General features: G+C 49.6%; 1 protein-coding gene and 1 long non-coding RNA gene across 7 annotated transcripts; both read right to left on the minus strand.

The window, feature by feature from the left end:
* Nucleotides 1–5812: 5812 nt before the first annotated feature.
* Nucleotides 5813–74690, minus strand: MVB12B (multivesicular body subunit 12B). 6 transcript variants are annotated; one of them, XM_056351156.1, is made up of 11 exons: nucleotides 74378–74689; nucleotides 68696–68781; nucleotides 67506–67628; nucleotides 61448–61555; nucleotides 57278–57374; nucleotides 54116–54245; nucleotides 53679–53801; nucleotides 39227–39324; nucleotides 16635–16690; nucleotides 14748–14807; nucleotides 12369–13157 (listed from the first exon to the last, which is right to left on the minus strand). In XM_056351156.1, the coding sequence occupies exons 3-11, from the start codon at nucleotides 67614–67616 to the stop codon at nucleotides 12774–12776; spliced, it is 1167 nt and encodes a 388-aa protein (XP_056207131.1). In that variant the 5' UTR covers nucleotides 67617–67628; nucleotides 68696–68781; nucleotides 74378–74689; the 3' UTR covers nucleotides 12369–12773. The 6 variants fall into 6 exon arrangements, with proteins under 6 accessions (XP_056207134.1, XP_056207131.1, XP_056207132.1 ...); XM_056351157.1 differs by having other exon boundaries at nucleotides 68696–68813; nucleotides 74567–74662; XM_056351159.1 differs by lacking the exons at nucleotides 12369–13157; nucleotides 68696–68781 and adding an exon at nucleotides 5813–10677 and having other exon boundaries at nucleotides 74378–74685.
* A 48920-nt stretch (nucleotides 74691–123610) lies between these two features.
* Nucleotides 123611–133409, minus strand: LOC130154720 (uncharacterized). The gene is made up of 3 exons (XR_008823839.1): nucleotides 133237–133409; nucleotides 128033–128169; nucleotides 123611–123846 (listed from the first exon to the last, which is right to left on the minus strand). It is a non-coding gene; the product is annotated as an uncharacterized LOC130154720 (long non-coding RNA).
* Between the last annotated feature and the right edge of the window lie 10442 nt (nucleotides 133410–143851).

The raw sequence follows: 143851 nt of genomic DNA on the forward strand, positions 1-143851 counted from the left end.
AATTCTAGAGGTCAAATTTCATCCTCGGTAGAAGTATGTTCAAGAGACTTCCAGCATTACTGGTGGAAAAAAACCAGCCTAGAACCCGTCTCCTCCGGAGAATTGCACTATGGTTTGCTCAGGCTTTTTCTCCTTGACACGTCACCCATTTTATTAACTTTTGCTTTGCTTTAAAAAGAGGTATCTACCGTTTTGCTTCCCTGAAGAAGCTCATAATGTTATAATTCAAGTGTCAGGACAGATTAGGTTAAATGTACTGTGTGATTCCCAAAGGAAAACAAACTTCCAAACATACTCTATTTGCCTTGTTACATGTCATGGATTGCATTAGAGCTGAACATGTAATTCTGTCGCCTAATGTGTTAAAGTTGGCATGAATTTTATTCTCTGTGCAAGGTGAGAAATTACTTAGCTAACAAAACATTTCGTTTCCCCCTCTTTGCGTTCCTTCTTTATGAGATTCTGAATGTGACATTTTCACAAAAAAAACCCTGCACTTATTTGTGAAAAATGTATATTAAAACCAAAACACATCAAATGGAAAGAAATCACAGATGGTTTTATTCACAAGCAGTAGAATTAATGGCCTTCCCTACTCTTTATAAATATTGGAAGCAGATGAGTTCATTACTATTTCACTCTAATAAAGAAAACCTGCTTTATTTTGACAAGACATCTACTTATCTAGTGTTTCTACTGAATAATAAATCTATTTTCTTTGAAAAATAGAAGAAAGTTTATCAATAAACAAAAACCTGCCTGGAAAATTTGTCAATCAAAAAACCCCCAAACATCTTCATTTCTGATAGTGCAGAAATGGAATTCAAGGGATTTTGAAAATGTCACTAATTTTCAGAATAGAAAGTTTTGAAATGTTTACTTTGTGGTTGTCTTAAATTTTTACATCTTTCAACAAAGCAAGCAGAAAAGTGAAAACATCTGAAAAGGCTTTTGAAAAGAAAAGCGTCAGCACAAGCTGGATAAAGCTGTGGGCTCCTTTATCTTCGAGAAATCTGCACACATGGAGCTGAGTTTAGGACTTTTTTTTTTTTAACTATGCATTCAAACACTTCCCACTTCACAATCCAGGCTACACTGAGTTTGCCAGACCTTCAAAGTACTGTTGGCAGCCTTTCCTGCGCTGGGATAAAACATCTTACCCTAGGGAAGCAAAAGCTGAGTCATTTTTAACCCCAAATAACATTCACTGATGTGGTCATCTTGTTAGTCATGGAAATCCTGTGTAATTTCTATTTATGCTTCTTTCAACACTTATTAACCAAGAAGTGAGGTTTTATTTTAAACTGCAGAAGATGTTTATCCTCTCTAGGGCCATGACAATCAGTTACATGGCTTATCCATCATTTCAGAGAAAGGAAAAGATTTTGCGAAACTCCCCAGGCAAGTTAATTTTTAAAGCTGTAGGAGGGAGAGGAGAAAAGAAAACAAACACCACCACCAAAGCCACAGGCACACAAAGCCTAACACAACCGTCCAACGCCGCAGGGACCGCGGCTGGCTCCTTCCAGCCCTTGTGCCTGCTGCTTCCCTCTGACAAAAGGAGATCTCCTTGGGGCTGGGGCAGCCAGGAAACACCTCGCTGGAGACAAATGGCAGCTCCCGGTGCCAGGAGCACTATGCAGAGCAGAAGAAATTAGAAATTTTCCTTAGAAAACAAATTCTGTGAATGATGGACAACAGAAACCAGCTCTGGTGTCACCCTGCCTGCGCATCCACCCAGGGATGCTCCTGGGCAGGTGGGTCCCTCATCGCAGCCCTGCAGATACCTGGGACCTGGGGTGCAATGCCGAGGGGCTGCACTGCGTGAATGCCAATGCCTGGACAAGCCAGTGGCCTGGCAGGTCGGTGCTGTCAACAGCCCAGGCCTCTGCACCGCGGCATGTGCCCTGGCTGAAACCCAGCACAGGGCTCGTGGCGATGGCCCCTCTGCACGAGCTGAGCTCTCTGCTTGGCACCAAAAAACCCTTTGCAGAAAAATTTAAATTTAGTTTGTCCAACAAGAGGCAAGAGCAGAAAGAACTGAAATATCAGAGAATATTGTTCTAGTTGAGGGGGAAAAGATGGTTCAATGTATGGGGATTTATGTTTTCGGAACAAAAGAAAATGAAAATATTGTTCAGGCACTGCCTTGGTCTCTGATGGCACCAAGGGATGCAGCAGGTGAGGCCCCGGGTTTTTACTCCGTCTGTTTTTATCATCTTGGCTAATTTGTGCTTTTGAAAACCATGTCCATGCTCTAGCTTTGGCCTGTGAGCAAAACACCGCCAGCTAAAGCGTCACATCATGTCTAGAGGCACAGAAAGGGATGCCTCCCTGAGGCAGGCAGGGAAGGAGAAGGATGCCTGCGCTTCTGCAGGCTCTGAGCACCGCTGTGGCTCCTAACAAAGGAGACCCCCCTCCAGCTCATCACCACTAGTAACAGCAACTCTTTAGGTTACAGCTGTTTCAGAAGAAACACTGCAGACAGAACTGGTGAAGAAGGTTGTGATGTTTGGGGTTTTTTTAAACATTCAGTAATTACCCCAAAATTCTGAGCAGCTGAATTAGGAAGTGCAAAGATCAGAGGCTGAGTAAAAAATACTGGGATTTCAGTAAAGTCTGGAGTATTTCAACAGCAGAGCAATTCCAGAGGCCTCATGGGGAGGGGAGTGCCATTCACCAGCAGCAGGAGGAAAGGCAGCTTGTGCTGTATGAGAGTGGTCCTGGGCCCAACCACGAATAAAAGCAAGGGTTGGGGGATGAGTGTCCTCCCCGGCAGACATGCCTGCCTGGAAGCCCAGCTGTATTTCCAGGCAGGGATGTGCAGCCCCAGCCGGCTTCCTGTGCCACAGAACAGAGCCCACGTCCCGTGGCTAATTAGGCAGAAGGAGCTTTGCTGTTTGCAGGCATCACCTGCTCAGCGGTGGCTCCAAGGCAGCTTATGTGCCTGCCCACCGCACGCCCGTGCGAGGAGACACGAGCTGGTGTGCAGGACGAGCTCACTCTGGTTTACGTCCCCCCTGCGCCGCCTCCTCCCCAGTCGGGATATTCAATCAGGTGCTGGTGATGGCTCTCACAGCAGCTCCAAGACGCAGTTTCTTAGTGTTTGGTGGAACAAGTGGTACTTGCTTTCAAAGGAAGGTTATAAAAACATGTGCCTGAAGAGAATGTCGGGAACTTGGGTATTAATCTTTAAGTCAAAGACCACTCAAAATAAGCGAGACAGAAATATTGGCTGGGGTGAGAGAAGATGCCAGAGGTTGCATTGCGCACCACCAGCTTGGTCAAGTTCAGAAGAATAACTTAGCATAAACAATAACAATTTTCGGTTCTAGTGATGTAGTATTAGCCTCTCCCTAGTCGAGAAGTCTGTTTTCCCCACAGGGGCTTGCTGCTGCTGGCCATGCAGGTACCTGCCTGTTCGCAGCGCCGCTGGCCTGGCAGCCACTGCAGCTGGGACCCCTGCGGCCGCCTGCCCAAGCCCAACGGGAAGGGCTCTGCCCCAAGCCGAGTGCTGCCCTCACTGCCACCGGCACAGTCCCTGCACCAGGTATTTGTTTTGCCAGGTTTCATCCTGTCCTGCCCAGTAACGAGATTCTCCCTGCTGCTTGGAGATGGCCAAAGGGACTTCATCTTCCACCACTGCACAGGCACCAGGCACCGTCTCCCACCACTCAACCTAAGATCCATCCTGGCAGCATCCCTGCGGTGCCCTTAGAGTGCTCAGTGCTCGGCTGGGCACAAGCAAAGCATGGCCACGCAGGGCAGGCTCAGTCATAAAAGCACCGCACATCCCCGGCAACTCGCACTTCCATCCTTAACTGCCTCTCTTAAAACACAGCTGCATTTCAGAGTTGATTATAGAACTGTTTATTTCTGCAGAATCCCAGTTTATAATATTTGTAAAATAGTGTGTGCGCACACATGCGCATGGGGGTGTGTGTGTACACCGCCCCCACCCCCCCCCCACCCCCCCCCCGGGGTTCCCTGAGCTGGGCCAGGCCACTCTCACCTTGCAGAAACACTCCCACCTGGCTCACGTCCAGCCTCCATCCCTGATGCATCAGCTCCGAGTCAAAACGCTGCACCAGAGGGTGGCTGCTGGGGCGGCCTCTGGGCAATAAAGCCCTGCCCGCAAGCCCTGCCTGCTGCGGGTCCTTGTGCAGTGTAGCAGGCAGCAGCCAGGGCCCTGGGGGCCAGGGGGAAGCAGTGAGGTATGCAGCCCCATGCAAGCTGCATGCTGCTGTCACACTGCACACTGCTGTCACTCGCTGCATGCTGCACTCACACTGCATGCTGCCACAGTCTGCTGCTGCTCCGGCTGCAGTGCCACGAGCTCCAGGCAAGTGCCATCCATCACTGCCCCGAGCTGTGGCGGCACCCGCATCCCTGGCATGGGGAGGCAGGTCTGTACAGAAGGGCCAGGCGAAGGACCGGCCGCGGACATGTGTGCGTGTTAACAAACAACAAATTCAACGAAAGCCTGTGCTGACAAGTCAAGCCTGCAGTGGTGTTTCCAGGCTTTGAGGCTGACTCCATGACTTTGACTTGACCTCCTCCTAATTACACACAACGCAAAATTTGCAGCTGATAATTATGAATGACTAAAGTTGTTAATCCTTATAGAGGATAAACAAGGTGTTTCACTGATGTTGCTGTCATTTACTGTAGTGACACACTTATTGCCACATATACCTGGGACACAGGCTGTGTGGCAGTGTAGATGTCACGTGTGGTCCCATATGCTCCAGAAAACACGCTGAGCTATTTTGATTTCTGTTTTGACTTTGCAGCATACCTCTTGAGAGAGACACTTTGGACAGATTTTCTAAGTCCTTTTATATGTAATTTCCAAGGACAAAACCCCAAAACCGAAAGTAAATGACAGGGGGATCATGCTGTCACCTCTGAAGCTGACCTTTCAGATCCATGAACAGACTGTAGCTGCTTCAGTCCGCCGAGACCAGCCAGCACTGCAGGCAGTCGCTGCCGTCAGCCAGCTCCTCCTCAGAGTTTGTGCAGCCCCTGGTCCAGCTCCAGTAATGCCTCTGCTCCCATTTCTTTACTACTCCTGTGCCTGAAACCAGCTCCCATCTTTTGTGGTGTCCTTCACCATCCTGGGCAGCTTGAGAACAGAGAAAAAGCCATCTCTGGTCTTGGCCCTCACATCCCAGCAAAACTGCTCAAAAAGTCCCCATCAGCCCCAAGCAGAAGCAAAAGGCAATCTGCCCCACTGCCGCAGAGGAGAAAACATCTCGTTAATCTTTCACATTTAAGCATGCAATCCCTGTTCTTTACTGAGACTCTCCAGTCCAAGGGCTGACATGCATGATGATTTGGTATTTTCTTCCAGAAGTGGACAGGAGGTGGGAAGGGAGGCACGCTCATCTCTGCAGGACACCGCTGGAAACATCCACTGGGTGACAAACCCGTCCCCTCACAGTGTGCAAGGCTGACCCTGCACCGTTCTCATTCCTCAACGAATGTCCGTCAGGGTACAAAGCCCAATGCCTGCCAAAGTCCAGCCCTGCTGTAAGAGGCATTACCTGTACCAAGCAAACCTGTAATCACATAAAGAAACAGAAGTGGTTCCAGGTGCCACAGCTACAACCTCTATGTTGGGGCTCTGTTCAGAATAAACACTGACTCACGCTTCGCTCCTCCTGATGTTTTTAACTACTTCCAAAATATCCAGGTTTGGGATCTGAAGAAGTCAATGCAATGACTTGCAAGTCCAAGGGACTCCCACAAGTCAGAGCTGTGGCGTTTTAAGCTTCTTAAACTCCAAATTTAAAACACAAAGCACAGAGAATAAACTGATTAAAACAAGTTTTATTTAACAAATTATATTAAGAATACAGACTAAGTTATCACACAACGAAACTTCCCTTTGTAAAATACAGGAGGGTCATCTAAAATAAATATAAAATGTAGTAACATTCGTAAGATTAATGCACAGTAAATTCACTTTCAATAACCCAACAAAATGCATTGCATCTTAGAAAAACACTTTGCAACTGTGTAAAAGGTTTCTCTCTTCTATTTGCAGGATGACATTTAAAACTGTTGCTGTTAGGAAACAAGTGCACAATAAACAACCAAAATATCCAAACTGTTTGGTTTCCCTGTATTGAATGAATTGAGCAGCACCTTACTGAGCTTTTTCATGAGTAGAGGAGCACCCCCCCTACTGCAATGCTGTCAGAATTTTATGTCTCAGGATAACTAATCTCAGCTGCCCTGCTGCCGAAATTCCCGTTCTGTTTGTCAAGGCTCAAAGGCTGAGGTAATTATTGGAACACAGCGAGACGCGCATGCCCTGCAGCAGGAGCAGGAATGGCTCTCCAGTGAGCTGCTCTGCTGGCACCTGCGTGATGTGCCTGCTGCCACCCCGGCCAGGCTGCTGGGGCTGCTTTGGGACAGCGGCCGGGTGGGCACATCTGGGAGGACAGACCCCGTGTTGCCTGAGGGCAGCAGGGAGGTGAAGGCCAACGTGCGACCAGCCAGCTCCAAAGGCACCGCATCCCAATTTCCCTCCCAGAAGCAGATTTTTAGGGCCCCACTGAAGAAGCGCCCAGACCTGTGGACGCACACCCTTGCCACTGGCATCCACCCGGCACATGCCAAGCCCGTGCCGGGACCTTCTCCAGGCTCTGCGGGTTCAGTCTGAAGAGCTCAGGAAACCGGGGAGCAGGGGACAGGTATGGGTGTAAAACAAAACAAGCCCAAAGGTACAGACTACCAACAACCTCGCACTATACAGGAGGCTCACGGGGGATCCTCTCCTACAAACACCACGGGCAAACTCAGTGACAGTCAAAGGAAAAAAGTTTGACGAAGTTTATTCCTATGCAACTACACCTACGAGATGCTCCCACAGGGAAGACACCTGCTACAACTGTCCACACTTGAATTTTAGCACAAAGTTCACACTCTACGGTACTTTCTGGACTAATTTCTTGCCTTTCCATTGTTAACACATTAGACAGCACAGCCTGGCCTGGATGGCCCACGAGTCATCTCGGCACACGACCTGCTCTTTGCCGTGAGAAATCCAGGAGGCAGCGTGTCACTACTAATTCACATCAGAAGGTGTATTTTACAGCAAGCAAACCCCTCACTGCTGCTTTTCTGTCTCTGTTGCAGACATAGGATAATTTGGCAAACTGATTTCTCCATCAGCCACAAGATTAAGCTACCTAGAGACTAGTTTTGTTCTAGGAATAGAGGCAAGGTAGCCAAGCACATCTGGGAAAGCTCTGCAAATCCACTTTTGTTGCTTTCCATTGACTCATCCCCTCCCCTTATGCTCCAGAAAGCTCCTCCACAGCCAGACACCGTCAGCATCAACATCTCCCTGAATATTTCACCTGGGCCAATGCTACCACAGTTGCCTTTCAGACAGGGAGGGAGTAAGATGTAGAGATGCTGGTACTGGCTACGGCACACACCAACAGGGGACTTGCTGCAAGGAGGATGCAAGGACCAGCCTTGCAATGAGCTGCTGCGAGTACAAAAGTTATGGAACAGCAAATAAAATCTGCCCGTGGAAATGCTGACCTGATGCCCAAGGTATTGGGAATTCAGAGGTGCAATATAAAAGCTTCCTATCATTGGCGGACTGAGAAGATGACACATATAGTCAACCAACCTGCACCGTGTGTCTCACTGTGCTTCCAAGCACTGGCTCTGAGCCTTTGGAAATGCTGTTTTCCAGCTGTCGCTTAGCAGGTCTCAAGAGCTCAGCTGCCTCTCAGCAGCTGTAGCTCTTTGCTCAAGACAGTTCTGTTGCATTTGTACCACAAGAACTGCATTTGTACTATTCATGCTTTCAGTACAGGCTATCCTTGCAGTGCCACAGCACAGAAACACACAGTGAAGATCAAGCTAATCTCTCAAGTTTTTTTGCAGATGCACCCTGAAGCAGCTTTGCTAGCCCAGCGTAAGAGGGAAGAGTGAGAACCAACTATACAAATACATCTTTGAAGATTTCTTAGATGCTTGTCCCAGCTGCACATCCCATCAGCATTTTGAGCTATCCAGTGTTTCTTGTAGGTCACTGAAGAGAAAGCTGAGCTCACCATCTCTAAGACGACTGACCAAATGTTAACTGTTGCTGTAAGTATTAAAGCACTAACTTTATCTACTGATTTTCTTGAAGCTAAATCTCACAGGAAGGGACCCAAAGCTACATGCCCATTTTTCTGAGGCATATGCAGGGAGTACCCCACTGAACACAGGGCTCAGCAGCTATCTGAACTCGCTCCTCACTGAGCCCTCCAGCTGCTGCACAGTCAGCCCTGCCCTCAGCATGGGATGATGTGGCTTGAGGAGGGGCTCCTGGCAGCCACCCCACCCCCCATCTCCCTGTGGCAGGAACTGCCCTGGAGCTCTGCAGACTCTGCACCGACCGCCCTGCACCAGCCTGCAGCCCTCACTCCTCCACCACCAATCAGTAACAAGGAAGGTCAGTTCCCTGCAGCTCCTTCATCCCAAAAATATGAGGAATGCACTGCTGCAGATGGCTTCTACCTACCTGCAGCGTCCACTAAGCCACAGAAGCAATGAATGGATGCCACAGAAAACTACAGAAAAAAATACAAGCAGAAAAATAGAAAGACAAAAGATGGATGAGATGGGCATAGTACTACAGCATGGAGTGGATTTGAACTTCAAGTGAACCTGAGCCGAATGACCAGGCTGCCATGGTATGTTCATTTGTCGATGTCGGCATCATCAATCTAGCCTTTGTGAAGCTTGGCAGTGAGGTCTGGCTTTTCTTTCCTGCAGGATAAATAAGAACTAAAAATGGTGCTGCAACCTCCAAGTAAACGAGCATTTCCATGGGGCCACCCAAACCTCCAGAGCTGGTGCAAATGGCATAGCTTTAATTCTTTTGCCCAAATACGACACACCTGCAACCAAATTGGCCTCTGCTCTCCAATTGCACGGCCTTGCTTTACAGAGGCAGTTTCAGAAAATTATTTACCTGATTGGAAGAAGTTGAAGCGAAGACTTAGACTCAGTCTGTCCTGAATGTTATAGTATTTTGTGCTCATTATCCCAGCAATACGGTATGGTGCCTTAAAACCAGAAATGACTCTTTGGACAAGAAATATTTTACATATATACAAATAAAAAATACAAGCTGACAGTACAAAACCTACTGTTAGTCACTATTCTGTCCAACTAGAAAACACAAGATCAATCAAAAGCAGTGCAAAGCAGGTCAGGGCATACATACGACCCAGACTGAGAGCGACAATACTATTATTTGTTACTATGGCAATTGCATTTCAATAGGGTTAGGTAATCAGTATTTTACAATATAAAAATTTGTATGTTTTAACACTTACTTAAAAATTGCCATTTTGCTGCCATGATGTAGCTTTGTTCTACAGCAGAGACTTGAAAAAGCAGCATGGAGTCAGATGGGCACTTCTAAATAACTTATTACAGCAACAGACTTCTCCAAGACATGCATTTGACTCGGGAGCGAGCTAAGGTCAGCGATCACAAGGAGGCTGAGGTCAGGGTTTAATGCATCCCACTCTCATCCTGCACTACGTCAGAGTTCAGTGCTTCCCCATGAGTGCACAAAGGAACAGGCACATCTCTTTTTTTTTTTAGCAGCTAGTGGGGCAAATATTAGAAAACTGTCCAAAGTTACCAGCAAGTGACAGCATCCAAGTTGTCAGCAGGGCGCCAGCTCCGCAGGCAGCTTGGCCAGGGGTCAGCGGGGCACTGCCGCGGTCTGCCTGGGCCGCTGCCAGCATCCAGCCCAGAAAGAAATACAAGACGTTTGTCGCTCTAGTTCCTGATGGACAAATGGACACCCTGTGCAAAGCAGAGGTGCTTCACCTCAGGAACTGCAGTGCAGCCTGTGCTCTCTACACCCCTCCACCTTGCTGGTCTCTGGAAAGAGAGCCCAAGGCAGGTCTGAGCAAGTGTCCCCAGCTCCACCAGCCTACAGCAAAAACAAGTGATCACAGTCTCGGGTTGATTCCGGCTGCGGCGGAGCTGCTGTGTGCCCGGACCTCGGCAGAGGCAGACAGGGCATCCGCCATGGCTCGGTGCTGCCCGCTGGACAGAGCGCTGCAGGGGGCCTCCAGTCGGGCGGTGTCGAGAGCCCATCAGCTCCATGTCAGTTCAGGTGTGATGCCTGGAGGCTTGCAGATTAACCAGCCATATTTTTTACTCTTCCTTACTTTTAGGGCTCACTGCTGAGCATTTCTTCATGATCCATGAGCTCATGGCTTGCTGTTCACAGCAGTTTGTAACAGCTCTGGGTTTTGTGACTGTCCTGCGGCAGGGGTTATAAAGTGAGGACAAGTGAGGAGCTGCTGTCAGGCTCCCAGTCATGTACTCACGTGGAGAGGTATCTGCAGCAGCGAGAGAGGGTGGTGGCAGCTGCTGAAGGGTTGCGCAGTCCCAATGCGTGGAGTGGCATGTGCAGGAGGAGGTGGTGCAGCACAGGGTGGGCGGTGATGGCCGGACGAGAGAGGTCTGCTAGGATGGCCCCAGCACTGCGTCCCGTGTCCCGCTCAGTAGTATGCATGCACACGCCTGCTCCAGCGCCGGCGGCCCCTCTCAGGACTGCGGGACTGGTGGGCATCTGGTGGGGCTGGGCGGCAGGCGGGCCGCCGCGCTCTGCTCTGTCCGGAAGCTGTAGTCGTACTGTGGGACAAAGCAAGACAGAGGGAACCGTGGGGCACTGCCCGATGGCAGCCTGGGCCAGGGTGTGCAGCCACACAGCCATGCTCCCCGGCCTGTGCCGGGACGATACACAAGCAGAAGAATGACATAAGTAATGTGCCTGGCAGCTCCCTGAGCTGTGACCTTGTCCCTCTGCCCTGGGCATGGCCACACCGCGTGAGCCTGCTGGAACTACCACATCTAACTGTCCTGGCTAGGATTCACTCCGCTCTTCTAAAGCCCAGCGTTAACACAAACACAGCCACAGTCATCCTGCACGTAAAGCAGCTAGTCAGAAAGATTCCCCTTTGCAGGCCTCATTTACACAAGCATACTACCATAATTACACTACCATCATTACACTACCATCATTACACTACCATCATTACACTACCATCATTAACATTTTTAGTTTGGCAAGGTGGCCGACAACACCTATACTCGTGTCTCTGCAGCCCACAGATGTCACTGCAGCTGGCTGGACACTGCTACAGCCCAAGGGACATCCCTGCTGCTGAGGGACAACCCTGCTGCCGGCAGGATGGGGCGGTGCAGGCCTGGGCGCCACAGCGCACACGAGTGCACCGTAGCAGTGCCATCTCGTGGCACGCCACAGGCCGCATCCTGACAGCCCCAGGCCACCCTGGGTGCCACTGTGGCCCCTTGCCATGCCATGGCACCCGTTGGAGAGGCCAGGGCGGCGGCGGCTCTCCCATCGCTGGTGCTGCGGCTGAAGCAGGAGCAGCACACGGCGCCGGCTCACCCACCGTAACAGCCCTGGATATGAACCGTCCTTCATGTTCCCCATTGTCCTCTTTATGGCTCCTGGGATGTCACCAAGATGTCCCCCTGTTCCCCTGGGCCAGACTCATTTGTCACCACTCCTCAGCAGCCAGCCTGGGGTTCGGCACACGCAGCCAGCACGGCGGCCTCGGGAACTCAGTGACTTTGCTGGTGCCTGACCCCGGCCACGTGTGCGGGGCTAGGGCCACGGTGCTGGCCGGGCTGGCTATGCCAGGGCTGCTGCGGGCCTGTGCGTGGTGCCAGGCACCCTCGGAGCTGTGTGCGGGCTGCGTGCCCCTGCTGGAAAGGCAAGCTGGGCCTGCTCCCGCAGCCGGCTCTCCCAGCAGATGTGGCTCGGCCTTCCCTGCTCCAGCGCCAAAACCTTCTTACCGCCCCGCTTCGGCTCGCCAGCAGCCCTCAGCGCCCAGCTGCGGCAGGGCCTGCTCCTCCCGCGGGCATCAGCCGGGCCCTGCAGCGCAGGTCACCGCGGGCCCTGCAGCGGGGCCCTCCCCGGGCCGGCAGAGGGCGCGCGGGCTCCGCGGCGGCCCCGCTCCCCGGCCGGTGCGCGGCTGGGCGGCGGCGGGAACGGCCCCGGCCCCGGGGAAGGCGCCCGCCCGGCTGGGCCGCGCCGCGCCGCGCCGAGCCGAGCCGAACCGAGCCGAGCCGCACCGCGCCGCGCCGGGCCGGGCCGCACAGAGCCGAGCATTAGCGGCCGCTTGCACGGCGCAAGGGGACGCGCCACGGAGCCGTCCTTCTGCAGGCTGCGTTTTAATTGGCAAACGCGTCTTCATTAATTTCACCTCAATGTCATGATGTCACAGCTAGCAGTACCAGCCCCAAGCTAAATAAGCAATAAGCCTCATTTTTCAACACACAAACACATAAAGATGTCAGCTCAAACTGTTTACTAATTAACACTTAAAAAGACACAAATTAGATATGCGTGGCTAAGAGCAATTATAATCAAGACGAATTTCTCTAGTCATTTGGGAACTGAAAAAAATGCCTAATTGCTGGAACCAATGTTTTAAAAACTGAAATCATGCCAGTTAGCAAATATGTTCATTTAAAGAACATTTCATGTGACTGCACTCCGGAGAATTGACTACAAACACGAGAACAAGGAAAAATATTTCTGTATAAAATTAAAATTTTAAGCCCTTTTAGATGTACAACTTCTTCATCAAAACATATTCGCGAAGAGCAGCCCACGAAAACTCGTAGCAATGAGGTGGTTAAACGCACCGCCTTCCCTGTCAGTTTAGGAGGAATGATTAATCGGAGATGCTGCTTTACTAATTAGCCTCTCCCCAGACTTTCCGCCCAACCCGGCTGCAGCGGGGGGGGGCGGGGGGAGGGCTCCGCCAGGCCCAGGGCACCCGCCGGCCGCGCACGCCGCTGCCCGCCCGGTCGCGGTGCCGCCCCGCCGCCCGCTCGGTGCTTGTCCCGCTACCGGGACGGGCAGGCGCCGTGAGGCCACACCCGCGCGGCCCCGCTCCTCGGGGCCCGGCATCCACCAGAGCAGCGGCGGCCGCACGGCACCCTCGCCTCCAGCCCGCCGGCCCTCCGCTCCGCACCACTCCGCACCGCAGGGCTCCAGGTGCAGCCTGAGCACCCATTTTCAACAGCGTTCCCGAAAGGGCAGAGTCCATGCAGCTCACCTCGCAGGGTGCACACATCTGCAAATGCACGACAGAGAACAGTAACTCTTGGAATTCTTTGGGAATATTTTTTGCAAGGCATCTAGCTCCAGGGAAAATGTTCTTGCTGCTTTGGAAATCCAGAAGATTTGCTGTAATGGTGCTATTGCTTGCAAGGGAAATAAAGCCATGCAGAAATTCACAATATTTATATGCACAGCTATCTATGTACAGACAAGATGCTTCATCAAGGAATATGGGCTGCATAATTATACTTTTCATTACTCTGAAATGCACACAGCCTGTAACAGAACGGGAGGGTGTGGGGAGAGCTGGCAGGTATCAACCTCTCCTCCCAAGGCCACAAATGACGCCGGTGCCAGTGTCGCTGCACGCCACTGGCCTGCAAGGGGCATGGGGCAGGGCTGCACAGCCCCCCCCCCAGTGGTGCCCAGACCTCTCCTGCACCAGGCAACACGCAGAGGACAACAGAAGCAAATCCAACACCACTTTGCCCTCCCCCCAGCAAAAGGGACCTGCTGCCCCATGGCCAGCTCCTGGCGTGAGTGGGGGGAAGGAGGCAGGCATGCAGAGGGGCTTGCAGCCCTGAGCACCCCTGGCTCACAGTGCGTGGGGCCCTCGTGACGGGCGCAGGCAGCCCCAAACAGAAGCAGGGCACACATGCCACACGGCAGGCCCACAGCGCCCAAGGCGGCAGGTGCTTCTGCCAGTGATTGCCCCCGTCGGGCAGCACTGAGCCACCGTCGGTGCTCCCCTGGCCCACTGGGTGCCTGGAAAGCCCTGGCAACCGACCACCTTCTTTTTGTACTCAGAAAAAACTTGCATCGGGAGAAGAGGATGGATTCAGGAAACTGGACTCACAACTGGAATCAGAAAGCGGAGAAGTCATGATGAGTCTGGAGGTTTTGCAACACCATCTTCTTTCTCTCTGCCTTCAACCCAGCTGGTTGGCACAAGATATGTTTGTGACTGGTGGTACCCGAAGAAGCATGTGCTGCTGAAACAATTTTCCTCCTGGTCTGAGACTTCAGCCGAGAGGCAGCCCTTGCAGAGCAGGTGGCTCCTTGGCACCATGCAGCCCAAGTCACGCATATACCAAAACGCTCCCTCAAGAATGTGAGACCACCCTCAGATTGATACATGTCTCTCCCCCAAGCTCCTAGAAGACTCACACTCACTGGCAGTGCAGCCCCATTTTCCTGGTAACGTTACCAGCACTATCAAACTGAAAAACGATGAAGGAGTTCACCTGACATTGCTTAGACAAGTTCATTTGCTTCCCTGAGACGCAAGAGGCAACCTAATACAGTGTCCCGTTTGTAACGTGTTTTGTTAATAAATGAGAAAGGTTAAATAGAAAGACATCTGGAATTAAACGGAGGGCAGCAGACTCTGCCATTAGATTCAGCATCTAAAGTACCTTCACCTGGCACAGATCACAGAGGACATCCCCAATTCTGAGCTTACTGTTTGAATCATGTTGACTTTTATCCACCAACAGTGACTTGGGGAAGTCAAGGGAGGCCTTTTCCATAAGGGAAAGGATCTCACAACAAAGTGAACACAGCTCTCACGACACTTTTGCTTAGTGCCTGGCTGGCTACCTACCTCCTTTTCTATTTCTGCAAGAGTTTTGATTGTGATGCCCAAGAGATCAACTGGCTGCATCTGGCAAGAAAAAAAAAAAGAAACAGAAATGTCAAATTCAGGGGGTTTTTTTGTTTTGTTTTGTTTTTGTTTAAAGTCAGCAAATACCCTTATCACCAGAGATTTAGAGGCACCATCTGTAAACACGTGCATAAGCCTTTTTCTCAGTCCACCACGAGAGTGAAGAAGCAGAAGGCGGGTTAGGAATAACAGCTCTAACGCCTTTCTCCCTAAGCGGGGACAGCTGACACTCATCTCGGTGTCACTTCACACAGGTAGTTCCTCAGCCATCTCCCTGCTGCAGCATGGCTGTTACTGCAACGCACTCTGTAACACCCTATGGATTTCATATGGCCACAGCACATAGGTGTGAGCAGCACCGGCTGTGAGAAGCCCTGACCAAACTGACCATATGGTGGCAATGGTGTCTAAAGGATCCGAGGGGAGGATTAGCACGACCTAATCTCTCTGCATTTGTCCTCGCAGCAGGGACTCCAGCTTTCTGGGAATAACGGCCCATAAACAACCCTTTCAGAAAGCAATGGTTGTGAAAAACTGCATCCGGCTGCACACGCAGGTTGTGTCAGCAGGAAGAAGAAAGCACAAAGTGGGAGCACAACATGAAAAATCAGATACAGCTGAGGCTTGGTGTTTGCCTTAACAGCTTCTTGTAAATTGATTTTTAAAGAGCTATTGTTTTAGGATCAAATGGATTGGGGAACTGGTAACGGGAGGTGGAGCCTCTGAGCTCTGGATCACCAACTTAAACTAGGACTGGCCCAGTGACACTCAAAAGTAATTCTGAAGCGGTATGGGGGTTTCTGTTTCAGCTGAGCAAACCTGTCCTGCCCAGGCCATTGTCGGCACCAAGCAGGCAGGACGCAGGACGCGGTGCCCTCCCGAGCTCCCCGCTGCCAGGCAGGAGCCCTGCCGCCAGCAGCACAGGCATGCCGAGCAGGACTCCACTCCAGGAGTGAACTCACTTAGAAACACGCCACATGAAAATAACCCAGCCTGTTTTGTTGCTGCACTTGAGACACTTTGGCTTGTATAATCTCCCATGGCAGAGGGCAATGGGAATCCTAAAATCGTTCTTCCATCCCTGCTCCTGCTCCCTGGAACGCAGCCGAGGTCCAGCTGTGGTGTCATTAGGACATATCCACCTCCGCAAACCTTACAGGCTGGAACTCGCAAACATGAGGGTGCAGCCTTCCCACCAAACTGGATTTTGGCCAGCGCAGCTGTGGCAACCCTGCTATCCCGGGCCAGCTACAGCTGCTTGCGCTCCACCTGCAAAACCACCAGCGCCCACCAAGAGTGAGTAACTCTGGAAGATCCTTGCCCACGTGTGGCCACCCAGCTCTGCCCATGCAGGGTGCGGAGCCGCAGGAGCCACATGGCAGCTGCCATCACTAAGGTGCACCATGCCATTACCATTGCATTGAACTTCTGGGGCACAAAAGGGAAGCTGTAAAGCTGACTGCACTATGCCATCTCCACAGCAGGTTAAATCTAGGAGAGCTGTTCATTTGCAGCTTTCTTTACAATCTAAGCTAAGAAATTAGGTATGTTTCCAGCGCCAGAGTCCCATTGACATTCCTGTTTCTGGTGGTGATAAATCTTCAAGTCCTGGGACAATTCAGTTTTAGAAGTAATCTGGCAAAAGCCATTCCCACACTATGGGAAAGTATTGTGAAACACAACCTTGGGTCATCTCAAGCACTAGGTACGTATTAGGCCCCACAAAAGAAAAGCTCCCAGAAATGGGTAGTTTGTGTTGATGCTTTGTGATCGTTCCTCATGCAAAGATGAATTTTAGACACTGGGAGAACAAAGAAGGCAACTCACCCCTTCAGGAGCACAGGCAAACTTCTCTGAAATCATAAAAGGCACTCCATCCATTGCTGAAAGGGACAAAACGAGTAGACATGTCACATTTCCAGCTGACTTTGACATGCAACTTCACACATTCCCAGTGACAGATCAGGTATTCATGGCATTGACACATGATTGATACCTCATAGAAGTTATTGCCAGGCTTTTCCTCCCTCTAACCTGTCAGTGGTTTCTCTCTGTTCGAGTCACAGCTGGGTTAGTCCCTACCAAATCAGGAATTCAATAAACCCTCCCTGCTCTATCCATATACAATCTCATACACTCAACACTGAGTCTTCCGATTTGGTTCAGCTGCTCAAACAGGGCAGTATTTGAAACTGAAACTAAATACACACAGTTTAAGAGGACAGACATCTGTTTACCAGTACCACACAGAACCATTTGAGCAAAGCCAGTGGTGTCTGAGCAAGAGGCTAAGGACCATACCTCGTTCAGGTGACACACACCTCCCCACGGCAGTCAGTACTACTGCCTGGGCAGGATGAAATAAAAAATCCAGGGCCAAGCACCTTCCCCGGCCTGGCTCCTGCCAGGGCAAACCCAACAGCGAGCAATGGATCTCAGACACTTGCAAACCACATCTGGAAGATGTAAACCAGTGGAATATGAAGACAGACACAAGGACATCACAACACACAGAACAGCCTTGTATCACTGGGCCAACTCTGTAGCACAACCTCACTGACACCAAGAGGCTGGTTTGCCTTTATATTGTCTGGTGTATTCTTCTTAGTGCAATGATGTTCAGTGTTTCTGTCTTGCTATCACCACCTCAGAAACGTCACAGAATGCCTCCCACAAGACGTGTCAGTACAAGGGAGACACTTATTTTTAAAACATGTAACTCAGCAATTTCCACACAAGACTGAAAAGGGCACATTTCTAAGGCAGAGTGCAGCCCCAAACACACCCCCTTTATTTCTGTTACGTCTTTAACGTTCTAAGTCTTTAAATTTCAGCTCTGAAAGAAATGAAAACTTCAAACTAGAGCAAATTTAAGCCCTGAAATGCCCTCAAGTAATCCTCAAATAGGGTTTTCTTTCACAAAGCATCTGCACCCAGGAACCCAGTGTTTCTCCACTTGCTGTTTGTGACTTCCATCAGCACCAATGAGTTACCACATTAGTGATTTAACAAGGGTTACTAAGCATACTTAGCATTTTACATTTACTTTGTATATTTTCGACTTAAAAACCCCCTCCACTGGAGTTATTTGTGGCAGCCACAGTGCTATGCGAAACAAAAGGAAGCAGATAAAAAGCAGCATCACCAAATCCAGGAAGTTTTGAACCTGAAAGACCATCTGCATTTGTTATCCCGACAGAAACCTGCTTTGATCAGTCACACGCCGGCTTTTGTAAAGTAATTTAAAGAATAAGCTGCAATGAGCGTGCGTGCTCTCGCGGCAGCCCCCGCTGGACTGCCTCCATCCGTCCTTCGGTCCTTGAGCACTCCAGTCCTCTCAGAGCTCAAAACTGCAGAGCAAAGCAGCAGATGAAAGCAGGGTGTGCCAAAGGCTCAGCAGCGCAATTAGCACTCTCCTAAACAAACGAGCTTCAACAGAGCTGTAATTAAGCAGGCCTGTAATTAAGTATATGCCCTTTATCATAACGATCATGCTTAAAAATGGCATGATGCATGGAAGTGTGTTATTAATGCTGCACTCCCAAAGCGCAGGAGCGTGCACAGGAGCCAGCGTGTCAGGCCCGTCACCAGGCTGCTGGTAAAATACATTAAAGGGAGAAATCGGAAAATAACACACTCATTCAACAGCTCTGTTCACAGCCAGGCACTAGGAGTCACAAGGATTTAAATACCCACCAATTCAGGAAACTTTATGGGACTCAAGCACCAGGCTGCCACAGCCGGCTGCCTCCCCAGTGCCGGGAGGGTGGCAACCTTTGCCCCACGGCTTGGCCGAGCTCCAGGAGCCCCCAGTGCTGGCCAGTGGGGAACCCTCCCCCCCCCCGACACGTGGGGACCGGCTGCTCATCCCTTGCCTCTGCTTCCAGGCTGGACAATGGCCCTGGACAAAGGAACCGCTTTGGAGGAAGGACACCCTTGTGTCCCCCACCTCGCCCTGGGAGGTGCTGCCTGCCCTCCAGCAGCACTGGCCACAGGAAGGGAGAGATTCAAAGCTGCTGCCTCATTTTTTTCACGTTCACAAGGACTTCAGGAATGAGGCACCCAGCTTCCTTTTAAGAGTGTATATACAAATCCAAGAAGATTAACAATTGCAGCGACAACTTGTTCCAGCACAACACTGAACCGTCTCACATTAACATTAGCTTTTACATCATGTCAACAAGACTGCATCATGTTTGAACAAAACCATGCTGCTTCCAACAAAACTCCAGCTGCAGCAATGCCTTTTTGCAGTGATTTTACAGGGGAGGCTCAGTGCTGCGTACCCCTGCCCGCTGCACAGCCCCTCGCCGCAGCAGGGCCAGGCTGTCCCGAGGCCAGGCTGCAGCACCGGTCCCTCCCTGCACTCTGCAGTGCGTACCTCCCGGGCAGCGCCAGCTGCTGCACCACCAGCTCAGCAGCACGTGCCCAGCCCTGGCAGACACCTCTCCCCACACAGGACCCATCTCTCCATGTTTCCCATGTGCAGCATGGCTGTGCAGCACCAGCAGCAGTGCTGCCGTGATGGGGCTGCACATGAGCAAGCTTGCATTCAAAGCGTATGGCTTGACCCCTTCAAAGCACTCCCCCTGCCCCCAGCTCACCAAGACTTGCAGAAGGTAACTGCAGGAAGCGATCGCCAGGGCCCGGCATCTCCAGCAACAGGCAGGGCAGAGCTCCCGTCGCTGCACTGTGGTCTGCCGGGGTGTCTGGCACCTGGGTCTGGGCACGGGTGCCATCGCTCCCGCTGTGCACCACCAGACAGTATGCTACTACCATTTACAGCAGCCAGTTACTTTCATAAGAAAATTAAATGAAACCAGAAATGTAGGAGGCTTTTAATTCCATGTCCCTTGTTCTGATGTACTGTAAATAAACATCATCAGCAGCCTCTGATTCCTCCCTTTTTCCTTTCCCACCTCCTCTCCGTTGCTTTTGAGGCATTCCTGGCAGTCTTTGATGAGCAGAGCGCTGTGCTGCGATTCTGCCCAGTGTTACCATTGCCAGGGCCAGCGTCAAGACTTACCAGCCAGGCTCTGGCCTGGAGCTGCAGTTCTTGTTTTAGTCTGGCCAAGAGCTATTCAGCACTTCTCAATGTCAATTTGTGCCACGTTCAAGACCAGCAGACAGTAACACAAAGGGATAAAAAGAAATTGGTGCCGGCGAATGATAAAGTACAGCTCTCTTTCCAAAGGCAACCTGCACTGATTCAGAACAGAAAAGGTGGGCAAGATCACATTTTTACAGCATTACCATCAGTAGTGTTACTCATACCACTACACGAGTAAGCTCATGCACTGATCCACATAGGTTTTAACATTTTAAAAGACTGTGACTTTAAAATATTTTTAATACCTATAGGACATTTGTACCTTGCACGTTTCATTTAAAGCCTGCTTGCACAGGTAGACAAAGCTGCTCCAAGCCAGGCCAGCAGCAGGGCCAGCGGGAACACCACCTCCGCCAGTGTGTTCCAAGGCAGCCACAGCCCTTGAGTGGTTGCAGCTCCTGACCCTGCACATGGAATTGCTGCTCGGCTGCAGAGCCTCACCTGCCAGGAGGATGCCGGGGGCCCAGCATGGAGGGGCTGGATCCAGGAGGCAGCAGGTTCTCCCCGTGCAACTATGAGCACAGCATCTGCAACACATTAGGGAGGTGCCTGCACTCTTCTCCCTCTGAACAGAACAAACTAAAAAGGGATTTCAGAAAGGTGGCTTCTGTCTGCCAGGAGCAGCTCCTCCCTGAGGGTCACATCCAATTAGCCTACTGCAATTAGATAAAAGAGTTGAAAGGAGCCAGGGGCAGCAGGGAGGAGGCCAGAGCCCTCAGGTGAGAGGCAGGGGAGCATGCCACCCTCTTCATCGGGGCAGGACCACTGAAAAGCACAACCAACTTTCAACCAGTGGCTGCTTCTTCATTACCATTCACTAAGACTTACTCTCAGCCCTTAAAGGGCAGGCCACAAAACTGTGCTCTATAAATACAACTTGTTAGCTTGCTTAGAAATTCTCTCTTTAATCTGAAAAAGTACTGTCACCTTCCCCTAAGCACACGATAGATGCTGACTTCTGTGCTGTAGACTCCAAGTAAATCTCAGTTGTCAAATTAGTAATTCATCTTTCTTGAATAACTATATTTTTAGCAAAGCTACCAGATTTAAATAATCAGACCTGCCAATGCTACCCTAATTTAAACATGCTGACGAACTTTCACAGGCAGCATCAGCTAACATAATGAGTTTCTGGATGACAAAGAACTTCAGACCATAGTTCTCTACACTACCCAGCGTAATAAGCACTTGTTCTTTTCTACTATGCGCACATAAAAGAGGAATCTAAATAATAATTGCTGTAATTATCTTGAAAAATATGTGGTGATTAATGGTGATTATGAAAATCTGTATAATTGTTCATTGAAATCTTCAATGATCAGATGCTTTCTTGAAACAACCATTAATGAAGAACTTCGGAACACAAAAAGCATCAAAACCCAAGCCAAGCTCCTGACCATTTGAAGCGAGTGAGGATGCGATTGCAGAACATGCCTGGCTCAGCTTCACCCCTCCCATGAACTCTATGCAAGAGGTTCTGCGATGTCCGTGATGTGACGCATATGTCATTGCGGTTCAAAGCACGAAGTTCAACCTGTTATTTATGCAAATAATTAATTACTCTTGTATCCAACTAGCAGTTTGTCATGACACATTAATGACTTGATAGACTTCTATGAACTAGTGAACACAGGACAGCAGAGCGCTTTTATCGTCATTTAATTTAAAAACGATCCTGTGTGAAATTATCTAGTCGTGAGTGATGGAAGCATAAAGAACAGACTCAGCAAAGCTTCTTTTGGATCATTGCTTTATTAATGGTAACGTCAGGGAAATGAAAAATGCTAACATTGTCATATTTAGCTCCTGGGTATAGATGAATAGCTGCCTCAGTGCTTGGCGGGTTCAGTTTGCACACTGCACTGAGCGCTAATTCTTCACACCACTATTGTGGGGATACACAGCCATGGAAGAGTTTATATACCTCAACTCCCAAGGAAATAACAGCTGTTTCTGCATTTAAATTCTCACCATAAGGTTTTATAGCTTTGGATTTCTTTACTGCTATTTTTGTATGGCCTTTTACACTTGAATTTTCAACTGCTGATATTAAAAATATTTAAATCAATCAATCCCTTGCAAAACATTTTCCCACATGACTCTGAAAACTAAGCATTGCTAATCCAAACCAACAAAAAAACCCCAAAGCTGAATGTACTATTGCCACCTTTAAAATTCAAATGATCTTAGATTTTAGAAAGAGCTTTCTGTAATACTGCAAAAGTCTTCAGATTTTCCCCAGACCTGAAATGCTAGCAGAGTGTTTATGTTTTACCAAGATGAGTATCTCATAAACCAGCCTACAGCAATACCATAAACCCAGCAAAGCTCACCTGTTTAGAGAAAACTTAATTTTCAGCTCCATGACACCAGAGGAACTTGGTAGCGGGTAAAAGCCAGGGGGCCGGCAGAGAGTGCAGGCACGGCAGCGATCGGGCTGGGCGGCTGCTCGCACCTGCCCAGGGCAGCCACGGTTAGACCGGAGGGACATGCGAGCCCCTGCCCTGCGCGGACACCAAGGGCACCCACCAGAAGAGCTTGATGCTGCCCCAGCACGCCGCCCAGCCTCGCGTGGGTGGGAGGGCACCCCAGCAGGGAGGACCCCTCCGAACGCGGTTTCCACATAAGTGAGAAAGTGCAGCCCACGTGCAAGCCTTGTCCCCCAGGCCGAGGAGGGCAAGAGATGGCTCTCACCATCAGAAGCGGTGCCCTGCACGGGGTGAGGCTGCGACTCGGCTACGGAATCACCCCACAGCACATGGAGACAGTTCTTGTCCAGGGAATGGCCACTCTCTGCAATCGTGACTGTGAACTCAGGGTGACAGCGCTAGGCTGATGGCTTTTCAAGGAACAGGACAGGGATCTCCCAAGCCCTTGCAGGACACACAGGCCGCCGGCTCCAGCACCTGCCCATCCATCCAGCACACCAGGACTCACGCTGCTACCTGGGTTGGCTGACCAGCCACGGCGGGTCAGGGCAGGCTGGGCAGGGAGGGACCAGGACATCACCCCCTTCACACTGCCTCCCAGCTTTGGCTCCTATTTGCGCCTCTCTGCTTCCCACCGAGCGCCCTGGCACAAGCTCTGCACACCTGAGCCTTTACACCCGCACGTGGAGTGTACAGCACACGACACCTGCATGAACCCAGGCACGTTCTGTGATCTCAGTACAGGGGGAAGTCATTCAGAAATATGGAAAAAAAGTTTTACAACAGTCTGCAACGCATCAAGAGAAGGATGCAAGCTTTTCAAAATAAACCACACTCTCTATAATGTACAGCTAAGCCTCCTACTTCTGTATTTCTGTACACAGTAATTTAAATAGCAGTCTGAATAGTAAACATGTGTGTGTGCTCTCTGCGCTACCGGGCACCGAGTCCCAGATGGAACACCACCACTCTGCATTTCCAAATCACTAATGATAACAAAACCTCAGGGGAAAAACAAAAGCAAACTCTCCCGTGAGCTCCTGCCAAGCCGGCTGCTATCGGGAATGCTGCAACTGCCCCAGGCTGCGCTTCCCAGCTGCAGACACCCACCCCCTCCAAAACACACACGCTTCTTTATTTAATAAAGGACCCAAATATTAAGACATTAACCCTGTTTCTTCTGGCTGCTCTCCAGCCCCTTTCCAGCCTATCCAGAGCAGCCCCACAGTAAGAGACCGCTTGAATGAGGGGCAGGGGATCGCTGAGCCACCCCCAGCCCAGCAGATCACCACGACGCAACAAACCAGCTGCAGCCCCACTGCACCTCCAAGACATATTGCAGTTTACGTTGTTGCTTGGGCTTGCCATCTGTGCTGCTCCCGCAGAGGCCATCACTGATGGCTGCCCAGGGGATCAGCAGGTCGCCAGCCCTGTGCGGCCCCTCGTTAGTCGAGCGCACTGAGAGGAGACCAGAGTAGTCAGGATGGTCCTGTGCTCCGTGCAAGCAACTGGCACCACGGGCTCGGCTGGCAGCGCCGTGTGGGCTCTGCCCACACCCCCAGCCCTGGAGGTGCCTCCAGCCGCCCCTGGCTGGACCGTGAGCAGGGGTGCAGGGCTCAGCCTCCCGCCTCTCTCCTTGTTCAGTTCCACTGGACCAAGGCACAAGCCCAAGTGCATGAGATGGCCCTGAAGCATCGCACCCAGCTCTGGGGGTGGCTGCGCTGTTGGTCCTGCAGCTCCCAAGGGAGCAGGAGCTCGCACCAGGGAGCTGCCGCAGGGCAGCAGCGCTGGGAACGCCCCAGCCCCGTGCCCTGTGCCCAGGCCGGGGCAGTGGGATGGCGGCAGCACTGAACCACATGGTGCTCAGTGAGGGGAGCGGGAGAGCAGGGGCCTCCCGGGCTGTGGAAGGAAACCTCCATGATGGGAAAGGTTTACAGCTTTCCTGTTCGTCTTGAAAAGACTTTGATTAAAAAAACAGACCTGGACTAAATTTTCATTTTTGCTAATTTGATTGTCAGCCTTGATTTTCTCTGTTTCCTGCATAGCTCACGACATGGCACAATTAGTTCTTTACTGCTAGATCAAGCCACGAAAACACTTGAGAAAATACTCCTGGTTTTGATTATTTTCTTTTTTAAATAAAGCGAAGGTTAAGTACTGCATGGTGATGGCTAAGTAGTACCTCAGCGCTGTGCCTGTATCAGCACCAGAGAACATGGAGAGACTTCAAACAAGCTCTTCAAATTGCAAGTGTTTAGGAGCTCTTGATTTTATTATTTTTTAATAAAATGTCCCCTTTGAAGTCTCCGCACCACACTAAACTTCAAAGATCACACCTAAGCATGTGCTACTTCCAAGCAACAACCCTTAATTAATTAGACCAGAGCAGATACAAAACAGGGCACTGGTGCGGGGCTGCAGCAGAGCTGGGGCAGGTCCCGCTCGAGGACAGGAGGCAAAGTGGAGGCACTGCTCCAGCCTCTGCGCAACGCTGTCGCGCTGAAGAGAAACACAGACGCTTTTCAATTACTTTCAGCTCTAGCTGTAATGATAGACAGACTCCTTGGAAGTCATTAAACATGTAATGTCTGTCTGCCGCAGAGAGGCATGGAGGTGCAGGCAGGCAGGACTTGGGCTGGAGCAGGCAGTTGCAAAAAGCATCTCAGGAAGCACCCACAATAGCTGCAGTGTTCCCCGGCCGGTGGCTGTAAATTTCTCCCTCTTGATGAGAGAAACATCCTGTTGGGTAACGGCTGCTTCCTCCCAGCTATAGTATTTTTTGCACTTCAGTCATTTCAGTACTGCAGGTTAGGAGCAGGGTATATTAAAGAAACACACACTGCATTTTGTTACAATATCTGGCCCTGGTAACTTTGATTTTCCTTTGCTGAGACACCTACAGAGGTGTGATTTTATACAACAGCAGCAGGAAGGTTGTCACTGCGAGGGTACTGGGCTCTCCAACTTGAAAACCTCTGGATGGGGGCCAGGTCACCAAGCAGTGGCAGACGCTCACTCTTGCAACAGCTGCCAACCTGGCTGTGTGAATTCCAGCTGTGTGCTCAGCGACCAACATCTGTCCCACAAGGCTCCGTGGGGAGATAAGGGTGCACAGCACTCTCTCTTAACATGGTTTTGTCTTAAGGGACTTAAGCTTTTTTAAACACACAGGCAAATTTTTGCTTCCAATAAAAGCAGAGAAAGGAAGACTGATCAGCTGTCCTGAAAGCACCACGCTCTCCATATCATGGGCACCCCTAAACATGAGTGGAAAGCAGAAACTCACTAACTAGCACAGCTACAAAGGACCTGGGACTCCCATCTCCTGCCCTGGAACTCACTGATGCACAGAAACTGATCCCACCATCCAATGATGTAACGCTTATCTAGCCAGAAGAGCCTTGACAAGGACCCAAAGCTGAGGTCTTCAGTGCAGGAGAGGATGGCAGTACAGCAGGGGCGATGGCCATGCTGCACAGATACCACCCAGCTGCGGGAGGCTGTACCTAACACTGAGGTTTGGGGAGCCGAAAAGATGGGGGGGGCATTTCCTCGTTCTCCCAACGCGGGGGACACATTTCCTCGTCCTCCCAACGTGGCAGACACATTTCCTCGTCCTCCCAACCGCCAGAACACGGAGCCATGGCCCCACAGAGCCAACAGCCCTTCTGCGGGAGGAAATCCACCATGCCACTGCACGGCAACTCAGGATCCCGATCTCCTAATGTAATTTAATTTTTAAGTGCTCAGAGTCATTAGTGGAGCCACATATTTCTATCAGGTAAATTTCATTTGCATATGCAAATTATATCTAAATACACTGCACCATTAATATGATCACTAATTACATAATAATAGTCACCAATCTCCACACAGATCAAACTTACAGTTTTGTAGCTATTAAGGAAATTGTGCTTTGTAATTAAGATAATCTTCATTTCCAGATGCTAATTAACTATATAATAATTAGCTTCTTTTGCTAATGCAAATTAAGTATTTTCATCCTTATTGGTAAAAGAGTTGCTTATCACTTAAAAAAGAGACAACCTAGAAATAATTCCTCCTCCCCCTTAAAGGTGAAAAGGTAACTCCATTTTTATCAGTCTCATTTGCGAATGCAAATTAGCCCTGATTAATCAAGTCACAGATAAATGCACCCGTCTCGTAGCATGGCCGGCTGCCTGGAGCTTCTTTCCTGCCCTGGGAGGACAGGGCCCGTTGGCAGCCCACAGGAACACCCGGCTGGCCGCAGCTCCTCTCCTGTGGGTGCCGGGCCAGTCCTGTGGCGTGAGGCCGAAGGCCCCAGCCCTGGGAGTGGCGTGCCGCCTGGCCAGGCGGAGGACAGCTGTGACGGCGTGTGGCTCGTCCCACGGAGCCACTGAGTTGCTGAGGAGCGGCAGCGGGCACGAGGGGCAGGCGGTGGCGACTAACGACCTACCTGCTGAGGAGCAACCGCTGCCAGCCAGCCAGGCCGCCTTGGCAGGACTCAGCCTCGGCTGCAGAGCATTCATCATCTGCTAAACCAATCCACCCGTTCCGCACCACCATTTGTCATTAATTATGCTAATCAGCAAACCATTACTCTCTGATGACACCACAGCACTTATTAGCTAGTTATGGCTTTTCAAAAGCACAGCTTATTGTGTATGTAAGTGCTGCGCATACATTAGCCTACAGGGAAGAAATGTCCAATTATGAAAAGAAGAAATTTGCTATTATCTCCCTCTAACAAACCAATTTAGTAATTATAAAAGTCTCTGAACTCAGAAGGATTTTTTAAGAAGAGCTAAGTGATGAAACCGGAAAATTTTGTTTGCAATAACTTTCTGAGTTGGAACTAAAGCGACAATAGGGGAATGAACATTTTTATTATCGCAATTACAATTCTTGCATCTTAACTTTAGATGATCAAAAAAGCAGAATTTATCTGAGAGCACGATTGTATTTGGCTCTTTCCTTAAAGTGCTTGATTCGTTTATTTTAGTGGATACACAACCAGATTTGCGTAACACGCTACCAATATTTACGCAGGTTTAGCCTGTTCTCAACCTACACTTCACTGAATCGTTTAGGTTGGAAATGACCTTTAAGATCATCAAGTCCAGCCGTTAACCCAGGAACTGCCAAGTCCACCACTAAACCTACACGTGGATACACAAGCCAAACCACCCCTACTAAGCCCTTGCACGCCCAGGACACAAGGTATGAGCCGGTCCAAACAACAGTGCCAGGGCGCAGGGACGGCATGTGCCAGGAGCGCGCAGCAGAAGAGCGGGGACGCAGCCCGATGCTTACAGAGCTAAATGGATTGGAGGGGGTGTGCGAAGACTCAATTGAAAAACGGCCTTGTTGGAACATCCAATTCATTTACAATTCCTAAGTTGTTTTGCTCACTGCAAGAGGAATACCACTAGTTTTAGAAGCTTAATATGTGTTAAGAGCTCATTAATATCATCACAGTAAATGGGCCTATTAAAACATCTTTAAGCAATATCTGAACATAAATCTCCCTAAACTATATTTAATGACTGTACTTAAGATACATTATATGCAAGTCTTAATGAGACATTAGATAGCATTTTGAAGATTAAAATTAGAGAATCCATATAAAGTCTGTCCACTTAATGTAGCCTTAAGCTACACTGATGAAAAGCATTACTACCAAATTATTACTTCATTAGAACAAATATTTTCTGATCATTTCTGATTTATGCCATCGGTTGTCTCCATATATATTTTTTGTATATATACAAAAGTATTCACAAAACAATTTTCTAGTTCCACAGGAGATGTGAGAAATTTTGAGCTTTCTAATGGTTGAGTTAATTACTTGTCTTTTTTTCTACTGAGTTAAAAATAAGCACTCCTTATAAAAGTCCATTTACTGTATCCCCACTTTTCTAATTTAATTGGAGACTTTAATTCCATTAACCACAAGGTCATTTTTTAAACATTTGCTTTTTTGCTTTCCAAAGATTAGTAAGATGCCTTGTGCTTGGCCCCGACTCTCCCTTCAGCCCCTCAGCAGAGCTCTAAGAGTGGCGGCAGCAGAGACCCCCAGACAAAGCCCGGCCAAAGGGACAAGCAGGACCCTTGCACCACCAGGGCACCCGCTGCCTGTGGGCAAAGGTGTCACAACCCTGGGTCTGGCCAGAGGGAGGAAAACGGAGCAAACTCACACAAGCCTCCGTTGGCAGGACACAGCACAGCATGGGACAGGACACGATGCCAGAATTAACCAGGGCCCCACATTACTCTTGGACAAACCCGCAGCAACGTGTGAATGCCCGTCACAGCATCTTGCCTGCTCCGGCAGGACCGAGAGCAGCTGTGGGACCACCCTGCCCACAGCACGCCTGTGGATGGCACCCGCTGCCGGGACCCGGTGGCCGGCTGGGACAGCGAGGCAGCGGCACACCTCCTCCCAGTGAATCGCCACCAAAACGAATTACAATAAACTTATTAGGAAGAGGGCTTTATGTGTGGTTTATTTTGTATAAACAGCTCTTCATTAGATAAATGAAGCCCAACAACCTTTATAAATGTTTTCAATTATGAAATTATGCCATTGAGATATCTGGATGACGATAACCAGGGAAAACACCAGTGACACCTCTTGATAGGAGTCAGAGTGTGCTGCCCGCGTGACTGCTCCTCCCAATAAAATACAGCCTCACCGCACCAGTGATTTACAAAAATCCTTTTTTATTAGATGAAATCTGTAGCAACAAGACTATTTTCATTTGTTCTGCCCAAGTCTTCTATCCAAAAGAGAGAACATCTCATTGTAACAATTTTGCATTTTTAACTGTGCAAATTAAGCATTCTTCATAAATAACAGCCTGGTTTTCTACACTAGAACTCCTTTTTATTAGCAGCACAGTAACGAACAATGAGCAATGTGTTCTATTATTCTTTGTCAAATCACAGAATGCTACATTAGAGTAACTCTGCTGGTCAATGTAATATAGTAGATTAAATTCAACTTCTGTGCAAAAACCACTGTAAAACAGCATGATAAGAAGGCTATAAAAAATTTAATTTTACTCCAAACTCCATCAGAAAAAAAAAATGGTGTGAAAAGTAATTTTGCATAATCAGTACACGCCATCTGGAACAATTAACCGATTTCTATAGAACTATGAGGATCAGTCATATCTGCTTATTAAAGATCAGAAATTATACAAGTAATAAATCCTTGAAAAAACTAAGCGTACTCCCGCCTGTCAACGCTATTTTAACTTCAAATACTGAAGAACGCCTGATAAGGCTGAAAAGAAGAGATTAATATATGCAAATTACATCCAGCATTTAAAATCCCCAACAACTGTCTCCGGTTTTCTGTCCCTTATTGCTGCCTTTATGTTTTATTCATACACCAACTCACCTGTCACTTCAGAAGCTATAATATTATGGGGGTATTATTAAACAGCATAAAGCCGTGCTTTAATTGGAAAGCTTCATTGCATTTTCCAATTATTTGGAGTAAATTAAAAGCAGATGCACATAGTTTAATAAGGAGTCTAATATCAGTTCCGGGAAATCAAAATTCATTGTCATTACTATGCCGTGATAGTTTTGCAAACTGTACTCAATTTCAGAGGTTTTGAAAAGAAAATCTGTCTATGCAATCTGTTAATTGTCATTCGGTTAATAACTGTTTAAATATCCAAACCACAGAGCGGCTTCCTATTTAAAAAAAAAATAATAAAATTAAACCATGGCACTCAGAAAAGCAAAACAAATACAGCGCAGCCCGCCTCAAAGGTTGTGCTCCACAAGCAACCTGTGCAAGTCCCGCCAGCTCATCCTCCTCCAGCAGCCACATTCCTGCGATGACTGCTGCTGGGCGTGCGGAGCGAGGGCAGAGCAGGACCCCTGCCCTGGCAGGGCTCCGCATCATCAGTGGGGTCCCCTCCGGCATCACCGTCCCTCTCGACACAGCCCTGCTCCAGCCATTGCTTGCTTTTGGATGCGCCCTGTGGGCTCGGAGTCATTGGCGTCAGCGCCAGCGGCTCTGCCACCACCCACGCCACTGGGATGGGGAACGTCCCTGCTGGTACACCTGCTCATACATAATTCAAGGCTTCAGGGGTAGCAGCAGCCAGATAATCCTCTCCGCAGAGATCAACAAGCAGCTTCCTTGGAAGGTGATGTGTGATCTGCAAAAAATGGGTGCAGTCTGTACGTCTGGTACGTTATAGCAGAAGAAGGCGAGATTGCCATGCCAGCCTGCAGCTTCATGGGACAGCCGAGACTAAGGCAAGAGAAAGAGCAGCACCGCAGCCAGAGCTGTCACGCTCTTGTAGAAGTATGCAAAAGTGAGATGATGAAGATAAAGAATGCCACTTTGGACGACAGCAGGTTAATCAGAAAATCACATGTCTGAAAAATTACACAGGCGGGAGAACTCATGGCTTCATCTTTCACCATTTGGGCCATGCCTGCCTGAGTGCAACACTGATAACGCAGGGCGGTACGCTGGAGCAACAAGCACGCAAAGATTCTGTATATCATGGATGAGCTAATTTAATAAGAAATATAATTTTCTGAATCTCATTAAATGCAGTATTAAGTAACATGTACATTTCCCTTCCTGAAATACGCAGCTGCAGCATTTTACGTGAGACTTCAGTCTCCCTGAACTGCTGGATATTAATAGAGCCTTTTATATTTTGAAGATTATCCAGGTCTCTTAGTCCAAAGACTGGAAATTGCAATAGGGTAAAGAACTGGCTGACTTTAATCTCAGCCTCAGTAAAGAGGTTTCAATGCAGAATAAAGCTTGTGTCACAACTTGTCTGCTTTTTGGACCATCCTGATTAAAATTCAGTGTCACAAAAAATAAATTTAGTTCTGCTTCTACTCTTAAGAAGTGCAAAGAACGTACACGCAGGAATCAGGATCGACAGTAAAATGTAGCACAGGGCCTCCCCCTTTAGAGAGCAGGGTGTACTAAAATGCTTGAACATAGGAGAGTATCGCAAAACCACCAGAAACTATGCTGGAAGATGAAGATAAAAGCAATTCTTGTGCAGTGATCCAAAAAATAGCATCTTCCTTTTTTTCAAAATTACCTGTTTTAATAAAGCAGACACACTGTGCCAAGCGAACCATTTAATTACCTGCAAAAATGATGAAGCAAAACAATAGTTTGCAAAAATAAATGACTAACCTCTGATTAAAACGTCTGTCCTCATTACATACAGATAAAAGATACAGTATATTTTAAAAGAAAATGTACATTGAAGAGAAGTAAGTGGCATAGATAACCTGACATTTTGCAACAAGAAAGAAGTTGACGTATGGGCACTGAAATGTAACGAAATCTTTAATTTTTCTTCCATTTCTTAATCTACAAAGACCTCAAAGAGACTTTTGTCATTTTGGGGGGGAAAAAAAAGGAAAAAGAAAAAATAGGGGGAGGTACGTGTAACAATGCATTCCTGAGTCAATCACTGAGCAGTGGAAAAACAAAGCTGCCAGCACCCAGGCAGCCAAGCTGGGCTCCGACCAGGCTCCACAGCCATGTGTTGGTGTTTCGGAGCAGAACTCACAGCCACACTGAATAAACCAATGGAGCTCCTGAAAAGGAGGAGGGATATGGAAGCAAACTGCTGCAATAAGAGCAGTGTGTGAAATAAATGCTTCCAACAAAGCTGCCCAGACAAATTACAACTCCCCCCTGCCAAGATCTGCATTATCCAATACGGAACAGCAACTTGGTTTCCTTTTCAGGAATCCACTGGCTTTGATGTTTTTCCAGATCATTAACATCAGTTTCCACTCTCTCTGCTTCCTCCAGGGATCTGGATGATAAACTAGTGTGGAATGAACACCAAATCTCACTGTATTCCCAAGGAGCACCCGCTCCTCCCACAGCCATGCTCCCAGACCTGGCTCCCCATGCTGCCCCAGCCAGGCTCCACGGGACGGAGCCCCTCCACCCCCTCCCCAGCAGGGACCCGTCCCTGGGGGACTGGGGCCACTTCCAACTGAACTCGTGCTGGGACAGCTTGCTGGGGTGACCTAGCAGATTGAACTCTGACTGGAATCTACGCGCTTGCAAATGTTTCCCTCTACACCTGCAGCCCAACCGTCCCATGTCGCAAAGGCAACTACTCCGACCCCTCACCTGCCCCAAGTTACCACCTAAGGCCCACCAGATACCACAACAAAACATCCTGCTACCCCAAAGCACTAAGTTTGTACTGACCTTTCTACAAAGTGTCTGAAAGAGGTGAATAAACATTTAAATATCATAAAGAAATATTTCTCTATAAAATATAATAATAAACAACCATTTAAGTAAATATTTACCTCTAAGGTAAATATTAAGGTAATAAATATTGCTGCATGACTCCAAAATAAACAAATTAGAGATGTGGGGAAAATGCCACCTGTTAGAGCTGCCCACAAAAACATCCTTTGTAGCGAGCTTGGCAAACAGGCACAGCCAACACTAAGCTGGCAACTGGCCGTGTTTCCCTTCATTGGTGCTCAGTCCAGTTTCTCTGGGAAAAATACTGCACACGAGTAACTGTGATGATAACATGGTTAAAGACAATCACAAGACAGTGCTTTTAAGACAAGAAATATACGCAAAGGCATTGCTGCATCAAATAACTGCTTTCAAAACCCACTGCTCCTAAGCAAATGAATGGGAAACATTGCAGCCTTGTTCAGAATCGCTAATGTTGCTTTATCAGTAGATAAAGCGTGTGACATGTTTTTGGGTGTGACATATAAGCTCCAACCCAGAGGATATGGCATTTTGCCTTTGAAAGAGAATGATAACCTTCACCTTCAGTTCAGTATCAGCAAAACTGAAGAACGCTGGCATTCTCAGAGAACAGCCATGATCATGGACAGCCTGAATGTAAAGAAAGGATTTAAGAAAAGTGAGCAGCAGCATTTGAATGGCATCAGCTCCACTCAGGAGCAGCCAGCAATGCTGCAGGCACACAGCACAAACACTGTGGGCACAGGCTCTGGCAAGAGGCACGGGGTGACGAGCTCTGCTGTCCCTGCTCAGGGCCAAGGGCTCTGGCAGGTGCAGCTCTAAGGCAGGCTCTGCACAGAGCCCTGACTGCAGCTCCACAAGCACCTTCTGCAGCATCTGCAACTGAACTGAAAACCCCTCAAACGGTACGAGAGTCTTAAGCATATTGTAAAAGACAACTGAGTTAACATTTATACAGCACAAATAATACGTGCTTCTGGATCCTGTTTTATTTCTATAGATCAACACAATTTAACGGTACTATGAGATACTGAACTTATGGATGACAGAATGGTATGTCAGGCTAACATCAACTATTTCTTTAAGTACTCACACAAATGTTTTAATTGTTTTTGGGCTGACAGCTGGCAAGTATTATTTGAAAATACTATCAATAAACAATTTAACGTATGTTCTGCTTTTGCTCTGTTGCTTTTCCAGCACAGCTTCCATATTTAAGCATCAAAAAAATGAAGCTCAGTCCTATCCAAGGGTAACTGATCATTTTGTTTATCTCCAGGTTTCTGCTAGAACAAAAATCCTTGGAGATAGGTTTATATAACTGAAGTTAGCTTTCTATGACTGAAGTTAAGTTTCTGGCTACGTGATGACAGCTGTAGCAGTACCTGGAAGTCCATACCCTTGTTTCACACATAAAATTGATACAAAGATGCTTTAGCTACTTTGTGCACACATTCTGACAGGGCTGAGAACAGGTCATGAGGAGGTATGACTATTGACTCCTATATTCAAATTACATAAATTTGTGTGCTACAACCAACAAACATGTCTATCTACAACGTGATGCCAAAGATGGCTACAGTAAAATTTTGGGGCAAAAAAAAAAAGACAACCCTGCTTAGCAGTGTGCAGGGTCACACACCAAAGCCAGCAGTGACTTTGACCATGTCACTTTAGCCAAGAAAACTCGCACTATGGGGAAGTACACAGCTTGGACCAGCTCATGAGTTCCCAGAAACCACAGCTGAGGCTGTAAGAATCTCATTTGGCAAACTCGGTTATCAGTTTCCAACGCAACATGTTCTCAGACTGTCAAGATGGAAATCACATTGCACAGAGTCTATCAGATACTTCTGCACAGCCCCATCAGAATGTGCTCTGCAAGGTGTGTTAAGCCTTTTTTCCATCCCTAATCCTTTTCCTGAGACTAGTCGGTTGAGTACGTCTCAAACTGGCAGGTTGAAGTGATTCTGAAAGTGAAATCAAAGGTTAGAGCCGGTGTGGGGAGGCTCTGCCAGCTTCCACAGCAGAGCAGGGTCCCCCCCGCAGTGGAGGTCGTGCATGGCTGGCTGTGCAACCTCTCCCTGCCGGCCTCGTCCCCAGGCAGGAGACAGCTTTCGCCTGTAATCAGAATTTGAAGGGGGCTTTCAATGGAAGATTTTGTAATTCGAAAGGTTTACGTTTCAGTGGCACTTACACAGCAGAAAACTTATGGGAGACAATATCCCCAAGAGGCATCGGCATACTGGTCTGAAACACACTGTTTATTAACTTCAGAGAGCTACAGTGGTATCAGAACCCATCCAATTAGCGAGGCCTGCAGGAATATTTGCACTCCTAAATCTCTTGGTTTCTGAAAGGGTTAAAACTTATTATTAGCATATAATTTACAGGTCCTTTCTCCCAGGAAAGAAATAATGTACAGTAAATGCCACATTCATTTTAATAATACATGTTACAGTCTGTGCCCAACATCTGCACAAAGGTAAAGCAGACAGATTTTTTTGACATGTCCCACTCTGCCATCCAAACACAGGCTTTTTGTTTCTTAAGTGACGGAAGGTTTAATCAAGAAAGCAGGCAATTCATCAATCGAAACAAGGCTGCTCACATCGCCCTGACAGCACACACATGGTTTTATACAGAAGAAACCTGGCCACCTGTCAGCAGCACCTTTTACATCAGGATATACAAATACACCGAGTGATCAATCCTCCAGCTCTTCCCATTCATTTCTTCGTTTTCTTATTATATTTTTCTTTATGCTAGATGTTGCCCTCATTCTCTGCAGGGATAGATGGGAGACAAGGCAAGCTATGGCTGTTTATACACTATCGTAAAAATTTATATACCCTTAGAGTGACTTATTTCCCTTCTATTTGAGTACCATTATTATAAATAATTTTTCACTTCATTCAGGAATTTCCCCTGTACATTATTATCTGTGGCTGCCTGAGAGAGCTCCCTCTCTCCCTCACTGTCCTTGTAGCTCTGATAAGCCAAAGCAATATGCAGCCAGAAGATGCTGAAGTCTGAAATGAAGGCAGTATGTAGTCACAACAACATCTTAATTAAGCTGAAGGCCATGAAGAAAGACTACGCTGTGAAATACTGAGCAGTGTCTGTCGACAGGTCTGTCTGGAGCAAGGCATTCTTCTTCCAGCAGCTGCCCGTTCGAACATGCATATTAAACCTGTCAGCTCCTCAGCACCACACTCCCAGCAGTGCCCAGAGACCTTTTGCAGATCAACTTAGAAGTAATTCTGCCCGCTGGTCTCAGGCACAAGCCATGGGATGGGAGCAGGGAGTCTGCCCAGCATGGAGGACAATGCCCGCAGCCAGCCGCCCTGTGACACATGGCATGCTGCCGCTGCGAGGTCTGGGCCATAGTCTCCTATACGCACCCTGTCAAAGACTGATTCATTAGTTTACTGTGCAGAGAGCAGTCTCCCTAACTTTCTGGTCACCCGATGCCTCATTGCGAAGACTGAAAGTGACAAAAGCTTGGTTTTAAAACTGTAATTACTACTTTCAAGATAATTTTTCCCTTGACTCCAGCTTTGTGATGATAACTGCACTGCACACCCCAAGGAGCAACAGGACAGTTCCAGGCGGGATATGGCAATTTCTGCCAAAATGTATTTTGAGATACAGAGTAAGCTTGACAGCCAAAATTCATTTCACCTTCCATAAATAGGCTGAACCCCAGTTGGAAGTGTTGTTTTCACCGACTGCTGAGAAAATCGTGGGTGTCTACAGAGAACCAAGACCATGCTGCAGCTCTTTATTTCACCCTCCTTTACAGCCCCCTCCCTCCCTAAATAGCTCATCCTGTCCCCACCACAAGAACTCAGACCGAGGCGATACCAAAATTGGAAAGTAAGAGACCATACGTTAATGGCTTTTGTTTCCCTGTGCCAGCACCGGGGATCCTTCCATTTTGCTGAGAGCCAAGAGAGGGAGCCCGCAGGCTTGGCCACGCGCGGCCGGCTGGCAGCACCACAGAGCAGTCCTGCAGCCCCCAGGGCACCTGCCAGGGCACCAGGTCACCTCGCCTGCCACTCGCCACCACGGTCTGCACATCTTCCCCATGCCCACACCTCCCCTGGCGCCACGGGCCCCACAGCACACCGCAGCCGGGACCCCACAACATCCCAGCAGAGCAATTAGGGACGACAGTGGAAGTGCGTTAATAAATTTCCCGTTGCCATGGCACTGCAGCAAGGCACTTGCATTGCAGTGCAGATAAAACGGACTGGCTGCAAACTACACCAGCGTAACAGGAAACTTCGCAATGGTTTCCACAGTGTGTCTGGGGGCTAATCTACCTCGGCAATGACGAAGGGAACTGTCACAGCACCTCATCACAGCTGCTGAAAAGGCAGCCCTGGTCGGGAGTTACGCATGAAGATCCCTGCCAATGCACAGGATGTTTCCTATGACAAGACCCTTTCTTCAGAAATGATTCACAGCTGCAATAGCCATTACCGCACACGTATGCACAACTTGTATAACAACGTGTCTGGAAGAGAATGTGAAGTTGCGGGGGGAGAAGTTACATACTTCGACTGAAACGTGCTCACACAAACACGGAGGACTAATGCCATGCCCAGTTTTGCAGGCCTATTTTGTGCTTTGCTTATAACTATCTGGTTAAGTATTTGGGTTCTTTGCAAAACAGGTCACCTTCCCAGGCTGCACTGCAAGCAGAGGCAGTCCATGGGAAGTCCTAGAGCCGGGCTGTTCTCAGTAACATTCATGCAGAGTTGCTGCCTTGCTGTTTGTGCATTCGATGCTTCCTCAGGAGAGAAAGCACAGCCTTCTGTCGTCCATGCAGGACTATCTCTCATGTGGCCACAAGAACACGCCTTCCCTTACATTTCTAAATCTATTAGGGCAGGAGAGTAACAAGAAAAACGAGTACTGACAAGAATTATGCAATTGTTATATTCCATCTATTTAGGAACCCGAAGCTGCAGTTTCAGTCAGAGATTACCTTTTAAATAACCCTTTGATTATGGTACATGAATTAATGCCATGTTCCCATGTTAGAAGTGTCACTCATTATTAACAGCAAGAACCTGTGAATGGCACATTTTTGCCATCTTCTCTTCCCTGATTATGCACAAGCAGTACATATTGTACAGCCCACCGAATCCACTGCTGCTTTTTCTGTGTTTCCAAGCTGTCCTGAAAAATCTCCTTCAGCCAGATGAAGGGACTGTACTTCCATTAGGTTTTGACAGAATCAGGTTTAAAGGCAATATTTTTCTCCCCTTGCAAAATGACATAACAAAAAGAAAACTGTGGCTAAGTGTGACTCTACTGTGCCTATCACAATATTTGTTCAGCTGTAATATTACTCCAAAAAAAATAATCCTAAGGAAAACTCTCTTCCACCCCAGCACTACTCAGCTGAAGCACAGAATATGAGCTAGCCCCCTAACAGGAGAAGCAGGTGAAACACACTGTTGTGCCACAGCTGTGCCTAACATTTTTCTTTAGTTTGCAGAACCAGAAGTCCTTTTGCTGGTGTTCACAAATAGCTTCCAGACCACTCAGCTCTTGGCACATCCAGGAATGACAGACTCCATGAGATACAACTCTAAGGCATCCCTGCCTCTCACTCCGAGAGGCATTTCTTCCTGGGCCCTGAGAACGAGGCTACGTTCCTTTTTAGTTCACCACTCCTCCAAGAAAACAAATACTTAAAGGCACTCCAGAAGAGCAGAGCTGTTGGGGACAGCTCACAGGAACCCCAGTTCCAAACCAAACCCACTGCATGGTCCTGAAGCACAGTAGCAAGTTCCCTCACCCATGTAGGTACAGGTATGGACTTGACCCTCCAACACTTTTTAAATACACATTTTCCCTGCATACCAGTACTAGTTAAAAATAAAAACCAGCTAAAATATTCATTGGTGGGTTCTTTCCACATTGACATCTGGAAACTATCACTAGCTCCAGCACTTGTATACCAGCCTGGAATGGTGAACAGAGAGAAAGCTGCAGTGAGAGTCACCAAGCCTGTGTGTGCAAGCACACACTTCTTACAAATAACACAGACACCCCCCCTCCATATCCTAACATCTAATTTCAAATTTGCCTTAATACTCAGTAAAGAAATCTATGCAGTGCCAGTATTCACGAAATACAAATGGGAAAGAGTAAAGATCTCATCTGTTTTTAATGTGTATGTTGAATGTAGCAAAGATTAGTGCATATGAAACTCATCCTTGCCAGGCAAGACAAAGCTTCCTGTGAAACGGGCAGAGATGTCATCTCTTATGACTCACCTGTGAAGATCATGAAAAAGATGAGGAGCAATGTTTGTGTCAGTGTTGCTTTCCATCAGAGCTCTCATCTAGCACCTCCACGGGCAGCATCATCCCTCCCCAAGGGCTGTGATCTCCCCAGAGATCAATAACGTTTGCTTCCAGTAACACATGTGCCTGGGCATTTTCTGGGGTCTCTCTGCACCCCTTCTGCTCTTGACACTTAAATAGCACTAACGAAAAGCTGGATGTACATTTCATGGGTACTGCACACCTGGCTGTCTGCAGAAGCAGGGTTGCTTTACTTGGTTACACTTCTGATTACACAGAAGAGCAGAAAACCATTGCGTGCGCCAGCTTACCTGATATGGCATACAAATTTGAGTGCTGGTGCTCCAAGTCCAGGCGAGTGCTGTGACTCTTCCCACGAAAGCTAGCAGGGAGTGTCAGCGAGATATGCCTAAGGAAGAGAGATGGGAAATGGAGAGGATGTTACTACAGAGCACAAGATGCTGCTGCTGCCGTCAGCTTGCTCTTGGCTGATGACTCCAGTCAGGTTAAGCTGCAAACAGAAATTTTAACATTGCTTACAAAAGCTGGAGCAGGCCCCAAACACCAGGGGGAGGCTGAGGTGGCGATTCAGCCATTACAACCAAGGGTGGTTCAGCTGCTTTACCTACTCCTTAGTCCAGCTGCGAGCAAAGACTCTACACCCTGGTGCAAGCCCCCTCCACCCTGCTGAAACGCAGACCCAACCAACAGCCAAAGCACTACAGAGGCAGCCAGCCACCCTCTAGCAGCTCCTTGCGAGCCAGCACCCGGGGACAGCTTGCGCGGTGGCTGGCAAGCGCAGTCCCCCCCTTTGCAAACACAAGCGTCAACATAAGGCATGGACAGCATGCCTGCACACCCTGCGGGACTCAACTGCACTTCCTTCAAGGCAGAAAGCGCTAACAGCAAGTACTTTGGATTAATCCATGCCAAAACTTCTGAGTACATTCATAAATAAGATCTTTGAAACTCTCTTGATGACTAAGGCCTGCTCCAAACCTACCCAGAGCCTGCTGCGCACTCCCATGGTCCCTGAGGCAGGGGGTGACACACATGCTGAGCTTCCTGCACCAGCCCCGGAGAAAAGGGAAGCCAAACTTCACTCGTCACCTCTCTAGCTGCAGCAGTGCGCGACACCCTCCCTCCCAACCATGCTCTGCCCAGCATTCCTGCAGCACAGAGATATTTTTACATCTTCCCTTAAACTTTCCTATAAATAGGAAAAAACAGAGATCATGGAAGCAAAGTTGAAACTACTTTCAGTCACTCAGAGCTTATTAAAAGGAAAACCCAGAACATGGCAAGCCTGGACACAGGCTAGAAGATGAGGTAGGCGACCTTCCTGGGAATACACGGTGTGGGAGGGCAGGATGCGACACCCAGCAAGCCCTACCCTCATCAGGCCCTAGGACTGGAGAGGGGCTGCACATGAAGCGCCTGGAGCTGCTCTGGACCAGCCCACGGCACTGAGGATGGACCCAACAGCCCTTCGGGCAGGGTACACACAGCCAATGCCCGCTCCCCCGTCCAAGCAGGACACAGCCCCAGAACACTGCTGGGCACCGGAGTGCTGGGGCTTGGGAGAGCACAGGCAAGGCTGCTCTGCCTCTGCCGCCACGCTGCCCACCCGATATGGCCAGTGTGGCCACCAGGAGCTCCACCAAGAAGTCTGCCATGAGAAAAGACCTTTTGCTGGTAATTGTTATCGATAGCTCACAGATTTTTATGCTTTGATGAGAGATTCGGGCTTTTCCCTTTTAATTCAAATCTGTATTTTTCTAATGCTGATCCCAGATCTGTGACAATTTTTATAAAATGTTACTATTAATCTTCTGGACTGCATTGCCATGTGTAATGAAGATGCTCCCTCTTCATGGAGAGGCTTAGCACAGCATGAGGTAGAGGCAGCAGCTACCATTTCACACGAGCAAGAGCTACTAGACATGGCAAGACCCTTGACATTGCCCTCCTGCCAGAAAAACAAGGTGGCCTTTGCCTCCTCTCACAAACGGCATACCTGTGAGAAAGGGCCCTGCGTATCCTCCAGCAAAGCAACAAATCCATGTTCTTAGCTAGCAGGTTTTATCTATTGGACAAATCATCTGGAAATTATCTGCCTTTAAGAACAGGGCACATTTTGTGAAGAACTACGTATTTTTAGCCCTTGATGCAGCTGATGGTGAACAGCACGGATAAAATAAGAAAAGGCAAACATCAAATTGAGTTTGCTTGTGCTTCCCAAAGATATTTCTAACCAAAAAAAGATGGTGTGAAAATATTTTCGAATTTGGCTAGCAGTTTGCTGTTTAAAACACAATCCATATGAGACTCTTTGCGAGCAGAGGCAGGTTTGTCATGAACACACTTTAAAACAGAAGACCACTGCCTGTAGGCATTACACGCTTTTCATTTGTTTTTTAATAGTAGTATCCAAAAATACTTTCCAAGGCACCAAAACAGCTAACAAAGACTTTGAATTTCTCTTGCTTGTACAGGGAACCACTTTCTTCATCCCAAACAGAACAGCAGGAATTGTTTTGGAAGTAAACAAAGCAGATCTCCTTGAAAGGCCCATTTTTAAAGTTTTTTTTTTAAAAGTATTTTAAAGTTTTTTCTTTTAAAGTATTTTAAAGTATTTTTAAAGTTTCTACCAGCTTCTGCCGCAAGAGAGGCTGACCCTCCTACCTCCGGCCAGCCCTTTTCCACAGCTCTCCACACCAAGCCGGCCGGACCGCCACAGTCTGCAAGGGAGGTGATGAGCCAGAGGACTGCACAGACAGTCCCACAGCTGGCTCTTGGTGGGCACTGCCTAAGCACCACAAAGGAGCCACCAGCGCCACAAATGCACACAACAGCTTTCCAGTAAAGCTCCGAATTCTCAGTATGCAAAAGATTTTCTGAACCAAGTCCCCAGTCGCTACCAGCATGCCTGGCAGCTCATGCCAGCATATGGTGCTCATGAAACCTGGTGCTAAAGCGGCATGCATGCTCCACGCGTGTAATTAAAATGAATCGCTCTGAGTCAGAGGGACTCTGACCACATACGCGTGAGTATGGCGGCAGAAAGTGATGTATCCAGGTCTCGCTGCCTAACTCCACAGGGTATCCCATTTGCTTCTCCACTTCAGGTCTATCAACATTAAAAGACACACGGAGGAATTCCCTTGTGGCGGTAGGCATTATGAAGGCTAGGCATCAGGGTGCATGCCCTCGCCTTCAGACCTGCTCTCAGCAGCTGGCACTGCTGCAGCCACTCGTGGGGCTTGTGAGTGAAAGGGCCAGTTCCAGCCGCTGCTGACCCTGGCCTGCCAATACTGGGGAGCCTGGATGCAGGCTGTTAGAAGGGTGTTTGGAAACAACGGCCCGTGCCCTACCCTCCGTGGCCACTTTCCATCTTTGAGATAGGATGAATGGGCATTTCATCACTCCCACCGAGCTGCGTTGAGGAGAGCCAGGGCTCTCCAAGGAGAACATTTATCTGCAAGACCACAAGACGGAGGGCAGTAACTGCTAGAAGGAGATCAGCTCTCACCTTCCCCCTTCCCTTTTCTAAAAGCATGACACTGTATGGGAAAACGGGAAACAAGATCTAATTTATTTTAAATTAATGCAAACTTTGGCCAGGATCAATATAACTTATACCTACTAAGTTGATTGCATAATGTATTTTCCTTATGTGTTGTGAAAGCCAAATCATTTTGCATTGTAGAAGACAAAAAAAGAGGCTGCCATTGAAAAGCAAGAAAATCCCAATTACAAAGTCCCCAAGTTCCTAAACACATATCGTGAAAGTATGTGCAGCTCTGCAGCATATGGCAAATCAATTACTAGTTTAAATTTTAAAACAAAAACATGGTAAATGTGTTGCACAAATAATCAAGAACAACGGTTTCGTTTAGATTACAGCGGCCACTAGAGTTTTGAATACAATTAATCATCATTCCAGGCAATGGGAAGCCATATTGACACTTATTCCTAATTTGAATATTTAATTAGGGTGAAGTTCTTCATCAAATTATCACAGAACTGGGAGGAAAGCCTAAAAGATTTAAACAATTACTACTTTAACCCTTCACCAACTGCTCACCTGTGAGCACAAGAATCTCTTCCCCATTCTACAAAGCAAGAACATGCCCAGGCAATACAAAAACGCAGTATTTAAAAGTCACTACAAATACCCTGGGAAAGGTACATGGACATTTAGCATCCTGGAAGGATGCTTTGAAGATGCCAGACTGTCACAGGCTTCTGACCTGCCTACGCTCCTCGACCTTTATCAGAGCAAAGCTTTCAGTCCAGATCTCTATTTTAGCATCACATGTAGTTCCTACTAGGGGTTTTGTGGTTTTGTTGTTGTTGTTGGTTTGGGGTTTTTTTGTTTGTTTTGTTTTTTTCAACTGAAGATCCTGTCCAGGATCATCCACCAGGTTCACGTGCCAAGGGATACCAAAGCTGCTGCCCAAAGGCTGACCTGATGCAGCTGCCCAGTCCTGGACACCCTGTGTGCAGCAGGTTTCCCAGCCCCTGCCCTGCACCAGGAGCTCACATGATGCGGCTGGACCCCAGCAGTGCTCCCGACCCACTGCACCTCCCTCCACAATGTGGGTATCTCCTCCCTCCACACCACTATGCCTCAGATTGCTCAAAAATCCCTTTATGTGCTGTATTAATCCATATAAGAAAATCTCTTTTAATGAGGAGTGATATAGTTATGAACTCTCTAGAGCCATAATTAGAGCAAACTAATTGAAGTTGTGTTTTGACACACTTTCCAAATTCACGGGTACTGCATGACATATTCACAACACTACTGCTGCACAGCCATGGTGACAGCAAAATCATTAGGCTAATAACGCTTATTTGCATTCTTATCATGCCAGCAGCATGCCGTTAAATACTGCTTCAACCAGTGCTCGTTTACTCTGAAAGTTTCCACTGAAACATATTAACAGTAATTATTAGTACTTTAGTGGAATATCTAATGTTAAGGAATGGCAACTTGCATTAACTATCCCCATGCCAATTATTTTCTTTTTGAACTGTCACAAAAAGTAGCTTTCTTCCTCCCCGCTGAATGAAAGCCACAAAGTGGATTTGGTGCTGCTAGGAAGGAGGGAAGGATGGAGAGATGCCTGCCCCAGTGAGGCCAGCTGTCAGGGCTCCAGCCCGCTCTCTCCACTCTCTCCAACATCAAAGTCAAAACCATGCTGCTCCAGCATGGGTTAAATACAAAAAATATCTTTCCCCAGCATACAATAATTTCCAGGCAATTTAGAATGAAACAACTGCAACAGCACAGTTCAGAACAGGGTAGATTTAATTACTCTCTTCAGTTTTTCTTTTAGTCATTAAATCTATGGAACAAGCCTACATACGACAGCAAAAGCAGCAGCACGTGATGAGAGAGATCCTTCACATGCTAACAAAGGCAGTTTGAGGTCTGCGTGCATTATGGCCACTTTTTGAACATTTTTGGAGAGAAACTCGCATAAAACAGGCCCAGGAATGCCCGACAGTTCCAAAGCAGTTATTAATAACTGTCTGCAGGAAGGTGATGAACTGCTTTTGAAGTTAGGGGGCAAGTACTCATAAAAAGTAACAGGGTATCATAAGGGGAAATGCCAGATATCAAAGGATGCTTCATAATTCATATAAAAATATCAACAAGGCACAGCAGAAGAACAACACTAAGTTTTTGCTTTCCAACTGGACTGGATGTGCATGGTAGAGAAATCAGGCAAAACTTTCAAGAACCGCCCCACATTATCAAATATATTAGAAACCATACTGCATGCTGCAAGCTGGAATTGTCCTGTCCTTTGATGTACTACTGTCATGACTGCAATTTATCTTAAATAAACTTAACGGTGCCGCAAAAACTGCGGTCTCGTAGGAATACCTTCAAATAACAAGAATCATATCTTCCATTATCAATGGATTACGCAAAGATCATGTCTCATGAAAAACTGAGGACAGAACAATTAAATTCCAAGCTGTAAAAGCTGAAGACACACCTAGAAGAACTTAGTATCAGGCTGTAGCTCCCAAGAAATGTAATCCAACTTGAAAGCTTTGCCCGTGGAGGGAAGAAATGGGCTGCTGGCATCTCACTGACAGATGTCAGAGGACCTCTCAGCAAGTGCTCACTCTACCAGAATGCATCTTCCAAACTGCAGCTTACAGACAATGCCATAGCTATGTTACCTCCGGTTGCAGCAGTGTCCAGAATCCCATCTACAGTATTTATTCACTGTCCTTAACTTTTACTGTGCTCAGGCATTGCGATGCCAGAACACCTACCTCATACTCCAAAGAACTGCAATGAAAAACAAAACTGAGGCAAGAATCACCTCGGGTAATGGACTTCATTCCAGACAATCTATTCCAATCGTGTAAACCAAATATTTAAATACTTTCTAAAACCTTCCTGACCCTTTCCCTAAAACAAGCAACATATGGGCTTTGCAAGCATTTCATCTCATTCCAAGCTACTAAAATATCCTGTTTCCCAAAAATCAATGAGAGCTGGTGGTGCCAGATTCAGATTTTATAAAAGCCCAAATGCAAGAGAGAATGAAAAAGGGAGTGAGTGATTCTTTCCACTTTTAGATTTACCCGTTTAATTTTCCCAGCTGCAGAAATGGAAAAAGGCCTGTCTGCAGCATGCATACTCAATGCACTACATACAGCATGCCTCCACACATCCCCCTCCCAAAATGACCACGCCTTGAAGGCAGGGGAAAATGATATTGCGCCGTTCTGTCAAAACTAAAGCAATCACCAGCTGAACAGAACAAACCCTGATGATGCTAACAAGGGAGCATGATATACTGCAGACCAGCAACCCAAAATGTAAAGCTTAATGCAGAATGAAGCTCTTGCAACTTCCTCTATACAGGGATTAATTTAGAACAGAGGACTTAAGTAACCAGGGTAGAACAGCTGCCAAACAATAGAAAAAACCCAACAAGTTTAATTTACACTGCTTGAAAGTCTGAGCTGTAGCCCATTAAATTGTTATAGGCAGAGGACTGCATCAAAGAACTAAGACCTCATACTGTAAGCATGAAGTGCTTATGAAGTGGTTGTCTTAGATGAGCAGCACGGTGTCTCTGGAGGCTGCAGCGGGAAGAGCACAGCCTTCCACATCCTTCACTAGCTGCTCTCCAGAGTCAGGAGTTTTCAGATAATGAAGCAGTAGGGGAAAATTGCCAAACAGCAGAAATACTCCAAAAAGATAAATTACACACGGTGTAAGCCTCCTCAGTTAGGATTTTAAATTCTGTGAAATTAATCAGCACAACAAAGCCCAGGCTCACACGTCAGTCCGATGAGAAGCATCTCTCCGGGGCGATCCCCTTGCCAGGGGTGGAGGGGGGCTCTCGCCCAGGGAGACCCCGCAGCACCCGGGTGCTGCAGGCACAGCCCAGCCCGTAGGGAGCAGCAACGCCTCCCCTGCAAAACCTGTTAAACAAATATTCCACATAAAGACTCATTTGGGAAGAGCACGTTGTCAGCACTTTGCCAGTAATAAATAATGACAGTCCATACACTTTACTAACAGCAATAAACCTCAAGAAGCGTTTTGGAAAATGGTGAAAAGTGATTGATTTAAAGAAGGAAATATCTGAACACAACCACATGCACTTCAGGGTGAAAGCACAGATTACAAATCAACAGTGGCAGAGATCATATTAAATAGCAGACAACACAGAAGTTTTAAGGAAAAAAAGCTTAATTCCTCTGCAGGGCTTATTTAACAACTGAGTCAATAGCTTCTTTGAATTAATACCTTCAGTTTGTACTTAATGACTCTACCCTACACCCTAAAGAAAACATGCCCGCAGGAATATTATTGTACCAGGAACAGGGCTCTATAAAGAAAAATGACTCTAAGGAGATCGAAGCCTCTTCACTCACAGCACACCCCAAATTTTTCAATGCGCCCTCAAAATCAGCTAAATCAATCAGACTTTAACTACAGTTACTGTCTCTCGGCTGCTGCAAGGGATTCTTGTGCCTGGAAGCCACTCATATTGTTTAAACATTTTTTCCTAATCATCATTTTCTACCACTAAAACATACTGGACCGTGACCAATTTTTGCACGTCTTCATCCAGCTGAGTTGGATGCAAGCCATACGGTCAATGCAGTTTCATAGCAAATTCCTTATGGGAAACAGACTCTGGCTAAATGTATGCCAGCACCCCTTACCCACTCAAACAAACCATCATGTTCCTATTTGCACAGCGTACACGCATCACAGACATTTCATCCTTAAATTTTGCTTCTTACGATACCCACTAGAAAGGATCTATGGAAACACTTCCTCCAGGCTTCAACTTAAGTGTTTCAATCTCTTTGGGTTTTTTTTATCCACAGCTACTGTGATGTGAACCGAGCCCTTGAACCATCCTTGCCCTCTTGTAGGGTACATAATTTAAAAACTAGGAATATTTTACTGTATTTCAAAATACAAGCTATTTGAGCATTCAAGCCAAACAATATGTTTTATTAGTTGTAAATCAGAAGGTAGTTTTACTTAGAGCAGTTTTGATGAAACAGATTAGAAAACACAACTCCATCAAGAAGGAAGCATTTTGTAGAAAGGATCAGACCATCAGAGATCCCACTGGCAATACCTCTCAGAGCAGTTTTCAGTCAAACTAGAAACGCCCATCCCAAAGTACTCCTCATTTGGTAGCATTTGGTTCAGATGAGGGACTTTAAGGTAGACTGCTACCCCTCTGTGAAAGCACGGTGGCCAACAGGCTACCAGCAGCATCTGCCTCTGGTCCACTGCAGATTTTGGAAGTCTTTGCTTTGTTCTGCACCAGAGGAGAACAACACTGAAACCCTGGAACTTTCTCTTGTACAGACTGTCCATAAAAATCTATTTTAAATGTCTTAAAAAACTAAGATAGTTGTTTCTAAATAATATTGTTGCTATTTCAAAAATATGGAAGGTAAAAGGCTTCCCACTTCCCTTCAATTAACCCACTGCACAGAGTAAGACCGGCTCATCACCAGAGTGAGTTTAGGTCTCTATCACACAGGCTTGCTGGTGCTTTATTAACTACCACCTATTGCACATCATCAGCTTCTAGCAGAAAGCCATACACTGATCACTTTCCAAGCTTACACGACAAAGTTCAAACACCATTAATAAATCAATTTGAAAAATCAGACTTCTCTGCCTAGAAAGGAAATTCTTACATTCCTTAACATTAAGCTCCACTGGGAGCAGAGAAACAGGAACAAATAATTTCCCTTTCCTAAGGAGGGATAGCTTAACTATTTAAAAGGTAATTGGGAGCACAGGAGGAAAATTTACACATCCTGCTCTTATTTCAGGGGTTTAAGTAGGACAATTGTTATCTGCTTATCAAAACTAGAGCAGCATGTCCCTGATGCAATACTCCTGCTAGATCAGTATTTCAAGACCTGGGCACTTGGTGGCACAGACCGACTTGTGCTCAGAGCACAGAGAGGGTGTGCAGGGAGGGATGGCTGCCAACCACACTGCAGACCCACAGCTGTGAGGGGTGTGAGCTGCAGCACAAATGAGCTGTTTCTGTGGCTTATTAGCCATGCGGATCAGGCAGGAGTTCCAAGTACAGCAGACTTTTGCTGGGGCCCCAGGGTCTTGCATGGTGTGCAGCCCCTCTCTCCAAAGCCCAGACCCCCGGGGAGGAAGCAGGCAGCAGGGAGAGGCCCACATACTGCTCCACCCCCAGGCATCACTCCTGGGCTGGGGCAGAGCCCCTGCAGGCAAAATCCAGAGGGACACTGCCTCTAGACCAGCACCAGGCCCTGTGGCCATGCTAGAGGCTGCTGCAGGGACCAGCACTCCACCTGCGGCCCCCACCAGCTGGGCATGTACGAGCACTCACTGCCCTTTCCAGCTGGGCCCCACCTCCAGCACCAGCAGCCTGGTCCCTTGCTTGCCCACGGTGGGCATTTCAGACTCCTTGGCTGGACACAGACCACCTGCACCCAGGGAGCCTTTTGCCTGGCACCCCCCGGCCATGGCAGGCTGCTGCGCTCCAGCTCACCCACGCTCGCTGCCCAAGGCCAGCCTGGCCACTTCGCCTTGCTAACAGGAGAAAACTGTCCTTTCCATCCAGCCAGTCTGTGCCAGCTTTGGCTCTCCCTGCTGCTGTACACACAGGAGCGGGCAGCTGCCCCGCACCAGCAGCATGCTGCCGTTGGGGAAGTGGCCACCCCTCTCCCAATCCTCCCCCCACCTGGCTCTGCAAACTGGTGCCTCCTCCTGCCGGTGCCCATGATGGCTCAGGCCTGACTGCACCAGGAGTCCCATGCAGTAGGAGCCCGCTCAGTACTCCCAACTGCCATCCCATCGGGACGGCAACTCTCTCCTGAGCCACCGTGCTCCCATGCCGCTGGCCTCTCCTGGCCAGGCCAGGCAACCCAACAACTCTGTCACCTCCAGACATGCTCTCAGAGCTGCAGCACTCAGGGCCAACACTGTTTTGCTCACTCACATGCCTTTCTGGTCAATCCAAAGCACGACTGACTGACTCATGGCTCTGTCTCCTGGATGGCAGTGGGCACTGTGAGCCCCACCGAGACTTGCAGCTTGGGCTTACCCCCTGCCCCAGGACTGGCTTGCCCTCTCCCCTGCCCTACTTCTGTGGTTCTCAATTAGAACAGCTATGAAGACATGCCACAGGCATCCCACGAAAGCAAGCGGAGGAGTTCTGCCCTTCTGAACCTGAACACTGAGCACCCAGGCACACTAATGCATGATACGAATACAAGTGGATTGCTGCAAGATCTTCTTTCTCCCTGGTAAACGATTAACCTTTCAGATGACAGCCTTGCAAACTAAATGACTGAACGATTCCCAGGGTCAGCACAAATCTACATTTTCAAAACCTGACATCAACAAGTAAAAGTTGTGACTGAATCCCAGTCTCTCCGAAAGGAAGATTAAACGCCTGTGACACATCATGTGCAATCAGAGTGCTCCATTTCCCAAAGTATCCATCACAGATTGATAACATCCACGCAAAAAGTTAAGTGCAATTATGTCTGTCACTGTAAAACACACTTCAGCAGCACTGACTGACATCTTGCTTGCAGCTGACAAATTGTGAAAGGCCTGTTTGAATGATGGTGGCAGAGACTTCAGCAGCACCTTGGGAAGGGATGCAAAACGCACTCCCAAGCCACAGAAGCCACAAAGGCTCACAAAGCACCATGGATGTAATGGGAGCTGCCGTGTAGGCAGTTACAAGGCAAAATGGTTGGAGGTTGGCACAGAAGTCAGGGACTTGCTCCCCAAAAGCTGGAACTGGACTCGCAAAGAGAAGAACATTACACACAAGTCCTACTCCAGCCTACTCCAACAGAGCTTGCAGTATGGAGGGGCTGAGCCCCAAGACACTGCTCAAATGCTCATGACGTGTACCTTTCTTGAAGTCTCCAGCCCATGCACTGGCAATCACCAATCTGCCGGCTGGGTGAAGCAAGAGTGTGCAAAGGGCCAGGTGAGTTACCGGTTACCAGCACTTCTTCGGGGGGAGGATTACCTTCTTGTTCCCTGAAGCAATGTCACAGCACCAGGGAGTGCAAGCCTTCAACACAAAGTAGATGTACTGAGGAAAGTTACGTTAAACTCCCACTGGTGACTCAAGTCAACAAAAGCAGTTCTTTAGTAGCAGCCTTCTAGGATGGGAAACTGCAAGTGCATTTCTCCAGGCTGCCATTAGTGCCAAGAAGCTGTCGCAGAATTTGGAGAGAAAAGACAGTAAAGCAGCTTGATGCCTTGCACAATGGCATGATTGTGCTCCACAGCACAGCATGCCATCCTCACTGGGATGCGCGAGGGCTGCCGTTAAGAGACCATTAAGCCAGATGCCTGTAGTAGGAAACACCAAGGAGAAGAAATGGCTGAAAAATAACATATGCAGTCCAGCACAAATATCAAACAAAGCCTCCCCTTGTGCAGTTCTGACTGCGAGCCGTAACCCCGTGACACAAGCAGCGGAAGCAGCATTGCTGACGAGCAGCAAGCTGTGGAGGTCAAACCTCTGACACATGACAACACTCTGATGTGCCGCCATCCACTGCCATCAGTAACTTATATCATGGATCAGAGGAGGAAACATGGCTGGCACAGAAACAAACATCTCCCACAGCAAAAAGTCCTTCCATTTAGGAAGGTTTTGTGGTGCAGCAGCTCATTGGTGTCTCTTACTAGTTTAGTTTATATCTAGCATTGGCAATACTTTTGAGGCACCCAAGCACACCCCCTTGATTAAAAATTATTTTATAATGCTAGACAGCAACTAAAGAGAATGGCTTAAATATCTGACCAGCCTAACAGCAGAACCTCCGTAGTGCTCTCTATTCAGCACTGCTTGCTGATTTTCTCCTAGCACTCATGGCAGGATAACTCACTGCTGTTCCCGTCAGGATATATCCACATGGAACAGAACAGCAAACTGGCTACCAGTGTAATCTCATCTCTCTGTGGTGACGTAAAAATAAGAGGTTACTTGTGACTATGATCTTTCACAAACATTAAGTGTTGAGTAACTTAGCACATTGCTGATAAAGTATTAGAAAAGGCTTCCAAGTAGTACGTGTTCCCCGTAATAATGAAATATTTGCAGGATGCACTTTTATATACATTTCTATTTCTTAAAAAATATATTGGATAATAAATAAACAGAGTAAAAAAACAGACATGAAAGATGCTTTGAATGATCAGGCTGTTGGTGTAAAAGTTACCTGTAAATCATGCACAGGGCATGAGAGCAGAGCTGGCTACAGACAGGTGGTTTTTACTAGGAGGCATTAATGTAACATTCAATTATTCCACTGCATACTGGCTGTTTTAACTCAGCCAAATTAGAATACATTTTATATTGACTATTTTGACATTTGCTTTATTTGGCAAGTAAAACAAAACTGATCCAATTTCCTTGCAGCCATTGTAAACCATAAACTGTACAACAAGAGGTTATAAAATATATAAGCCTTGTAAACACTTCTTTTCAGACTGTCGCTGATGCTCTGAGCTCTAATTTTGGCCCTGTTCCCAATAGCTGACACTGTTCTGCAGCCTTCCCTGCTCGGCCATAAAGTGACCCTTCCACACTTAGTGATTAAGGGCTGCCATTGACATTCTCTTGCTATGGTAATTTTTTCTCTTTATTGTGGAAATCTGCCCAGGCAGGAATTTCTTGCAGAGAGAAAATGAAGATCTGTACTCTAAAATCAAGACATCTTTTTGTTTGATCTCTCATAGCCTGTGCTAGCATGTAGCTTATGTCCAGTGGAGCTTCAAAACAACGTATCAGCTCCCGGTGGGACAGGTAAATCTCCAGAAGACTGTTGGCTTTTCATCTCTTTTGCCTCCATCTCTGTTTGAGAGGCAAGACAGCATCTCTGCCTGCAGCACATCTGACAGTACAGGACAGCAAGCAGTGTGCCACAGCACGGCAGGCAACTAAGCAAAACTCTCAGTGAAAGAAACACCCAAACGCTTTGGAGAGCTCAAAGAGCTGCTGCAAGACAGTAGATTTAAGTCTGGGTCATGGGTGAAGGCTCAAGTGTACACACCTGCCTTAAAAATATATCAGATAGCTTTTTTGGGAACAGTTTACAGCAGTTCAAAAGCATCACTCTCTGAAATGACCTGTAAATCAAGATTCTGAAAGACATGAGCATTTTCCACCCTTATGACACAGTGACCTTTGTATACAAAGCGATCCCTCTGGAATTCCCCTCCACTATCTGCTTCAAAATACTAGCTCTCAACAGTTATTGTAATACTGTAAATGTATCTGCAGTACACCAAACGGCTAGTCCAAAAATACATGTTCACATAATTAAGCAAAAGCCCAAAGGAGCCAGCAGAGAACATGCTGTCCCCTGGCAATAGCCCAGCCCAGAGTTCAGTCGATGAGCCTCATCAGTAGAAGCCCATCTCACCTGGATGCTGTGCTTTCATAGCAAATGCCAAGAGTATAAAGAGCTCAGTTTAACCTCTGTCTGGGTTGGTTTGTTGCTTAACACCACTCTGTTTTGTCCAGAGAAATCCAGCAAGTAGGCTGTCAATACTGTTAGATGCAAGTATATACACAAGTGTATACATTTATACACACGCAAATATTGCCTGTAACACAGGGAAAACAACCTGGATGGACGCCATGCCAGCACCTGCCCAGAAGTGCTGCTCCTGTCAGTCACTGCAGGATGAGCAGTCTACCCTGCATGTTCAACGTCATCTGCTAGACTGGAGCACAGGATGTGGGTCCAAGAAAAGAAAAAACAGGGCCAGTACTTCAAACCATGAGTGGACTGATTCTAGATAATGAGCAAAATTTGTCTCCCTATGCATTAAAATCTGTATGAACACTTCTCCCTCCCTTTGGTAATCAGCTTGACTACAGTTCTGGCCCACCCTCCAGGGGTGACCCACGTGTACTTGGAAACTACAACATCCCGCATAGTTTAAAGCAAAGAAAAGGTGTAGTTTGCCATTTCCCTTCCTCTCCAGGCTTTTTTCTTTCTTCCGACTTCTTCGTCTGTATGCCTTTGTATAAAGACAGTCAAAAGAACTTCCAAGTAGGCAAATACTTTGAAGAACGACACCCTCCCTCATGATCAGATCACACCACGTAATCATTCATATTGACATGGCACCCTGGTCTTGATTCCACCAGGCAAGGTTAGTAACAATACACCATGCAGCGTCAAGCAATAGGGGCTGGAAAGCAGAAAACTTACCTTGGCAGGTTAGGAGCTGGTGTCGAAGACTGCACTTGGGAAGGAGGAGTTGCAGGCTGTGAAGATTCATGGTTGCGTGGAACTCTGCCCATCCGGTACCAAATGCCCATGTTGTTCAACTCCCTGTGCAATCAACACAGAAGACATTAATGTTGCAAGAAAATGCTGCACATGTGCACAAGCATCAAGCACTGACATGTTTCACAAGCACCTTGGTTAGTGAGAACCAGTCTAATGGGAAGAAAAAAAAAAAAAAAAAAAAAGAGGGGTTAGTTAATTCCTACATCAAATTCAGCAACGCTTGTATTTATGTAGACTTTTCTAATGACAAGCTTCAGCTCTTACAAACTACTACTTAGTAATTATATGAAAACAGGGTGCTTAGCCTTGGTACAATTAAAGTTACGACAACAGCCTCTGGAGTGAGGGGTACTTACCCTATGAACGTGTACTGAGGAGGGGCTTGTTTAGATCTGCCCAGGATTCGGATATCACAGATCGCTGCCTCTGTAGAATCTCGAGGGATGAATTTAATGCACAGCCTCTTTTTTCTGAAAGCTATTTCTTCTGCAAAAACAACCCAGGACACAGGGTGGTTTTTATGCAAGATTAGGGTATAAATGTTATTTATTGTCTCTCTAGATATTAGGCAGATAATTATGGCAGGAACTGGAGCCAAAGAACAGATATATGTCAGCAAACCAGACAGTGCAGTGCCATTCAGTGACTGGAGAAATTTTCTATCAGAAGCTCTCTGTATACCGTGTGAGATTTGTTATTAGGCACTGCGATAAACCAATACTCCCTACTACCCTCTGCAGAGAAGATAAGGCATCAAGTATGCCACAGAGTACTGCACCACAGAACCGAAATGGCAGGTGATTTTTCTACTTCCACACACTTCTCACATTCTCCTTCTCTTTCCGAGTAGTGTTTGCCTTACTGGCCTGGTAGTTGTATCTAAATAAGCCTCCCACAAGCATGTTCCTCTAGGAACATACCTGGAAGTCACAGACACAACTGGTCAGTTTGTCCTGCCAAGCGCTTCCAAACAGCCAACCAAACAGAGAGGAGGAGCAGGCAGAAAATCAGACTGCCATGCAGCACAGCTAACAGTAAAAGCTGCCTGCTCAAATCTCACACACCATAAGTGATAGTGACCTCTCCTGACTCAGTCAGCAAGCACTGAAATGGTACCCCCACAGTGTTTGCCCTGGTATCATTGTAGGTATAAACCAGATTTACAAAGTAGTAATTGCTAGGAGCTCCTATGGGGCAACTGTGCTGCACTGACCTGCGTACAGAGGGTAGATGAATCTGCTGCATAGCCCCTTCCTGGCTATGCATCGCAGAACAAGTTCACTTGTTTCCATGTTATCTATCAAGAAAAACTCAAGCCCGTCAGAGTTAAGACTTATCTGTATAAAGAATTCATGTATATACACACTGTCTGCACGAAGATATAATCCACACCCAGTTACACATCAGTCCTGTGACAACGGGTACTACTAGCGTACAGACACGGATTTGTGGTGCTTGGAAACCATTGCTCTATCTCATCCTAAGGAGTCCACAAAGTCTCAGTGTCAGCAAGGCGAGGTTTCTATTTGTGAATGCAGGCACTTGAAAGACATGACAGAAGTCTATTGATAAACTGAAAAGCTAAAGTGCAGACACTGAACGAAAATCTGGAAACAACCAACAGCTACAAACAAGTGTCTGCAAAATAAAAACCCTTCAGTTTAATATGAATAAATATCCTCCAGCTTAAAAATATGCTCTCACTTCAACAGATGGCAAACAGCCCTGTCTCTATAGGCTCCTCCTGTTTTGTAATCTGCACCTTGGAGAAAGCAATCTATCTCAGCCTCTGAAATTTGCTGTCACACCAGCACCAATAAATGTACAGACCGTGCGAGGTGTGTCACAATACAGCATCTGTGCACTCAGCTTTGCAGTTACAGCACTGCTTTTTAGAGATGTTAAATACCTGTATCCCTGAAGTCTAGTCTTCTCCTGCTATGGAAAACTAGGGTTTTTATTTGAGGTGCCTAAAACTGATTTTAGGAGTCCAGAGTTTAAGGCTTCCACATATGAAAATTTTCTCAGAACCTAGTAAGGAGTACTACAACATTTAATATATTTACCACAAGTCAGTTGTCACTTAGAAATGAACACCGAAACATGTATCACCACAGATTTAACTGTGAACAAAATCAGTGCCTCTTACTTGACTTTCACTGTAAGTACAAAGCTGACTATTTGCTTTTGTCTTCGGTCTTTCACACTTGGCTAGAGTCTGCAGACTGTAGCAAACCTGGTTTAGGAGCTGGATTCATTAATTACACATGCTTAACCAGAGTTAATTTTAAGTAAACATATTATAAACAGTCAATCGAAATGTGTTCATTTATGCTAATGGAGGCAGGGATATGCACCACTTCATTAATACAGACAGTGCCCCTGCTTTAAAGATTGTATGGGTTGCAATCCAATGCATTTTAAATTAATTACGAAGTCCCCTTCCACCTTTCCACCAGGACTTTCACAAAAATTACAGTAGCACACAGTAAGTGTCCAGCACTACCAAGGGCGAGTAGGATAAGCCAATGACTCTCCGCTGCACCCAGGAATTCACCAGGGAAAGGAGGTGACCCAGAGGAATGAGAAACAGGCTGCAGAGCCTTTCACTTCTAGGTCACGGGTTCAAATCAGAACAGGTCAGCAGTGACTGAAAACCCATCCTCATCTGTTGCAGACCTGGATGAATTATTCCCTGCAAAGCAGGCTCATGTAACTCCTTTCTACTCATAACTAGGCTGGATTTAATTACTGATGAGCATGGGTACCAGCCCTGCTCTTGAGGCCCTTGCATACACTCAGCACCAGTGCATGGTGTCCTGCAGCCCTTCCACACACAGATCCCACGGGGCTCATCCCCAGCCTCCTCCGCACTGCGAGCCCAAAGCACTTTATGCCTGCTGCAGAGCGCTGCGACCAGACATGGCTCCAGCTGCCACTGCCACGGGCCTCAGGGGATCCAAGTACACCGGGAACTTAAATGTTGCAGCAAAGCTATTTCTGCCATGCAGAAATAAGGATGGTGTTTTCCCTGGACATTCCACTTGTGCCTTCTCTCAGGAAGTACAAACATACCGTGCCATCCCCAGCACTACCTGCCAGGACACCGGCCTTCATTTGTTCATGATGGGAGATGTAAAGCCAGCGTGCATGAACCCAGCACCACGAGCACATGCCCTACCCTTCGGTACCCATTTGTGAACATCCCTCAGCCCCACAGCTCTGCTCCCCCCTTGCAAAATGAAAAAAAATAAACTATTGCCTCCTGCCCCAGATCTGTGCTGCTCTGGCAGCAAGTTGGTAACAATCAGGCAGCAGTATTAAAAAGCCCAAAGAGTACAGGAAAACCAAAGGCTGTTTCATGGCAGTCCAGAGCTGCCCCCAAACATGCACATGTAACCCCAGAAAGCAGCAGTGCTGAGAGCATCCCACTACCTGGGACTCCACTGCCTAACCACACCGGCACCGTGGAGCAGCTGCTCCCAAGGCATGGGACTGAAGAACAGACACCAACTTACGTGTATCAATGGTCTCCTGGATGGGGATGAAGCCCACGGGTAAAGTGTCCTTGATATCAATGAGCTTCATATCAACCAAGACGTTGCCTAAATGACTCTTTGGAGAGAGAAAAGAAACAGTTAGCTATGACAATGTCACAAAATGTAAACCCAGCTTTTATGACCTGCTGAACTCCCTGATACCTTATCATCATATCTGACCACCAGTCGCAGCACTATCAAAACCAGCCGGCTGCAGCAGGGCTTTTACCAACCCATCCCAGGTTAACTTCAATAAGTAGTTCCTGCACCTTGCCCCGGCACAGCCACCAATCCCCCACAAGGTTTCAAAAGTTCATCTACTGTCTGTGTTGTTTCTTCATCCTCTTCTGGCCAGTCCACCCTGCTTCTTGCCTGCTCATCTCTCCTACATCCAGGGCATGCTCTCTCTCCTCCCTCTGCTTCCTCCAGGTCTCTCTTCATCCAGTCCTCCTCTTCCATACCCCTTAGAGCTATTTAACCACTTAGCAGGAACCAGCCACAGCTGCACCTTATCCACATCAGCCAACCTACCACCCCTGAAGCCAGCCCACAGCTGTATATTATCAATGTTAAGTAACCCAGCTTCATTCCTCTACAATTCCCCTACAACCACCAACTTTGAAAATGGTAAGGAGGTACCAAGCCAACACTTGCAACTGTCTCCTCTGCAGGAACTACATGATGATTGACTGGGAGACCGGACAGCTTTCAGCATTTACAGATGCTTATGCCTCATCCACTGCCATATTTCTGGATCCTTGGAAGCACAACCAAATTATTCCGTTTGGAAACACAGCAGTTCAAAGTATTACCTCCACCAACTCATCCACTAAGCAGGTCACCTTAGTTCTCACACACTCTACATCTACAATAGTAGCACGACATCTCTGTGACAGCAACAGCAGAAAGCATTAAGGGAAGATGGTTCATGCAGACACAGCCAAGTTATTACATGCATTAGCTAATTAGTACTGAATAGACATGGTTCTAGCTCCAAACACAGGCACACTGCAGAAGAACAGGCCATTTGGAACAAAGAACTTCATTTGGAGTCCATATGAATTCTGAACTGATGCCTCATCCTATTAATCAAGGCTTGAAGAGCTCAAAACACAATTCAGAATGACAGCCTCCACAATTGTTTAGAGACCAGATTTTCTTTGCAGTTCTCATTAAAGCCTGCATTGCTGCCAATAATCTGGATTCACGTATGGAAGAAAACCACACTTTAGTTACTACACAGCCTTTATCAACAGAAATGCAATACAGAACAATTAAAATTTCATCCTAAGCCATCAAACCACATCAGTGTGTTTTACTGTTACTGGTTGCTAAGTACCTCCTGTAGTTTTTATCTGGCAGAGTATTTCAGGCAAACCTCTACTCTCTGACTATTACTCTCAACTATTTTAAAGTGTATTTAAAATTGCAGCCTCTGAAATAAGGGGAGATCAGATCCAAGTTTATTTTTTGCAGGTTCTGCTTTTCATGGCCAACTCCTCACCAGGAGGACCACCATGCCTGCGCCCTGTCCCACCACACAAACATGGCACATGTCCTCTGCTCATGCAAAGTGGTTGAGGCCAGGCAGCCCCCATGTGCCTCTGCCCCCACTTTGGCCAGGGCTTCTCAGAGTGAGCAATGCCGGATGCTGCAAAGCCTGAATGTATCAGTTAATGTAGTCCTGGCACAGCAAATAGTAGATGGAAGTGCTCGCTGCCGATTCATCCTTCATGTTTTATTTATCCAAACTGTCTGGCTGTGTTACATCAGCATGCAACTTTCAGCTGAACCAACAATCATTCCTACATCAACAGCAGACAGGTAGGAGAGATGCCTCTGATAAGTTGGTTAGCTGCTGAAACACGGGGAGTCAGCACTGATGCTCTGCCACATACACAAGAGAAAAGGGCACAAAGCCTCCTTTTTGGCGAGAAGCACCATTCAGGACCTCCTCACCATGACACTCAAATACCAGCAACGTCCTTATAATCTGTCAAATATTGTAAGCTGTTGGGAATGATTATTCTGATAGAGAGATGCTACAGACCATCTCTGTTATAAATCACCTATCTGAGGTGCATTAACTCTGCTAACTACAACATGTTCCTTGGGACAAACTGTTCCCAGTGTTTTGTTAAACCCAAAAGCAGCAAAACTTCCAACCCAAAGTATAGCAACACATCAATGTCCAGGCAACAGGACCTCTGCCTCCCAGATGAGAGCTCTAGGTCATGGCTACCAGGGAGGACTGAGGCTTTTTAACCCTCTGAGGTCCCCACTCAGGCAGCATTCACATCCCTGTGTGGCTGGAGAGAAAGAGAGAGGAGAGAAACCTCTTGCTGGGCTAACTGGGGACAAGCATGTTGCTCCCTGTAGGAGAGGAAAAGGCTGTTCCCCCACTGGTCTCCTCCTCCTCCCAGCCCATCAGCCCTCTTCCAGTCTTCCCAGAGGACCAGGAACACTGATCAGGTCTGTGTGCTCCCCAGGGGCTGGCAGACTGGCACCAGCATCTATCGGTCAGGTCTCTGCCTCACAAAAAGGCCCCTCACACACGTGAAGCCCACTGCCTCAAGCAGCACAAGCACACGTTCTGCCTGGCACGGGCAGAGTATGTGCTCAGGATGGGGACCAGCCAGCTTTGGGAAATCCACCCTCTGAGAAGACAGGGTGCTCTGGCTGCCCATCGCGTACAGCCACGGTGAGCCACAGAAGCACGGGCTCAATGCCAGCGCCCTAACACGGGCAGCACCGCCTGCAGGCTGCTGCCCAGGAGCTCTGCCAGAAGCACCTGGGGGTCTAACACAGGGCTTGAGACAACCCACACACGGGACACAGCAACGCATGCCACACCTCACACACCAGGCTGCTGTGCAGCCGGGACAGGCAGTCCTCCCCCCAGCGCTCCCTTTAATTCACTCATCAATATGAGGAAGGCATTCCCAAACTATGCCGAGCAAAGGATTAATGCCGAAAGCCCAACAGGCACTGACTGAGGGTATTCACACTGTCTCTGGTAGCCAGCAATTGCTACTACTGTAATTATTTCTGACAACCTTGCATTTCAGGTAGCCACAGACAAACTTAATACTCAAATCAACACAAATCTTTCTGTTTAATACCCTCCCTGCCTATTCTGGGGCTATTAATTCCTGTTACTGCAGTTACTCCAGGATGAAAAGCACAATTTTTGTCCATCCACCCCAGGAAGCAGTATTTCCCATAGCTCTGGAGCTTTATTTTAATCTGCAGGCAGGCAGGCAGGCAGGGAAGTGGATGGAATAAAGGTCAAATGCTGGAAACCGGCAGTCCCCGGCTTTCCTGTCAGGACCCATAATCAGCCTCTGAAGTCACAGTTGCTTTTCTGTTCCCATCGTTGGTGAAAGCACAAGTACAAAATGCTATCTCCATACCCTGACAACTGAGTCACTGTGAATATCTAAAACATGACAAAAAGCAGGATTACCCACTAGATGGAGTGCATTCATTGTAGAATTAAATAGTTCCTCCAGAAAATAGGAAGTTTTCACAGTAGCCTCAACAAAAAACAAAGTAGAAGGCATCGGGTTCTCACTGCACATGGTCTTGTCTCCTCCACAGAAGATGCGGGCAGACAACTACCACTAATCAGATATTAACTTGTGCTTAATAGCCATACTAGAAGATTACAAGAATACGGTAACATATGCACAATGTGGGCAAATTTTCAAGAATCAGCAAGAAAAACAAGAAAGAAAGAAAAGCTAATCCTACAAGAAAATATCTATAATGCTCCTGGATTCAGAAACTAACATTTCCTTCATCAACGCTACCTGCAGCATTTGCTTCTCTAGGTAATTAGAAATTCATCAGGATCATGAACATGCACCACCCACTGCTACAGCAGGAAACACTAGCATGACGGGGTTGCTGAAATGCAAGCATTCCCTTTTTTGCTGCTTTTATTGCAGATTTTGCCAGCAATTTCTTCCAACAAAGAACACAGACAAAATGCAAATATCCTGCCATTGCAGTTTGCCTCCTGGCTCACCCAAACTCCGTGAAATGCCTGCTTGAATTATAATTGGCTCCATAAAATGAATCATCTTATGGGTAAAAGCATACCAGGCACAGATGCAAATCATACAGACACTCAGCAAACGGACTCACATTTTCTTTTGAAAATGATCTTGTGAAGCACAGGTATCGTGTGACCTTGGATTTAAATAAGCCATCTTTCCAGAGGTCAGCATCCAAGCCATCTGCTGTTTGTGCAACCTAGAAAGAAGAGACAGAGGGAGAGAGGAGACATGTGAGCCAAGATAAAGTTAATATATGTGCAGTACTTCTTCCTCAGACCTCTTCTAATTAACAGTAGCCCGAACTCTCACAGCATCTCATTAGTTTCTGCACGAGGTATAGTGCAAAGAACTTTCAAGAGGAGGTATAAAAAGAAGTTCTAAAAACCAGTGTCTCTCGGGAGTCTGTTGATTAAAGATGCTCTGACAAAAGCTATTCTAATGAGGAAACAGCAACTTTGGTTACGGTCTCCAAACAATAGTTTAGAAAAGTCAGCATATCTAGGCTCTCATTACTGCCCTACACACAAGGGCACACTAGGGCAAGCTCTGAGGAGGGCTCCATGTAGAAAAAGCAAATGAACTGCCCAATCTCAGTACTATTTTCACAGAAATGCCATCTAGGAATTCTGGCTGCCAGGCCAAAAAGCTGCTTCCTTTTTGGAAGGAAGGCTGGGGAAAGCCCTGGTCACTCAAGGCTTTTAGCAGCAGTGCCACATGCAAGGATGCACTCTGTAAACTTCCCTCTCCAATGTAACCAAGCGTCCATGGCAAAGGAAATGGACCCCAGGCCCTCCACTAAAGCGAGAGGCATGTGCAGGAAGAGAAAAGCAGGGAAAGATCTTGCCTTTGAGCTGACTCAAGGAATGGGCATGAGGCAGCACCATGCCCAGGGAAAGGGCTCTGCTCCTTCAGCAGCCAGGCACTCACCCTGCATGGCGTAAGCTGTTGAGAGCCCCTGCCCCAAAAGGTTTGTTGTCAATTAAGAGAGGAGACAAGAAGGCAAATGCAAAGAGAAGGGTAGCAGAAGTAAGATCACCCCACCAGACTAATGCCTGACTGACAGCTCCCAACAGTAGACTCTTCGCATGGTCTGAAGATACACAGAGGCACAGCTGAACTTCTGCCTAATGCCTCTCAGATGGGGGCAAACTGCTCCGCTGTGGCTCTTCCAAGTCTAATCTTACTGAGTTAAGACCTTGGCCCCAGAGCAGCCTGATAACAAAGAGCTGACATTTGTTGTTACTGTTTGCACCCATGTTTTGTCAAGCAGAGATTCTGCGCAGGGTGCAGGAAACAAGAGATGTGTGCTGACAAGACCCTCGAATTACCCAAAGTGCGGGAGAAAAAAAGCGTGTTTATTGTCTGCTCAAAGGGAGCAAAGTGCATTGGCTGCTCTTCACATTTTGGCAACTGCTGTTCACAAGTGCCTGCTCAGCTCGAGCCCTTGTACAACACACACAGCTTCTGCAAAGAAACATGCATCATTTGTAAATAATAAAATTTCAGAACAGGATTTTGGTGGGATTTTTTTTGTTTATTATTCCTTGATTTCAACTCTTTCCTAAAGTGCTAGTTTGGGAATATATAAAATCCACATGCACCTCCCTCCCCTGTGGGAAAGTCAGTCCTGGTGAAAAGAAATAAAAAAAAAAAAGAAAACAGACAGCTTAGAAAAACTGTTGGCATATAGAGAAATGTAGCTTTAACCCCAGCCCTTGTTAGAAATGGTTTGAGGGACTACAACCAGATTTATACATTCTGTTAATTAATATGGTTCGAGTTTGGTTGCAGTTTTTCTTGTGTCAGCCAGTTTGTTTCCCACATTAAAGATGCTCAAAACAGGCAGCAAAAGACCCAGCCTGCAACTGTAAAACCGGTGCTATACAAGTTGCTGTCAAACGTGTTTTTTGTCAGACCTCTGTAAGCTTTAGGGACTTCACATTGCCTACAACGATACCAAATAATTTTTGAGGTGGAAGTACATCACTTCAGTTGATACCAGTCTCTACAACTCACTGCCCAGGGCACAGCTGGCTGAGAGCCCTGATGGGCCCCTGCACTGGCGGGCTGGCACTGCTGCCCCTCTGGAGAAGCCTGGCACTGTTACACTGCAACTTGGTGATAAAAAACACCCAAACCTCTGACCCACACCACAGCCCCTTCCAGCAGCAACCTTGTCGCTCTAACCCATCAAATATCTACTAGAAAGATCCAAGCTGGTTCTGCAGGGAGCCACGGGGCAGGGCGCTGACCCCCCTCCTGCCAGGCACAGCAGCACTGGCTGACCTCGCACTCCCCCGCCTGACGGCCGGGCAGCCTGGGCACCACGCAGCACCGGCAGCTGGCGGTGGGACCGGGCCCTTGCCTCCTGGGAGCCAGCAGTGCCAGGCCTGGCCCACAGCACTGCCTCTTGGGGACAGGGTCCCTGCTGAGCAGCCGCTCGGGCCCCTCTGATGCTCCTCCACCCAGCTGAGCTGCCAGAGGCTGCACGGCTGCCTGCCCCGGCAGCACCAGGCAGGCTGTGCCTGCCGTGCCACCTGTGGAGCCTTGCAGGAGGACACCAGCAGCAGAGCAAAAAGCAGCTGGGGGTGAGAGCTAGTCAGCCCCAGGGCCCCACAGGAATGATGGCAAAACCATTTCTGCTTCTGTCAAAATGTAAGTCACAGGCAACATCCCAAACAATTAACCCTGAGCGCTCTGCCTCCGCATCATCCTGCTGAAGACTTTTTCCAAGCCTGCAGAATGCAAGCATGCATTAACTTGTCAGAAAACCTATGGGGAAAGAAAACAGAGCAATATAAACAGGAATCTTCTTACATCATCTGCTGGGCTCCTGCAGGCAAGGAGGATCCCCACCACCTCTTGAAGCAGAGCTCTGCCTGAGCCGCGCTGCTTCACGATGGCAGTGTACCCTCAGTGGGGCAACATGGGAAGGGAGATGACTGGAGAGGCCCAGGCAGACCTGCCCAGCAGGATGGGCACTGTGCAGCCCCAGCTCACCCTGTCCTCTGCTTAGCTAAGAGGTGCGGAACATGCAGGACTGAGGACACGACACTCCAGGCACAAAGAACGGTCCTTCTCACAGAGCTGGGGGAAGACACTCCTCAAGCATGTGTTACAAAACAGACTGACTTGATGGAGTGACACCCAGTGTGGAAGGTGTTCCCCAGCCAACCCCTCCAAGTGCTGGTTGCTCTACCTGCTGCCCAGCAGTCAGTATGGAGTTACTGCTACCACTGGGCAGGCCTTTGGCAAACAGGCCCACCAAACTGCCTGCCCCACCAGTGGGTGCAGGGCCGCCCCTGCTCCAGCACAGCCACAGGTTAGCAGCCTGCTCAGGTTCCCACCCCAGAGCAAACCCCACTGTGGAGCTGGCGTCCAGCCCGCAGCAAGGAAGGTGGCTGCTGGGAACCACACCTCTCCACCCCCAGGCTCCCAGCCTCCCACCTCTCCTCCCCCTCCTCCCCACCCAGACACTCAGTCTTGCCAGTTTGGGCAGATTTTCAGGAATCTAAGTTCAGATGCACTATGTACATTCTGACAACGTAAATCTTTGGTCCTTCAGCTGTTAAATAGACCTGGCTAGTCATTACAAGCATCAGTAGCTGTTTTCTAGGCAGACACAAAGGCAATGGAGATTTCCGAGTAATTAAAAAATTACTGAGGGTAAGAGACCTCTGGCCCATTCACCAGCATTCCCCCAGTTCTGGTATCACAGGCTCTGCTGCAGTGTCACCTCCAGCCGGGGGGTGTGCTGAACCCAGAGGGCTCCATGCAAACCTGGAAAATGGACCAGGACATCCCCTGGGCTTTTAACTTACACCTGGGCTGAAAGCACCCATGCCTCTGCTTGTTTTGTTTTAAAAAGGAGCAAAGGGAAAAGGAAGGAAAAGAATATGGCAATGGTTGTTTATTGGAGAAAGGACACAAATGAAAGGGAAACTAGGTAAAGCCTGTAACATAGCTGTCTCAGAGAGAGAGAACTGGGTACTGCACAGTCACATAACTCAAAACCACCAGTGAAAACTACACAATGTCAAATTCATCACTAACATGAGGAAATAGTTTCCCATGCAACTGTGAATCCACCTGAGGAACTGAATGCTGCAGGATGCTGTAGCAAAAGGCAAAGCGACCAGGGGACTACAACATCCCAAGATAAACCAGTGTTAGCGCTTCCCAAAAGATGTAAGCGGTTCTCCTTTTCAGGGTGCAATCCAAATCTCTTTAACTATTAGGGCTTTAGGGAGTACACTCCTAGGATGGAGCTGTCACAGCTGCCTTCATCAAGGCTTTACACCCTGAAGCAACAATCAACTATTGGTGTCTTATTAGGGAAATTGCATATCTGGAGAAACACAGAGCCTGAGACCGCCCAACTCTGCACGTTGCCCACGTCTCGGAACATGACTCTCCCTGCTGCACTGAGAAGTGCACTTCTGCATGCTCTGCTTCATGCCTTCAGATAGTTCAGTGGGTCCCAGAGAGGTCATGGGGAAGTGGCAACCCCACATACCACACACTGCTCCAGAGTCCTGACTCACGCAGAGGAGCCACCTTCCCAGACATTCAGACAAGAAAAGCACATCCCTATGTGCCACGGCCCCATAGGTTTAAGTACCAGGACATCCTGTCACATGAAGGTGGCACCCAGAGCGGCCTCATCGCAGCAGGTGCTGTGCAGCGGAAAGGTCACAGACTGTGGCTTGCAGCACCCCGGCACCGAGCCGGACCGCTGATCTGCCATACATAAGGCTGAAGCAGGAGCTGCGTGGAAGCCACGCTTAGGGCAGGACAACTGCAGACAGCAGGCACTGCCCCATGGCCTGGCAGCAGGGACTGCTGGCCCCAGGGTCAGAGAAGAGCTCCTTGTAAACAGAGAGGAAGGCAGAAGAACCAGAGGAAAGGCAGCCTCCTCTGTGCCCCCTAGAAGAGAGTGACCCACATTCACAAGCATTATTACAACACCATCATAATTGGATTAAGCCACAGGAAGACTCTTTTATCTTGTTTAAACTGCGTTAGCAGCAAAGCTCCCTGTTAAACCACAGACAGGCTATCTAGGGTGAGCACTCTCTCTGCCCAGTCATTTAGCCAGAATACAATTCTGTTACCACAACTCTCACATTGTCCCGTGCTCCTTTATCAGGGCAAGCAGCTAATTACACAGCCTGGCTCACACAGGGAATGAGCCCTCAGAAAAATGCAGTGAATGCAAAAGCTTTCCAGGTCTTTGAGGAACCTTTTCACAATTCCCTCCCTCATGTCCTTACTTCAACCTGAAGCCTTCACACTGAACAGGGTATGCAGCGGATCAGAGCTGAAAAGGTGTAAGCAAAGCCTCAAGTCAACTGGTTTCCACTCCTGACCACACAAGCTGTGCAACTCTGGAAACCCAAGGTGTGATGTAGCACAGTTGAAGCACGTACATGGAAAGGTGACTAGGGCCTAAATCTTTCCATAAAGAGCTCTGCAAGGTCAGTACTTTATGTTATTTCACTGTTTGGGACACTAATCCACGGGGAGAAAAGTCATGCTGTTGGTTACACAGCAACTAAGCCAAGGCACAAGCAGCTGCTGAACAGTGACCTCCCTCTACACACTCATATTCACCTCTGCTGTATCCAGCTGCCTTTTCCTGCTGCTCAGCCTCCTGCCAAAGTTTAGTTTAGAGGTCTGCATTCTGTCCATCAAAATCATCCTTGCAAAACTCTTTGCTTTCCATTCTGGAGCTTCTCATCATTACTGTGCAGTGCTGATATGTGGGATTAAACAGCTGATGCGGGATCCATTTATTCAGAGATATAATTTGTGCAATACTTAGGACTCCTTCAGGATGAATGTTACTAGGATTATTAAATTTGCATGCCATGGTGGCCAGCTGTTTCTGAAAACCCCTCACCCAGGTAATTATGCTCCTCTGGAGTGGCACAGATGAAGTAGCACGATTGCACCCACAAACCTCCACTGAGGGAAAGCACTACGTGCTGTGGGCTGAGTGGTGGGCAGCTGGATATCAAATTGCTTCTTAAAGCACACATCTGAAGGCAAGTGCCCTCTGGAAGAGATGCTGTTCCCAGCAAAGTAAAGCCTCATTAGTGCAGAATCAAAGCTTTAGCAACAGCAGCTGAAATAGCTCTACTTACTACGTCATAACCTGTCGGTGCTCGATTCCGGGATGCAACCACACCAACACCCGTGATGGGATCCATCGGCAAGTCGGGCAAGGCATCTGAGAGGTCTCGCACTTCAGGCATTATGGACTGATCCTGAAAGAAAGGAGCAGAATTAAAGGGCTGCTCGGCAGCACACCACCAGCAGAAGACAGAGAGCACCCAGAGTCTGCATGCATGCCACAGTGCCTGTGCTGACACACCACAGACTACCAAGTTAAACACAGTATTAGGCCAGACACACCTTCTGCAGTTTCATTTGCTTTTGATAAGAGGGTACATTTGTGCAATGCCCAACAGGCTTGGAATTTGGGCCAGCAGCCTCTTCTGAGATTAATTTTGTTGTTTCTAGGATACTCAGCATGGGCTGGTCTCCATCTAGCAATGATGGGAAAACCCAAGCTCAATTCCCTTCCCTCCCAGAGAGCAAATTTCATCCCTGAGTCAGGCTGGTTGAAGCAGCTCTGTCATTTTAAACAGAAAGAAATCTGCTCCTAATGGCTTCACTGGGAGGTTCCCCATCCACTATGGGTGTTAGACACATGGGGGGGGTTCCCCTACAAGTCTTCGGTCCCATTGCACCCTCCTGAACCAAACCATTTTCATGTAGCAGCACAGATGTATCTGGCGCTGTATGCAAAATCACGCTTGCTGCAGAGAGCCTCAACACCAGGGGAACACAGATGAAGCAGCACAGGATGGTCTGATGCAAAGCAGACAGAGGCCTTGGTGAGGGCCTGAGCATCTTCCAGGCGAGGGGAGACATCACCGAGTACTTCATGGGAGGGAGATATGCGGAGGGGGATAGAAGCGGGTAAGACCAACCAATTCCGGAGAGATGCTGTTGCAGGAAGCACGAGGAAAGGACAAGAGAGCTGCTGAAACAACTCGCTGAGGAGGAGGAGGAGGAAAGGTGCACTGCCTCAGCACGTGATCTCCTGCAGAGGCAGCCAGTCAGGGCAAGTCTTCTCTGGCTTTCAGGCAGGAATGCCCCAGGAAACCACCCCCCACGAACCCAGAGATAAAAGGGCAGTGCTCTGTGTAAACAAGCATCACTGCTGAGCAGCCAGACAAGCCGTGAACCAGAGCTACCTAATTCAATTCCCTCCTCAGAGCAATTAAACCCCAGCATTTCTAGGCCATGTAGATGGCTGGTTACTTACTGCTTCTAGAAAAGGCAGAGGTGAGTGCTGGTGCCAGTGGGACCTGGGTTTACACTTCACAATGCCCAGTCTGAACAAACACCGTGCTGCAGGCAACAAGAAAGAGCAAGTCTGGGCCCTATGTAAATAATAATAATGTCACATGAACAGCCAGACTACCTGAGGAGTCCAGAACAGAAAATAGCAATCAGTAATGGTGAAAACACTATTGATGATGAGCCAAACCCAGGAGAGCTCTGCTTTGGTACCTAGACAAGCATCCAGACCCACTTTGCTTCCTATGCAGTCTAAGCCTCCAAAGCACAACTAGAAGTGCACCCTGAGCCATAGGGGCTCACTGATCTCAGGACCCTGCTGCAGGAACACTGGTGGCACCCGGCACAGCCCAGACAGACCCCGCGCCCCTGCCTGCACTGCTCTACCAGCTCATCCAGATGCCTCCCAAATAATCCAGAACCCATTGCCTAAACGTGCAGTACCAAGCAAAAATAATGTGAATTTAACAAAGAACTTACAATCTGTTCTTCATACAGACGCACGTTTTCTGAAACCTTTCCAAGTCACTCTCAATAACATGATGACTTGTTATTACACATTGGGAGGAGCTGGACGATAATGAAAACTGATATGAGCTTCTCTTAGGCCATTTTGAACTCAAATCCAGGTAAGTGATGATAATCCCCAGCACGCTAAAAAACACTGCGCGGCAGGTCCCAGCAAGGCTGCAGCTGCACCGTGGGGAAGCAGATCTGCTCCCCCAGCGCCTCTGGCCTCCACCAAACCTGCCCCGACGAAGAACTGGTTTGCTCCACAGAGGTGGGGGAGCTGGGTCAGCTGGAACAGTACTGACACCTCACCTCAGGAGGGGAAGCAGAGGGGCTGTGCCCTCTCAGGCCCTGGGAGAGCCCAGGCGGGCAGGAAGCCCCTGGTGCTCCCTCCTCCTCCTCGGCGGCAATGACGGGGCTAGGGACCCACACTGGAAGCTGTTGCAGGGGGGCCTAGCTGCCCCGGCAGGAACCCCAGCAGCAGGGTCAGCCTGGGAGAGGCTGAGGACAGGTCCCTGGGGGTCCCCCGCACCACTGCAGGAGAGGAGAGGGGTGGGTGCCTCTAGGCAGACCCCTCACCCTGGCGGCACCCCATCCTCAGCGGGAGGAAAAAGGGCACCTTTGTCGTCGGAGCCGTTTGCGGTCCCTCTCAGCGCAGCAGGGGGAGGGGAAACAGCATCAGTCTTCACTTTGTGCTGGCTCACACAAAGCCCCTCTATGGCGGTGGTGGCGGCTAAGCACGGAGAACAGGGTTTTCCGCCTGGAGAGGGCGGGAGGCGGAAGCCACGGGGTGAGATATGATGCAGCACCGGCGCAGGGCCCAGAGCAGCACCCCACTACAGCCAGGACCAAGCTGAGCTCCCTGCGCCCGCCATCACTGCAGAGTGCCCAGTAAGCCTGGCACCTTCCTCAGCCAGACCCTCGGAGCACAGCCTGTGCCTGCAGCCAGCAGGGATCAGTGGGCAGGCGGTACATCAATCCAGAAAACAAACTCTGGGTCTCTGATCCGCATGGTGCACCCTGTTCCACAGTGGGAAGGCTTGGGTCAGCCTGTGCCTGGCCACCACAGCATGGCAAGGCTCTGTCGTGCCAGACCAGCCACTCAGGGCAGCTTCCTGCTGTGCGGATGGCACTGAGGATGCATCTGGAACAGATATGGAGCAGCAGCAATTCGTTTGCACACTCAGATAAATATTTTTGTGAACTCTGCGCAGGTCAGAGGGGAGTCTCTGGCTGGGCAATCATACAGATGATTAGTTACATTGCACTTCTCCCCCAGGGTGTCTGCAAAGTTTGGTTTTTTCTATTGTGCCTTTGAACTTAAAAAATAAAAAAACAAACAGTGAAAGAACAGATTAAATTAAGGAGCAGGATTCTATAAATACTCCTATTAGACAGCTTGTTATTTTAATTAGATTCTCTTTAAACAACTTGAGTTTCACCTACATGCCCACCTAACATCATGGTGGCTGAGAACTCAAACCAGCTGACCAGGAGATGGCCTTTCACCATCCTGTGCTAAACTGTGTTTGCCGAGCCCTGCCGAAGGGCCTGTGCCGCTCCACCCACTGCAGGTTTATTCTGGGAACAGCCCAAAAAAGTTAGAAGAACATTTTTTCCCATTAGCTAGGAGCATGCTCCCTGGAGGCCATTCTCAACTGCAGGGCCACATCCAGCCCCCAGCATGCCCGGGCTGCTAAGGGAAGCCGGATGCGGCCCCGGGGCAGGAAGAAGCTTCAGAACCCCATGGGCCCGCTCAGACAAAGCCAGCGGGGAGAAGGACAAAGCCAGCAGGGAGAGGACGTGCCTCCACCAGAGAAAGTCACCATGCATCCTGCCAGCACCAGTCCCGAGCAGCGCACGGCAGAGCGGGATGGGATGGCTGCAGGACGAGACACAGAAAACAGGCTCCTGGCACGCAGCTGCCACGCTGCTGGCTTTATCCCAAATGCTTCCCACCCCCTCGAACTGGCCATGCTGCCAGGCAGGAGGGATGAGTGTCCCAGGCATCTTGATGCCTGGAGCTGCAGGAGAGGCCTTCAGGGACTCTGCCAGCCTCTGCCACAGCCTTCTCCCCTATCTCAGCCAAGGCCCTGCTTTACCTCCTTTGCCTCCTCCTGCCCAGGGTTTGGGGGACCACTTGCTCTGTGTGGTACCAGTCCAGGCATGGCCTGGCCGACCCCACCAGGTACCTCTGCAGGCGCACAGCACAGACCCCAACCCGCTCCCTCAGCGGCACAGCAAGGCCCCCTCCTTCAGCCCAGCAGAGATGGCTCTGCGGGCCGCAGCCCAGAGAGGAGATAGCAGTGACTAGAGTTGGGGTGCCCTGCAGCAGGCAGGCTCCAGGCAGAGCTGCCGATCAGGATTCTAGAAGTCTTTGCACTGGGGAGTTTGAGGCCAGGGGGCTGATGGCCTTTTACACAAACCAGAGCAAGTGGCACTCTGTCCTGTCCTGCCACCCCTGGCTGCAGAGGCTGCCAGCCTTCAGGGCATGCCACCAGGAACGGGCAGGGGAGATGAGCAGAGGAAATGCAGGCAGCAGTCAGAAAGCCACACACGTACAGCCCAGCTGGGGTCTCAGTTTGATCCATTATCACACAACACTCACTGGTGCTCCGCTCTGGGTCCTCCTGCTGCAAAGTACCTACTCTCAACACACACCCCAGGTCTGCTTCCTAGGAGATGTCTAACACAGGGGCTGTGTTGCCCTGGCAGTGCGAAGCCCACCTGCCAACTGGCAGTGTGGCTCCAGGCAGCTACCTCAGCACCATGAACCTCACACCCTGTGGAGACGGCAAAGCTGGGGGCAACCCATCACTCCGGAGGGTGCCATCTTGCAGCCCACACATCTCCCCTTCTCCCAGCATCCTCGGGATTGTCTATGTCCTTTTCACTCGCTCCCACCCATTTTCCTGCTAGCTCATGTCTGCTTTTATTAGTTTACCCTAGGCATACTTTTCTGCTGGCTTCACTGTCGGCTTCAAGTGTGCCACTGAGGTGACTGCTATATATGCATCCCAGCCAAAGCCCAGCAGTGTGTGTGGTCAAAGGAATACATTTTCAGAAATTAATGTATTCTTGTGAGTTCATAGAGCATTTTTCCCTCTCAGTGCTCCTTTCCCACAAGTTAGGCAAGTTCAAGGGCTGGTGGGTACATGATCACATCAGACCCAATGATGTATTTGCTACAGAAGCATCATGCTGCCAGCAAAGCGGGTCAAGTTCTGAAGTTAAATAGCAAAGGACTTGTAGTTGAAGGAAGAAACAATAAGACCATTCTCTCTCCAAGCCCTGCACTTTGATATTGACTTGCTCTTCCCACAGACAGTAAAGTATGAGCTAAGGCAAAACAGGACAAAAATTATCAACTACCTCGCTGAGTTCCTACACCCTGCAGGAAATAATCCTATCAAATCAAAGCAGACACGTTACTAAAAACCTTGCTCACATGCTCGAGTTACTGCTCTATCATTTTGAAAAAGCAGCAGGTACTGCTAGCACAACGCAGGTTGCTTAGAAGTTACACTGACACGCTCCTCTGCACACACGGTCCTCCCACCGCATCCGGGAACAGGACACAGCCCCGGCCAATTTTCTATTTCTGTTGATGGAATGGGACATAGTTTCAATCAGAAAAACAGGAGACTGTGGCAGGACACAGGGTCAGGGCCCCGGAGGCCTCCATCACAAGCAGACAGAATTTCAGTTTCGCATTTCACCCCAAAGAAAGGTATGTCTGGAATCACCCCTTGCACCCAGGCTCTCATCTTCAAGACAGCTGCCCCATATCAGTTGTAAAATCTCTACATTTTTTGACTAAACTGGATGGAAACAGGAACTGAAATCACAGAACGTGCAAAACTGAGATCTTGTACTGCTTCACAGCACTTCTTACTATGGACACACATTTTTTTAGCACGTCCTATTTCAAACCAAAATAGGTTTCCATACATAGATGACCTTGCACCTGGGTAGCAAAATTTAAATGACATTCAGGTGTTATTTCTATCTTGGCACATGCATGAATGAGTCCCAGGGGTCTACAGGAACCCTTCAGCCTGGGATTCACTTTGTCAGAGCAGCATGGACTACAGGACTGAAGTGTTGTCTGTTTTATTTCACACCTCCTGAAGCTCAGCCTAAGCCTTTGTCCCAGCATGATGAGAAAATCTAGTGGGTAAGGCTAGCTCAGTTAACATTACAGGGATGACACTGCCAACCTGCCACATGATGCGCGGGCTCTGCTAAGGTATGTGTTAGCATGGTCTAACTCAGGTAAAATAGAACACATGATGGAGAAACCCAAGTTTTAGCCTGACCAGCTGAGCATCTGCTAAAGGCCAGCCTGTCTTGCTTCAGCTGAAGGGCTCTGCTTGTGGTACCACCACCACGCTGTGAGAACCCCAGCTCAGAAAAAGCACGGAAAATACTTCAGCTTGGTGGGTCTCGGAGAACCTCTCCAGAAACCACAGCAGAAGGTCACAAGCCTTGGTAACGCAAGGCACGAGTACATAAGGCACAGGCTGCTCAGAACCACCGCTCAGGCCCGTGCTGCAAAGAGAGTGCCTGCGTTACCGCCTCCAGATACCCAGAAACCTGGCAACAGCCGAGAAACACGGGCACCAGCTGAACCCATGCTGTGAAACCCTGCAGCAAGAGACCATGTGAAACACCGGGGTTTTGTTACCCTCTCTAACCAGTCACTAGTAAAACGTGCAGTAATCTCCCGAGCAGGTCAAGGTCACCAGGGCTTCGCCAGACCGAAGCCGTCCCCACGGCGGGCACCCACCCAGCGGAGCCCAGCGGTCCCCCTCGGCGCGCAGCACTGCGAAGGCGCGGCCTCCCCGCGACGCACGGCCCCGCAGGCCCCCGCCCGGCCCTCCACCGCGCGCAGCCGGGCGCCCCGGGAGGGCTTTGCCCTGGCCCGCACGCCGGGGCCCTGCGGCCGCCCCGAGCCGGGTGCGGGGCCCGGCCCGCCCGCCTCCCCCGTCTCCCCCCTCGGCCGTGTGAGGCCGCCGCCGGGGGCCCACTCTCGCACCGCCCCGCCGCAGCCCCGAGCGCCCGCCGGGCCCGGCCCCCCGCCCGGGAGCGCCGCGGCTGCGCCAAGGGTTCCGCGGCGGGTTCGGGGACACTTAACTGTTGCCCGTGCGGCGGGCGGCGGGTCGCGACTCCCCCGTCGCAGGCAGAAGCAGCTCCTCATCGCCCGGCGAGGCCGGCGCGGCCCGGCGGGAGGAGCGGCGGTAGCGGGGGAGCGGCCTGCGGGCCCGGGCGGAGCGGGGCGGGGAGCGGCGTGCAGGCCGCGGCCCGGCCCCGCGCGGAGCCTTACCCGGCGGAGCGCGCCGTGCCGGGCCCGGGGAGCGGCGGGGCCGGGGCCGCAGCAGCACAGCGCAGCTCGGGCTCCCCGCGCCGCCGCCGCCGCTGCGCAGGCCCCCGCCCACCCGCGGCCGGTCCGCGGTGCGCAGGGCCCAGAGCCCGCCCCGCCCCGGCGGCACCGCGACCCCGGCGGCACCCACCGCGAAGCGTCCTGCCCCACCGCGTGCTCGGGGCCACTGCCCCGGCCTCAGAAAATTAAACTTCACAGAAAAAAAACCCAGACCCGGCGATTCCCCTGCTGACCTCTGCCTGGGTAGAAACTTCGCCCCAGCTCCTGCTGGGTGGGGGTCTGCCCCGGCCTCCAGCTGTCTGCCTGAGCCTTTGGCAGGTGGGCAGCGCACAGGGGGAAAACCAGCTAAACAATTGTAATTTGGTCAGTGTAACCTGAAACAACCTACACCCGGGAAATGGCAGCTGCTGTGGACTGACGGAGGACAAGTCGTGTCAAACCGAGCTAGTTTTCTTCTCAAGTCCCAGGGGTTAGGGAATAAGCAGTGTTGGGAGCTCCCTTGGCTTCAGTAAGGTCCTCGATGCTCCCTCACCGCCATCTGAAAAACAAACTAAGCAAACACAGCCCAGGGAGGGCAGGGCTAGCATGCTGGCTGGGTGACCAACAGCCGTTAGGGGTCCACTTGCAGCATGCAACATATCCTGACCTGAAGGTCTGCTGAGTCTGGTTCTGCTCAACATTATCACGTGCCAGTGATGAAATTGAGAGTGCGCTTAACTGAATTAGCAGGTGATGCAAATCACAGCATAACCTGGAACAGTAGCATGGCCTGTAGCCATAATCACATGAACTAATCCTGCAGCTGTCCTGCATTTAGTTTTGAGCACCTTACCTCAGGGAAGGTCATCACTGATAATCTGGAAAGCAGCAAGATTGGTGCAGGGGTTGCCTTTGATGTGAGACTGAAAGAGCTGGAGCTGCTAATTTAAAGAAAAAGAAATCCCGGTGTGAAGAATGAAATAAAGGAGGGAGGAAAGCATTAATTTGTAGATGAATCAAAGAGGAGAGCAGTAACCTGTTTTCCCTGTCCTTTGTGATAAACTCAGAAGTGATGGGTGTGAAGTGCAGCAAGAGATTTGGCAAAGGTACAGTGAAAAACTTCACAATAGCAAAGGCACGAAACATAGCCTGGTGAGTTTTTATCACTGGTCAAGTTGAAAGCCCTCCTAAAAGCGCTTATCAGACATTACTCGGCTGTTCCCTCGGGGCACAGACCAGGTAAGTTTGTCTCCTGCATCCTTTCTAGAGCTGGTTTCCTTTATTTTCCATGACATGCCTGATCAGAACCATGGTTTCCTTTGTGCTGGAAACTTGGCCTCTGTGATTTAAAAAAAGGAAAAAGATCTCGCTCCAGATTTGCTCCCACTTGTCCCCTTTTGTCCTGACAAAATCAGGTACCACCTGAAAGGGTGATGCGCTTAAATGGAGGTCCATCACTGTTGTTATAGGGTGATTCCTTGTCTGATATTCTGCCTTTAACTACACTACTAATTCCCTGTTTTATTCCCCTCTCCCACTTTCTTCTTGTTCAGGTTTAGTCATCTATTGAGTAGCTCTGTCCAGCCTGTTCTTTTCCTGCCTGGCTAGCTGCTGCTTCCATCCTATTTGAACTCTCTAGGTATATCCCCGTAGCCAGGCTGAACTGAGCAGGAACAGTTGAGCAAACAGCCCTTCTCTTTTCTTCCACGGGTGTCTCCGGGCTGCATTTGCATCTATCTGGCTCTCATTGAGGTAGGTAGATGCTCAGCTGACCGAGAGTTTCCCATGAGCCCAGCAGTGGCTGGTCAGTAGTTGCTGAGGTGCCTGTGGAGTTGGTTACAGCTAAGGCCCAGGGGAGTTCTTGGGTTTGATCCTCAGGGTTGTTCTAGGCCCTTGCTCTTCATCCTGGTGTGGTCAGACTTCTTATCAAGAGAAACACTATGAGCTTTTATTAGTTAGTGTTTGAGAGGCTTGCCTAGAGAATAATGTTTGCACTAGTGTTTTTGTATGCCTGTCCATAAAGCAAAGTGTTCTGCAGTAGCAGAACCCTGGGTACAACCCTGGGAGGGGACCGAACTTTCCTCCTCTTCTGGCTGGTGCTTCTCCCCAGTAAAGCATTTTTGACTGGTGCTTGCTGAACCACGGTAATAACTGGGTATTCTTAGCTACAGCTGTATTCCCCTACTGTTCGACCAAGACTTTCTGGCTTCTACCGCATACAGCCCTGATGGCTGGTAGTGGCTTCTGGATCCAAAGATTTAAAAAAAAAAAATTAATATATATATATATAGTGATAAGGAATACAATGCATTTTTTTGATTTGGAGAGTAATTTAGAGAGAAGGAAAGATGATGCCTGGTGGAAATGAGAAATATATGTCCCATACATAATATATGCCCCTAATGCCCTATTACAAATACAACAAGATTTCCTGAACTGGAGAAGTTGTTACACATTACAGTGTGCTAATGCTCCCCCATGGAGATGCTGATACTGAGAGAGTCTTTAGTGTAATAATATTAAAAATCCTAGAGTTTCAATAAGATCCTCCCTGCTACCACGGCGATAGGAAATGAATTGATTCCAAAGGAAGACTCTAATTGCTGCTTAGTATCCACAAAATATTCTAAGATTCACTGCAAACATATATCCCAACATGTCTGTGGCATGATCTGCAATAACGTTTTTTCCAAAGAGACAGTCACTTTCCAGCACAGTTTAGCTGCTGCTTCAGTTTTACCCTCAAGAAGCTGCCCGAAGCAAGCACCGTGCTGCCCAAGGGAGCGAACGTCTCTGCTGCAGCCAGGCAGGCCTGCACAGCTCAGGGCAAGTGCTCAGCGCTTCTGCTTATGGAGACCTTTAAACCTTGGCAGAGTTTGGAGGCTGGGGAAAGGCACCATTGTGCTCTTTCACAGAGCATAAGCACAGGCTCTGAATCAGCAAATACTTGTACACTTGGTATTAGGTACATGAATAACTATACTGGAGTTGGTTAATCTACCAGTGTAAAGTTACTCAAAAGCATAAGTATTTGCAAGTATAATGTTTTCCTCTGAATATTTTACATAAATCTTTTTCAAAATGCATTTGTTTACTTCTGTTTATTCAGAGCATGTCTTTTCTCATGAGTTCTGTGGTCACGTACATGCTGTCCAGTTTATACCAGTGTCTTGTTTTCAGGAGGCTGAATAGGAGGAATTTAAGTCAGTCTTGGCTACGGTACTGGAGCTATGGCTGGACAAACACAGCTCGCTCATCCTCGAGTGGATGGATGCCAGAATTTGCATCCTTCCAAATAAATGTGTGTGCTAGCTGGGATTGTTAGCGGTGTGGGTCGTGCTCCTTTTGTGTTACTCGACTCTGTTCAGCCACAGCAGCACAGCTTAGCTGGAAGGGTGGCAACTACTGGTGGCACTCCTTGGGGCTTGATGCTGGGGACAGCACTGCTTCACACCTCACAGTGGATTGCTGGCAGCATTTGCAGCAGTGGTGAAGATGCCCAGGGACCTGTTCCTGCAGCCACTCCGGAGGAAGGCGAGCACTGCAGCTGGCAAGCTCATCCCCTCCTGTGCTGGCCACAGCAAGGTCCTACTCATTGCGCCTGCACCTTGTCATCTCCATGGGGAGAGATGGCATGGAAGGGGCTGTGGCTGTTCATGCAGGAGGGCAGAGCCTGTGTTGTGGTGTCTTCAGTCCCAAAGCACATTGAGTGAGCAGCTGAATCTGCTCCTAGGTGAGAGGCTGAGCTAAGAGATTTAAGTTGAGCCCCACCACCCTCTTTACATTTCAAGCATAACGTAAGAGTAAAATCTGTCCATTCCCAGACAACACTTTGGAAGAGCAGCATAGCACAGGTTTCTATGCTTCCCATAGAGAACAGAAAAAAATACAGAGTCCTCATTTATTATAAGCAAAATCTGTGCTGAACTGCTGTCTGCGATGCACCACTCTGAGCTTGCTCAGTAAGGCACAGCATAGGTGTTGGGTGCTGTGCTGGTGCCAGGATGGGGATGTGCAGTACTGCGGGCTAGCACAGGGGCACTGGCCCAGCTCTGCTTCATGTGCTGCTCCCAAGGGGGAGCAGGAACTCCTGGCAAGTGCTGGTCGGGCTTCACCATCAAAAAAGGATCCCAGTTTGCATGGGGAAACACTATGACAACCTGTAAAGGATCCTGCATCTTCATCCTGACTGTAAGCTCAAGCAAGCCCTTGTTTGTTTAAAATCCTTTATGCTGCAGGAATTCATCTCTCTGTAGCCACATTTAGCACGGCAGTGAAATATTGCTGCATGCACCATTTTTTCCATGCTTGCCTTTAGAGAAAAATCAGCCTAGAGTTTAATTTTGTGCTGGAGCTGCTGCAGGTCAAGGCTCAGCTGCTGCCTGGTTTTAAGGTTTCTTGGAGGTAGGTTTCACCTGCTCTAACTTAGTGCACCAAAATGTCTCTTTTCAGCTACAATTTCCCTTCTATATTTCTATTTTAAGTTTTGATTATTCTAAAAGAAATTCAAAGGTCCTCATATCTCCTTAAATTCAGGCACCTCTAAGTGGGAAAGGCATGGCTTTCTATCTATCCCCATTAGACACCTATCCCCAATTGCTAGGGTGTTTTGAAGGACAGCAGCTGACAGGGAGAATGAGGGAAGTGTGCAGCTGCAGACCAAGCCCACCCTGAAAAGGCTCTGGGTGGTTTTGTCTCTAACAACACCCAGGCAAGGTTTGCCAGAAACCCCTAGAGTTAGTGAACCTCCATCCTTCTATTCCTCAGTGATACCCAGAGCCTGGGGCATGCCACTGCCCTAGCAGCAGATAGATAACAGTAGAGCTAAACCACTAGGTTTAAAATAGTGGCAAGTTCTTAACCAAAGCAAATAAACCACTCCAGAGGTTTTTAAAGACTTGCAAACTGTGCAGTAGGCACCTGCTTTCTACTGGGATGCATGGGGGGTGCTTTTTCATAAGGAGATCTTTGAATCACTTCAGGTAGCAACATGATCCTGAGAAGAGATGCAGGGATATTTCAGGAGCTCACTGTAGTCAGAAACCCCCAGACCACCCACTAGGTTTCACAGCATTTTTGCGTTTCATTTTGGTTTGAATAAGATCTAATCTTTTGTTCTTGTTCAACGAGGCTGTGTAATATTTCCTGTAGGGAAAATAGCTCACTATTTTACTGCTGCAGTCCTCATTTTTGGCTGTCTGATGCACCTTGGTGCACGTTACCACTGGCAGGCCAGGCTGCAGCCCAAGCAGAGCTCCTCACCAGCTGGACCAGTCATGCCATGGCCAGGCAGATACTTGATAGTCCAGTAGCCCTCACCTCCGAGCTGCATTTTTGGCTCCTTGCAACAGCAGCACTGACTCTTCTGTCCCTTTCAGTTTGGTCTGGCCACAACACTGAGGGAGCATGTGACTTCAGCCAAGGTTAAAAGACATAATTTCTTAATTTAAGCTGAAGAGTGAAAAGGCACACAGCATCACCACATCTTTTTGGCTTTGGGGCAATGCATGCAAATCTCAAGTGGCAGGCTGGAGGCCTGAGCCCATGGCTGGCGGCACAGCTCCGAGGTCTGTTGCCCACCCGCATTAAACCTCTCCCAGCTTCTGGCCTCACCCTCCCCTCCAATCCCAGCTGTGGCAGGCTGCAGCTTAATTAGCAAGCATGCTGCGTGACCTCAGGATGGGATAGAAAGTGTTTTTTAGAAGCACCAATTGCCTGTGTGAATACATGGCTTGCAGACACCTTCAGCCACTGCAGGATTGCAGCATGCACAGGGCTCTTTACAGCACAAAGCAGCAGCCGCTCTCGGCCCACTATTTATATATTATGGATCATAATATTTAAGTGGCCTGGCTATAACCCTGTAACTAGTTTTCCTTGACAGAATGAGTATTGCTCAGCACATACTAACAGCTGTCTGTAAAACACATTTATGAATTGTTCATAAATTTCCCAACCATGGCAAACCCCGTGTTGAGGCCCCCACACTGCTCCCAGAGCCCTCGCGGGCAGGTACTGCCTGTCCCCCTCCTGCCACCGAGGGCAATGCTGGCACTGGCAGCACCAGAGGTGAGGATCCCAGGCTGGTCCCTGGGGACCAGGAGTGGTGGGTGCTGGAGAGCCTGGGGAAGGGTGCTGAGCGTGCTCAGGCAGACCCCTGCCTGGGGAAGGCTGAGAGCCAGCCTGCTCCAGACAGGGATTGCCTGGCCAGTGTATCAGCATGGGGAATAAACAGCCCTGTTTGCTGAACAATGTGTCCTCGTCGGTGTTTATGTTCTGACTTTGGTCCTATCTCATGGACAAGGTCCCCTGGGTGCAGGACCACCACCTTGGACCTCGAAGGTGGGTGGACCTCCAGCAGAATGGAAATAACAGGCAGCTCGCTCCCATGCTCTGTTGCAGCTCCCATTGCAGCATAAGCAGAGTCCTGAGGAGATGCTGCAACTCATGCAGGAGCCTGCACACCAAAGGCAAACGCTGTATAGTGTTATCAGCTCCTCACTTCGCCCCAGGTCAGCAAAGCACTAAAAACAAGCGTTCAGTCTCAAGCACATGCTTAACCAGCTCCTGAATTACAGGAACGGCTGTAGGGTCAGTGACTCAATGGCAGTCCCAAAGGAGCCCGCATATCTGCCTGTTGCAGTCAGACAGCCCCAACAGGAGCCACTGCTGCTGCATCCCTGCTTTGGCAGGCTCCTGCAGGGAGGGCAAGTCCCATCCCCCAGGGGATGTGCACAGTTGTGGGGCACATGCAGCTGTGGGGCTGGGTACCCTTGGATGATGCCTGCACCCTCGCTGCAGGTGGGTGGGCTCAGAGCCTGGCAGACATTGGGTGGAGGTAAGCAGGAGACCGGGGCTGGCTGTGCTCAGCTGGGTCCTGGGCTGCAGCTCTGACTCCTCTTCCTAAGAAGCGGATCATCAGACACCCCAAAACACAATGGCTGTGGGTGCAGGGGAGGCACTTACCCAGTTGCACAGTTTAGTGTCCTGCTGGTGCCTGCCAGCACTTTTCCAGGACCTTGCATGGGAACTGGCTCTTGCTGGCAGCAGACTTCCTCCTTTCTTGCCACACACATTTAGGAAAATATTGTTTGCAAGTATATTTGCTGCTTGGAGCATCGCACTCACCAGACGTGAGTGAGCAGTGTCTGGAAAGTTACCAAAATAACCTTGGCAGAAAATTGCTCTGAACTGTTGTTTCAGGGATCCACTCAAACAGATGAAGTGATCTGGAAAAGGCACTATTCCTTGTTTTATTTCCCACTTACTTTCCTGTCCCATAGCTGTTACTAAAGAGCACTGATACTGTATAGGCAAGTCCTCATATTTGTATTATAGTCCCCATTTCAGGTATGATAGATGGAACACCACTGCACAACCCCACTGCTAGTGATAGTTGCGAAGTACATAGCGTCCAGTAACTGCTCCAGCCAGGGCTTGAATTCAGCCTTACACCCCTCCCCGCTGTGAAAAAGTTCAAGACATTCCTAATCTGAGGAGATCATCCAGGAATCCAGGAGGAAGGACTTTCACCAGCCCCCTTCTACGACAAGGGAACCAGAGCCCAAAGCATCCTGAGACCTGCCTGGGTCACGGGAAGCCACCAACAGAGGTGCACAGGGCAATGGCACCATTTAATGGCACAAGCCTGAAGCCTGGATTAGTGAGCCCCATTTCAAGGCCCTGCAGCCAGGACCAGCCCTGTTTGTTCTGCAGGAACACCCCAGGACTGAGGTACAACTGCTGTTCTGCCTAAATAGGGGGCAGAACAAACTCCATGTGGCTTAATTACCAAGGAGAGCCACACATCCAGATCCTCAGATTATGAATAATAGCCACAGTGAGATGGAAACCTTTGCTTGAATAATTTTGAACAATGAACACATTTGAGGAAATAATGTTTTCTTTGCAGACCTCCTCTGATGAAATGTTACTGCTTGCCTGGCTTCCTTGCTGGGGGTGGGCACTGTCCTGCAGCGCTGCCCCAGGTCTGTGCCATTCGTGCTGCTGGCAGGGCAGAGGGAGCTGCACAGAGCAGCACACTGCTTATGGCTTTGACAAAGCCTTCCCTGCAGATACATGCAGGCAAAATCCACGGAAAGTGGCTATTAGGGCTGCAGAGCTGTTGTCCCAGGAACACACTGACAGCAAACAGCACTCAGATGACCGGGTGTTTGCAGGAAGGAATGCCAGTGAGTAAGTTAATAGGTGACCATTTGGCAGGCGGCACTGGGAAGTCGGTAACAGTTCAGCTGACTTTGCAAGACTTTTCCTAGGTGCAGCCCCTCCTCCATTTAGCCATGCAGCACCCCCAAAACAGCTCTAGTCTTCAAACTCTTCAAAGCAGGGCCACAGCCAGCACCCTTCATTCCTCTTAAACTGAAACAATTCACACACTGGTTAAGCTGCAGCCAAAGAATTAATGCCCCTGTTCCAGCCCCAAGCCATTCCCCCTGCCCTGCTTCCTATCATTGCAGCATGTGCAGAAGTGCAGCAGCACTGGGTAACGCCGAGGGCCCCGTCCCAACCCCTCCTGCAAGAGCATGTCCGCTCCCTCCATTGAAATTCCCAGGCCAGCTGGCAGCATTAGACAGTGCTGCTTGGCTCCTTGGCTACTGCAGCTTGTGCATATTAGCACCCCAGTGAGTTTCTCATCCATCTGACAGGACTCAGTGTAGATAACGATGCCAAAGTCGGTCGTAACTGGACAATTACAGTATCACTGGGAGATCAGAAAAATTGCAATTGAAGTATCCTTAATGACGAGGCCACAGGAACAGCGAGAGCCTCCTCAGCCTCTCCTGGCTGTCCCCAAACACAAGGTCACCACCCCAAGGCATCACAGAAGCCTTGGGCAAAGTCAGGATCCAGCCAGATGAATTACACAGCAAAGGACCAGAAATTGGGGTATGAGCTCAGAAGTGGGGTCTCCATGGTAAAACCTAAACCCACCACAGCCAGTGGCTGAAGCAGAAGCCCTGACTCTGCTGAGCTGTTCCGAGTCCCACCATGGTGCGACCGCAGGCAGAGCCTCCTGTGCGGGCAGCTACAGCAGTGGCAGGGAAGAAGCTGCACACTCAGCACCTGCTTAATGTCCTCCCAGCTTTATTGATACTTAAAACATCATATCTGTAGGATCCCTTCAGGAAAACACATTTAACAATCCTTACAAGGAGGGAGATAAAGCCAAAGTGAAGCGCATCAGCCAGTTCCCTCAGAAAGGTTTCTGCATTGCTGGCAAGTACAAGAGGATGGGTATCATGTGATGGGAGAATCTACAGCTCACCCAGCATCACTAATGAGAAGCCATTTTTTGAATACATAATTTGACATCCCATTTTATTTTCTTTCTAGCTTTGAGTTTACTCCTACGTAAGTTTGAAGGGATTTGTTCCACAATTACAGACCTGCACTTTCCTCAAAGCGCATCCTCATCCTGCAGATGTTTCTGAAGCAGGACTGCTCCCCTAGTGCCAAAACCATCAATTTCTTGCTAACCAAAGGGAGGTTCAACAAAGCCAGAGCGGCTTTGCTTTCAGGGTGTATAATGTGCTTCAACAACACGATAATGAGCTGACATTATAAAGAGAAGGGCTCTTCCAGCTCCTCTCTAGCAGAGAGGATGCTTGTGCCAAGCATAGCTTTCATATGGAAAGTGGTGCATTTTCTCAATGTAAATATTTTAAGAACAGTGTTTTATAACAGAGAAAAAAAATCTCACCTGAGTTTAACAGGAAGGCCTGTTCACAGAGTTTCTTCTTTTTCTGTCAAAGATCTTGTTGCAGGATGCTCTGCTCCCTCTGTCTCTTGGGTAATTGTGGGATTTATTACAGCAACTTGTCTCATATTTCATTTCTTGGCTGTTCTGTTTCTGCTGCCGGCACTACCCTGCCCTCCGAGGAGGGGAGGAACTGGTGCATCAGTCGCAGCGCCGCACCAGCCTGGATGCCCACAACAGGCACCAACAAGCATCTTGCCAGGGCTCAGCGGGGCGGGGAACAGGTCTCTCTGGCCTGGGGGAATAGCAGAGAGCTCCCAGCTGCAGCAGCGCAGCAAGCTCTTGTGCAAGCTTGTGCACACATGGGTAAGCATGTGCACACGTGGAGGTGCTGGAGCTCTGCTGAGGTTGTGGGCAGGTATCCTCCCCACCAGAAGCCCCTCACAGTACTGGAGCGAGGTGAGGGGGGGCTGGCCACAGCCAGGGCCAACACCCCCACCCGGACCACCCGGCAAGCCCATGGGATGGGACAGGCCCGAGGCCAGGCGGGGAAGCCAACCCACAGGTCAGGTGCAGCGGCTGCTGGCCGGGTCCGTGGGGATGAGGCAGGACCCAAGCCAAGCCGGCCGGCTGGTGAGGGTCTGCGGGGTCGGTGAGGGGCTGGGCCCCCTCAGGCAGCGTAGCTCAGGTGGGGGCTGAGGGCCTGGAGCTGAGCTTAGGTGGGCTCCTGGGCCCATGGAGGGGGGTGTGGGCATCCCAGATGGGGCTGGTCAGGGCCATTAGGGCAATTAGTGCCCTAGGTTCTGGGTGGAGCTTCCCAGGAAATGCTGCCATCTCCCACAGGTGTGATGACCTGTGCTTGTTCTCAGTGTGACACAGGCTGTTGGGTGTTGCTGTGACAGCTCACCAAAGGAAACCCAACTACAGCTATACTCAGGGCACCCTGCTTGCCCTCTCTAGTGACACAGTGACAGGAGGCTCTGACCCTGTGTCTGTAAAAAACACCTAAACTAATTGTAGACAAAACTTTGCAAAGTCCCTGAGTTGTCCTGGTGGGTGGGATTCCCACTGCGCTCTGGCAGTGCCAGCTCGGCTCTGGGCAGCAACTGGAAGAGAGAGCGCCTGCCTGAGCATGAGGTCCTGCGGGCATTTAACAGAGGATGCAGTCGTTCAGCATCTCCCAGCACTCAGGGGGCTGCCTGGGCAGCTCATGTACCTGGACAGCAGGAGAAAGGGCTGAGAAATGCCTTGTCCTATCCTGCCCCATGTATTGCTGTTTTTGTCTTAAAAGTGACAGTAAAACAGCATCCGTATTACAGTGACATTAGCAGAATAGCTGCCACAGAGTTGCCTCCTGCTTTATGCTTTTCAGGCAGAGGCCAGCAGCAAGAGATCAAAAACTGTTTTTATGTTGCTTCAGAGCTGTGTCGGCTCAATGAGCCAACAAACCCTGCAGTGCCGGTGTGCGTCCTGCTAGCGCTGCTTAGCTCTTGGAGCATTAAATTATTGACAGGATGCTACTTGTGAACCTGCAGCACTCCTGACCCAAATACTCATCGTCACTAAACCTGGAAGACAGAAGTCTCCAAAATGTCAAATTTTCTGAAATATTCATGTTGTAAATACAGATGGTATAAAATCTCCAGCGAGGTTACAGCCTGCGTATTTACTTATGTCAGCTGCACTACCGAGAGTGAATGAGTCACAGCCACTTTATTATAAATTCACACGCAATAGCAAGGAAGGCGACGCATGATGTTGAATGGGCTTTCGGTGACACAAGCTCCTTGCATACATTGCTGCTTCCAGGAAAAAGTGCTCCTCTCTGGTCTGACACAATATTAACTCTGCTTTCTCCATTGCCCTGCTGGAAGCAAATCAAAGCTGCAGCATTATCTCCACAACAGAAGGTGCAACAAGCAAATGGGCATTAATCCTGAATAATGGATCCAGCAATGTCAGGGACAAGCCTCTCCCGCTCATGGGGAATGCAAAATCCTGGAGAAGGCAGGCACTCCTGGCCCAGCCTGGCACGGTCCCCGAACAAGGCAATCCCTTGGAGCAGCACGATAGAACTCTCCTTTTGCAGGTGTTAAATTCACCGCTGTATGGGAGAAGAGTCTCTGTCCCAGGAGGATGGATGTGTGGAAAGCTGTCTGGGGAAGGCCAGCCGGGCCCCTGCCCTCTGCCTGCTTCCTGAACCAGCCTCTGGAACAGCACCTGCAGTCACCTCCCAGTCCTGAGCTCCACAAGCCAGGTCAGCAGTGCATGAAGCAGCAGTGCTTTCCCTGGGTTCACCCCCAAAATGTGTAGTGATGCATTTTCCACAGTGACCTGACTCCCACTGTTAGCCAGAAACCTCCCATTTAAGTGGAAGTACAATTCTCCCTAAATCCCACCATCAGCTGTCAAAACGGATGAGTAGGTTTCAAACTTTCTCGTTTTGAGCCTAGCCTGTAGCTTCCCTTCCTGCTGCCTGAGTATTTGGGCCGGAGAAACAGTGGATCAAACCTGGGTCTATTGCAGTGATATGGAGTTGGGCCAGTCCCAGTTGGCACAGGAGTTAGCATGGGAGTCACAGGACCAAACTCCCTCTTCCTACAGGCAGAAATGCCTTCAGCACCTGCCTCATGGTGTCTTTATTCTTTTTAAGGACTCCATAGCATGACCATAGCAAGGATGGACCTCCACAGCCTGGTGCTGCTCTGTAGAGATGCTCATGCCTTCCCACCGCAGGGTTCCCTGGCCAGTGGTAGCATCACAATGCTGTCCATGCTTGCTCAAGAAGTCAGGTTCATTCCCCCCAACACCATGGGGAGCTGAAAGAGTCACCATTTCCCAGGAGACATTTTGGATGGAAATGACGATGAGCAGCAAACTGGAGACCGCTCCTACCAAATGGTTTCACAGGTGTAATGAGGATGGGCTTGTGCAAGATGTGGGTACGTGTTAGCAGAGGATGCGTGTACCCACCAAGAGCAACCTCCTTGCACATAGGCTGTCCCATTCACCCACCATGCAGAAATGTGCACGGGTGCTCTGCACAACTGCAACCCCAGTCCAAGGGTGCATAAGGGAACACGGCAGCAGGGCAGTGGCCCCATACAAGGAGCAGTGTGAAACCTTCCCTCGCCTGCGAGCAGAGGGTACAAAACGAAGCGCTCCAGCTGCCTGTGCCTTGCTGCCCTTGTGCAGTTGTCTGCCAGTTGTGTGTGCCGATTGCTATGAATGCCACCATCTGGTGTGCCACGTGGACATCATAATCTTTTCTTAATTACATTAGCAGTGCAATCAGTTACTGCATTACAAGGCCGGCGATGAGCTTTTAAATCTTGGTGGAAATCATAAATAATTGCACTAAGTACCAGGCGCCAGATGTGAGTGCCAACTTCAGTTGCTCTAGATAAATAGTAACCTTACAACAGTGTTAGATAACGGTCCAGTCACTGCTTTTCATGGCTTAACAGTGGCTGCACTCCCATTTTTTTACAGGCAGGCTCTATCCCCAGTGGTAGATTAAAATAACCCACAAACCACAAACAGGATTTTTCAAAATGTTAAGAATAACAGCAACATGGAAGAAAAATATGTTCTGGTTTAACACAGCAGAGTGGGTGGGTTCCAGGCAGCCCCCCCTCGCCATGAGCCCCTCATGCCACTGCTGGGGCTGGGTGGGGATCACCTGAAACCCAGCAGAACGGGGGGACACCTGGATGTACAGACACGGCAATGGGGCCTCCTCACCCTGCAGCAGCTGTGGTGGGAACGGAACAGCCTCGCGGGACCGTCCTGGGGGTGACACAGGCTGGCCATGGGGTAGGGCTGCCTGGGCTCGCCCCTGTGCTGGCTGAGCTGGGGCTGTGCGCCAGAAAGCCTTCTCATTTCAGGAATTTTTTTTTTTGTAGAAAGAGGTCATCTGAGTCACTGACTTTTTTGCCAACTTCTTTGGAGTCAGGAAACTCACTGTAACGATCCTGCCCACAACTAATGCACGCCTCGAAGGAAGAGCCTTCATCACGCAAGCAGAAGAACCTCACATGATTCCCAGCATCCCAAACAGGCTGCTATCCCTGTGGCTGTCCTGCTCCCAGGGAAGCACATGATGTCTGCCAGGAGCAGGCACCGAGGCTGGCTTTGCCATGGCCGTCCATGTGCCCATTGCCCAAAGGATGTGGCAGCTTGGCCACCGGCAGTTAGGAGGAACCAGCTCCTTGTAAGCGACTGTGGGATTCCCAAGCTGTGAGCACAGCTACATTTATCAGATGCTGTTTAGAAACCACCCGGTGCCTGGTACATCACCTGAGAGCTGCCATCTCCCCGCATGTAACCCAGCTCTGCACCAGCCCCGCTCGCACCCAGCACAGCCCTGGGCTGAGCCGAGGGGGCTGTCGTGTTTTTAGCGTCACTCCGAGATGGCAGAAAGCATCACAGTGTGGCTGTGCCAGTGCTGTAGTTGTGACATGGGCATGTCCCCAAGAGTTGCCGTCCCCCTGGGGAGCTGGTGCGGGGTGGGATGCTCACCCCTCCACCGCATCCCAGGGGCTGTGGGCGAGGGCTGTCCCACTGGGCCCATGAGGAGAGTGCATGGTGGCACATTGGGATCCATCCTGAAGGAGAACAGGAGCTGATACCCTTGTGGTGTTTAAATAAGCAAAGTTTTTGTGCAAAGCAGAGGTTAATGTACTTTGTTGTTCAATGTCATGTTTATAGTGGATTGTTGGAGGAAAAAAAATGTGATTAATTGCCCAGAAACCCATGGATCTACAATTATTTGGTTGTTGTGAACAAATAAAGGGCTACAGTATTCATCATATTCAAATGAGGCAGTAAAATAAATGATGGCATGCCGTTTATGAACAAAACCTAGCCGTGTTCCCTCACAATCTGAAAATGTACTCGAAAAATTGTAAATGAGATACAGCCATTGTCGAGGGCTCACTGGTGATTTGTCTTTGTGTAATGTTTTGCAGTGCTGACCCATCACTTGCCTGTTTTAATTTATGTCACAATATGCACCTTCATTATGCACTTTATGAAAACGAAGTGCCAATTTGTAATAAAGACTTGTTTTCAATGAAATCTCCTCTTTTTGGTAGGTGTTCTGCTTTTCATTAGCACCCATTTCACCAGGCCTAGTTAAAGAGCACAGGTACAGACTAAATATGTCCAATCATTCATCATAATTTTGCTTTCCACTTTGTCACAGCTTGGGTATTTAAGGAAGATAGATGATACAAGATGTTGTCTCCTTTTCAGACTCTTTATGCTCTGGTAAGTGTGTCCGATGCAGAATTATTTTGCCACTTTATTATTTTCTAGTGAGTGTTTGTCACAGCCCGCTCTGCCTCTTGGTGCGGCGCTGGTGTTTGCTGTCACTCACCGCTGTCTCGCCAGCCGCAGCAGGGCTCGGGCCAGCGCTGCCGCCACGCTGCCCTCGGCTCCATGCACAGCTCAGCCTGGCACTGCGCTGCCACCGGCGCTGCTGAGGACAAAACGCTGGTGCCCGTTGCCCATTCCTTGGGGACCTGTTTCTTCTTACCTTGGGCAGCCATGTGAGGGTGGCGCTTACGCCCTCGGGCAGCTCTGCCTGGAAAGGGCGTTTCATGGTGCTGGGGGCTGCCTGCCCAGCCCTGACTCACATCCATCCCATAGACATCTCATCCCTTTGCTGCCTGTTAAGCCCATCCCACATCCTGCCCAGATGCCTTTCACTGTCTGATGAGCCTTCATCACCTTGTGCTTCTCTCTGACCCTGGGCCACCTCAGCAGTCCCAGGTGATGGGACCACTGGTGGTCTGCTGCTCTCTCAAGGGCAGGCATGGGTGCCAGGTACTGGGGTTTGTGTTTGGTGGGACCTGGGGGACAGCAGGACTGAGGAAGTATGAGGTGCCAACACCAAGGGGAGCTGCTGTGCCGGCTTCAGCCAGGCACTGCCCCTCTGGCTGCCCACATGGCATGGTTGTCATCCAGCTGCAGGTACTGCCATGAACAGCTTGAGGCCTGGCCATCCCTGGCACAATGGGAGGCTCCTGGCACTCGCTGGAAGGTTTCCCCATGATGTTGCTCTGTGACAGCTGAGTGTCAATGAGGAATTTAAGGGCACTCCACAACGCTCTGACCATGCACGCCTTTACCCTGGAGAGCTGTACCATGCCTCAAATTTGGCTTCTGCATCCCTTTACATTGCTGGCAGCTTGGTTCACATTGTGATAGCAGCCCACCCCATGGCTGTACACGGATGGGAAAAAACACGGCAGAAAACTGGTGAGTGCAAGCTCCTTTAGGCAAGGGCTCTCCTCTGGGTCTGCAGTGTCTCTCGCTTCTGGCGAGCATCCTCAAAGGATGGACCCGAATCCTACACATCCCTCAGACATCTCCAACAGTTAAGGAGGGAGTGGCTGGTTCTGCTTTCTCTTCCTTCACAGACGATGACCACAAAGTGGGGAGAGCAAGCTGGTCTGCAGGCTGCTGCCCCTGGAGCACTGGGAGAAGACGAATGCCCCCAGCTCCAGGTGCCCAGCACCGCTGCACTCAGAGCAGCCTGCACCACCGGAGTGCCACAGCCACATGCCTGCGCCCTCGTGCCAGCCCGTGAGCAGCCATCCAGCACAGGAGTGCTAACAAGCTAACAAATGTCTCACAGGTTTTGATAACGAGTAGCGTGCGGAAGCCAATGCCCTGCTCCCCCTGCCCACACCTCTCTCTGACTCTGGCCCGCACGCGTGCTGCAGCACAGCCCCTGCCTGCACTCTAGGACGGGGCACATCCAGCCTTAGCACGCTTGGAAAGCTCTCCCATCCTTTCAGACCGGGAAAAGCTTTTGGCCTCAGCTGCTAAATAATGTGTTGTGCATAGCAGGAGCCCAGGAGGATGGCGACTACGGATGTTGCTCAGTGGCAGGGCTGGCTCTCCCCCCAGCTGGCACGCAGTGGTGGTGGCACAGATGTGCGAGTGCAGATAGAGCTGGAGAGCAGAAGTGCCAGGAGGCTGGTGGCTGTGCCAGGGCTCATTGTGCTGCTGTGGAGGCAGCCCGGGATGTGTCACTGGTAGTCAGCTGCAGCCTGCTCGGGGCAGCAGCGCTTGCTCTTCGCAGCGCAGTCCCAGTGGCTGTGCATGGCTTGGGCGGCTTTGTGTTTTTAATCTGCTTGTCGCCACATTCCTCTCTTTGGTTCTTCCCAGCTTCTGCTTCCCTGGCACGTGTGCACCAGCTTGTCAGGACTCACCAAGTAGCACCAGGTATTTTCATCCATTCCTGCTACTGCCAGAGCCTTTATGTTCCAGGCACCCTGACTTTGCACATACAGTGGCTCTCCCCAGTCAGCAGAAGCAGAAGGGGAGAGACCTGAGGCTCCCCAAAGGATTCTTCTCATGTCTGGAGACCTCCTTGATATTTAGACACTCACCAGCAGATGCACCGGCAGTGCCCCAGAAGTTCTGGACAGGGAACAGTGTTTGCAGCACAGCAGAAAGGAGGTGGAATACATTTTGCTATTGCCCATGCTTACTTGGTCTGCCAAAATCAAGAGATTCACATTTAAATTCCTGAGTCTGTCAAGGATGAACAAATACAGCCCCACCAGCCTGGGGAGGTCCCCACACTGAGAGGCACTTTGGGATTGTGGGGCTGGGCATTTTCCTGTGGTACCTGCTGAGGTTCCCCCTGCAGAGCCCAGAGACGGCGGCTCGGGCTGGGGCAGTGATGGGGGGGCAGCCCAGCGGCAGGGAGCTCTGCCCCAGCTGTGGCCACTGCTGGGCCCCACTGCGGGCAAAGGCCACAACAATGGACCCCCAGCCTGGACTGCTCAGCAGGGATGAGGCTTTTTTTAAGGTGATGCTTTGAGCTAGGACCGGTGTCATGTGGGGAGCAGGGCTGGTACCAACGTCCATGAAAGGCTGGCTCCTATATCTCCTATATCTCCTGCAGCTCTTCACAAGTGGAGTGCAGACTGTATGAACAGGTTAATTCCGTTTCTAAAAGTGTGAGGAAAAAATTACCATCAGTACAGCTTCCAGTTCTGCTCTTTAAGTATCATATAATTTAGATTAACAGATATTTTGCAGATGCCAGCAAACTTGACAAGATATAATTATTTTTAACAAGAAAAAGTTGTTTTTTTGACTGCTAGTGAATGCAGGGCTGTTCCCAAACAGTGATCGTGCTGTGCATTGTGCCGGAGAGAACAACTCTTGCAGCAGAGCTGTGGAGGCTCCTTTTCGATTTGCATGTGGTATTTATGCTAATAATTGTGACTCCTGAAGATGCCCTTGAAAAGACTGTGCAATCCATTTCAGGGGCAAAATCTCTGAGTGTTTCAAACAGGCTCTTTTCGTTCCTAGTCTGCCACAGATGGGATTTGCAGAACGGTCACAATGAAACACTGGCAGCAGCCCAAGCGATGGCTGGGCAGAGCCTCCAGCTCCCTGGAAGAAATGACCCACTAATTAATCTCGACTGAAGAAAGAACAGAAAGAAAAGAGCAGGGAGGGAAGGGAGAGGAGGAGGAGACAGAACTGAGAGGAGAGGAGAGGGAAGAGAGAGGCGGGAGGCAGAGGAGGAGAGAGAAGGGAGAGGAGGAGGGCAGAGGAGGAGGAGAGGGATGTAGGAAGGAGGAGCATAAGGCATTGCCGCCATGCAGCAGGTCCGTGTGTGCGGTGCCCCACGCGCGGCCTGTCCCCCGTCCCCGCACGCCCCGTCTTCCCCCCGCGTCCCCAGCGCCCACCCTGCGTGTCCCCGCGCCGTGCGTGGCGGCCAGCGACCACCAGGTGGCGCTGTCGGAGGCCGCCGCCGCTCGCTGCGAGGCCGCGGCTGTGGAACCCTCCCGGCACCGCCGGGAGCCACCGGTGCCCCAGACCCGCCCGGGACCTCCCGGAACTACCGGAACCCCCAGACTTCCCCCAGACTCCCGGGAACTGCCAGCACGCCTAGACACCCCCGCGGGACCCCTGGGACACCCAGACCCCATCACGCCCCTCCTCCCTCCCCAGACACATCCCTGGAACCCTCCCACACCCCCAGTCCCCTCCTCCGCACCCCTGGCTCCTCCCCGGGTCCCCCCCAGCCCCCAGCCCCGTTCGAGTGCTGTTCCGGGGAGCCCCCTGGCTGGGGAAGGGGCCACCGCCCAGCTCTGTGCGGAAATCTCGGCTCAAAGTTGTAATAAATGGTAAATGAAAATGTCTCAGTTGAAAAGATAAAGATCTCCATTAAAACATAGATAAATAAAAACTACATCCAGAGAGATTTGAAGGAAAGGATACCGGGTTGGACGAGATTAATTTTTTTAAAAAATTGTGACTATCCTAATGAAAACCCATCTTGTAATTTGTTTATGATTTTATAAAGATGCCAGAGGAAGCCACAGAGTTGCCTGCTCTGCGCCAGCACCATTTCCAGGCAGGTGGGTTTTTTTCTAGCAAACGGGGTGTTTCTTGCTGAGGACCACCAGGAAAGCACCAGCAGTAATGCATCCTGCAGTGCTGCAGCTCTTCAGCCTGACAATACAGAAACAGACGACTTTGTTTTCCATGTCCTAGAGTTCATCTGCGTGATTGCTGGAAACAGTTTGCATTTAGATCTCTCTGTGTAACAAGTCCGATGAGTAGATGAGAAGCAAAGGCAAAAGCAGCCCTTGGAGGAGCGAGACAAAGCAAACCCTGGGATGATTCACAGCAGGGAGGGAGGGAAGCGGGGCCATTCCCGTGCCCTGGAAAGTTGCAATCAGCAGCAAATAGAAACAGTGAAATATGGCTGCGCACTTACAGCCAACACCTGCACGGCTACAACCCCTTTATCGCCACTGTTTGGGCCACAGCCCAGTCAGTAATGACACGGGAATGATATTTATATTTCTCATGCAAACGATTAAATCTAAAAGCGAAGGAAGAAGAAGCGGGAGCACGTACATGTTCCTGCTGCCAGCGCCAGGCCAGGGCCAGGCAGGCATGGGGACCTCCGGCTCAGCACCAGTGCATGCAGCCTGTGAGCTGGCCCGGCCTGGCCGCCCGTGTTCTACTGCCTGCGTTCGTTGTCCCTGCAAATCCTGGCAGGTAAAACTTATTCTGCCTGCAGTGCAAATAACAGCACAGAAGTACTGATTAAAAATTAGCATGCCAGCCAGTCTAGGCTGAAGCACCCAGCCCTCCTCTGGAAGGAGCAAAGCCCACCATCCCACCACCACGCGGCTGAGCCCTCAGGCAGCTGTGCAGAGGGCAGCAACACTTTTTCTTTTCTTTCTGTCTTTTTTTTTTTTTTTTTTTTAAGGAGAGCAGTTTTCCATCAGGGAAAGCATTTTCATTGAAATGACATCATGGGGATGTCAGTTTTGATGACACCTTTGATGGGAGAAAGATTAAACAATTTTTTTTCTTTTTAGAGTTGGTTGAACATTTTGATTTGATAAGGTAAAATATTAAAAATAAATACATTCACTGTTCTTACTTAAATTACTTTTGCTTAAAATTGCATATAATATTAAATATTTAGCATTATAATATATAGCCTATTGTATTTGATAATATTTTTATACATAATGAAACAATATATAGCCTATTGTATTTGATAATATTTTTATACATAATGAAACAATGTAAGATTATCAAGAAGGCAGCTCAGATGCTTCTAAATTAAGGTTTGGTGGGTTTGGTTTTTTCCTCTTCCATGGTGAATATTCAAGTTTTTCCCCAATTCACAAGGAAAATGGATTTTAAGGTGCCGGTATGTTCCATAGACCAGAAACGCTGTTCTCTGACCATTCCAAATCCCAGATTTTACTTTGGTTTCAGGGCTGATGTGGTTCCTGAGGCCACGCCAGCCCCGTGGGCAGTGGCACATTCCCCCACGCCACGGCTCGCTCTGCCTCTTCCCACCCGCCGCGCTCCCCCTCGTTTTAGCACACGCCAGACTAAGGAGTAATGTTATGCAGAATGATCTCAAACCATTGCTTATTAATAATCGTGTATTATGTGAGATGCACGATATTGATTTAAACCCATGGGGCAGCTTTGGGAAGAGAAGGTTTAATTTATAGAAACACTGATGTCTGATAGCAATAAATAATTAGGGTGATTGCAAAAAAAGGGTTCATAGGGCACTGCCCTCCAACTCCAGCTGGCTGCTCTTGTCCTGCTAATAAATTGGTTAATAAAAGGAGAGAGAGAAAGCCTGGATTCTGGGGTTATAAAAACAAATGACATTTTTATGTTTAGTGGACAGGAAAGAAACGGGAAGGCAGAGAAGTCAGCCGGGTGCACCAGGAATCACTTTGTGGTTCACAGTCTGAATTCCTTAATGACATTCTCATTAAAAGTTCTTGCTGCCAAATGCTGTTTGCTTTCGCCTTCGGAACTGTCTGCATTAATAATGAGTAACTCTGCTTGGAAGTTATTTACATAAAGTATTGTTCTCATGTCACCACGCCGACAGCCTCACCAGGCTAGGGGAGGGGGACAACACCCAGGGAGCCCAGCACTTGCAGCCAGCCTGGCGGCAACCACCGCTGTGCAAAAAGCAGCACTCAGTGCTTCCAACGTGCGATTCCTCTCCTGCTTGAGCCAGCGACACCTGCGGACCAGGCGGCTGTGCTGGAGAAGGAGGAGCACAAGGGGCTCAGACCAGTGCCATAGACTGACCCCACCTGAGCCCCAAGCCCCCTGCTCACACCTGGCTCCCCAGGCAGGGGCTCTGGGCAGCGTTTGCCTCTTGCCCTGCACCGAGTTTTATGGGTGTGAAACCTCGCAGAAGACCAGGAGAGGCAATTTCTACACCCTTGGATATCCCAACCATGGAAGCAACTTGTTATTATCTAGAAGAAAAAGATAAGACCCTTTTCATATGAAACTGCTGATATTCTGGCAGCCTCTGCACTGAGACTGCAAGCTGAGCCATGGGGGTCCCAGCACTGCCAAGGGCTCACACTGGCTCTGTCCCCACCTCCTGCCTTGCTCCCCGAGGCACTGCTTATGCCGGGCCCACTGGCCATCCCCGGCCACAGCACCCACCCTGCCATACACCGTTGCCAGCTGCTGCCGTGGCCTTGTGTTAGCCCAGGGGTCACCACTCCATGTCCAGGCAGCACCTGGGGCAATGGTGCTCCAAACTGCAGTCGGGCAGAGAGCAGCCACCGGACTTTGCCCAATGCCAACACTGAACATTTTCTCCTTCAGTCTCAGCTGCTGCTGCCCCACTCACTGGCAGCGAGTTCCCTGTGCCCTGGCCGCAGCTCCCTCGTGACTCAGACACCACGTGGTGCGATAGCTGTGTGCCGCTTGGGCACAGAACCTGAGCTTGTGGCACCCTGCCACGGGCTTTTGGAGAGCAGGCAGCCAGATGCTGCCGTTTGTTCATGCGCTGTGGTAGCCGTGTTCGTCTGCTCTGTGTGTTCTCTGTAGCTTTTGACTTGGGAGAGGATCTCTGTGTCAGAGGCATTTGAGCAGTGTCCTCGGGCTCCTTGTTAACCTGAAGGATGCTGCTTCACCCCAACAGGAGCATTTTTTGCTGAACACGGGACTGTGGCACTTGGTGGGACAAGGAGGAGCCAAGCTGGCTGGGTGGTCTGTGTTCTAGCACTGATGAAGCTGATGGTTTCTGTCTTGGGAACACCAGAATCAGCTCTGTCTGCTAACTATCGAAACTTTTTAGGTTTAACGGAGAGTTTTGAAGGTTCTGTAATGGATAAAGATTTTTAATTGGACTGGTCATGAGCATCACAGAGAGCCTGGAGCAGTGAGGACTGTAGGTGCGCTGCACACTGCCCTGCTTCAGGAGAGAGACATGGTGGGCGCAGACAATTACCTGCTGTAATGTCCACTCTTTGGAGTCACAGCACTGGAATAAGTCACCAGAGCCAGCACATGGCGCCTAATAAAGCGATTTCAGGTTTTATCATGTAACAGCACTGCCTATCACTGAAGAAACTGCCCAAACCGCACACACATGAGGACGTGATGCCGCACCCCAGCTGTGTGTTGTCCTCTCACACAGCTTTCTGTGTGAGGCGATCACTTGTGATTTAGGGTGCCTGCTTACGTATACGGAGTGGCTGTCCCTTCTCCCACTAACAAGCAATAGGACAAGAGGAAACGGTTTCAAGGTGCACCAGGGGAGGTTTAGATTGGATATTAGGAAAAATTTCTTCACCAAAAAGGCTGTCAAGCATTGGAACAGGCTGCCCAGGGAGGTGGTGAGCCTCCACCCCTGGACTGAAGGGATTTAAGAGATGTGTAGATGTGGCACTCAGGGACATGGTTCTGTGCTGGACTTGGCAGTGATGGGTTACTGGTTGGACTTGATGATCTTTAAGGTCTTTTCCAACCTAAACAATTCTCTGTTTCTATGATTCACAAGGCTGAGTTGGGAAGGCAGAGCAGTTAATGTGCCCATTTCTAGGGAAAGCATCCTATACCCTGCAATTATAGCAGGGGGACGGTAGTAAACAAACCTCATTTTAAAAGGTTATGCAAATGACTATCGGCACTGCGGTATCATCACTCTGACAAGCTGCAGACAGCTGAGGCTGAAGCACTATCCAGGTTTGTATCTGTCTCTTCTGGAAGCTCTTAGCTGTTTTACTGTCACGAGTGCAATTCTAACTGGGGCTTATATGTCTCTCAATAATATTATCATGTATTATTATAAATTTTGTTACTTACATTACAGTAAAAATAGCAAACTCCATGGGAAATAGGAGACCCTTTCACCAGGCAATAAACCAGTGCAAAACAGAAAGCCAGACCTCACCATTCGAGAGAGCAGTTAAAAGTGGGCTGGAAGAGGAGCCAGTTCCTGAATGGGAGGAGGTGAGACCGTTCCAGAATCTTCTGCAGAACAAAATTGTGTGAAAAGTCTAATTTCAGGTTAACATAAATTACTTATTTCAGGAAAACTTAAACTTTTATGTCCAGATTTTTATTTTATTTAGATTTTTAGTACAAAATTGAAACAAAATGTCAGGCTAAAGTGGAAAATTGAAACGTTCTGCTCTGAAAAGGTTGAGGCTGAATGTTTTGACCTTATCAGAAAAACTTCCCCCCCATCCCCAATTTTTCTTTCGGAACAATTTTTTGTCAAAGGCAACGTGTTCCTACAAAACATCTTGCTTCTGACCAGCTCGCATTTACTGACAGAGGCGGCCCAGCCAGGGCCCCCCAGCAGCTCAGCTGGCCGGCTGTGTGGTGGGAGCCACCCTCATCCCTTGCCCAGGGGGTCCAAGCTGCCGGGCTTGGCAGGGCTCTGCCTCCCCACTCCCAGTGCTGGTGCTGGTGGCCACCAGTCCTGCAGAGCCGGTGCTGCACAGGGGGCTGCCCGCAGGAGCAGGACAGAAACACCCCCAGGTGTCACCCAGTGCCTGCTTCATCCCCAGCGACGGTGGCTCTGTGTGACGCGATGTGCCAAAGCATCACTGGGCACCTGCAGAGTGAGAATCAAGCCGTCCCATGCCTGCCCTGAAGCATCACTTGCAAACCCTGGCACTGTCACTATTTTTCCAACTGCATTCACTTGGCTTAACAGCATGTTTTACCTTCCCCTGCAAACCTCCTTGCTGTAGAGACCGAAACAGATGGAAGCCAACGCCCTGGCGGTGCCGGGGTTGGTGAATCCTTTCCAAGCGCTGTGCCAGGCAGGGCCCAGCCGTGAGCAGCACGGGACGTGCTGAGCCCCAGACCCAGCTCACCCACAGCCGTGCCAGGCTCCCCTGGTGACAGTCACCTGCCAAACTACTCCCTGCTCCAGCAGATGTTTGGGATGTTAATTTCCAGTAAATTTTGATGCATTATGTTTACTCCTGGTCTGACTGGCAGAGCTGTGCCCATCCCTGAGCGTGCGCTCGTGCATCACCTCCCAAGCAAACGCCGTGGCTGCCTTTGACTTGGCCGCAGCTGAGTGCCGTCGACTGCCTCCCCAGCGGCCTCACTGAGCCAAGAAATCACCTTCTGAGTCCTGCAGGTGTTTTCACTCCTGCTCCTGGCATGCTGTGCCCAGCTGCCCGAGGTGCTGCAGGCTTCCCCACGATTCCCCTGGCATGGCCATGGCCCCGCCGTGCCGCTGCCGTATGCACGCGGCCCTGGGGGCTCTTTGAAAACCGCAGCCTGGAGATTTGCCATTTCAGTTTCCTCAGTGATGCCGTCAGCTTACCCACAGCATTGTAGCCACCCCCGAGCTGACAGTGCTGCACAAACATACGTGGGGCTTCGCAGGTCAGCAATCAATAACCCGCAGTTCCGAGCGGGAAGGCAAGCCGGAGGTGACGTGCCGCCTGAAGGCGGGTGAACGCTGTCGTGCACTTGCACGTTGTGAGCAGCCGGCCCGTGCGCAGGCCGGGCACTGACAGCGTTCGCTGGGTGCCTGCATGCAGGGAGCCACAGCTGCTGGCAGGCGGGTGCGCAGCAGGTCCAGGCCAACGCACGCAGCAGCAGCGAGGGACCTGCACGTGTAGGTGGGCAGCCTGGGCAGGTGCCGTGGTGCACACGCGTGCACATGCGTGCACAGGCAGGCACCGTTGGTCTCAGCGGCCGTGCAGCCTGGCTTTCCCAGAGGCATTAGCAGCGCACTCGCCTGCCCGTTAGTCATCCCGGCTCTGCCCAGATCCCTAAGCCTTACCGGCGGTGCTGCTCCCTCTTCTGAAGGAAAGCTGTGCACAAAGGGCCATAAGAAATCGCCCAGATGCAGTGAAAGATTTTCGTGGCAAGAAATCAAATAAAATGTTCATAGTGATGAAGGGAAAAATAAAACACGCTTTCAGAAAATGGTCCTTTTCTTCTCTGTGCCTGGGAGGGGGGGGCCTGAGGGGGAACACAGACAAAGGTGTCGAAGGTCTCAATCATCTCACCGCTTAATTATTCCATCTCTCAGAAGGCATCTCCAGGCAATTAGAATAATCATTCATGCCTGTGCTTTACCAGGGACTCTTGCATTCTTCCTGTGAAGCATCAGAGCTGGATTGTAATTTTTTTTTTAACTTTAGCGGTGACCTGCAACTAAAGGAAAAATAAAAGTTTTTTGAAATATTAGTTTAATAAGACATGAGAATAATATTAAGGATATGAGCCTCCCTTATTTATTATTTATATGTATAGTGTGATTTAGAGATGCACTTGAACCAAACAAGTCACTACCAAAGAGTGGATCTATCTCTCCATATATATATTAAAAAAACCTACAATATTCGCCTGGAGATTCTGTCCACATATTTGGAGATTGTGATTTAACATACACAGTTTATCAAGGCTGGTGTGCTGCACAGAGAGACTGGAGTTTTATGTAAGGGTATAAATAATCAATGCACATAGCAACTTTAAATTACTGCTAATGTGTTTTACTTATGTTCCCACTAGAACGATATGTGAAATAACAGGGAGTTGCTAGGCACACACTTGACAAATAATATCCATGAGTTTCCATTTTTATTATTTTTATACATTTCTTATTAAAGCAAGCGGTATAGTTCAAGCCCGTGCCGCCAGCCCTTACTGGTGGATTACAGTAAGCATGTGAGATGGGGGGTTAATGCTGCATGGCACAGCAGCAGGGCTGGGCAGGGCTGGGATGCCACAGGAGGGGCTGCACGTCCTCCTCGCCACCCCCTGCCCCTTGCTGGGCTTGCTGCCAGCACGTGGGCCTGTAAATCCTTCGGCAGAGTCAGCAGCCGACCCCCTGCTCCAGCCGAGGCAGCTCTGCAGCCCCTGGCTCCTTTGCTCGAGCCGGGTTTGGCTCCGCTTGCTGCCGCGTGTTCGTGCTGCAGCGCCTGGGCAGCTCCGGCCAGGGCCTGGCCCATGCGGATGCTGCTGCCGGCCACAAGTGGCCCTGATAATGTTTATGTTGAGCACATGGCTAAAACGATTTCTTTCTTTTAATTTCATCTCCAAAAACTATTTATTTTCCACTTTCCTCCCAGGCTGCAGGGCAGGGGAAGCCGGGGCTCAGGGGCTAGCTGCCTGCCTGGGGCAAGCCCCTGGTTCTGTTTGGTAGACAAGTCACTGCAGTCATGTGGTCCGTTGTCTCAGTGAGGAGGATGTTTGGATGCTCTGATGCAAGACGTCCTCTGGTGTCTCTGGACCAAAGCTGAGGGTGCTTTGGCCGTGGGTGGGTGTGCAGAGCAGGCAGGCTCTGTGGTCATCGGGATGGTATTTAGGGGAGTGCAGAAGAATAGTCCCACAGGCTTCGTGGTCCACAGGGGCAGCCCGGGCTCCCGTTCACTTTTCGTTGGAACCAGCAGGTTTCCGTAAGCGCAGTTTCTTGATGACTTTTTCGTCCCCATTAGGGTTTTGGCACAAGAGGAGTGGCACATGCACCTGGTCTGCATGGTTTGCCTCTGTGAGCTGCTACATTCAAACCGTAATTCACCTTTCCTCTTTTGCCATTTACTTTATACAGTGTCTGTAAACATCTTTTCTGGGCCAAAGGGCTGGAATTCTGTAACAGTCCAAAACCCCAGCAGTTACCTGGGGATAATGTGCTATGGCACTGTGCAGGCAGGCGGGCTGACACCAGGAGCAGGCAGCCCAGCACTGGGTCAAACTGTGCCAGCACCCGTGCAGAGATGGGGGGGCAGAAGGGCTGGGTCTACCTGCCCCACTGGGCGCAGCTGGCAGCAGCTCAGGCTGGGGGGCACTCCCCACCCCCGGCCTTGGGAGCCAGGAGCATACTCCCTGCTTGCTGCCAAATAGGGCAGTGGGCACCAGCCAGCCTGTGGCTCTGCTACAGACCCATAGCTGCCAAAGTCCACAGGCTCTGTGGGCTGGTGCGTGCTGCAGGAGCCGGGCCAGTCACGGCTCACGGGGGCTAGACCTCAGGGCTTCTGCTGGACATGGTTTAGTCCTCACCCTGCTGGGAAGGGATCGTTTAAAGTAGCATCTGTTGCGGGAGCTGCCATGCATACATACCATTCGTAGAAGCACAGCCTCGCCAGGCGAACTTGAAAGATGCCATCCACAGAAATCCAGATATTAAATGTGACACTGATAGGAAAGACACTTGAATAGACGGGAGGAAAGATTTACGTTAAAGCATGCAATCATCTGATATTTGGGCACTGGAGCTGTTACAAAAACCTTTTCTGCACTTAAGTAATTGGTACATGAGAAGCAAAGAGCGTGCTGCTTCGGGACTGCCCACCCTGCATCCATAGCGGTCCTGTACTAAACCCCAGCAGGGAGCTTTGCTGTTTTCCATTAAAACTATTCAGCAAACAATAACTATTTCTCTGTAAACAAATCCTTAAGTGTTTATTACTATGTCACCATCAAAACATACAGCTTTGTACTGTGCTTAATGGAAGAAAATTAACAGAGTGTTTTAAAAACCACTGCGCTAAGCAATGCTAAAATGGCAAATGGATTTCCCAAGGGCTGGCAGGTTGTGGCTGTCCCTGGCTCGCTGGGAGCGGACAGGTGCCTCCACTGACATTGCCACAACCCATTTCAGCCATACAAACACCCCCTTGCTGTGCATATAAGCAATAAAGACCCAGCAGCCTTTGCACAACATGCTTAGTCACAAACCAAATGTCATTCTTTGCAGGGAGAACAGAACCCAGTCCCACACTACTAATGTTAAATGAAAAACTTGCATTAACCTCAGTGAAAGTGCATGCAGGCTCATAAATATGAGTCCTAAATTAAATTATTATCATATAACACTAGTAGCTTACAGGTCCGTTTTGTTGTGGATGAACTAGCAGCCGTCAGTAAAGGGTGTAGCTGGGTTAAGGAGCTGGGAGCAAGAGTATTAATTTGGTCAGTATGACCATCAAGATTATCCTTAAAATGCATTTCCCAAGAGTGAGCAACTGTGACTGCCCATGATGGCAAAGCGTCGCCCTCGCCGGTGAGCAGCGGCAGGGAATAGGGCTGCTCAGGGCTGCTCAGGGCCGAGCCAAGCCAGCGCCACCAGCTAATGCAAATGTCCCTGTCAGGCTGCGGAGGGACACGGACACCCAGGGCAGACAGAGGCAGCAGCAGCTATTACATGGTGCACGCGCACTTGTGCACACGCAGGGTAGAGGGAAGTTATCCTTCAGCACTGAATTTGGTGTGGGGGGAAAAAAAACCCTATTCAAGTGAAAAGAAGCTTTGGATCTTTAATTAAAAAACAGGGTTCACAGCACCAGGGCATTGACTTCCACTAGTTAATCTCCATCACTTCATTTCACCACCAACTTCCATACTCTACAAAACTGCTGGAGACAATTTTTATTGATTGCTCTTCAAGCCGTCAAAAGCGTCCCTGGCTGATCATATGTTACCCCCAGACACCTTGTGCATTTCAGATAATAACTTGGTGCTCTAGAGAAGAAATGAATTGGATGTGCAGTCAGTAACTGTCCAAGTGAATCATGTTACTATATGTCAGCGGCCCAGGCTCTGACTATCATTTTAACAGAGAGAAATCCGCTATTTTCATGGCTGTTTGAAATTATTTTCCAGATGAATAAGATATAACAACAACTACTTACAGTAAAGAATAATATGGGGAATCCATTTGCTACTTGGAAACAAATCTTTCAAGTGTAATACTGTTTAATATTATTTAATCCGTAACTACAAACACGAAATTTTGAAACTAGCTTTCATGTAATACAAGAATCTTGTGATGTGAGGGAGTGGGAAGCTGGAGTTGGTGTGGTTGCTGGGTGGTGTTTTACATCTCCTAATTGCAATTATAGTAATTCAGGACATTACTAAAACACTGTTGACAAAGATGTATACTAATGCCAAACATCAGCAGTGATGGTTTATTTTGTGTAAACAATTACCACGTACTGAGATTATGCCCTTTTTTCGGGTGTGTTTGCAGTGTATGTTTTGCTTGGATTTGCTATAAATAACCGCACACGGATTTTGTGAGTTTAAAAAGAAGCAAATGATATAGAAGCTCCTATCAAACTGGTAACTCTTTAACTATATAAAGTTTGCATTTTTTCTAGTCCTGTATTAGTGCTGTTTGCTCTGGTTTCACACCGTACTTGTGACTTCCCTTTGCGCTGTGCTGGCAGGCACTGCTGTGCACAACTTCTAAGGGATGTTAAAAATGATCCGTGAGCAGTTTCAAGGATGCCATTTTGAAAGCGGCCAGATCGTGCCCATGTGTGTGCATTGCCACTGGCTGGGGCACCTGTCGGTGCTGTGAGCATCGACCCTTGCTTGATGGTGTCTCTTGAAAAGCACTTTTAAGAAAGACATTTGTGTATCCCAGAATGGAAGCAATGCATGAAAACCTACATTAACAAAAAAAGCAACTGTGACTTTTGTGCCCCCTCGCTCAGCGGCGGCAGGGGTGGCGTGGGGGATCACCGGGCAGTGCTGGGTCGGGGGGCGACTCTGGCTCATGGGCAGCCGAGCTGCTGGACATCATGTGCTCAGGAGCCGGAGCCGGAGCAGGCACTGCCCGTGGGGGCCAGGCACCCTGAGCCTCTCCCTGGGGTGGGCTCTGGGTGCCTGGTGTCCCCGGGGTGGAGGGGTGAGTGGCAGGACGCTGGCACAGCGCTGGGCTCATGCTGCTTGTTGGGGCTCCAGGGCAGGGTGACGGAGTGTGGCCCTCAACACAGCTGTACCTGTGGCGTCTGTGGGGACGCCTCCCATGGGAAAGTCCTCTGGCACTGACAAATCTGCTGCAGGAAACCCCCACCCACTGCACAGCCGAAGGAGCAGCTGTCCCTTTCACTGCCTTATCTCCTGCTTTACAGAAGACTAATGAGAGGGATTATTTGACTGATACCAGCCTGCTTTCCCGTCCATCACATGCAGTTTCCCCTCCAAGGGCTGCAGACTCCATGAACAGCTTTACAGCCCCCCTTCAGGCAGCTGCCTGCAGGCTCCTGATCGCCCATCCCACCCTGGCTTTTCTAGGAAAGGGCCCAAAAAGGACGTTCCCTTGGAGTCCTAAAAGGACTCTCCAGCCACTTCTGCAGAGCCTCCTGCAGGGCTGAGCCTGGAGGCAGGGCTGGGACCCAGCTGATGCCCAGCCCCACGGAACCCCATAAACCTGCCCTGCCCTGGGGAAAGCCACCAGGCTAACCCTGATGCAGGGTGGCACCAGCCTGGGATGTGGCACCTGGCCAGGGCTGGGCAACTCTGCACATACAGGTGTTTTCAGAGATGCGTCACACCTGTGTATTAAAGCAGCAAAAGTGACAGAAATAAATAAAAGGTTTGGTGACTTGGAGGAGGTCTGGCGATGACTGCAGTTCTGTTATCAGCAGAGACAGGGGTCACAGCCACTTTTAACTACTGTTGTGTATTAGCTCATCATCTGTATTACTGTTGAGTTATTATACTGAAATAGTTAAATACGTCATAACTATTGAAAAAGAGTAATTTACTCCTTCAGTGGATGGAAAAAATAGCTGAGGCAAAGTATATTTATTCTGATGAGTTCTGGGGGTTTTACGGGACCAGGATTTATTTGCATATACATTTGCATCCATGACCTAAAAGGAGCCATCCCAACTGGGTACCAGGAGTGGTTCGCCATCCCTTACCGGGATGGCCCAAGGCCAGTTAAAAGCCCCTACCCTTGACCAGTTACAGCCCCCTAAGCACGGCAGGGCACTGCCAGGCGGATTCTTGGCCTTTCTCAGTAACTCTTCCTTTCTCTGCAGCGCCTGTCCCAGCAGGGTCCGGAGGCACAGCGCAGCCCCAGCCTGGTGGGAGGGAGGGAGTGGGATGGGACAGCGCGTGCCAGAAGTGTTTCAGATTTGGTACCACGGAACGCCACCACCTTCCCTCCCTCCGTCCCTCAATCTGTTCTCCAGCTTCCCAGTTTCCTGCGCCTGTCCCTGATGTTCTGTCACAGGCTCCCAGTGGGAGCTAGAAGCAGAAAATGCTCCTGCCACTCGCGACGGCTAAGCCTGCTCGTGTTCCAGCTGGTAAGTCATAAAGAAATGGTAAAACACAACCCCCTCAGGGCTGCCGGGAGCTGGATCGAGTTTTTCCATCTCTCCCCAGAGATGGCTCTTTATTCTCACACTGACAAAACTAATGGCCTCGCTGGGTCCGACAATGACAAAGCAGTCGACGGCGTTGGCCCCACCAGTGCGGTGTCATGCATGACAGGGCTGGACCCCCATCCTGGTCCGGGCATGGCTCTCTGCCCGAGTCCCCCTTGTGTTGATGCAAACCCAGATTTCTTGCAGCTAGAGATCGTGTTTCCAGATAAATATTTATTTTTAAAGGATGAAATCTTAATTACTACACTGGGTTTCACAGTGAGACTGTAATGCCAGCACCCTACCCATGCTTGGGTAGGCACAGGTGCTCGGAGTCCCTGCATCTACTTGGCCCCACCGCAGCATCCCCCCACCGCTTGCCATGGCATGTTTGGGGTCTGCACTGCGGAGGCCCAAGAAGAGCCAAGTGAGTGCCTGTGGCTGCCAGGGGAGGCACTGGCACTGCCCATGTGTCACCTCGCAAGGTTTCCTGCACCCAGTGTGTTGGTGCTGGTGCCATTTGGTGAGGCCGTGCAGGTGGATGCCTGCACACAGCATGCTCCTCCATCATTTAATCTGGAGTGATGCATATAGAAATTTAGATCAGGCAGCTTGACATTCCTGACTGCTGAGGCTGTGAATCGATGGCCTCTCTAACTCCCTGCTGGGGAGATCGATTCCCCAAGCACAATGGATTGGTTTCATCACTTTGGTTTCACCTTGTCAAAGTCATGTCTGATTTACTTTAGTCTGGAGGGCAGATTTTAAGTATTTCATTGCATTTTGTAATTTTGCTGTGTGTCTTGCTAATCACCCTGCCCTCCGTGTGGCAGGAGCACGCCTGGCACCTGGGCTGGACAGAAACACTCCACAGACGGTGCTTGCCTTTTCCCTGGGGAGTGAGAACTCAGCAGGTTTGCCAGCGCAGGTTTTCCCTGTACCACTGCGATGCTCGTGCCAGCACTGCGGCCATGGCACCTGACTTACCCTGTGGGGGCTCAGGCCAGTGCAGGGGGTGCCCCACAGCTGCCTGCAGACCCCACTGCTCAGGCAGTGAGGGTGCTCGTGCCAGCACTGCGGCCATGGCACCTGACTTACCCTGTGGGGGCTCAGGCCAGTGCAGGGGGTGCCCCACAGCTGCCTGCAGACCCCACTGCTCAGGCAGTGAGGGCAGTGTTTGGCCCATGCACAGGCTTCCGCTGCTATGGGGCAGCTGCTCTGCTGTGGACCGGTGGGCTTGGTCCCGGTGTGCGCTTCTCTCATGGATGAGGAGTGAGGAACAAACCGCTTGGTGCAGGCAGGGCCAGGTCAGAGCATCCCTGGGAGTCAGAAGCGAAATGTTGCCAAGACTCAGAAGCAGCTGGGAAACATCCCTGGGATCAGTGTGTCCCTATGGGGAGCCTGGGGCTGTCCCAAGAGGGAGGCAGCTCAGTCCAGCTGGAATGTTTGGTCTGGTCAGAAAAACAAAGTTTTGCGTTCTTCACCAAAAGGAATGAAAATATTAAATGTTAATGCAGCTAGCGCAGCTGTAAACTCACCCTGGGATAGATGGTGGCCAGTCCTGAGAGCTTCCTAATGGCTTGTTGTTAGCAAAATTATTTTCCCGGTGCTCAGTCTGGCCCAAATTCTGCTTTGTCCAATTATACTCCTGGGTGAGTTTCCTGAATGTAGGTATTGATCACTCTTCAGACAGATTTTCTGTCTGTTCTGTACATCACCTTTGCTCTTCTTCAGGTAATCAATTATATTTTTATAGCTACGGGTATTAATCAATATACAGTAGCCACCTTAATTGATTTGTCTAAGCCTTCAATCTGCAGCCCATCAGTTATTGGGGGGGTGGGGGGGTGGGTGTCGGGGCCATGTGTGCGGCGGGGGAGTGGGTGCGAGGTGTCCCCATGAGGACACGTGAAGTGGGTGCCAGGAGAGCACCAGCTCCGGGCCCTTTCCGAACGCCTCCGCAAGGTTCCTCCCGCAGTCCCTGCCGGCCATCGGTGCTCTGACTCCCTCCCTGCTGCTCATTATCATTATTTATCTGTTACGGCTGCATCTGGAGGCCACAGGAAGGGTCAGGGAACATTCGTACGGAGAATTAGCAGTAATATTTCAGGGGGGAAATATATATCTCCTGTTTTAAACGGAGCTAGGAGGGTGAGTGGGCTGGGAGCCGAGCCGGAGCTCCCCGCTCCTCTCTCCACCTGGCCCATCTGTCACCCCGACGGCTCCCCCAGCACCGTGCTGCACGGGGAGACACATTTCACACTGCCGGCGCTTTTATCGATGCTAGTTAAATGGATGACTTAAAGTTTTGATACTCACATGGACAACAATAAACATTTATGTTTGGAAAGGACCCTCGAGATGCTCCTGGTCCTCTGGGGCAGTGGAAGAGGGCATGTCTCGTTAGTGCAGCGGTCCCATCGCTCTGCCCCGCGGGGACCCCAGCCCTGCAAGCCTCTGCTAGCAGAGTAGGGCAAGAGCTGGCCAGGCGAGCGCCAGGCTGGAGCCAGGCAGGCGTTCAAGGGTTAATTTGGGAAGATCTCTGTTGATAATAAAGCTGCTTTTTTCCTGGCGATGATAAGATCAGAGCGGGGTTGCTATGGCAACAGTGGCTCTAGAAACCCCCGACTGCTGGCGGCTGCCGGGTGCTCCGAGGCTGGGATGTGCCCACCGACCCATCCCCTGCCCACAGCCCCATCCCCTGCCCACTGACCCACCCCCTTCCTACCACGCCCTCCCCTTCCAACTGCACCACCTGGTGCCCACCACTCCATCCTGTACCCACCACCCCATCCTGCACCACTGCCCCATCCTGTGCCCACCACCCTGCTCACCCCCCAGTGATGCTGGAGGACTGGGCAGCCACTCCTGGGATGGGCCATGGGACAGACCCCCACACCACAGCCCTGAGCTGCTGCCTGGATGCTCTGCAACAGGCAGCCCCATGCGGGTCCCTTCCCACCTGCCCCCCGCAAGCTGTCGTCAGGGCATGGCTGTACCCAGGCCCCCTTCCCAGCCCCAGAGGGTCCTGGCTTTGCCACGTCACCCACTCCATAGACGCCACTGGCAGGGTGCCCATGGCAGCCCTGGTGGCCCTTGGCAGGTGGGACACCAGACCCACCACAGCACGACGCTCCCGCACGTGGCTGGTGGTGGTGCTGAGCCCACTGCAGGTGATAGGCAGGGCTGTCCTGGGGGGTCTGGGCCCCACTCTCACCTCGGGGGCCACACTCACCCCTGGGTCCGGCTGGTGCTGGTGCTGACATGGCACGTGACATGCTGCTCACTAAATCACACACCTCCTCCCTCCTCTCTCTCCCTCCCTCCCTCCCTCTCTCGCCCATTAATGAAATGAAATAAATTTTCCATTTTTAAACATGAAGTTTTAAAAAAATGCTGCAGTTCTGCGCACAAGCAATTCCCACCGGGAGGGAAGAGCGAGGAGCGCGGGGCCTGTGTGCTAAATACAGAACAAAGCCTTCTGTCTGAAAATACCTACGAGGAGCTAACAAATGCTAATGACAAAATAATGTATGGGGGGTTTAACACTGGATGCTTTTTATCAGCAAATTAGCACAGTTATTATGCTGTAAATGCATTTAACAATAATTTGTTTCAATAACTGTAGAACTGGTATTTTAAAAAATATACACCATATTTAGAGCACTTCATCCATGAAGGACCATTATTGTTTTTTTCCTCCCAAGAGAGTTATAAAGGTCTCTCTTACAAGTGAAAGAAATACAATCATCACCCTTCACAGTTCAGTTATTCTCTTTTATTTTATTCAGAGCCATTTAAAGTTCGTGTTTTTAAAGGAAAAAGAGAGTGTCTTTAAAGGGTCAAGGCTGGAGAGGGCTTAGGGACCTGTGCGCTGTGCTCGGGTTTAAATGGGATTGCTGAGGCCGGTGGCAGGGTGAGCCAGAACGCTGCACGAGCAGGATGCTGGCACAGGGCCTTGGGCAGCCGACACTCACCGCCACCTTGGGTGCTCCCACAGGGATCTGCCTCCGCTGCTGCTCACCCAGCACCGCTCACCCGCAGCACTCCGTGGGAGCACCACAGGCTGGCAGGCAGCCCTGCTGGAGCCAGGCCTGCAGGGCCCGGGAGCAGGGCAGGAGCAGGAGCAGGCAGCAGGGCAGATGGTACACGCTGCTGCCCATGCTTTGGCATGCTGGGACTTGCTCCCACAGGGCTCAAGGCAGGGCTCTTGTAGGACATAAGGCCAGGGTCCCAGTGAGCGTACAGGTGCCTGAGGTCACTCCCTGCAGTGCCCAAAACCAGGTGGGAGGTACGTCCCCTGGAATGAGCAGAGCAGCTCGGCTGCATAGATGAATTGTTATGAACTGTTTGCTATAAAGAGTATTAAATGGCAATGTTAGCCCATGTATCCTTTATTCCGGGGGCTGCGCAGGTGGGCAAGTCACAGGGATGATGCAGGTGGGGTGCTGGGATGTCCCCTCTGCCAGCGGAAGAGTGGGATGTCCCAGCTCCTGCGGCCCCTCACGGACCATCGAGGGTGAAGAAGAAATCCTCTTCCCTGTTGAGACGGTGCCCATGGCCCAGCAGCCCCCACCTCTGTCAGCACACCCTGACACCAGCCCTCTCCCAGCCTGGCAGCCGGCCGCAGCCCCAGTGCCAGCTCTGCCGGCGGGTCTGCCCACAGGGTGGTCTCGGCCGCCGCACAGGCAGGGCTGCTCCGCGCAGAAGCCGCTTGTTTACAGCCCAGCTCTTCAGTCACAAACCATTAAGGAAGAGAAACAGCTACATAGACACTCACCAAGAAATGGATTCATGTGTAAATCAGCTGCTTTTAAAATTTCACTGAGCATGAAAGTTCACCTTTAAAATCTACATAAACCACAGCTGTTCCCAGGGCATCCGAGGCATAATCCCATGCAGGAGAGGAAACATTTACATGTTTAACGCAAGTACAGGATTGTCAGAAAGCCAAGCCTGCATCCATACCTTTAAACCCCTTCTTGTTGCAACACCCAACACCCAGCACGCAGCACAGCCTCTGGAGCCACGCTCCGCTGTGCCGGTGCTGGCCCGGGGAGCAGGCAGCATGGCCATGTGCCACATGAATGCATGGAGAGACTGCACCGTTGTCTGGAAGCCGGTCAGGTAAGGCGGCACAGTTTGGCTTTCTGGGAGATACGAACAGGATCCTTGTCTCTGCTGGGCTGCTGGCACCGCTGGCAGCCACAGCCCAGCCACGTGCGAGTGCCCCTCTGTTCAGCAAGGCCGTGCCAGGGATTCCCAAGAAACGCGACCCTAGAAATGCACAGTGCTTCCTCAGGCTGCGGGGTGAGTTTTGGCTGTGCTTTGGCCGGAGAGCCAGCTCTGTTCTTGGCTCACCCTACAAGCACTACTGATTTATAAAATCATACAATAACTTTCAGGACAGTCTACTCACACCATAAACATCTGAAAGAAAATCCATCTCTTCTCCATGCAAAACCAATGATGAGTTCATGAACTGTACTGTGCAATAAATCAGTTTTGCTTGTGCAGGAGAGCTGAGGTTTTTTAGGTTCCTAATAGGCACTCTGACAATGTGATTGCTCCATATTTCTTTGTAGCTGTCACCTTTGCAGGCCTGTCAATGCTCCTAATCTTTTTTCATTGCGATGTCAAGTTTTGGTAAGTGAAGAGGTGGGAGGTAGGATTGGGATGTGAGCAATACTGGGACCAGTTCCCTGAGTCACTCCTGAAGCCCTGTCCCTCCTGTTGGAGCCCACCCCTGGGCTACTGCCCTGCGGAGGGGGCTTGAGGTGGTTGCACCACCAGTGCACAGTGGCATTGCTGCACACGGGTCTGGCACCGGTGTGCTGGCACAGCCGCTGGCCCCAGGCTCCCCTCCCTGCTCCCCGTTGCCCTTCCCCTCTCCCTGCCCTGCCCTCACCAAAACTGTCCTCCACCTTCTCCCTCTCCCACCAAATCCGCAGATGCAGAAGTGCTGTTCCCGTGACAAGACAGCCAGCTCTGAACCACTAATGCATATAAGAAAGCATACTTTTAATATTCAGCATCTGGATAGACAATAAAAACTGGGACAAATAATCTAGTTGAGGCAATTACCTTAGCATAAATGTATGTATTATTTATAAATGGCTTTGAATATATAAATAATACAGATAAAATTAGCATGAGTAAAAAGAGACATAATTACCAAATAATGCCTCAGAACAGTGGATCCTGCTGGCTGCTTGCTGCCCTCATTCTCGTCCTGGGGGACCCTGCCCCAGACCTGTTTTGGTGCTAAAAATACAACATACACATTAAACAGTTAAAAAATAGAGCCTAAACCAAGTAAACCAGTTTGGAAAAGTCAGTGCTGCCCACACGTTTTGGCTGGGTTTTGGGCGGGAGAATTCCACGTTTCCTGGGGTTGTAATTCAGGATGGGGCGCCACGGTTTGGCAGAGGTGAAAGCCCCTTGCCAGGTAGCCCGGGGGTGCAGGGCTGTGGTCCCCAGGAATGCTGGGGTGTCCCTGCCCCGCTGCCAGCACTCGCCCTCACCCCTCGGTGCTGCTCAGGGCCTGGCTGGCAGCCACCGTCAGGCAGGGTTTGCCAGGCATGTGGCTCTGGCCAGTCTGGTGTCGCCAAGCCCGTCACAGCGGGTGCTGGAGCAGTTGCCGCTGTGCTCCCTCTACAGCGATTCACTGTCCGGGCACTGCTGGGGAGACCCTGATGGCTGCAGTCACCTGCCTCCACTTGCTGCCTGCAGCCCCCTTGCCCCCAGCCAGCCCCTCCTGCCCTCCCCCTTCTCTTCATGAAAGGGCCAGGAAACACAATGGGTTTTTACCACTTTCCAGCCTTCACCGAAACCCATGAGGAGGTTCTGTAAAATGAAATTCACCAGCAAAGTGAAAACATGAACGAGAAGAAAATGAGCCGAGCCTTGCCTGGTTTCTGAGCTGCCGTTAGATGAAGTTGTCTGAGGCTGGCGCGTCCCACACACCACACGCGGCTCTTTAATAAAATTGGCTGAGATTTGTTGATAAGCCTGAAGCAAAGTCAATGTGAAGTGTCAATCCTGCCGTTCGCGGGAGCCTTCGGGGGTCAAGCTGCTTCCTCGGTATGATCGTCGTATCAAAGATATGTCAGCCGCGTGTTAACTGTTTTCTTATGAATCACGCTTGAGATCAGACATGAGACGCAGATAAACCAAAGCACAGGGACTGGAGCTGAGCTGTGCTTTGCCAGTCGAGGCTCGTGTTGGCCCCTGTAGCCTCTGACCTGTGGACACACTGGCCAGGCCAGGGCAGCAAAGGCCAGCCAGCAGCACAGGGGCATGTGGGGGCAAGGGGCTGCGGGGGCTGCAGGCACTAAATCCCATTTAGCCCCCTGGGTGCCACCACATGTGCCAGGCTGGTCTTTGCAGGATGAGCATCTAATGCTTGTACAGTCCACACTAAGTGAAGCTGAACGAGAAGAAATCAAAAGAAGTGGGTTTTAATTAAGTATCAACCAAGATTTATGCAACTTTCTCTCCCCATCATAAATATTAATAAGGAGCAAGCAGTGGCTCTGTGTGGCAGGCACTGTCGAGCCATGAAGGGATGTTAATTCCAGGCTCTTTGAGACGGACTAAGCGTGTCACAGAGCCTCTTTGATTTGGAATATTCCTTGGGTTTAAAAGTTAAATAACATGAAGGGGGATTTAGTGGGTAGTAAACCATTAGTGAGTCCGGGATTTAAACTCCAGTACGCATGTAGTGTATTTCACGATTGCCAAACTGATTAATGGAAGCGCTGCTGGAGGAGCTCCCTCACTAAGGCTGGGTGCACGCTGCTGGCAGGGTCTGCACGGCCGGGCTGGCAGCATCATGACATGGGGCTGCTGGGGCGCAGGTGCCACGGGGGGCAGCAGGGGGGACCTCCCAGGACAGGGAGCAGAAGCCGGGACACCTAGGGCCACCCTGCCATCCTGCACGCCCTACAGGCGGTTATTAAAGGTGACACAGCCAGCCTAAGTAAGGACTCGCAGAGCCCACTAAATCTCTAGCCATCCCTTAAATAAAACTTTATGCTGGCTAATAAATTTTAATGCCACTTGTCAGTGCTTGATAACTGCAATCATTTAACAGAGGAGGAGAAACCCCAGTGCTGGAGTGTAGCAGCTGTGCTTGTGCGCGGTGCCCTCGGTGCCCGTGGTGATGTCCCTCCACGTGGCTGCTCACCGTGTCCACCCAGGCAACAAGCACGTCCTGCTGGTTCCCTCCCTCCCGGTGGCAAATCGGCCTTTCCCAGAGTGTGCTGAGGAAGACATTGTCCAAGGTCAGAAAACAAGTGTGGCCCGAGGAGAGGAGCGAAGGGCTCTGCAGGTGACGTTCACACTGAAGCTTAATGACAGCACCACCAATGTGACACAGCCCGCTCACTGTTTCATATGCACCATATCTGCTCAGCTGGTGTCTGGATTTTCTCAGCCCCAGGCTGCGCTGCCTTGTGCAGTTATGAAGTCTGCTAGCAGCCCTGACCATTGCACACCGCAAACCCGCAATTTCAACACCACGTTTGTGCCCAGTTGAGGCTAAGAAGTGTAAGAAGTGTGTCTGTGAGGGTGAGGTCTGTCCCCTGGTACAATGTGCACAGTGGGGCTTTGGCCTGTGGCTGCAGCTACTCAGCCACACTGCAATAATCAATAATGATAATAATTATTACAGCACCACCACGAATTTCCTATCAGATCACACAATGAATAATTTTCATGTTTTATTAAACAAAAGCTTCTCTCTGAAGAGGTTTGAGGGTCCCACAGTGTCTTTGGTTTGCCACAGCAGGGCATTGGGACAGACCCGAGCATAAGCCTGCCCTGGAGGGGCAGGGACATGGGTGCCCTCTGCTTCCCTCCCCACTTTTGCAAGCCCATGCTGTGCTCACGGTTGGCACAGGCTGGTGGGCAGGCACATGGATGCTGCTGGACCCCTCTGGGCAGATGTGAGTGGACCCTCCTCTCCTCTGTCCTCTGAGTTTCTGGGGCAGCACAGAAAGCTTGGGTGGGAAGAGGTTGGTGTCCCTGTGCCAGCAGCCATGGCTGTCACCTCCAGCTGAGGCTGGAAGAGGCTCTGTCTATAGCCAGGTTAGGAGATCCACTTAGCCATGCCTGTGAAATCCTGGTCTCATTAGCATGGCTCTAAGCCAGTCTGAATTAGCATGGCTTTAACCCACTCATCCTCTGGCCATCTATTTTTAGGAAATATATAAAGCTAGGAAAAAAGTATCCCTGCATGGCCTCCAAGCTGAGCCACTGACAGGTGAGTGCTGTCCCCTTGCCATGAAGGTCTCGCAGCACTTCACAAGTCCTGTGGGCTGCAGGGCAGGGGGATAAAGCTCATGGCTGGGTGGACTGGCAGTAACTTGGCTCGATCCTGTACTGTGCCAGCCTGGTGCGTGAACCCAGCCACAGACTTGGGCAAATAATTGTGGTGGTTTGTTTTTTTTTTTTAATTTACTGGTCGAAAAGGGAGGTAGGAGAGTAAAAAGCAATTTATTCTATCTCAAACCGGTAATTTTCAGTGTGTTTGGGAATAGAAAATAAAAGCATTTGCTTTTGGAAGAATTAAATGTTGTGTTTGGGATTTTCGGAGGGGGAAATAGTAAAGAATAATCAAAAAAGTTTTCAATTTTCAGAAAACTGCTTTTGAGGCTAACAAATTTGTTCAATTTCACAAAAAAATTAAGTAGTCTAGAAACTGCGCTTTTCATCGCCAATTCAAAACACATCCCCAGCTTTACTCAGGATGCTGAGCCCAGGTTAACACCTGATATTATTCAACAGCAGCATCTCTCAGCCTCTTCCCATGGATGCAAGAGGCCGCTGGGACCTGGCTGCTCGGCCAAGGTAGTAGCTGCTGCTAGGAATGGCAAATCCCACCACAGCCCCATTCATAACCCTGCTGATGGATGGTCTCGCTCGCTCATGGGGTATTTAATTATTTTGTCTGCGTTGTACAGTGCGGTAATGGCTACGGCTGAGTGGCTGCAGGGCCTGCCCAGCAAAACTGAGTGAGAGGGATCACTCTGAAGATGGTGTGTGGGAACAGATTAGATTTAACTTGCTGGACAGGGAAGCATCGTGCAGGCAGGAGATACGTGTGGAAAGGATCAGCTGGCTTTGCATAATAGCATTTCCTTCCTCCGCTCGCCTCACATGCTGCCTTGCAGCACGGCTGCACACTGAGATTTCATGTAATTTTGTTTTAGTGCAGAATTTAATGTTAAGTTTAAATATGTAATTATCTTTAATTGAAATTACATCCATGCTTTTCATTAGCAAGATGCAAAGAGTGAGCAGTATAACACAGAGAGATGTGAGATCCAGGCTGCATGGCACACCAGACCAGGTTGCAGGTTTGCTGCAGCTCTGTCCTGGGTGAAGTCCCATTAACTCCTGTAAGAAGTTTCACAGCAGGGTTTGCCAGGGTGCCCAGGACTGCTGGGGTGGCAGTGCCGCTCTGCCTGCCGGATGAGCTGTGCAGCCCCCCCTGCCCAGGCTTGGCTGCGCCCCAGCACCAACTCCCTGTGTTGGCTGGGTGCTTGTGCACCCTGAGGTGCCCCTGGCCAGTCCCTACCAGCACTCCTGCTTCTGCCCATGCCCTCCACCCCAGCCCTGTGAGGTGCAAGGGTCCCAGTCTATCTCTCTATTTCCTTTTGTACTGCTGCAGGATGAAGCACAGGAGGTGTTTAAGTAATGTGTAGATGTGGTGCTTAGGGACATGGTTTAGTGGTGGGCTTGGCAGTGCTGGGTTAACGGTTGGACAGGTATTTTCCAATCTAAATGATTCTATGACTCTATGACAGAAATTGCTCCAGCCAGCTCTGTCCCCTCAGGGAACTCAGGGGGGTCATCTGCACACATACACCAGCATCTTTTAAAAACCAGACCGGTCCATGATGCGTCCCGCGTCTTTACACTTGCAGTATAACTGGGAATGTTGGATAAAACGATTCTATTTGTTGCTGCGATGAGAAGCCCAGGGCAAGGCTAACAGGCCTTGCTCTGCCAGTGCTCCCGCCTCTCCGGGTCCCCGCGGAGCAGCGCGGATCAGCGCGGAGCAGCGCGGCTCGTCAGCTCCGGTCACCAGGGGGTAGCATTGGTTCGGCGCTGCCGCTCCTGCCGCTGCTGCGGCACACAATGGCTTCACCATCACTGAGGTCTAGCCCCTTTCAAGACAAACATATATTGGTTTCTTTTTTTAAAGTAGCCAAGGAACAACTCATTTCCATAAGAGAACGTAAAATTGCATTTGGAAGTGACCACAGCCCCTCTGTCATATTGCATGGAAAAAATAATCTGTTTCTAGATTTAGTCCTTTTCAGACCTTAAGGTCAGTGATTCAAGTGGACATTAAACTAATACAGCAAGACAACGTTGTTACAATTGTCTGGTGGCTCTTCCAAAAACCTATTGATCCTTTCAAATTCTTGTGCTTCATTTCAAGCCACTCTGCAGCCAGCTTTGTTCCCTCGGGGAACTCACCAGCACATCTGCGTCTGCACCTTTTAAAAACCAGGCAGGTCCATGGTGTGTTCTGCATCTTTACATTCCGATGGGATAATCCGGTCCCTCACCGACACTGGTGGAAGGGGCACACAGGTGAATGATCCCCCGTCCTGGCGGAGGGGCTGCCGGTGCTAGCTGTTATTACTTAGGAGTCCTGGTCACGGTGAAGAAAAGGCTTGTCAGAGCCGTATCTCAGCAGCCAGCACTTGCCACAGACCTTGGTTCAGGCTGGGAAAAGCATTCTACATTTTTGATGTAATGTTTCCTAATGTTTCACCCAACAACCCATAAATTTCACAAGAACAAGCCTATAAAGGGTTTGTTTGAAGAGAAAAGGACAGATTGCTATAGGCTGTAACTCTGCGGAGTGAGAGGCCTTTAAAGAAGCTCTTGACAAACAGCAAAAGAAGTGCTGTACATGCACAGGACCATTCATCAGGGGACGGTGCCCCGCGCCCCAGGCATGCAGGCTGCATCCTGCCCACCCTGCTCGAGGCCAAGGGGAAGGCAGAACCCCAGGATGGGTCCTGGCTGCTCCTCCAAACCTGCCCCTTCGCACCGGGCCACTGCTCTGCGTGGCATGGGGACAGACACTCGGTCTGCATCAGTCCCCCCCAGTGGAGGCACTTGGCTATTCCCCCTGCGCGGGACAAAACAGGGCTGTGCAAAGCTGGCACAAACGCTGCAGAGGAGCTTCCCAGGCAGAGAGCAGAGCATGGCATGTTGCTGGGGGGGTCACACTGAGGGCACGTCTCACTCCACCTAATCAGCTAAATTTAAATTTCTCTGAACAATTATTTTAAAACCAAGGAGAAAGACCTTTCTGTGGGTGAAAGATTACATTGCTTACTGACTGTGCTCCATGAACTCAGGTCTTTGTGGCCACCGAAGCAGTTTCTGTACCTTTTGCATGCACAGTTCCTATGGATTTATACTAAATGCTCTTCAGACTTGTTAGTAACAGTCAGCGAGACAATCAGCACATGCTAAAGTCCTGCTCTGACAGTGCAATCAATTAAATATCAATTAATCCGTTAATCAGTATAGAGCATACACAGAAGAATGCCAGTGATGGCTAGTTTCTAACCCTGAATGTTTCATGCCAGTTCCACCTATGTAGCTTGACAGGTACATTATTTTTGTGCAAGGGAGTTTCCGACAGTGAGATTTCCAATCCATGGGGCAGAGCTGGACCAGTGCTGCAAATGCTTTCCCACATGTACTCATTAGAACAGCTAAATAACTCCCTTCCTCCACATGACCTGTGTTTGCATCTTCTGCCGCGGTCATTTTCAGCCAATATCCTTGCAAGTGAAATTTAGTAACGCTCCTGAAAAGTGCTTTTTAAACCCAAATGCTCAAATATCCTTGTAACTGCGTAACAGATCATCAGTGTGAAGCTGACGTCCAAATGCATGATTATAATGCTGTGTCCTTGTGTGAGGTAGGAGGAATGAGTAATAAACCATGCATCCTACATAACTCAACACCCATTGGGAATTCCTACTGCTGACCTAAAGCCTTCCTGTCCTGCAGAGCCAAGGCTTTATCAATGCAGAAAATCACAGAGAACTTGGAGGAAAAAAATGTTCAAGAATTCAGGAATTTGCTTCTAAATAGGAAGAAACTAAATTTGCTATAGAAGGTGTCACAAATTCCTCTTCCAGCTGTGGAGATAGGAAAGATGTCAAGATCCTGGCATACCAAATCTTGGCACTCTCCAGGTGTCTGGCTGATGGGTATTTCTCACATGCTCTGCACGGCTGAAAGGATCTGGCAATCTCTGTCACAGCCACCCCAGCACCCCACTACCCTGTTTCTCTTGGGGATGCACTCTGGCCCTGAGAGGAACCTCCCCATGGGTTGGTGCTGGGTCTCTTCCACCTCTCATGCTAGAGATGGCTCCTCCTGCCCTGGGGACCCTCGTGTCAGTGGTTGTGTGAAACATGTCCTCAGCACTGACGTTTGTGGCACTGGTGCTTCTTTCCTGGGAGAGCTGCCTGAATGGCTTTATTTCTAGAGCGCTCCTTCTTGCTCTCCCTTCCTTTCTCCTCCGGTCCATGACCATTCTCACACTAGAAAGTCTCCCTGTCTGCATCCTTTTGCCCTGCGAACTCCTGAACATTTCTCAAGGTAAAGCTGGGACGGGTGGCCCCAGAGACCTTTTCACCTCGGGCATGTCCTGCCTGTGCCTTAACCTGATTTGGATGTGTCTGTGATGTGAGTGATACACCTACCCAGGGTCTGAGACCTCCAGAAGCCACTGCTTGTTTCCATAGACCCCCATAAATGGATAACTGGCTCTTTTAATCTTGTTACTAAATTGTAATGGAATTATCCCTCTAATCCTTTGGAGCAAGAGCAGAACTCAGCCACCAATATAAAATTAAAAAAAAACCCTACAGTAATCATAGATTTTAAAAGTATTTATTTTGTGCTGCTCTCAGATAGGCTGTATATAAAATTTTATTTCAGAGGAATAATGCAATGTAGTGCACTTTGTGGCTGCACTGTGATTAAGTCCTTTTTAATCTGCTGTGTATGTTGAGGTGCAGCGCTTTCCCAGCACAGCTCCCTCCATGCCAGACTCTCTATTAATGGGGTTACCGGCTTATCGGGAAGAGGCAGAATTACCCAGCTACAGGAGGTTTTTACTCTGATCTGCTTAGAAACCCGGGCCATTTCAGGGCAGGGAGGGCTCAGGAATGGTAAGCCTGTTTCGTCCTCAGGACCGTGTGCCCCTCACTGCTCTATTTTCTTGCAAGGAACTTTCTAGCTGATAAATCTGTTTAGAGTGATTGGTTCCTGCTGCTGCTCTGTCTGTCTGTCTGCCTGCCTCACCATGGGCAGTAACTGGCTGCTGCCAGGACGGGCAGCTAATGCTGCTGACTGTGGGATGGAGAAGCAAAGATGGAGCCAGCAGATAGGTCAGCAAGGGCCCAGTAGCTGAAGTTGCCTGGACACAGTGGCAGTGAGCACAGCAAAAGCATGTTTGATGGAAGAAATCATTGGCAATAGGATGGGGAAGTGCAGTTGGCTCCAGAGCCCGGGGTACCTGGTGCAATCAGGAAAAGGCAGCTGGTGCTGCCACGGTGCAGTGCACGGAGCCATCCTGCTTGTAACCCTGATGCAGCATCCTCCTCTTTGCCAGCATTTTGCAGTAACAGGTCCTGTTCATTCCTTTTCAACCATAGCTCCCAAATCTTGACCCTGAGAGGTGCTGATGAAGCAGGCATGGGGACTAGGGCAGCAGAGGCTGCCGTTAGGACAAGCTGAGCATAGTGAGAAGGGCTTTTCTTCACGCAAAACAACCCCAGTGTTGTGGGGGCACATGGAAAATCATTTGGCTGATGCAAAAGCATCCTCTGGAAACAGATGGGGTTACAGACAGAAACACATCCCTGCCCGCGCAGGCGTGGGGGGCTCGAAGCAGTGTTTGTGTGATGCAAAGGAAGGAATGTCGGCATCCGGTCCTGGTTTGTTCTGTGGCTGGCACGTGGGGCGAGGTAGGGAGTGAGAAAGGAGCGGGTTAGGGATGTGCTAGCATCTTGTCACAAAGCATTTGCTGACCTTTCCGTAAATATTTCTCAGAAAAGGCTAAATGCCTGGGTCAGTTCAGAGGGTGCTGTGCTGTGATCAGCACTTTGCCTGGGGCCACAGCCACGGATGCTTTTGACAAATAGCAGTTGACCCGAGCCACTGCGGGCGCAGGCAGCCGTGCAGCGCGGGGGCAAGCCTGAGCACCGCTGTGTGCGCTGCTGCCTGCCACTGCCCAGGGTTGCTGTCTAACGGCCATAACTTCGTGTAGTGGGCATATGATGTTTTAGGGAAACTAATGCAATTTTTTCTTTAATAAAGTGAACGCTGCAGAGCACAAAATATTTATGAAATGCCGCTTCTCACCTGATGAGTTTGCCTGGATACTTTAACCCCAAATTAAAGAGGCCTTATCCACTCACATTGCAAACACCAGATATGGAGTTTCATGAAGGTCATATTGTCTGACTTAAAACAACATTACATGAGGGCAAAAAAAAGTGTTTAATGGGGATGTTTTAAATGTGAATTTATTCTTTCTTTTTTTTTTGGTCATTTGATGGCAAAAACTGCTGCATGGAAATTAAAGCTTGGAGGTTCATACAGTGAAGACTCATAGACCAGACTGCTGCAAATGCTATACTGCTAAATACAAACAGCTGGGGAAACACTTCACAAACCCTATATACTGGAAGGACTTAGAGTGGTTGGCATGGCATTTCATCAGTTCTGCCAGTTCATGAAAAATCTGCCCTGGTATCTTACACCAGTTTGACTCTGGATCATGTTGGAACAGCTTACATCAGTGAAAATGAAGCTGATGTGATGGAACCTGGTAACAAATCTTCACGACAGCATTTGAGCACAGGAGGCTGCACTAGACAAGTTGTGCTGGAGCACCTGTGCAGAGCAGCCCCGGGTCCTGTGCACGTTGCCCTGGCCATGTCTGTGAGTGAGCAGCCTGGTGGAGGGAGGCAGGGAAAGACTCACTGCACAGCGAGCCTTCAACATGCTTTCTTTTTCATGCCAAGTACCTGGCATGCCAGTGCTTTCCTGAGCTATTTTCTGTTCCCAGTCTGACCCAAATGCTGTCTGTGGCTGTGCATGACTGCTCCCTGCTTGTGCTCACCTCTGGCACAATTACTGCCTGCTAACATCCCCCTCCTGCTTCCCGGAGATGCAGACACAGAAGGAATTTGCTAAAGGTGGTGTCAGAAGTTCAACATCCCCCCAGCATCCAAAATGCTTGAGAAATGCTCGGGAGGTTGGCACAAGCGTCGAGGATTCTGCGTGCCTCCCCGCTCTGACACAGATGGCTCCACGAGTGAGCTTGCATGGCAGTTGTTCCATTACGCGTGTGCGCAGGAATGTGTGTGCATGTGTGCATGGGAATGCCTTAGGCCCCCAGCCTGCAAAGATTTATGTACGTGCTTAACTCTTAGCAGATGAGAAATCCCATTGAGACTATGCATGTGCTACAGGTTAAAGACAGGCATAAAGCTTTGAAGAGTCTAAATCTTAGATTATAAAGATTATAAATTTTAGGAGGACAAGGACAGTCTTTGTACAGCAGCGGTGTCCTGCAGGCAAGGGACAGCTTCTGCCTGCAGTTGCATCACCCCAACTTCACGCCTCCTGCCCCCCCTCCATCCTCCTTGCTCAATACCAGCATGGCAGGACTGCACCAGTGTGCAGCCCGGTGGGTGCCAAGCACAGCTGGGGGAGAGTCTGGGCGGGCTGGTGGTCATGGTGCGGGCATCAGGGGAATGCGTTTCTCAACGCACTGGCTTCAACAACTCAAAGGAAGGAAATGCAATGAGAAACAGATGAATGATACATCCATTCCTTTTTCGGCACTGGAGATCCTACATTTATGAATAGGACCATGGAGCTAGTTGCAGGTTGCTGGTGACGCTTGCCCAGGGGGAGCCTGCCAGATCCGGGGGCTCCTCCTGGGCATCGGCCCCTCTCATGCTGTGTTAACAAGACTAGGATGGGGAGCTGATGTGGCAGGAACTGGATAAAAAAAAGGGGAGGTGTCTGAGCTTTGCCAGAGCAGCCATGCTCAGGTGGGGCTGGTGCCGGGTGGCAGAGCCTGCGGTGCAGCCCTGGGGGACTGGGGGTCCCTGCCAGCCACCAGCAACCCAGCCCCATCATGGGGAATGCTGCAGCACGCAGGTGGCACCAACCATCCAGCTTTGCCTGGTATAATTTCAAAAAGACAGGCCAAGAGGAAACTATTTCCTGATACTCTGTATTTTTAATTCTTATTTTCACAGCTCTGCCTGTCCTAAATCCCAAGCAGATGGTGCAACTCAGCCCATCTCCTCCAGCAAGGATGATCCCCGGGGCCTCCCTGCAGAGAGTGTACATTTCAAAGGATAATTCCACGAGCACTTCTTACCCTGATCCGGAGCCTTCTGAGCATCCATATACTTCATCACTCTTCACACAGACCTGCCCCTGCCTTGCACCAGCTCCCGCTGGGGTTTCCTTTTCTCTTTCAAAAGGTAAGCAGAGTCACAAGCTCTTAGATGCAGCCTTGGAAGCAAGGGTAGCTGTGAAACGCAAGAACCAAAAATAAAAAACAAAAAGGAAAACAAAAAGAGAGAAGAAGGAAAATCCCTGTATGACTTCTCTGATTTATGTTACAAAAATGGCAACCGTCCCCCCACCTTGCAAGTGTGGAGGTGACCCCAGCCTCAGTCAAAGCGGGGGCAAGGGAAGCCCTTTAAAAAGCAGCCCCTTCCCCATACCTGCAGCACCTTTTTGTGCTCGTGAAGCATTTCTGTGCTAACAAATCCCATTTGATAATTGTGTTGCAAAAGCCTCACTCTGAATATTTAATAGAATTATTGCTAGTTATCAGCACAAGTAGGTGATAAATCACATGCTGCCTTTACCCGACACCAGGCAGAGCGATTAGGGGGTTTCAATCACGTTTCCCATCCTGCCCCCGTGTCAGAATGACCATGAATTAAAAAGAAAAACAAACAAACAACCTGCCCCCACCTCCCCGGGTTTCATTCCTTTGAAAAATAAAAAGATAAAGAAGGACTTATAGGCTCTGGCCTGGGCCCAGCTGTCCCCAAGTGCCACCAGCCCAACTTTTTGGTGCCCTCGCCTGCCTCTGGCGCCGCCTTCCCGGCAGAGCCCTCTGGCTCTGCCCCCCTCCGCGGTGTATGAATGAGGTGATCTTTTAGCTGCCCTTTGTCTTGGAAAAAAATTAATTCTCATTTGCATTACCTCGACTAAATGTCACCCACCGATATTTTGTTAGACATTAGCAATGCTGGCAGAGAGGGGCACGGGATAATTGCGTTCTGCCTAGCAGTGGGATTTACATAATTTCAGACAGCAATTAAAGAATCCCTGGGAATTTTTTTTTTTCTCTTCCAACCTCTCCTACAAAGAAAGTGTTCGTTTACATTAAGCGCTCAGCTCCTCGCTGTTCATTTGCATAAAATTAAAGGTTTTTGTGTTCTGGAACAGCAGGGTAACATTTAAAATTCCGTTTCAAAAAGCTCACCTTAGAATAATAAAATGTTAATATCATTTCACGGGCTGGAGAAGGTTGCCAGCTGCCTTTCACTTCAAACTTTTATCCAATACTAACTGTTTGGGTGGGTGATATTATTTTTTTTTGTTGTTGTTAAGATATAAACTTTCTTGAAAAAGTGTAGAGATGTAAATGTGCCTACGGATGGGTCTCTGCAGGGCTACTCTAGAGCAGAATGTTTGTTTACTCCATAGTTTTTTAATTAAAAAATCATGCAAAAGAGCAGCAGTGGAATATTATAGGCTTTAATGTGCCGTCATACTCCAGACTACGAGAGGAAATGCAATTTGGATCAAAACCCTTTCATTTGCTTTCATGGAGATGGAAGCGACACCCAACACGAGTCTGTAACACGAGATAACTTCCACTCTGAGACGGCATCACTTGCCCAGAGCAGCGCCCGGTGCCGGAGCAGGCAGGGAGGCAGCAGGTCCAGGCAGCAGAGGGGGCATCCTGGCAAGACAGCTGAGACCCAGCCCCCGCTCCCAGGGCTCGGGGGACCCCCAGGCCCCCTCCCTCCTGCAGTCCAGGGGAGGTGGAAGGGCTGGTGAGGGGCAGCCCTCGCACGGCTCCCAACACTCAGGTGCCCACCGAGCCGCACGCTTCTGGGTCCCCTCTGACAGGCACCACGGGTAGGGATCACACAGCCCCTCACTAACAGCCACTGCTCCTGCGAGGAGGGGACGGGCAGCAGTCCCACAGCCACCAAGGAGGAGGATGGCAGCTCAGCGGGGCTCTGTGCCACGTTGTGCACAGGCAAGGGCTGGGAGAAGAGGCTGGAGGCTGTCCGAGCTGAAGCTCTCCCAGCCATCAGCTACCTTTATTCTGAGCACTCTATCAGCACTGAAAAATAAAAAAATTACATTTCCATTTGAAGACGACACTGTTGTGGTCCCTGAATGACCTTTCTTGTATCACCAGGGTCTCTCGTGCCTGGGAAGAGTTGTCAGCAGCACTGCCCATCCCAAGCACAGAGGACAGAGCCCCCAGCAAGGCACATTGTGGCAGGGAGGACAGGCTCTGCAGGGCTCTCCCACCACAGTGGCCAGGCAGGGAACATCCCACGGGGCTGGCAGCCACCAGCTGGCATGTCCCCTTGCAGGGGACACAGCCTCCATCCCCTTGCACAGGCCTTGGAGACATGGAGCCTCTCTGCCACCCTGTGACAACTCCAAAGTGGAGCCAGCCCCACTGCAAGCAGGGGGACCAGGGCCATGGGTGTGTAGGTGACCCACACTGCATGGCGGTGGGCTGGTGCAGGCTCTGCGGGAGGAGCAGGGTTGCAAGGAGAGGCAGCTCTTGTCAGAGATGCAATTCACCCCAGAGCAGCAGCACACTGCCACCTGCATGGTCCCATGGTGACTTCAGCAGAGGAGCGATGGCAGCAGAGAGGAGCCCCAGTAAATCATGTGCAGGGTGCACCTCACGCAGCTACTGCAGCACTTGCAAGGCAGGAGCAGTGCTGCTGGGACATGAGGATGAGGGGACGATGCTGCAGTGTGAATTTCACTGCAAGGTGAAGGGGCGATTGTTCCGCAGCGAGGATAGGACTCTGCCGCAGTGGAGCAGGAACCCCTGGGGGGTGTCAGCCTAGGGAGGGAGGCTTTGGGCAGCAGGTCCCACGCTGGCTGGAAATTCAGGTCAGGAGGTGGCTCTGGCCTGGGCCCAGCCCCTCTGCTGGCTTCACTGGCCGGGGGTGGGAAAGCACGGGCACCATGCTCGGCTGGCACCACCACGGGGACCCGCAGGCTGGAGGCCCCTGGGAAAGGGGCTCTAGAGGCACACACCCGTGTGGCTCCTCCACATCAGGCAATCCTCCTGGGGCTGGGACAGGGGCCGAGGCACTGGTCCCTGGCACCCAGGTGTCATGAAGCCACACAACATGCTGGAGTGTGGCACAGCTGGCAGTGCCACAGCCTGGGCCATGCCAGCAGTGTGCAGCAGGGCCGGCCGGCATCAAGCTCGCCCAGCGCCCAAGGGAGCCAGGGGCACAGTGCCACGGGGCCCGGCAGCTGCGGCTGTCTGCTGTGCGGTGATGGAAGGGGCACCAAAGAGTCCCACAGGCCAGGTCTCCCAGCCCCCAGCCCCCTCCAGGCTGGAGGGGCAGGGCATGGGTCCTTCATGGCTGCCTGGGAGGCAGTGGCAGGGATGCTCTTTTTTTAAGGTGCCAAAAGCACCATCTCAGCCTCTGCCTTGACCCCGTGGGTGCCAGCCCAGGCGCAGGACCGCAGCAGGCAGAGGGCCAGAGGCGTTGGGCTGCCCTGCCCTGTCCTCTGGCACTTGTGGGGTCAGGGGGTCCTCACCACACTCGTGCTCACACTTCTTCAACCTCATCCTCATGCTGTTTGCCAGCACTGAGACTGCTCCTCTGCAGCTGCTGCTGGCTGCCAGCCCTCACCCCTGTCCACCAGCATCCCTCCCCACCACCCCATCACCACTGCACCTCGCAGCCATCACGGGGGGCTTCCCTTACAGAGGAACTTGTGAAGCAGCCGAGACAAGAGGAGATCTTCCACCTGGCAGTCCTCTTATCTGCCACCATTTGGGGCTGCTGTAGGATTGTTGCAAAAAGTATTTCATTAAAAATGAATCCTAATCCCAGCCGTTGTATTATCTGACTGGTTCACAGGCAGGAGAACAGCGAGCACAGTCTGTGGCCCCTGGTGCCTGTGTCTGATTCCTGCTTTGGTCTCCAGGCCACTGAAACTTCTACCTGCCTGCCAGCAAGTGCCATTTTTTCTTAATGATTTGCACAGGGAATCTACACCTTTGCAGCTACATTGGACACGAGCACAGGATAGATTCAGGCTTGTAAGCATCCAGCTCACCAGTGACATGTTATAAATGTTTTTCAAACTGTTTTGTGTCTCTGGGAAGTGAGAATTATCATTGTATCCCCGTAAAAATGAATATAAATTAGGATCAGCACACTGTATACTTCACACAAGTAAAACATGTGCCAGTCTGATGTCAGGCAGTGCCTTCATCACCTGCGCTACCTTGTCTGCCAGGACACGTCCCTGTTCTCCAGGGTTTTCTGTGCTCTCCACAGGCTCCTCCTGAGAAGTTTTAAAAGCCAACACAAAACCTGACTACTGGGGGTGAGGGCAAAGCAATGAGCAGGCAGCAAAGCCGAGAATGAAGAAAAAATTTTTTACCTGAGAGGGGAAAGTGGAGTAACTCACCTCCTCCATGAATGCCCGGAGCAGGTGACAGCAGAGCTGGGAGGCACCAGGCAGAGGTACCCAAAGAGGCGGGAACTGCATCCCCAGAGAACAGGGACCATACACCAGCTTCTCCCCTAACATCCCAGCTCCTGTGACTGAAAGAATGAGATGCTTTAATTTACAAAGCAAAAAAATGTGTATTTTCTTTCACTGTGCTTTTGATGCACTGTGAATATCTTTTACATCTGTTGCTTTGGGACTAGCAGGACTGGCACTTTCCTGTGCAAAATGATGCACTGGGGCCGCAGTCCCCCAGTATGGACACATTAGCACACACCACCCTGCCCTCCAGCTCGTGGGAGCCCAGGGCATGGCGTGGGAACATGGTGTGTGTGCAGAAGCATGGATGTGCTGCCATGTGCCAGGCTCACGGATGATGCACATGTGGATCCTGAGTGAGCTCAACACTGAGGAGTTGTGAGCTGTGAGCTGCGGGTTTGTGAGCTGATCAAAACCTAAGGCTCCAGCCTCATGGGAAATGTTAACTCTTCAGAAGCTGTTCGCCTTCTGGGTGAAAACAGAACAAACTTTTTAAAAATGGAAATGAAAAAGATTTGCTTGGGAATTTCTCTTAGGAAAAATCATTAATTCATTTAAAATTTTTTCATTTCAAAATTTGTTTTTATTACTTTTACATTATTTTATGACATCAGTAGTAACGCATAATGTGACCTGTCATATCATGTCAAGTCATGTCATAATATGCATAATAGTAGTAGAAGTGCATAATATTACATGTCATATTGACATAATCAGAATCTTCTATTATTATTGACTTTGTCAAACTAATTGCAACACAGATGGGAAATACTTTGCTCTAGAAAATAAGATTTAAAAGGTGTAACATATAAAAACCCTAGTTATTTCCCTTTGCACCCCACATTTTTAGTTTTTTTCAATGCATTTGTATAAAAATATTTAGACTAGTATATTACATCATGTTACACACTGCTACATATAATGCCACAAAATAATGGAATAAGAAAAATTAACAGTCCAAGTGAAATTTTCTGTTTGAAACTATTTCAAGTTTTCACAATAAACAAGTCTCGAAACAAAAATTAGTAAATCCTTCTATACATGAAGCCTAAAAGTTCCCCTTATGAAACACCTACATGAAAACAGCTATGTAGAAAAATCTTTGTGTGTCCAAAAGAAGAGCAGCAAAGCTGGTGAAGGTTCTAGAGCACGTCTTACAGGGAGCAGCTGAGGGAACCAGGGTGGTTTAGCTGGGAGAACAGGGGTCTGAGGGGGGACCTGATCGCTCCCTACAGCTGCCTGACAGGGGCTGTAGGCACAAGGGGTCAGTCTCTGCTCCCCAGTAACAAGCAATAGGAAACAGCCTCAAGTTGTGCCAGGGGAGGTTTAAATTGGATATTGGGAAAAATGTCTTCACCAAAAGGGTTATCAAGCATTGGAACAGGCTGCCCAGGGAGGTGGTGGAGTCCCCATCTCTGGAGTGATTTAGGAGGTGCATAGGTGTGGCACTGAGGAACGCGGTTCCGTGATGGACTCAGCAGTGTTAGGTTAACGGTTGGACTTGATGTCTTAAAAGCCTTTTCCAACCTAAACAATTCTCTGATTCGAAACTGCACAATCTTTTAGACAACATTCCCTGATAGCTCTGCAGTGTCAGTGGTGCTGTCCTGCAGGGTTTGAAGCTCATCAGTGCAAGAGCCATACACCAACGTGCTCACGCCTGCCTGCGCACACACAGCCCTACCCGCTTCGTCAGAGCCTCCCCCTCTGTGCTTGGGCTCACACTGAGCCCACTGGGATTTCTAATTGACTTGACATGTTATAAATTGCCTAACTTGGTTGTGATTGCTATGAAGAATGGTACTTTAAAGGACTCAATATCTGTATATCTCCCTTTGATAAACATTGGCTTGCTGAGCTTAGATCTTATTTATTTACCCTTGGAGCAGGTTCATTACTATGTATTAGGTAGATATGACATATTTATGGAAATATGGGGACTCTTTGTGGAATATATTAAGATTAAATAAATCATTGACTATGTGGTCAAGAACTACAGCAATCCTGATGGATGATTCCATGGGTTTATTTTGATCCTTGTATAATTTTGAGCTCTCCTCTTTGTCTTCCTGGACTCCTGCAGAATTTCCCGCGTCACCCCAATGCACTGGGAAATGCACCTTTGCTTGGGAAGAAAGCTCCAGGTCCCATGTGGCCTATGCCCTGTGTGAAGAGCCAGGGGAAAGGCGCCAGGGGGACAGGCCAGTGTGTCCAGATACCAAACCCCAGCCCCGAGAAACCTGCTTAGCAAGCTGAGAAATGTCTCCGATTTCGTTATCCCACGTCATCCCATCCACTGGAGTCTGCCACGTGTCATCCATTAGCCAATGAATTTACATATCTAATGGCGCATTTTCACAAATTAGTGGTAATTACATTTAAAACAGCTATTTTGATACAAATCAATGAGAGCCACAGCTAATGACATAAATGCTATTTCACATGTCCCTTGGCCTCATTACAAACATCAGAGGAGATCGCAGAGCACAAACTGCAGAGCAGCAGTGCAATGCCACTGACAGACTCAAAGCAAAAGGCTTTTCTGGTGAGCGTAAGTCAGCCCGAACAAAGCTACCACAAAGGCTTCACGGCCACCCTTTGGCCTGTGATATTCGAGGTCTTCTCTCCCCTTTCTTCCTAATCTTGCTCGCTTGTTAATAGCTGGTGTTTGGTAACGGCAATGCCAGCTGCAGTTTAAAACCGGCATCAGTGCGTGCAAGTACATGACTCAGAGGGTCCCAGGTCCGGCTGTCCCCATCCCCTTGCAGGCAGGACACCGTGCCAGCCCCAGCAGAGGCTGAGACCCCGTGCAAAAGCCAGCCCTGTTGGCACCAGTGCCACACACATGGGGCCAGAGCTCCTGGGAAGCTCACCAGGCTGGTCCCCACTGCATGGAGCGCCGCAGCCATGCATGGGAGTACCTTGGGCTCTTCCCCCTCCAGCAGGTAGCTTTCCAGCATCTTTGCTCCCATTAAATATCTGTTCCCCACACTGCCCTCCCGGGCTGCCGGCAGTCCCACAGGGGTACAGGGCAGAGGGAGCCTCTGAACGTGGTGGTAGCCAGTGTACCTCTGCAGGATGCACGCTGTGTTTTCCTTTTGGCTCAGGACAGCTAACAAAAGCCTGTAAATACCAGGGGATTCTTAAGGATAGTTAAGTAGCAAACTATCTGTTGATAATAAAATTTGCTTGCTTCTCACAGATATCCAATTTGCCTACTATCCAAAGAAAGGAATTGGGTGTCTGCTTCCTAAATTGTTTTAATCTTCAGCAAAGAGTGCTTCTGGCAGAGTCCCTCAGCTGGAAAATACGAAATGAGTTAGAAACAACAGACAAACGTGAATAATATGGAGTTTAAGATGTCTGATCTCAATCTGGAGAAACAAAGTTTAAATAGATTCCTCAATTCACCTGTGTGTGACCACGCCAGGAGGGAGAATACCCTTCCTGGGGAGGGCAGGGGATGCTGTGTCAGGTCTGGGCAGCTGGGTGGGCATGCACATTACTGCCAGCGCAGGGGCAAACGGGGACGTGTCTCCCCCAGGGAGAGGGGACATGGTGCTGCCTTGTCAGGCGCAGGTGGATGCCCACGCTTTTGGGGACTGATGCAGTTACACGAGCTTTAGGAGTTCACCCAGGCTTCAACACAAGTGATCTTTTTTCTTAATCTTCCCTTCTGAGATATTTATGTGTGCTCCACTACTCTGACACACACCCACACCCCAGATACTGATCACACGCAGCACTGCCAGTGAGAGTCCGTGTGTGTTGCTGCACCTCCGATATACCCGCCCAGGTGCCTGGTGCCTGCACCCCTCACCTGCCCTCTGCACGCCTCTGCTGCCAGACTGCGTCTTTGCTTTATCTTTACAAATATTTTCTCAGTAGATCTTCAAACATTTTCCCACCATACTCTCAAAGGATTTAAAGAAATCTTAAAATCCTGGGGGGGGGGGGGGGGGCGGGAAATAACCTTCTGCTTATCTCCCAGCTCTTCCTTTTGTTACCCTGTTAATAACATTCACGTCACTGTGACACTAATTGAACTTTTCTATGCAAAGAGGCCCCTGGGCAAAATATTGCCCCCTGCACACCAGGATAATTTGGCAGCAGCCTCCTCCCCAGGCTGGTGGCAGTCCCATGCTCTGGACTTGGGCTGTGGTCCATACAGAGACTGCACGGGCACCTGCGGAGCTCGCCTCTGAAAAACCATGCTGTGCCTTCTCCTGTCGCAGGGCAGAGGGATGCTCTGGACCCACCATGCAATTTTTGGAATGGATACCATATTTCTTCTTATAATCACAATCTTTTCTGTGAGGACACTGCTCTCAGTGTCACACACGAGTGCTGCAAGTGCTGCCCTGAACACTAAAGGAAATGCTCTTTTCCATCGCACTAAGTGAAACAATTCAAACCAGGAAAATCTTGATAAAAGTTTAATTAGGAAAACGGACTCCATCTGTAACGTATCCCCATTCTCCCCATGTATTAACCCTTTTGCCATAAATCTGCCACCCTTGAAGAAACCTGCCTTCCTCACAAAACCTACTCAGGGTTCACATTATTTTAATCAGTTAGAGGGGTTTAATACATTATTGATTTTTAGGAGAATTGAAAAAGCTCCTGTATTAAGTCCAGGTTGCTTATTCTTTCTGTATATGACATTCAGGTACTTGTGAAAAATTATACCAATTATGAAATCAGCCATTTACTGCTTCAAAGTGCAATCAGTTGTCACACTGGAAAGCACTTGCTCCTGAATATTATTAGTTGGGCTATGTGCACAGGAAAGTGCTGAGAGGAAAGACTTTAACCAAAGGGCAATTGCATGAAATTTACTTAGAAATAGCTATTTATCACCCTTGGATTTCCTACTGTTCAAATCCACTGCAGACACTTTATGGAATGAAACAGCCATCTCACCAACGTAACTCAGCCAACTGAGGGGGTTTTTTCCTCACTGACATTAAATGAAAAATTTAGAAGTCATTGTAACAGCTTAAAGATGCATTATCCTTTTTGATGTGCAATTTTAGCTTCATATCAAAAGCCATATAAAATAACCCCCGCACAAACACAAAAAAGGAACTTTTAAAAGTTTTATGACATGTAGTTCATCTTACCTTTTATGCATCTAACAGGCACCGCTTCTCCTGCTGTTCTCAGAGACCATTGCATGATTACCACTATGGGGGAGAAAATATTGCCATAGCAGCAGCAAAACCAGCTGAAGGAAGGATTAGTCTCTGGAGCCTGGGAAATGGAGGGGGAGAAGCTGAGCACCACAATGCCAGCAAATTCCTCCAAAGCCAGAGTGCAATGGAATTGCGGGAGAGCTGCCCATTAGAGAAGCCTTCAGTTGTGTCACAAACTGCCACCATTAATGGGTTTTGCCGCAGGCAATGAAGTGAGAGAGAACATAAATTAAAGAGGGTACATTCAAGAGAAATTTCTAGCTCAGTAAAGATGTCTTATCTGCTTGTTTTCCAGAGCAGACAAGAATTTTAGAAGGTAAGGTCAACTTCTTCTCAAAGTAAGAATGGAGCTGGTGCAGGACTAACACATACTTGACTACCTATAGGTGTGCCCACTGCTCCCGTTTCTGTCCCTGGGCAGCAGTGCCCAGCACAGGGCGAGCACAGCCACCTCACACACACACACACACACACACACCCCTTTGTAAGGCATCACTTCTTCCTCTTCCAATTTCTTCAGGTATAATACACAATAGGAATGGAACTACCGGGCAATTTCCATGTTGGAAGCATGATCAAGTGGACAGTGGTGAGTCTGGACACAAAGCCAGTCACCGTGGGAATACAAATAGTGCTCCCATAGAAAAGAGGAAAGCAGCTCCTGACCCACTGGGTCTTGAAGACCTAAACCGGGAGCAGAGCAAAGCCCCTGTAGTTTTGAATTACAGTTGGCTTGTACACAGCAACAATGCCCAAACCAGCCCAAGGGGTAGGCGAAGATGCAAGATGCTTCCCACTTGCAGGTATCTCCCAGCTACTCCCTGGAGAGGGGCAAATCCAGGGATGAATCCAGTTTCATCCACCTCTATGCAGCAATCAGACCTCCTGTCAGGTGGGTTAGAGACCTTCTGGTCCCACCGGTGAGGGCTGGGCACCCACCGCTGGTTATCTGAGCTGTGCTGGACGAGCCAAGGGACCAAACTGATCCCTTCTTCTGCTGGGGTCAGCACATACTTTGCCTCACTGTGGTTTGTAGAAACAAATCCAAACTGGTTTCCTGCGAGCACACGCACTCCCGGCTGGGGAAGTCTCACTCCATGCATTTCAAAGGCAGCTGAACCTGGTCCCCAAAGCGTTCATCCCTGCTTCCTATGGGGCCTGGGCACATACCACCTCTGCTTAAGAAGCCAAACATACAATCACAGACAAATTTGTGTTATTTGCCACAGTCGACTAGAAAACAGGCAACTTCAAAATTATTCTATTCTAGAATTTCAGGTCCAAATCAAGAAAGGGGAGAGGGCGTGCTGAAATGAGCTGTCTTCCTGATACCCTTCAGCATGGCGTGGGTGCCTTAGATGTCTAAGGCACAGCATGTTATAAAATGCACCAACAGTAGTCTTAACAGGTGATGGCAACCAAGATCTAATAGCCTGCTTTATAGCACAGAAATAATACAAAAACAGAACAGTTACTATATTTTAACTTGCAAAAGGATTGTTATAATACCATTTAATTTAATAAATAGTAAAGTATTTGTAAATGAACCATTTCATAAAGTGTTACCAATTTCTCCATACACAATAATATGATTTGCACAAACGTTTGTCCTTGAGGCAATAGAAATTTTCTTTGCAAATCAATCCTTACAACGATTGTAATTAGTATCCGTTAAGGCAGCTAGCAGTACCTGTAGCTGTATTTCTTCCATAAAAGCCCTGATTGCTGCAAGCTCTCACACAAAGCTAACGACACAGAAGGAAAATGCACATGTCGTCTAGACTATTCATTTTAATCAGGCAAGAGTGATTTTTTGTGGCCCATTTGATATGACTTTTACACAAGATACAACCTCGCTCCACAAGGGCTGGTGGAAAAGGTCAACACTGCTGTATAAAAAAATACATTTAAAGAAGGAGTTTAGAAAAGCAAAAACTACAGATCAGGACCAGTATTGTTCAGGCAGAGCTGCAGGTGTCACACCTACCTAGCGATTTCTGAGAAATCTGTACATCTACTAGTTTGTTTTAATGCTCAAAATTTAAAAAGTTAGGGACTTATTTATTAAGTTAGTTAGCTTCTTTCCTTAGTGATAGGATGCAGAGGTGAATTGCTGTGTGATGGTACATGTTTGCATTAAGGTACGTTCTTAGCAGATACTGCTCCTTCAGAAAAGGCTTTACACCCAAAAGCAAGTCCAACGCAAACCCATGCACTCCACCTGGCTGGGAAAGCAGAGACCCCGCAGCCTCAGCAGAGGCTTTCAAGGCTGCTGGCTCCCAAGGCAGATGCTCGTGCCCAGCGAGGGGACTGAGCTGCCCACGGAGCCCTGGGCCAGGCAGCTGCTGGCCAAGGGACACCATCCCCGCAGGAGACCCCGACCTCCCAAGGGGTGGGCAGGTCTTGAGCAATCTCTGGCTAGCACTGGCAAGTCAAAGTGCCTGCCAGGAATCCACAGGAGACAACTTAGCCGGATACCTTGTGCTGAAGCACAATCACATTCATGAACAGCCTGAGATGCCCAGAGGATCGGTATTATGACTGGGAGCGGGACGCGGAGCTCACTGCGCTTAGGGGTGCGGGCTTCCTGGGAGCATGGCTGCTGGCAGGAGAGCAACCCAGCCCAATGCTCCTGGCCCATTTGTGTGCTCTCGCTGGAACGGCACACAGCCATGCCAGCTCCCTCATGCTTAAATCAATGTTTTCCATACTGTCATTATTACATGCTGTTCCAAACCAGCGTTTTGCTGGGTGCAGTTTAGCTAATACTGCTCTTGATGATTACTGCTGCTGCAAAATAAAATTAGCGACCCTCCTGTGGCCAGCAGGAACAAGACAAGCTGTCCCCACAGAGCTGGAGCTGCTCTGAACAGCAGTGCACAAAGGCAGCCCTGCACTGTACGCTGTCTGCTGCTTCCTCTGGTGATGAAATCCCCATGCCAGGGCTCTGCAAGCTGGCTGGCAAGGGCAGCCTGCCCGGGAATCCCTCCCACCCAGAGAGACAAAAGCCACCACCCAGTGGTCTCTGCTCTGGGGCATCCCACCCACAGGTGCCCTACACCTCTGCCAGTGGGTGCCACAGAATGCTGGCACTCCTCGGCACAGCCACAGCTCTGAACAGAGCCTGATGTGGGGACAGCAGCCCCTTGATCCCTTGAACGCAGGCATGAGTCAGGGGTGCCCGTCTGTCAGGGGGTTCGCCTGGAGCACCCCAGTGCTTTCAGCTGCACTCTAAGTGCCACCAAATTTCACAGCAGAAGTCGGATTATTCCATGAATAGGGTCTAAAATTCCAGCTTTATGTCCAAGTTTCAGCATTAATCATGCCATTCATCATCATTACCAGCAGTCACTCCACTCACTGCCCCAAAGGCAGCAGCAGGGGCAGGGGCTGGTGGACTTTGTTCCTTTCTCCCTCCAAAGGAGGAGAGGCCAGTCATCAGTAAGATCATTGATCTGGAGCTTTCGCCTGTCTTCCTGAGCAAGGAGGAGGTTAATTTATCACAGGATGGAGAAAACCCAGTCTTTAAATTCCCTGCTTGCTCTTAATTAAAGAAAAACCTACTATGTTTGCTAAGCCTTGCTCTGAGGACTGGACTGCAGTGGCTCTGTAGCAGAGTACAGGCAGATTGTCTTCCAGGCAAAGACCCGTCACATAGGGCCAAACTAACTAACACACAGACAGACACACAGACAGACACACAGACACACACACACAGACCGTCCCCTTCCCTCTCTGCTGCAAAAACACCTGGGAAAAGAGCTGCCAGGTCTGCCTGGGTTTGTGACTCCAACCCCCTTGGCAGATCAGTTCAAAGTCTCCAAAACGCATTAGTCTGCATAGGAAAGTACCCATATGGGGAGACAGTACTTTAAAAATGACATCTCTTCTGTCCAGAGTGAAAATAGAGCCCCAAGCCCAGCACTCACCAGGGTCTTCTGGCTCCTGAGTGACAAAGCAATGGTTGCCCCACATGGGATGGGGACCAGCAGCCACACAAAGTGCCAGGACATTAATGACACTGCCAGGAGTGCTACCCCACATGCCACCAGGTTATTCAGGGCCTTTAAACTCTGCCTCCTGCTCCCGTGTCCCTGTGAGCGCTGGGCAGGAGGGTGTTGCAAGGGCAAGGTGGGTCCATGCCATGCAGTCATGCTGCAGAAGAACAAAGCTGAACATGGTGAGGTTTTGGGTGCCAGCTGGGGCCCCCACACCCCATAACTGCTTCAAACCCTTCTGCTGGAATGCCTGGCTCACTGTTATTCAAAGGCTGCTTCGAGGGCAGCGCGACAGCTCTGAGCCAGAGCACGATGCTGAAGGCACTGCTGGCAAACCAAACCATCACTCGGGCATCCCTGTGCAGCCCCTTGGGGCACTGAGGGAGCATCCTGCGCCCAACACCCACCACGCAGTGTGGAACAGGGCATGGGCCAGCCCCTGCACCCACCTCCCACCAGCAACCCCCAGCCGCAGGTGCTACCGCGTCGGCTGTTCTGGAGAGCAGGAGCAGCCAAGTTCATCACAAGCCTGGCTGTGAGACTGCCTGGAGATCTCCTTGGCATGCTCCAAGAGGTGTGAGTGGAAGATTAATCTTAATAATTACTGTCCTCAGCTTGCCTGGCCCCATCCGAGCTCAGGCCTCCCCTGGACCCAAGACACGCACATGTGTCCCCACACGCCCCAGCCTGCTCCCTGCACAGTGCTGTGCCCAGCCCACAGAGAAAACCCATGTCCCAACTGCCAGGCTCAGCAGCTCCCTGAGGCTTTTCCCCTCCTGTCCACAAAGTAAATGAAGTGGGGAGAGTAATACAGTGTGCTCTCGCTGAGACTGACAAGCCTGTGCCTCTCCTGGAGCTGCTGTGCTGGTATTAAACAGACAAGACAAGCTTTCAGTCAGTTATCGGCCAAAAAAATAATGAAGGAACAAGTCGGCAGAGCAAAGCCAAGTCACCCGGACCAGCCAAGTGGAGAATTTAATTTCTCGCAGGTTCCTCAGCAGCAAAGCATCTCCATGCCATGGCCCTGCACATGCTGACAGCTCCGACCCAGTGGCCACAGCCACTCCGTCGCCCACGGGGCTGTGGGGAGCAGGCACATGCCCTGGGGCCAGGGGTGCTGGCAGGGAAGGGGCTGCCCCACTCTCATTTTCTAGAACAGGGCTCGGTCATCACAGGAGACAGCTCTGCCTGACACATGGTGTCAGAGGGTGACATTTACCCGTCACTGCGCAGCCGGCAGCCTGGGCTCAGCACACAAAGCAGCGTGCAGGAGACAGAGGCTCCAGGAGGGCTTTCAGCCCCACAGCAAAGCATCCAAGGGCAGGGAGGTCCCAGCAGACACCCAGCCCTGCACCCACAGCTGTGCAGAGGGGCTCCATAGGGCCCACCAGAGCCACATGCAGCAACCAGGGTGCATCAGGGAGCTGGGGGGCCCGTGCCCCCAGGCAGGGAAAACCTGGTGTCCTGTTCCTGAGGGCCCCAGCATTTCTTCAGTTTGCAAAGAGGGCAAGAGTTTGCAGGAAATTGAACTAAAGAGATCCTGATGCCAACAGAGCTGCCTGGACCTATTTTGGGCTCCTTCCATTTGAGTCTTTTTCCATCTCTTTGCTTCCAAAAAACACTTCTGGGAACTCATCCCTGGTGTCAGGGCTCTGCATTCGGTGTCACAGATAAGTCTGGAAAAACAGTCAGTGTCTGGGACAGCCCCAACAATAAAACACATGCAGAAGCAGAAGGGAGTAAGTCAGCTGCCAGAGAGGGTGAACATGCCATCCCCTGGTGCGGGTTAGTGCAAAGGTATCATCTCCTTAGTTACTCATCTTGAGGCAGAAATACTGGGCTGAGCTGTAAACCAGCTGGGGATTGGCTTCACTCTCTCCCCCTGTTCCAGTATGTGCTAAAGAATTTATTTTCTTTTTTTTTTTTTTCTTCACATTATCACAAGTGCAGTCTTAATGAGGTGAAAACTTACAAAGCTACTTATCATGCAGTGACCATCAGGGTACCACAGCTTGGCCAAATACACATCTCTGGACTGGTGCATAAATTTCAGACCCATTTCCAGAAGCATTTTAAGCTGCCTTTTGTGGAAGGGGAAGAGGCAAGATGCTCCAAGCATAATACATGTTTTAGAAAATGTCGCTGAGGAGTGTTAAAACTGAAGCTAATACCAGTTTCCCTAATGAACATCAAGGCTTGGATGACCAGCAGCTCACCAGGCTCTCCCCAGCCATTGCTTCTGCCCACCCTGGGGAGCTTTCACAGACCTGCGTCCCGGTGCTGCGTGAGGTCCTCCTCCCTGCTGCCGCCACGCTGGGACGGAGCACTGCTGCCCACCAGCACCTACCACACCAACCGCAGCACAGCCCAAGAGCTGCAGGCAGCCGGGGTGCCTCTCTCCTTGCAGCCCACAGAGCAAGCCCCAGCCTGGCTGCCAGCACACAGGGTGCTCACACCAGGATAGGGCTCCCCACGCCACAGAGCTTTGCTCTTTGCAATGCTGCCGACAGCACCTGGGCAAAGTGACACGGTAACAAATGGGCTGAACCAGCTGGTTTCTGCCTGGGAGAAATCATGCAACAATTTTCAGCTCCACACAAACATTTACAGCCAAGTTATAAGCTCCTGTAAAATGCTGACAGACCCCTTCGCTACAGCAGTGCTAGCAGGTGCCCCATAATGAATGTGTTGAATGACCTACCAAGCAAAGTTATTGAGGCAAAAAGCACTGCGGTCATTCAACAAACAATTAGAGAGTGTCCTGGTGGGGACAGCATACTAACAAGGGAAGGAGCCCGGAAGAGCTGAGTAAGCGTCATGCCTTCCCCCCAAATTCCTCCTCTTTCCAGCCTGGGCTCTGATCTATAGCATGACTCACTGGAGCTCCAATAAAGCTTCAGAGATTGTTATGCTAAATGAGAAAAAAAGTAATTGCCTTTCCCCCATCTAGAACTCCAGATATATAACTTGGAGAAATATAATTAGCTGCTAACTTCAAAGATGCATTGGAATTTTTGTAATGGGCATTGAGACCCTGTATTAAGAAAAGCTAAAAGAAAAATGATACACTCCTCCTTGTAAATGGAATAAGACTTAAAGGTTTTAATTAGGATTTGCTATGCATCTGCAGCTAGGAAAACAGGAAAAATACCCTTGTAGTATCTTACTGTTTGAAAAACACATATTGGGCAAGAAGCTTCCTGCAAAAAATAATTATGAAGAGTGATACATTTTTGTCTTATGAACAATAATAATCTACTATTAAAAATAAATGGCTCTTCTTACTGTAGTTAAAATTAAATTATCTCCAACAAAGAGAGATATTTGCAACAAGGACCGGGGGCTCTCACCTATTTGAAGTGGGAATGGGGGCACCACTCACACAGCATGTCAGTTAGTCAGGCCAGTTAACAAGAAAAACATGAAACACATTCTGCCCACAAAGAAGATGCACCTGCCTGCATCACTCCTTTGTGTCTCCCCTTGACTGCAGGGTGGGCACTAAAGGGTCTCTTAGAGCCTCTTGCTTAGCTGCTGGGACTCCCACAAAAATAACTTTTTTTTTCCAGAAAGTTGCCTGTGTGCCAGAAAGCCAGTTACCCGCCAGCAGAGGAAGAGCTACAGAAAGGGGTTATTTCAGCCAGCTGGGAAAGGAGATCAGAGACCCCTCATTCTCCTCAATGGGAAGCCAGAACAAACCCATGAAGGGCTCCCGCATCTCTCTCAGGGCATAGCTCAGCTGCTCTGGGGCCAAAGGAGAACTGCAGGCTTAGGAGAGCATGCTTCCCTTGGTGTGGTACACCAGGCACCCCCTACTACTTGGGTTACCTGCACACTGCAAAGTCCTCAAAGCCACAGCTGGCAGAAAACTTGATGTCCTGCAAGACTACACTGCCATGGGGCAAGATGAAACATGTGCTAGACAGCCACTAGACAGAAAAAACAATAAGCATTTAATACCATTTACTATTCAAACCTCTACTCACCAGAAAGCATCCTATATGGACTTCATAGTGGTACCTCCATGTCCAGAAAGTTTTATGGCTAGAAGTGTTTTACAACGGGAACATAAAGCATTTAGAAAGCTAACCTCCAGCCTACCTTCTTCCAGCGCTGCAAACTCTGAGCAGGCAGGACCCCAGAGCAAAGCACCAAGCCCACAGCTCACATCCTACCTGAAGGTGGGAGATGCCCACCCGCAACCCCAGGGTGGATGCGTGTGTGTGTGTGCCTGGAGCCTCTTATCTCAGAGGCGCCACCCCAGCATGGGACATGGGGGTGGAGGGGGCCAGGCTGCTATCAATGTGGGATTCAGAGGGTCCCGCATTTGTGAGGTGTGACTGGGGCCAGGCTGTGCTGGAGGCTGCTTGGTGCAGGTACGTCATGCAGAAAAGCTGCAATATCTTCTGGATCTGTGTTTTTAAGCTGCTTCTGGGGGGTTATAGTAGCTGTATAGCATGTTTAGCATATGGCCTTCTCTTGTTGCTGTTCTCTGTCCTGTGTGGAAAAAGGCTCAATTATTCTCATGAAGAAATAACAAAGTTTGGGCCAACCTAGGTTTTGGCTCTTACGTGAGCTTGAGATAGATTATAGAAAAAAAGTTGTTCTAGAGTGTGAATATAGTTAGCATTTTTTAAGACCTGTGTTTGGAGCAACTTAGAAGAGAAAGAAAATGCACCTGTATTTAGGAAAGAAAGACTCGGCGTTTTTTATATCTGTTTGTATGGAAAGTGTTTGGTCTCTGAACTCTGTTGCTACAGTCCTGCTTCTCCTTGCACTGTGTTCATACCAAGCTACAGAACAAAACTTGTTTTCTCCTGTTGCTTCACTTTTAATAAATCCTTTCCCTTTTAGAGTCTGTGTAGGTTAATTCTTGATTTACTGCCTAGGCTTTAGTAGCTGGAGCACATCAGCCATCTGAGCCCTAGCTGGCTAGACTTGAGGAGCAGAGAAGCAGTGAGATTCTTCCTGACTTGGGGATGAAGCTCTAAACCACTGACTTGCAAAGATTTTTTGTGTCCACCTCAGGAGAAGCAGGAGATGCTTCTGTCACTCTTGGCTTGTTCATGAACAGGCTGGGGGAGCTGGAGAGTGCTGAAGTGTTACTTGGGGTCTCCATTCCCAGCAGTAACTTCAGGCCTGGAAAAGGGACTCAGTCTTGGGGAAGAGGTGAAGTTCATTAGCTGGTGAGGGAAGGGACACTTGTGAGAGCTCGCCTGTGTGCATCCGAGAGGAAACAGAACAGCAAATTCCTCTCAGCTAATTATAAAGCTGCCAGCTCAATAACAAATTGGCACTGGGAAGCCATGCCATGGGACCTGAAGCCTTCAAAGTTCAAAACGTTCTTAACGCGGGGAGCTTGCAAGAGACGGGCACGCTCTCCATGCCTCCTCCTGCCCTGGGAGCCCCAGCACGTGCGTGGAAGGGGCTGAGCTGGGGCAGGAGGGGTCTCTGCAGGGAGTGAGCTCTGTCGCACTCCCACATCCCTGGCAGGGCTGCAGGGGTTCTTGTGCTAATGGATGGCTTATTCTTTGATGCTGTGCATTATAATTTATCTTGTGCTGGGCCACTTGTTGGACTGGGCCTTGATGAATTGTTGATAAACTGTGATACAGGCTGTTGCATTTAATGAATTTTTGTGGTGCAGGCTGACCATTTGAGCTCCTGCAGGCAGTGATGAGGTTGTGCTAGGAGAAAAAGGGACTGGGAATATTCATGGGGAAGAGGGAGATTGCTGTTTTTTAGCAAGCCTGAGCTGCTTTCTCATTTTTTAAGGAGAATTCCAGGTACACATTTTCTACTATGAAATAATGAATTCCTGTTTGATGTGTTCCTTGTGTAATACTAACCACGAGCTCATCTCTAATCTGAGCTACGCAGGAGCTCATCACCACATAGCTCGAGAAATCCTTTATTGTATATGCATGGGCAAGCACATTATAAATACAGAACTTGGCAATAACTCCCAGCCTGCCTGACAGCCTGCAGAGGGGCCGGGCGCTGCACTGCGTGAAGGCAGCTCTCGCCTCTGGGGCACCCCCTTGCTGTGGGGCCCAGCTGTGGGACCTGGAGGGGCTCCTGATGGGGAACTCTCCCCATTCCAGTGTAGCATGGCACAAACAGTTTTCTGTACAGACTTATTTTGGTTCAGAGTTTTGCACTTGCCTGTTAAAGAGCAAAAGGAAGAAGAGGGTTTATTTAATAAGAAATCCTTGTGCTAGCTTTTAAATGTTGTTATACTGCTTGTTTGCATGCATCTCCAACTTTTGAGATTTCTGTGGTCTGGCTCTTTGGCCTTAGTTCACCTGGATGGTCACAGCTCCCCGGAGCAGTGGTTTTCAGAGCACCTCTATCGGATTCTTGCCCACAAGCCGTAGTGGCCCATCTTTGCCCTTTCTGTGCTGCTTGCCCTTGCAGAGCAGCATAGCATCACAACACAGCGCTGCTCATGAAGCCCTTCAGACACCTTGACCCCGGTCTAGTTCCCACCATCCCTAGCAGAGCTGTCAGGAGCCCCTTGGCACTGCTAAACAAGCTGCTGGAAG

Source organism: Falco biarmicus, chromosome 9 (genome assembly GCF_023638135.1).
Source record: "Falco biarmicus isolate bFalBia1 chromosome 9, bFalBia1.pri, whole genome shotgun sequence".
In the NCBI taxonomy this organism is placed as follows: domain Eukaryota; kingdom Metazoa; phylum Chordata; class Aves; order Falconiformes; family Falconidae; genus Falco; species Falco biarmicus.

Excerpts from the sequence above, each read along its gene's own strand:
- MVB12B (XM_056351154.1), bottom strand. The coding sequence starts at position 74,440 with ATGAGGAGCTGCTTCTGCCTGCGACGGGGGAGTCGCGACCCGCCGCCC. Across the intron at positions 54,246-57,277 it reads CCAGGAGACCATTGATACAC|AAGAAATAGCTTTCAGAAAA; the intron begins GTAAGTTGGTGT and ends TTGTTTTTGCAG. Across the intron at positions 16,691-39,226 it reads AAATTTGTATGCCATATCAG|CAATGGATGGAGTGCCTTTT; the intron begins GTAAGCTGGCGC and ends TGTCCCTTTCAG.